This window comes from Microcebus murinus, chromosome 7 (genome assembly GCF_040939455.1).
Source record: "Microcebus murinus isolate Inina chromosome 7, M.murinus_Inina_mat1.0, whole genome shotgun sequence".
In the NCBI taxonomy this organism is placed as follows: domain Eukaryota; kingdom Metazoa; phylum Chordata; class Mammalia; order Primates; family Cheirogaleidae; genus Microcebus; species Microcebus murinus.
Genome location: NC_134110.1, coordinates 10207289 through 10350204, shown reverse-complemented (window position 1 = coordinate 10350204; position 142916 = coordinate 10207289). Strand labels below are relative to the sequence as shown.

Here is a 142916-nt window from a genome sequence, read left to right as displayed (position 1 = left end):
ATGGTGGCTAATCAGTTTAATGTGTTGCTAGATTTGATTTGCTGTTATTTTGTTTAGGATTTTTGCATCTATATTTTCATAAAGGCTATTGGTCTGTCATTTTCTTTTTCTTTTTTTTGATGTTTTGGTCTGGCTTTGGTACCAGGATAATAATGGCTTTATAAAGTGAGATAGGAAGTATTCTTTCCCCTTAAATTTTTCTGAAGATTATGAGAAAAAATGGTGGTGTTAATTCTTCTTTAAATCTTTGGTTGGATTCACCAGTGAAACTATCTGGTCCTGGGCTTTTATTGTTGTCGGGAGATTTTTGATTACTGATTTAATCTCTTTACTTTCATTGGTCTATTCATATTTTCTATTTCTTCTTGAGTCAGTTATGGTAGTTTGTGTGTTCCTAGGAATTTGTCCATTTTATCTAGGTCATCTAATTTGTTTGGCATAACATTTTTCATGGTATTATCTTATAATCTTTTATATTTTTATAAAGTATGTAGTAATGTTTCCACGTTCATTTCTAATTAATTTGAGTTTTCTCTCTTTCTCTCTCTTGCTGGTCAGTCTAGCTATATGTTTATCAAATTAGTTGATCTTTTTAAAGAACCAATTTTGGGTTGTCTTCTCTATTGTTTTCCTATTCTGTATTTTGTTTATCTTCACTCTAATTTTCTTATTTCCTCCTTCCACTAGTTTCAGGTTTAATTGCTTCTTTTCTCCCTCATTCCTGAAGGCATAAAGTCTCAAATCTATTGATTTGAGATCTTGTTTTTTAATGTAGGCTTTTAGAGTTACAAATTTCCCCCTGAGAACTGATTTCACTACATCCAATAAGTTTTGATATCTTCTATTTTCATTTTCATTTGTCTCAAAGTATTTTCTAATTTCACCTGTAATTTCTTCATTGACCCATTGATTGTTTAAGAGCTCTAACTTCTGCATTTTTGTGAATTTTCCAGCTTTCCTGTTGTTATTGATTTCTAGTTTCATTCAATTGTTTTCAGAAAAGATATTTTGTGTGATTTCAATTTTTTAAAATTTATTGAGACTTGATTTGTGGCTTAACATATGGTCTATTCTTGAGAATGTTCTGGGCACACTTGAGAAGAATATTTATAATGCTATCTGCATATGTCAGTTCAGTCTAGTTGATTTATGATGTTTTTCAAATCCTCTGTTTTCTTATTGATCTTCCATCTAGTTGTTCTGTTTATTATTTAAAATGGAGGCATTGCAGTACCCAACTATTGTAGAACTGAACATTTCTCTCTCCAATTCTATCAGTTTTTTCTTCATATATTTTGAGACACTGTTGTAGGTGCATATATGTTTATAATTATTATATATTTTTGATAGATTAACCCTTTCATCTTAATAAGAATGTCCTTCTTTGTCTCTACTGAAAATTTTTATCTTAAACTTTATTTGTCTTATATTAGTATAACCATTTTACTCTCATTTAGTTACTATTTGTATGGATTGTATTTTTCTATTCTTTTATTTTCAGTCTCTCTGTGTCTTTGAATCTAAAGAGAGTCTCTTGTAGAGAGCATATAGTTGGATCATTTTTAAAAAAATCAATTCTGCCAATCTCTGTCTTTTAATTTTAGAGTTTATTAGTCAGGGTCCTCCCGAGAAAAAGAATTAACAGGGTATGTGTGTGTGTGTGTGTATAAATAAATATAATTATTTTGAGGGATTTGCTCCTGTGACTGTGGAGGCTTGCAAAGTCCAAAACCTGATGGGGTAGACTGGCAGGCTGGAGACTCAGAAAAGAATCGCAGCTTGGTTTTAAAGGCAGTCTGCTGGCAGAAATCCTTCTTGCTTAGGGGAATTCAGTCTTTGTTCTATTAAGGCCTTCAGTTGACTAGATGAGGCCTCTACATATTATGGAGGGTAATCTGCTTTACTCAAAGTCCACCGATTTAAATGTTAATCTTATTCAAAACCACCGCCACAGAAACATCCAGAATAATCTTTGACCACATATCTGGGCACCATGGCCCGGTCAAGTTGACATATAAAATTAGCTATTATAAATCTACCCTTTGTCAACTTGGCACCTGTATGTATCTCCTTAAATTGTACTTAAATAAAGACAATAATAAGGTCATACTTCTGTGTAACATAATACAGCTATTCTGTGTACAACCAAAAACACACTAACCACTTCCCCCAGAAGAGAATGTCAAGTCCTTTGATGATGTTTACTCCTCTCCCTGATATTCTGAAACTTAAATGCTATGATATAAACTCAATGCTTTTTATATTATGTGGTAAGAGAATAAGAGAGGGAAGAAAACAAAGATTTTGCTTATTATGCACACACACATCATGATAACAAAATAAGAAATATTTATGACAATTACAATCCTCATTTCTGTAACTGTCACATGGTTGTATCTTGTATTTATAACTCCCTTTTCCTCTACCCATTCCGTATTCCCTTTGCCCTTAGCAAGCACCTCAGTTGCTCATGGTTCTTTACCTGATGGGGTGTCCAAACCTTTATGTTTGAAAAATCTGGGATATTAGAAGTCATGCCTGGATTGGTTGTTGTAGTTTTCTATTGACCTTAATCACAGGGCGTGATCTTCTGTATTACAGATATATCCTTCCTTCCTTCCATGTAAGCAGTCCAATTTCTCTTTGGTAGTCAGGATCAATCAACCCAGCCAGAATTGTAACCCCTTCTTTGCCTGTTCAGAGGCATGAGCACCACAAGGTGGCCGAGTTCTTAACTTCTGATTTAATGGAATCGTTGTCTCCTGGTAGAGGCACTCTTACCTAGGGAACAAAGACATCTAGGCCAGCAGCGCATAAGGTCACAGGAACAGGAAGAAAAGGCTTTACTAGTAGGTCACTAGGGGCAGTAGTGAGTGGTGCCATTCCCATTTCCACCCTTTGATCCCTGGACCTGTGAATCTTGGCTATGGAAGAAACAGCTCCGTATGTTAAATGTTGATTCAGAGCATATACAGCCACATGGAGAATCTTGACTCAGCCAAGTGGATGCATAAAATTAATTGCCACAGACAGTATAATCCATTTACATTTAAAGTAATTAATGGTAAGAAAAGTTACTTTTGCCATTTTGCTATTTGTTTTCTATAGGTCTTACATCTTTCTTTATTCCCCATGTTCTCCACTACTATCTTATTTTGTATTTGATTTTTTTTCTAGTGTGTCTTATTTTGATTCACTTCTAATTTCCTCTTCTGTATATTTTTAAATTTTTCTTATTGGTTGTAGATGACAATTAGCATCTTATAACTGTCTAGTTGTGATTAATACCAGCTTAACTTCTATAGTATACAAAATTGTGCTCCTATATTGCTTCTTCCTCCCCCCATTATAGCTGTTATCACAAATTTCATCTTTTTACATTGTGTACCCACTAACATATATCTGTAATTATTATTTTTGCAAACTTGTCTTTGAAATCACATTTTAAAAAGAGGCATTACAATCTTAAAATAGAATAATACTGGCTTTTATACTTACTTGTATACAAATAATTACCCCTCCTGATGTTCTTTATTTTTTGGTTTGGCTTTGAGTTTTTATATAGTGTTCTTTTATTTCAGTCTGAAAAATGGTCTTTAGAATTCATTGTGGGTCTACTAGTGATGAACTCTCTCAGATTTTGTTTGTGAATGTCTTAATTTCTCCTTAATTATCAAGGATAGTTTCCCTAGATATACAGTTCTTTGTTGACTTTTTTTCCATACCTTATGTCATCCTACTACTTTCTGTCCTAACGGGTTTCTGATGAGTAATAGGCTATTAATATTATTTGGGGATTCCTTGTACATGAAGAGTCTCTTCTTTCTTGCTGCTTTCAAAATTCCCTCAATCTTTGGACAGTTTGGTTATGTGTCTCAATGTAGAGCTCTGAGTTTATCATATTTGGAGTTTGTTGAGCTCCCTGGATATGCAGATTCATATCTTTCATCAAATTTGGGATTTTTTTGGGGGAGAGCATTATTTCTTCAAATAGCTTTTCTGCCCCCTTCTGTTTTTCCTCTGACTCTGGGATTCCCATTATGCATATGTAGGTATGTTTGATGGTATCCCACAGGTCTTATAGGCTCTATTCTTTTTGTTGTTGTTGCCCTTTCATCTGAGGCCAGATATATTCATTTTTTTCATTGATTTCCTTCCTCCTCCTTAGATGCCTTAATCTGAATTGGCTTATCTTCTAGTTGACTGATTTTTTCCCTCTTGACTGCTCAAATCTGCTGTTGAATCCATCTGGCAAATTTTTAAATTTAAGTTATTTTAATTTTAGACATAAACATTTCTATTTTGTTCCTTTTTATAATTTCCATCTCTTTATTAATATTCTATATTTGTTTAGATATTGTTCTCTTGGTTTTCTTAATTTCTTTGGACATTATTTCTTTTAGCTCCTTGAGCACATGTAAGGGATTATTTAAAGTCTTTGTCTAGTAAATCCAATGTTTGGCCTTACTTAGGGATAGTTTCTCTAAATTTCTTTTATTCTTGTGCATGGACCATACTCTCTTGTTTCTTTGTTTCTTTGTGTTCCTCTTTTTTTGTTGTTGTTGAAAACTGGACATTATGAATATTATAATGTGGTAACTTTGGACATCAGCTTCTGCTCTATTTCCAGGATTTGTTGTTCCCACTTATTGTGGGTTGTAATTGTTTACTTGTTTAGTGATTTTTCTAAATTATTTTTGTAAAGACAGTGTTCTTTGCTGTGTGTGATCACTTACATCTCTTCTCTGTGTGTCTCTGTGTCCTAACCTCTTCTCACACATAAGAGCACCAGTCATATTGGATTAAGGCCTAGCTAATGGCCTCATTTTGCCATAATTACCTCTTTAGAGAGCCTGTCTCCAAATATAATCATGTTCTGAGATACTGGAAGTTAGGGCTTCAACATATGAATTTTGGGGGTATAAAATTCAGTCCGTAACAACCAGTAGGGACTGGTTGTGCTCCCCACAGTTCTCCACTGAGATTGCAGGGAGATTAGGGGGCTTTTTAGTCTTCCTGGAGAATAAAAGTCCCAGATTCCCATTTATCCTTCTCTGATACCATCCTGGTTTGGGAGGGATGGTGGTTGGGGTACCTCATTATAGCCTTTCAAGCGTGGATGTCTGGACTTCTCATATGGCTTTTGCTGGTATGGCTGGGGTGGAACCACATTCTTTTTCTGTGGTATGTGGTTGGAGTGGATGTGTTATTGTCTAAGCTGCCCTTTTCCTGATCTTTTGGCTAAAGAGAGCAGGATTTTGATTGGGAGGATTTTTTTTTTTCCGGTACCTGTTTGCATAGATATGTATATGCATATATATTTGTATATATATGCATATGTGTGTGTGTATATATACACACCCACACACATGGCAGGGGCAGGAGGAGATCAGCCACAGGATAGCTTTCCTTCATCAAATGCCACAGCTCAGCTGGGTTAGCCTTTTCCTTCAGCTGCAATTCCAACTCTTTCTAGGTTCTGGTAATCTTCCCTTCCATGCCCCTTTAGGTATCCAGTTGTAATGGTTCCTCATCATTGCTAGCCTTGGTGTGCACTACCAATTTTTGTTTGTTTTCCTTAAATGAACTCATTCCTTTGAACATGGTCCCTTTACTAAACTCTCTTCGGTTACCCTGTTGAAGTGCTCCATCAGTATCTTGACCAATCATCATGTGACCACATTTTGGCCAAGAAGTTGACAAAGTGTCATATGGAAGCTTCTGTGACCTTAAGTTGTTTGCTCTCTTCTTTGCTGCCTCTTCCTTCCTCCTGCCTGGGACATGATACTGCCATCCATGTTGAACGATGAGGATGAGGCCACCCCTAGGATGGCAACATGGTAAGCTGCAAGGAGCCTGCATCTTTGAGGATTTTTGATGTCAGCTCTTACCAGCTGTGTGATACTGGGAACATTACTTAATCTTTTTGGATCTTAGTTTCCTTATCTGTGAAGTGGGTTTTAATACTAGTTACAGCTCAGGCTTACTGTAAAGATAAAAATGAGATGATTTAAATATAAGTGCTTAGCAAATGTATGCAAACAAAAGAGGTTTAATAAATATTGGTGAATTTGCCTTTAATGAAAACTCCAAACCTTTATACTCCTGCAGAGAAGATGTATAGCCTATATTTACTTTCACCAAGGGAATAATAACACCTTAGATTTGCAGTTTGCAAAGTACTTGGGCGTTCATTATCATATTTAATCCACGCAACACCTCTGTAAGGAAGCTTGGCATGACCATACTTTTTTTTTTTAATTGGAAAAGGAAGAGCCACAGAGAAGGAAATAACTTCTGGAAGGATACTTACTTCACTAGTTAACTAATGAGTAACAGAACAAGGCCTAGAATTCTGTTACCCTACCTCCATGGGAGAGATATAGAAGATTGAATATGCTTATTGGGAAATCTTGTTATGTTTTCTGGTTAAATTATCAAACAAATGTCCTATGGTAAAATATCAGGCCTCAGATAGCAGGTTATGTTGGGGGCAAGTTCTCAAATTGTTCCCTGAGGGAACTCATTGCACAATCAGTGTCAGGGCAGCTAGAGGACTTCTTGGGATGTGAAAATGATGGGCGAGGTCATCAAACAATTAGGAAGAAATTAGGAAAAATCTCTCAGAGTCTGTCATGCTTTGTATAAAGATGTCCAGTTGGCTGTAATCAGTTTTATTCCTAGTTGGGCAATTAGGAGAAAAGAAGTAGAGAAATTGTAACTTACAGCTACAAAGGAAAGACGAAGTCTCTCAGTTACAGAATGAGCCAGGCAATGCCTGGTTTTCAGACCACAGAGAGAAGCTGGCACGTGAGCTGTGCAGCCTAGGAGCTGTCCACGTGCCAGTCTAACAAGTAGACCAAAGGCCGATACTGAGGAGCTGTGCACTGTTGGAGAGATCTTACCAATTAATTTAGAATGGAAGAATGCAATTAAATGTGATGAATTAGCAGTTAAGAATTAGAGGGAGGGAGGGTTTCAGGTGGTACCTAGTTAACTATTGCTAGAGTAGCCTTCTCACGAGAATGAGCAGAGCTGTGGAAAGAGATGGAAACCGATGGCAGGGGAGGAGGCTGGGGCTGTGATCAGCCCAGTGGCTGAGTTGGGGAGTTTGTTGCTGATGGCAGGGCTGGCAGAACTGGCTGGGGAACCAGTCACTGACCTCCTGCAGCTGGGTCTGCCAGAGGCTGTCACGCCACCGGGCAGATGGACCCGCTAATTCAGGAGCACCCATGGCCCCTGGCTGTGTTCTTCTGTCCCAGCCCGCTCCTACCCTACTCAGTCAGTGACAGGTGCAAACCCTCTGTCTCCACACCCCTCAGAGTTCAGCTCAACTCCCCTTCCTACCCTCCTCCTTGCCCACCACACACTCTCCCTACTCCCACTCCAAACATGCACTCGCTTCCCATGTCACGGAGGAAAAAGAAATCATAAAGCCCTCAACTTCATGTATCAAACCCACAAACCCTCCCCCACTCAATTCCTGCCTGTTACGAGGGGGTGCTCTATCACCTGTCTAAGCCAAAAGGCTCTTAGCATTAATGCAGACAAATCAATCACCCTTTTGTGTTATAGAGTGTTTTATTTTTACCTTCTCTATCAACATTCTCCTAAATCGTCTTCTAAAAGTCCTAAAATTTACTTTTTGATATTTAAGTCCTTGATCCATCTTGAGTTGGATTTTATGTACATTCTGAGATGGGTTCCACTGTCATATTTGGCTGCATGAAGCGCAGTTGTCTATCCAGTTCTTTTTACTGGATGGTCTCTGTCATCACTGGTCTGTCATGCTACCTCTGTCCTAGACCAAAGTTGTTCATAAGAATGGCAGGATTCTGGGCCCTCTATTTATTCTGCTGGTAATTTCATGTATTCCTGAACCACTTCTATATGATAGTTATTACCATAACTTTTTAGTAAGTCCCTCCTCTCTGTTTTTTTTAAAGAAATATTTTGGCAATTATTTTTCTCCACTTGTCCTTCAGAATTAAATGATCCATAAGAAAATGTTTCCAGGAAAACAAAAATCTGTAGGGATTTTGATTGGAATGAAAATGAACTTACAGATCAATTTGGGGAACATTGATACCTTTATAAATATTAGGTCTTACTGTTCATGAATATAATACATTTCGCATTAATTAAAATCTTTTAAAATGTCTCAATAAATTTGTCTTACTTTCCTCACAGAGAAAGCTATCCAGAAGGATTGATTTTTCCCAGGTGAAGGCAAACAAATATTGGTTGTCTTTATCAATTGAGAACCTAAAGAAAGCTAGGCATAAATCTATTACAGTAAAGAATTTGGCTTCAGTTGGGCACGAGGCTAAAGTGGTATTTGGGTTGGGTACTGCTGGGCTGCGAGCCTATTTTATTTGCTCATAGATCTTGGACAAATCTATATCCTCAGTTGTTAGGCTTTTAAACAGGTGAAGCAGGTATTGCAGGACCTAGTACTAAGGAGAATTAATCCTTTTTCTACTAAGCTGTTGAAATTGGCTTAAGACCTTCCTTAGCTTCGCTTTTAGTGGAGTATTGAGGAAGTTTAGGTAAAGGTTTGAAAGAATCAATCTGAACTCTTACCGCTTTGCTCCAATTAGTTTGTTTATGTTCATAGAGTCTTTAAAGGCCTTCAGGGATTCTGAGAGCGTTGGTGATTCTTCAGTTGTTTCTCAAATCATACCTAGTGTAGGCATTTTTATATGCATACCAGCTATAACTTCTGGGACTTCAAAAAAGAATCCATCGGGAGTACATTTTGGTCGGCAGTTCCACTTGCAGACTTGATCCTTTCCTAGTACACATGCAGGATTTGTGTCACAGAGAACAAATGAATGTTCTCCCGCCAATGGTCCCAAGGCAGCGGTCACAGGGTGAGACACAGAAAAGGGCTTAGGATCGTTAGAAATGCCCACTATTTGAGTGCTTTTGGTACTCCAGGGGAATCTGTCATTCTATAGTAGTGGGATTAATGGTCTATGATAGAGTGACACCTATATCAACAAGAAAGCTAAATTTGTTGACCATCTACATTTATAAATCATTCCCCTTGGGAGTTTAGGGGATGGACCAGGAATTGTTTGGTTCTAATGTTTTCCTCAGCTGCAAGACCGTTGGGCAGACTTCGGGCAGCTGTCTTCTGTTTCTTAACCAATGTGTGACGCTGGTTTTCCCAGTGACTCTCCTGCCTGCAGTGTCTACACAGGTGTCCTTATTTAGAGGCTCTTGGTTCTCAGAGAACTTTCTGGTTTTGTTTTTATTTGGGGGACCAGTTTTTTAATTGGGATAGCCAGGAGTTGTTTTCATTGCTAGCTTGTTTACTTTCTAAGGCTTTTTGAAAATGTTAAGCCACATGTTGGAGATCTTCTAAATTGGCAGTTTCCCATTCCAATTTATTTTTCTAAGTTTCCTATTTCAGATGTGAGTCTATTTAAAAAACAAAGAACAAGGCTCCCTTTACTTCAGCTGGTGGATCTATCGCAGATATTGTTTAAAAGTTTCCTGATGTCTCGTTTTAAGGTCTATTGAGTCATCTTTATTTTATTTACAAGTTTGAATTTTTGTCCAATCTTCTCTTAAGGGAAAGACTTCATTAATGGCCATATATAGCTCATTTCTTATTTTTCTTGTACTCTCAAGGCCAATATCTGAATTGTGCACAGCTGAATTATTTAAATTCTTCCTGGCCTTTCTTGTCCTGTTGCTTTTAATCATTTCCCCCATCTGAGGGGCTTACAATGAAGGAAACCAGTTTGTATGGGCTGGAAGTCTAGAATAGTGAGTAGTTAACAACTATTTACTAGTAGTGGTTCATTTGCATAACATTTCTGTCTGAGGTTTTGGAATCTTAACTATAGCCCTTAACTCAGTCTAAGTTTGACTTCTAGAACAACCTTTTAGGCTAGCAATTTTAAAGGAATATTGTGAAATGTGAGTTTTCCTAAGAAAAATGCTGTGAAAAAGTAGCTCGTTTGGGAGGTTAAGAGAAGGCGCCAAAGGAATAGAAGAGGTATTATATAATTGGGTGTCTGTGTGAAGGTAATTTGGGACAGAAAGAAGAAGAGGTGCAAGGAGGGTAGGTTCCAGAAGGTTTAAGTGAAAGTGAATTCTTTGTGTTGGCTTTGCCAGAGCCGTTTAGAAAGGCTATTTTGAAGTCAATATTTTATTTTAAGGCCTTAGCTCACCGTTGAATATCTGTCTTCTTTTCTAGAGCCCCTCTTTACTGTATTATCATTTTTAATTTTTTGTAGCCTTTGTTTGTTTAGAGAAGTTTCAAGCTCACAGCAAAACTGAGAAGAAGGTTCAGGGACTTCCCATATACCTCCTGCCCTCACAAATGGATGCATAGCCTACCCCATTATCAATATCCCCCACTAGAGTGACATCATCGTCACCCCGAAACCATGGTTTACATTAGGGTTCACTTTTGGCGCTATAACATTCTATAGTTTTGTAAAATGTGCAGTGACATGTATCCGACATTATAGTATCATACAGAGCAGTTTCACTGCCCTAAAATTCCCTGTGTTCCACGTATTCGTCCCTCCTTCCCCCCAATCCTTGGCAACCACTGATCTTTTTAATATATTGTTTTAACATGTCAGACGTTCCCCAGAGTTGAGTTAGGTGGAGCATGTGGTCTTGACGATGCCTCCCCTACTCCTGATGGTAGCGGGAAGGGGGCATGAGCCTGGCTCTCAGGTGGGGGTAGTCATGGGCGGGTGCAGGGTGGAGGGAGGAAAATCGCAGGGAAGGGGTTCTAGCCACCCTGGAGAGGGTGTTCCCCAAGGTGCTGGTCCAGCGGGTCAAGTAGCTGAAGGAATATATTAAATAAAAAGCTTAATGAGTAAAGCACAAAAAGGCTAAGGAAATTGTAGCAAAAGACTCACATGCAAGAGTTTTGTTGTCCTGTTACCATCTGTAGATGTCCACGGTCAATTCTATGATCTTATGGAACTCTGTAGAATTGGTGGAAAATCACCAAATACTAACTATCGAAGCGATTGCTTTGGGCTGAGGAGAAAAGCACCACTGGGCTCTCTCTCTTTCTTTCTCTTTTTCTCTGTCCCTCCTGTTTCCTTCTGTTAGGTGGACCTGTGACAGATTTGCCAGCAGTTAGGAAATGAAGGGGCAAGTCACGAAGTTCACGTTTTGTCTATTAAAGGAATTGATACATTCACACTCACTAAAATGAGGACCGTAACAAGCTTGAGTCTGCCCATCAACCTGAGTCGTTCAGGAAAGGTGTGAACACCCTTCTCTCTTGAGGTCCTAGCCCACGGCTAGAAGGCATCATTGAGAAAAACAAGAGTGTGGTGATTGTCCTAGAATAAAAACTCCACTACCTGGAGTGGGGAGGGAGCTCTGTGGCCAGTGAGGGCACCGGAGCGGGTTCTGGGAATTGGAAGAAGAGGCGAGCAGCAGCACTGGGGGGGAGGGGGCACCCCAGCTGCATGAACATGGTATGAGCGCTTGCATATGGCTCAGAACAACAGTGGCACCATGTCACTCGAAAGCGTGATCACATGGGTTTTACATAGGCGATAACACCATGGGTACGTATGTGTGCTGACTCATGCCTTACTGGAAGGCCGGCTTGCCGGAAGGCCGGGCCAGGAAACACACTGGCAGTCATCTTGGTTTGGCCTAAGAAACCTATTGCTGATACACATGAATTTTCCCTTACACCCAGCCATTCAAGCTTACACACACACACACACACACACACACACACACACTGACTCACTCTCACCAAAGGAAAAAAACAAAACAAAAGCCAGCAGCTTCTTGCCAACGTGAATGTCTCTGTCACCTGAGCAGCACGGGCAGGTGAGGAGGTTCCCGGCTGTGGTCTCAGCTTGGCTACAACGTAGAGTCACTGGGGGAGGCCGACGTCTCCACGCCCAAGCCCTGATCCAGATCCATCACATTAGAGTCTCTGGGATGGGATCTGGACATCCATTTTTATTATTTTTTATTTTTAATAAAGAAACAGCACTCAGATTCTTGACACTGAAAATGTGGTCCTCAAACCAGCAGCACTCACAACACTGGGCGTTTGTTAGAAATGCAAATTCTCAGACTTCAGACCCCCTGAATCAGAAATCAGAAACTCTGGGGGTAGGGCCCAGCAAACTGTGGTTTTAAAAAAAGTTTATTTTTTTTTACTGCGGTGAAATACACATATTTATCATTTTAACCATTCACAAGTGTACCATTCAGTGGTATTAATGACATTCACAGTGTTGAGCAACCATCACCACTATCTACACCCAATACTTTTTCATCGCCCCCAATAAAATCTCCGAACCCATGAAACAGTAACTCCCCTTCCCAACTCTTCTCGGTTAGCCTTCAGTCTACATTCTGTCTCCACAAGTTCGCCTATTCTAGGTACCTCACGTAAGTGGAATGATATAATATTTTTCCTTCCTTGTCTGGCTTATTTCACTAAAGCATAATGTTCCCAAGGTCCACTTGTACCATAGCATGTATCAAAATTTCATTCTTCTGTTATGGCTGAGTAAAAAGCAACCTATGTTTTAACAAGCACCCCGGTGATTCTGGTGTTTGCTCAAGTCTGAGAACCACTGACCTAGGAGTGATGCTTCTCAAATTTCAGTACACAAGAACCTCTCGAGGATCTCGTTAAAACGCAGGCTCTGATTCATTAGCTGACTTACGAGCTGATTTATTCACAGAGCCCCAAATTCGGCTTTTCTGACAAGCGATGTGTGGACCGGGTTGAGAACCACCGGTTAAGGCGTCACAGCTGCACCTGACTCACCCTGGAATGACACGAGTGAAGATCAGTCTCATTCCAGGGCGGAAGGAGGTGGAGGCTGGGGTCTATTTCTGCCTCGGGGACCAGAGACAAGGACCTTGAGCCCTTGTGCCCTCTGACTAGGCCTCCTGGGCTGGGAGACAGCCGTGAGCCTCGCCAGGTCGGGAAAGGCTGGACTCTGGAAACTTTTTAGGGAGCTCAGTGTTAACCACCACGTAATAAGTGACAACCTCATGGATCTTTAGTCCCTGCCTTGAGACTCCCTGCCAGCTTCTGAGATTTGTGGCCGGGAAGGAGCCCAGCAGTGCTGCGAGGAAGAGGGGAATCCTGGGGGTGAGGTGTCAGAGTTGGGGGGGTGCCAGCAGGTCCTGGGGACAGGCGGGCAGGCCTGTGGCATCACAGCAGGGGCCCTGGGCTGGGTGGGAGGGCCGGCTCCCCTGTCTGCCTTCCTGGTGGATTCAATCCGATGTGGCATCAGGAAGCAGGGAGTGAGGGGGGAAGGGTGGGCTCCGGGACCGCCGCAGATCTGTATTTCCAAAGCAGCAGTAGTCGCCTCTCGGTGATCCAGCCACAGAATATCCTCCACCCGTGACCGTTCAACCCAAGGATGGTCCCGAGGAAGAGATCACCAGGGACCCCGAGCAGCCGTTCCAGTGCGTGTGACGCAGGCAGTCACGTGTGAGTGGTCCCGGAGTTGGAAACAAAACAGTTGGGAGCAATCCTGTAGAAGCACGTGTGTTTCGTGAGCTGAGCAGCTGCTGCCTAGGACGTGACATGAACGGCAAGGAAATTATGGTTCACTCTCGTGATGAAGTGCCTTGGAGCCATTGAAAATGTGGTTCAAGAGAGTTTGTAATGGCATCGCAAATATGTTCATGCTTATGAAGGGGAAAAAGTCTCAAATATCTGCCCTCAGTACCCTTGAGGGGTTGGTTCCAGAGCCTCTGCAGATACCCAAATCTACAGGTCTCAAGTCCCTGATATAAAATGGCCTAGTCTTGGCATATCATCTATGCACATCCTCCCTGTACTTTAAATCATTTCTTGATTACTCATAATACCTAATACAATGTAAATGCTGTATAAATAGTTGTACTGCGTTGTTTTTAAAATTTGTATTATTTTTTTATTGTTAAATTATTTTCTATTTGTTTGTTTTCCGAATATTTTTGATCCCAGGTTAGTTGAATCCACAGAAGTGGAACCCACAGATACGGAGGGCTGACTGTATATGTATATATACACATATAAGAAAGTGTGTGTACATGTGTACTCTTTTTTTAAACTACATATATATATATAAGGATAGGAAATACACTAAAAATAACAATGGTTATCGTTGAATGGTAGGAGGGCAATTTGTTTTAATTTTCCTATTTATCATGTTTATATTTTCTTTATCTTTTATAATTGATCACATTACATTTACTAACCAAGAAAAATTTTAAAAGTATATTATGGAGCAATGACCAAAAATAGAAAAATACATATTTTTTTAAAACCTACTTTTAAACCTACAAAGCACCAGACTGTGTTTTAGCATGCAATATTATTTTAAATATTCAACTGTCACCTAGACCTTCCAAAGGCTCCTTCTCTCAGGAGAGAAAGCCACAGTGGTTGACAGAGCATTGATGGCCCTTCACTTATCCTCCACCCTTCTGTCCCTTGCCCCAGCCAGACCTTGGTCAGGTGTACTGGGGCACTGTCCTGCCGCAGGGCCTTGGCACCGGCTGTGCCCGCAGCCAGCAGGGCCACCCCAGATGTCATCTGCTGAGCTGAGCTGACACCTCTTCTTCCTTCGGGTCTTTCCTTTAAATGACCTTTTCGGTGTGGCCCTTCCTCAAGATGCTACTTAAAATCCCCGAGTCCTATAACATTTTACATATATTTTCCTCCTGCTCTTGTTTTTCTCATTAGCATGTGTCACTATTTAACATATTTTATTACTCTATTTCTTTATTGCTGTTCCTGTCTGATATAATGTGAATCCCACTGGATCCGAGATTTTTGTCTCTGTTTCACTCCTATAGCTCCAGAACATTTTAGAATGACGCCTGGCACTGACTCTCGAAAATCAGCTATTGAATGAATGAATGACAAAACGGAAGATGCTATTTTTGGCTTACAAAAGTCATAAGGGGTAGAAAGCTTGTAAATATCTCCCGACTCTACTAACAAATCCAATCAAATCCATTCACAGCCATGGCACTTACTGCCACTTAAGGATAGGATCCCATAGTCGCTTCTGCTATTGCAGTGGTTTATAGATTTAATTTTCAGGAAATCTGAATATACATAGTGGTGCTGGGAATATCATATATTTGGTGGGTATGCTCAAAAGAAAAGGCAGATTGGTTTGGAATAGCATTATGGCTCGACAGTCCAGAGTGGATAACGACTTGCTGGAAACCAGACTGGACAGCGAAAGCTATAAATATCAGTAAAGCACTTTTTCACTTAACATGTATTTATTAAGCATCTATTATGTGACAAGACCCGGTGCACAGAGTGGACGAGACCTCACTCCTTCCCCATGCAGTGTACAAGCTAGCAGGGGATTCAGGTAAGTAAACAGTAATAATACAATGAGATGTTATGGACACACATGGGGGGGGGACAGCTAATCCAGACTTGGGGCGGGAGGGCTGGGGCAGGTTTCCTGGTGGAGGCCGTATTTGAGAAGGAGGAACAGGAGTGTGTCAGGTGGATGGGGCTTAGGCAGCCGTGGGGGTGGAGAAGAGGCTGAATCAGGCTGCTCTGGGAAGGGCCCGGTAGGGGAGGTGTCAAAGTCCTTCTAAGGAGCTGAAAAGCCCAAGATGGTTTGAGTAAAGAATATCACCACCCAAGTGTCCTAAATCCAATCACTTCTTATCACCCTAATGCAAGCCACCACCGCCTCTCCCTGCACTACTTACGCCCTCCCACCCCCAAACTGGATTCTGCTTCTAATCTTTATCATATTGATACCGAGAAGGAAAGCAGCAGCCCTCACAGCTGACAGCGGGCCCGGCTCCGCCAGTGGGCGCCGTGTGTCTAGGACCTGGCCTGGCACGTGTGGCTGGGCCTATGGTGACCTTCCATCCAGCATAAACATGCCATGAAACTCCAGCATCAAGCAAGGCCACTCTGTGGCCACGATGGATAAAAACAAGAGCACTCTGTCATCATGTCTGGACAGAGGCAAACACATAAACATTGTCCAAACCACAAGAATGACCAAGTGGCCTTCTGTCCCGACTAATGTGAGTGACTGTTTCGCCAAGCACAGCGTCAGCCTCCCTCTGCCCCTCTCCTCTTTAAGCTCGGATGTGTTGAGCAATCCACCGCCTTCTGACAGCATCGAAGCCAGAGCAAACCCCCCTTCCCCGAACCTTCTCCAGAATCACCTGCCGTAAGTCCTGGTCCTGTGATTTCTGGTCCCCTCTTGCTGAGATACCCCACACTTCTCCCTCATTGCACCAAGTCAATACACCCAACTTTTTTTTTTTTCTTTTGAGACAGAGTCTCACTCTGTTGTCCAGGCTAGAGTGAGTGCCGTGGCGTCAGCCTAGCTCACAGCAACCTCAATCTCCTGGGCTCAAGCAATCCTCCTGCCTCAGCCTCCCGAGTAGCTGGGACTACAGGCATGCACCACCATGCCCGGCTCGTTTTTTCTATATATATTAGTCGGCCAATTAATATCTTTCTATTTATATAGAGACGGGGGGGGGGGGTCTTGCTCTTGCTCAGGCTGGTTTCGAACTCCTGAACTCAAAGGATCCGCCCGCCTCGGCCTCCCAGAGAGCTAGGATTACAGGCGTGAGCCACCGCGCCCGGCCGCACCCAACTTATTTAACTGTGGGGTTTGTTCCGGTGGTCTTAGGTTGGAGGATGTTAACAATATACAAATCAGGTTAAGACACTTTTCTACTCAAAACCCTTCCCATGGCTTTCCGTGACTCGCAGAGTCAAGATCAAACTCCTCTCCAATAGCTGCCTACTTCCCAGACCTCATCCATTCACTGCACGAAATATTACCGAGGATCTGCTATGTGCCCACAACCGTCCCCGACACAGGTACACCGCGGACAGCTGTGTGAACAATGGGTTGGAGAGAGAAGCCGGGATAGGGAGACCAGGCACACGGTTCCTTTAGTCCAGTGAAACAACTGGATTGCAATCAGGGACTGAGAAGAGTAAAAATAATGCCCAGATCTCTGGTTTAGGCAACGAGGGCTGACATGGTGTCATTCGCCGGGGAGGGCATGCAGCAGTAGGCTGACAAAGATTCTAGAAAAGGCAGTCCCTCCACTTGGCTAGAGAGCATCTTACTTGCTCAAGAGGGCTCTTCCTAAAATATCCTCAGAAGGGGACCTCGCCAGAGCCTGGGGATACTATTTGCCACTGCCTTTGGCCTGTGGGCTCGTGCCTGTTGCCACAAGAAATTGTTTGAATAATGTACTCATTGCAGGTTCTGATTTGTATGTGTAAGGGAGACATATTTCAGTGCAGTCAGTGACTTATTTCTTATGGCCTTCTGGGCTTAAATAAAATGATGATTAGAGTAATTCAGGGTCCATGAAGTAGTGTAAAAACAGCTGCCATCTGCCATCGCTCTCATTGGTAACTCATTTCCTTTTTATAATAGACTCCCACATACATGAATTAAGTCAGAATGTGGTGCTCTTGTTCAGAGAAACCCGTAAATGGCTTGCTTTTGTGTTGTAACTCTCAGAAGTAAATTATTCAGTATTCATTGCTTATAAGGTTTAAAGAGAAACTAAATTTATTTTGCCTTCTCCACCTCGCATTCTAGGACATGCTTTGAGGATCCCATCACAGGGAACTTGCAGAATTGACTAATTGTGTGTTTTGCATATTTATAAACACTTTGTTATCAATGGGCCATTTCGGAGATAAAATTAGCACTTTATTCCCATCACCACCGTTTCTCAAAGGCACGCTGACTAGTGTCTGGGGATTTGAGATTGAAGCGCACGTCATGGAAGCACAGGTGATCGTCTTCCCAGTGAATCCCAGCCAGGGCGAGAGCCGCCCGGGCGCAATCTGTTAGGCTGGATCTCTAGGACTGTGCTGTCCGGTACAGTTTTGTAGAGTTTAAATTAATTAAAGTTAAATAAAAATTCAGTCCCTCAGTCATGCTTGTCACATCTCAAGTGCTCAGCAGCCAGATGTGGCCGGTGGCTGCCACTGAAGAGTACAGAGCATTCTTATCAGTGCAGAAAATTCCACTGGACGGTGCTACTCTGGACTGTGCCGATGCTGGGGTCATTTTGTAGATACCCGGGTGGATAGGATTTGGTCCTTTCCGACTGGCGGGCCAGAAAGGCTGAGGGGTCAAGGCATGCCTGCTCATACTGCAAACCCTGAGGATGTGCAGGGTTCGGTCCCTCCCATCTCCCACCCAGTCCCATTGCTGTCACTGTCGCCTGAATTTACTGCAAGGGCCTTCTGGCTGGCCTCCCAGCTCCCAGCCGTGGCTCCCACGATCTCTTCTCGACATAACGGCCAGAGCGAGCCTGCTCAGAACCTTCCAGAAGCTTTGTGACTCACTCAGAGCGAAAGCCAGAGTCCTTACTATGCTCTACAAGGCCCTTCCTCTGTGTCTGACTCCCCGCTCCCCTGATGTGTTTTGCTATACCCGCTGGTTTTCTCTGCTCCAGCCACATTGGCCCAGGCCCGTTTCCCTGCGCTGGCTGTCTCCTCTGCCCGAAATGCTCTTCTCCCAGATGCCTGCGTGTCTTCTTCCTTCACTGCCTTCAGGTCTTTGCTCAAAAGCCTTCCCTAGCTACCCTATCTAAAACCCCAAACCTCCCCCATAAACATTTCCTACCCCCGTGCCCGCTTCCCTGACACTGGGCACTGCCTGCATACCTTGTGTTTTGCTTATCAGTGCTGTTTGTTTTCTCATTCCTCCACTAGAATGTGAGCTCCACGGGGCAGGTTTTTGTCTGTTTCGCTCACTACTGTACCTAGTGCTTAGAACAGTGCCCGGCACATAGTAGGTGTTCAATAGATACTTATCAAACGGATGGATGAATGGGTTTTGCAATTCCAGTGCCCACAGGAAGGAGAGCGAGGGCATGAGGTGAGTGAGGAGGCCTAGCACGGGTTTGAGGACGTGGGAGGCTCTGCCTCATCCGAGATGGGAGTCTTGGAGCGAGTCATGTAATTTCTTTGAACTTGTTTCCTCATCTGTAAAATGAAACTTACAATTCCTGCCTCGGAGGATTGTCATTAGGATTAATAGGGGCATCCCTGGCACATAGTCTGAACGCTATAATGTTAATTCAGGAGCTGTAAAATTTGACCCAGGGCTCTTCTCTGTTTAAGAGTATCTGTGTGAAAACCATGCCCATATTTCTCTCCTGTGCATTTAAAAATGTCATGCTTTTATTTTAATAGTAAAAATGTTATATATACAAATTTTGGAAAATCTGGATGATGACCTTATAATTAAGTTTGGCTATGAGACTTCAGAGCTCATCTTTACAACGGATTGTAGATGTGAAAACCAGCAATCAATGCCGATAGTCTGTGGATGAAAGTTTTACAGAAATTCAGATAGAGAAAAGTAGGGGAGAATCAGGTCATGTTGTATAACGTTGGTGATACAAGTCAGCTGAACTCAGAAAGAACCTGTGCCACGGAAAAGAGACTCATATGCACATTTCAAGAGGGAATTTAGTTCCAGCAAAGTACTATAGTCTGTATAGTATGTTGTGCTGAGTTAATGTTATTTTGAATTTTATTGCACTCGTATAAGAGACCTATGCTTACAGAGTCTGAACCTGGTTTTATGTGTGTGCATATTTAAGAGTGTAACAGCATTCCACCAGGAAGGCAGAAACCGCTCTAAATATGTGAAACAAAGGCAACGCAACACAAGGAAGTGGTTACCCAGCTGGTAGGATTGCTGGTGGTGAGACACTCAGGAGACTGGTGACAGTAGGAGGCCATCCCACCCCTGGGCTAGAGGGACAAAAAATAAGGTGGTGGCTCCAGAGCCCAGGGACTGGGGCTACCAGGCAGAAGTGGAGAGAACTAGAGCCTTGCAGGAGACGTCGGTCTCCAAAGAAGCTACCTGACACCAGCAGAAAAGGGGAGATACACACACACACACACACACACACACACACACACACACACACACGCTCCAGATACAGAGCACACAGGTTAAAGCATGCATCTACTGGCAAACTCACCAAAGACCAGCACGTTGTGATTATGTGGACGTGTGGTTGGTTCCCCAACCTTGAGTTTCCTCCTGTCCAACTCTTGGCAGCAGCCAGTCGATCGGATGGGCTTGGCACGCGCCCAGCTGCAGGGGCGGGCTCTGGCCGGCTTAGATGTCTGAACCAAGCACGGCCACCCGCCCCTCCTTGCCATAGCGGTTGGTTCGGTAAGTGATGGCCTAAGACCATCAGCTCCAGACATTCCTCAGGCCTCAGTGACTGGTTTAGGGGTAGGCAGCTGGGTTCTGTCTCCCGGATATGAACAAAAAATAGCACACAGGCCCCAAACGCTCCCAGCAGCTGTGTTGTAGGAAGGTCAGGACCGGCTGGAAGGAAGAAGCCCAGTGCCAGGTCACAAAGAAGGGAGCCAGGGGCTCATGTGTGCAGCCCTGATAGCCGCTGTACCCCAGGGGTCCCCGTTCGTTTGGAGCTGGTTAGTCCCCTTTCTTGTGCAAGCCAGTTTGAACTGGGTTTTTGGTTGTAACTAACACAATAATAAAAACAGGTCAACACTGAGGGATCCAAAAGAAGAAAAAAGGGGCACATATGTTGTTCAAGCTTGAAGAGCTCTAGTAACTCCTCCACGGTGCCATGTCTTCAGTTTCTCCACTAAGGATGACCACAGACACTGCACAGAGCATGGGGCACGGGGCGCACGTCCTAGGGGCCTCTGGAGGCCAAGCGGAGGGGCCTGGGAGGCTTCGCAGCGGTGCTCGTCTGGTTCAAGCCAGGAGGAGCAGACGATACTCGGCGAAGTCAGGACCTTCCAGAGAGCTGCGGGTGCACGAGGCAAAATGCATGGAGAGTCAGGGCTCTCCTTTAGCAATGTGGGCAAAATTGGGGTCAAAACAAGTGGAAAATGGGCCGCTGCCACCAAGAGGTATTGAAACGGCTCCCTCCCCCCATGCAAGGCAGTAGGTCCTGTAATTCCTGGTGGAAACTGCGAAGCTCGAAGCTCGGCATGAGGTCAGGGAAGGCAAGTGGGTCTAAGCACTTCCGAAGCTGCTTTGTTCTGGGGTTTTTGGTGGCAAAGGATTCTGAACTCATCTGAGGATTCTAAACAGGGTCCTTTGGACTTCTGCAGAGTGATATTCAAATGGGAGAACTGATCAGCCTTCGTAGAGTGCATCGCTTCACGCTGGCCCGGCCGGACTACGGCAAAGAGTTGCCGTTTCTACACCTTCTACAGCGGTTTGCTGAGGGCCATTTGGACTCCACTTTGTCCCTTCAGAAGAGCAGGCACAAATGCTCCCACTCTTTCCTGATCGGGTGCTGGGGGTTTTCTCCGGAGCAGACAGAAGTTTGGTGGTGCTGACACTTCCTCGGTGTGGGCACAGCAGTGAGGGTTTTCATGGAGCATTTTTGACCTTAATCTTGGAGATTTGGGGTCTCCCAGGCTTCACAGTGGCAGTTTTGCCTTTGACCTACCCAGAGCACACTCCACTGGGAAGTTTTGCATTTGGTGCTATCTCTAAAGCTTCTATTACTCCCAACATTTGATTTTCATTGTTCAGGGGGCAATTTTAGGGCAACCTAAAATTGCTTTAGGGGTCAAACTGCTGCTGCTCCATTGAGTGTGGTGTCAGCCAAAGTTAGGTTTCTTCTTTCTTTCTTTCTGGTGGTGGTCAGGGACAGTGGTTAAAAACAGGGGGTGCGTCTTGGGCACAGTTGACAGGACTTTCAAGCAGTAAGCTCTTCTGTCTCTTCTTTGGCTCCATGTGTGAGTTCTCGACACATTGTCCTAGTGTGCTGGCTTGGCTTCTCAAACTCTTCTTAGCCTCCCTTTGAGCATGGAGTCATCTCACTCTTGAGGCTCAGGAACGATGTACTGATTATATGAAGTGTTATTCAGAAGATCTCAGACAGCAGGAGGTTGCCTCAGTCTGCCCTGTTCACAGATGGACCAAGACCTTTGACATCGTGCTGAGTGAGTCTTTGGACTGACCAAGAGGTCCAGCAACTCAGTCACCACGTTGGCAGAGCGAGCACTTGGTCCTCACTATTGGCACTGGAACAAAGAGCCTCTTAGCTGTTCTGCTACCACCTTGGGGGAGACAGCCTTTCCTTTCTGCTGCATGGTTATTTTAGTAAAATTGTGCAGTGCAATCATATTTATGTACTCCTGGCCTTTGTGTTTTTTACCTTCCTTATATCTCCTCTTTGCTCTCTCCTTCACAGAGCAGACCAGGCCTTTCTAGGTCCATCGCCCCAGGGACAGGGGCATGCACAGGGTTTAAAGCCAAACAAAGAGGAGTTTCCTGGACTTGAGGCTCCCAGAGCTGAAGCCCCTAGGGAAAGGGAGAGAATTGCATGGTGGACAAACGTTTGGGAGGAACACAAGAAAGAGCAGGGCTGCTACCTAGTCTGGAATTTCCCCTATGGAGGAAGCAAGGCCAGAGGGGGAATGGCTCCACAGAGCCCATGGAGATGCCTGTGCTCCACTGGGCCAAGGAGGACCACAGAGGTTCCAGGGCCCCAAACATGGCATGGAAGTACAGTAAGTCGCAGGGCCTGAAGGAGTTAGACACCAGCAAGAGGGGTGTCTCCATGAGCATTTGCAAGGACAGATGCCCGAGAGACAGAATGCAGCATGAATCAGGATGTCTGCAGGGACAAATGACTTAGGTCCAGATTGTGGACTTTTCTCCCCGTCCCATTGTCCACCCACCAGGCACCTTTCCCAGGAGCCCAGTAGAATGTTGACTTTATTCTGGCCAGTCCGGGAAATCTGGACTACCTCAGCTGCTAGCACATCCTCTGCGGTGTGAATTAAATAAAATGCCTCTTTGGGTGCTCAAATGCCACAATGGTGCACTTCTCTGGGCTGATTCATCCTATGCGGGGTGTGTGGAATTTTAGCTTCCATAGAAGCTCTCAGCTGAGTAGGGCTTGAACTGTGCATGCAAATGTGGAGGCCCTTTGTAGGCTGAGGGTCGGGCCCTCCTGGTGTGACTTTAGATTGCCTAAGCTGTGTAGAAATGTGCATTTCTTACTCAAATGAGAGTGGGTGATTCAATGATATCTCAGCAATATCCTGGATTCACTCCTGGAAATGCCATTTGTTCTCATTGCAACTCAGCATTGAACTTTGGAACCTCAGTTTCTTCATCTGCTAAATGGGGAGAAGAGCTCCTGCTCTTCCTTGCACAGGTGTAGTTGGGGTCAAATGCAGAACCACTGAAGTTCAAGAAGATGTGAGAGGAGGTGAGATCATGGTGCGAGAACTTTTGAGCAAGCTGTGAAGGTCAGGGACAAGGAATCTGTTTTTGTGGCAGACTGTGGGGCTGGAACTGGGGAGTGGGAGCAGAGGAGGGGCCTGTGGCTGCACAGTGACCAAGGGGCTGGCCTGGGCAGGGCCCGCAGGGCACCCTTCAGGGCACTGTGAGTGGGAGGTGAGTTTCAGCTGGAGCAGGTGAAGTCTGAGGCCACCATCGTTGGGGATTGGTATGATCGGCCCCAGTTTGTGCCAGGTGGTTTGCCGTAAGTAACCACAGCTTTAGAGAGCTGGCTCAGGAGCAGGGCTGTAGCAGTCTGGGTCCAATCAGGAGAGAGAAGCCACACCACAGATTAAAGAGACAAAGTCTAACATAAAGAATGAGCGTGACAAAAGAGTAACTATGAGGTATGAGCAAACTTGCTATGGCTCCGTGGGGCTGAGGGAGGCCACCTAAGAAAGGACAAAGTTGGTAGGGGTCAGGACCTTGTTGGAGAAGGGGTGGTTTGGCCAGGCTGGAGCTGGCCTGGAGTTGCTGGACAAGCAACAGGCCACTCTCGGGAGTGCAGAGAGGAGAGTGTCAGCCGATGGCCGGGTGTGCAGGGGGAGACGGAGCCTTCAGAGCGTGTGACCCAAACCTGGGCTCCGGGTGCCGTGTTGTGAGGGCTGCAGAGACGCTGTCAGCAGGCAAGGCTGCACAGTCGCAGGGTGACTTCAGAGGGGTGTGTGTGGGGCAGAGACTCCTAGATGCCCTCATACCACCCAACAGGAGCCAAAAGCAGCGGGACATCCGCTTCCTCCTGCAGTGTCCCTCTGGCGCCCCCTGCTGCAGAAGCCGACCTCACGCTCCCGGCAAAGGAGATCCCGCACCTGCAGCCCACCTGGGCCAGGTCCCACAGCCCCTTAATTTCCACTAGCTGCCTGCTTAGACGTTTTATAAAACCCTAAATGAAACAATCGTAAGAGAATGACAAGCTGACTCTTTCAGGTTAGAGTTTATTTTGTAAGATTCTGTAATTTTGGAAAAAAATCCCAAGATCATATATGCACACACACACACACACACACACACACACACACACACACACACACACACAAATTGACCAGAAAAAGCACTGTAATACAGGATAAAGGGGAAAACCAGGCCACAGACTATAATGATCCCAATTTGGTGAACAATAAGTCAATATCAGTATATATGCAAAGCAAAATAACTAGAAAGATACACAAAGAAATGTTAGCAGGATTTTTCTCTAGTTGTATTACGGATAATTTTTCTTTTAGCTCATCTGTGTTTTCCAATTTTCTACAATAAACCTGGATTACTTGTATGGGTAAAAATAGAAAGGAAGGAAGGAGAGACGGTGGGAAGAAAGGAGGGGAGGAGGGGAAGTGGGCAGGGGGTAAGGGGGAGGAGAAGGACCCTGAGCCAACCCTGACGGGGACGAAATGTGCAGGTGTTCGGAAGGGCCCAGCACAGGTGAACATCTGGCCAGTGTCAGTTGCTCTGCCCTTGCTTTGCTGGGCCAAGTGGGAGAGCTGCCACAGGTTCCTTGTTAGGTCCCATCACCTGTGTCCTCAGAGGCACGTTCTGGCCCTCAAGTTGCTTTTGAGGGATAGCTGTGGCCTTGGACATTCCAATCTCTCAGTTCAGCAGCTGGTGGGGAGGGGGTCAGAGCCCAGTTTGTTTGGCCTGGCTAAGCAGGTTATACTTTTATTAGACATAAACCTAGAAAAAAAGCCCCAACCTGGGGAAAGATTTCTATTTAGAGCTGGGAAACTAGGCCACTTCTAAGATCACTGACCTACATTTTCTGCTATAGAAATTTAAGATGAAACAGCAGTTGTTGCTGGGCGTGCGGGCGCTGAAACTCCATCAAAGGGCGGGGAAATGGAGAAAGCTTGGCAGGCGGGGAATTTTAAAGAGCTGCTGTATTTGAAATCTTTTTAAACCAAGCCAACAACATTTAATAATGGAAGAAGAATGAGTATCCCAGCTGTGTTTTTGTTTTCCTGGAAGAGCAATGTTTGCTATCGGTGGCTCCTTCAGCAGGTGAAAAATCCATTCCCATTTTAAAAAATGACATCCCCCTCCCCAGGCCCCAGCCAGCTGCCCACAAAGACAAACCTTGGTGCCTCACGCTGGCTGCTAGCTGTCTGCTCTTTGTCGTGGACTTCTGAGAAACCGTTTGCGTGGTCTCACTGATCTGGGCTCTTTAGGCTGGCCCCTGTGGAGCATCTGAGGTTAATAGGCTCTTGGGGCTGAATTCCCATGAATCTTTGTGGAACGGGGGAGTGGCTGTCCAGAAGAAGAAAAATAAAATGACAGTGATGTGTAGCTGCCACATTGTGGAGTCTACAGGCCAGGGCCAACATTTTAGGTGGTAATAGCTAGATTGACAACTCCCTGGCCTGTGATCAGTTCATTCATCTACAATTCCTACTAGGCTTATTTGTCATTTTAAAATGTGGAGGCAAAGAGATCACTGAGGCCGTGTCTGTGGAAGCTATTTCTAATATCCCCCACTATCTAGTGCAGGCGTCCTCAAACTACGGCCCGCGGGCCACCTGCGACCCGCAGAGGACATTTATCCGGCCCCCTGGGTGTTTTTGCCGCCGCTGCCTGTCCTGCTTAGCAGCCGACTTGTCCCGGGCCCACAGTGCACAAGTGTGGAATGTGCACTGCACTCTCCAACGGCCCTCCAACGGTCTGAGGGACGGTGAACTGGCCCCCTGTTTAAAAAGTTTGAGGACCCCTGCTCTAGCGCTTCTCTAATTTGGGTTCACCGAGCGTTGCAATTTCCCATGTCAGTGGTTCCAGTCATTGTGGAGGAGCAGAGGTGACCTGGCAGGAGCACGTCAACACCAGCGCTGGGTCCCTAGGCCCTGACTTCCCTGCAGACCCAACAGACTCCATGGTAAGAGGGGACATTCCCCCCCCCCCCCGGGGTCTCAGAGTGAGGATGGCACGGAGCAGACCCTCCCCACCCTGAGCTTTGGAGGTGGTTTGTGAGCTATCCTGATGCATGCAGTACCATATTAACTCGTTCTTGGAACCGGTTACTGTCTTTGCCAATAGACTAAAATATCAAAACAGAGAAAAAACAAAAGACATGAATGAATGCCTAACACTGAATGTGCTCGCTGCTGGAGACAGAGGAGGGGTGCCGCTTTCCCTGTCTCCATGGTCACGTGGCCTCCTTCTCTGTTCTGCTTGTGTCTCGAGTCTCCCTTTGCCTTTCTCTTAAAAGAACACCTGGTGTTGAATTTAGGGCCTACCTGGATAATCCAGTATGATCTCCGCTCAAAATCCTTACCTCAATTAACTTCTGCAAAGGTCCTTTTTCCAAGTAAGGTCATATTCACAGGCTCGAGTGGACATATCTTTTGGGGACCACCATCGAACCCACTACATGAGCACTCTCCCAGTGCCAGCTCCGAGGCCAGGCAGCGTATGTCCATGTTTTACCTGACTTGTTCTCTCATTCAGTCTCTGAAGGAGGTATTATTGTGCCCATTTTAAAGACAGTGAAACTGAGTTTCGGGGGAGAGGACGATCTTGTCCTAGGTCACAAAATGGTGGGAGCCAGGAGTTACACCTAGGTCTTATTCCGAAATCTGTGGGATTTCATATATTTGTATACATATTTTCGAAAGAGTGTTATTTTCTTCAAACCACTATTGCTTGAAAGATTTCTGGAACTCCTCTGTTTCTGGACCACTTCATAAGCCATGCAAGAAAATCCTGCCTGCTTGCATTATTATCCTCCCAATTTGAGTGTATGTGGTTTCAGGCAGCTTTATTTTCATATGATGTAGCTCCCAGATTAAATTCAGCTTACAATGAACAGGCAGCAGCATCTGATGAATCGTAGCCCGTGGCTTCCTCAAAGCACTCATTACTCCAGAGCAAATGAACCTGTTTAAACCCGGCCAAAGGCTTTGATATCCGTTGGAGAGGCCTAGGTAGAGACAAGACAATGTGAAATGCCCCAGTACAAGGTGGGTGGTCACACTGGTGTAACCCCTCTGCTGTGTCCCATGATGTCTGGAATGCATGTAGCTGTGGCCCATTAACCAAACATAACACAGGTGGAGTATGTGTGTGCGGGGGTTTGTGTGTGCAAATATGTCTTTCCTTTCTCCGTGAATTCAGTCTGAGTCATCATACACTATTGGTTGTGTCCCCAACAGCCATCTCCTGCTGTCCCTTTTGCTGGATGTGCCTCCTTCTCTGCTTTTTTTTTTCCCCGCTAGAGGCCATGTGACACCTGGAGCTGCAGGGCCAGCTCATACTGGGGAGAAACAACTGCTGACCGAAATGTGCCTAGAACGTCCTACCTCTGGACTCACTGGGAGATAATCGATGCCTTTACTGAATCTCGTGTTACCTACTTCAATAGCATCCTGTAGGATAATAGGAATTATGACAACAATAAAGTAACATTTGTTGAGTACATCGTACATACTAGAAACTCTTCTTAAATTACCTCATTTAATTTTCACAGCAATGCTATGACATAGGTATTGGTTTTTTTTTTTTTTTTTTTTTTTTTTGAGACAGAGTATCACTCTGTTGCCCAGGCTAGAGTGAGTGCCGTGGCGTCAGCCTAGCTCACAGCAACCTCAAACTCCTGGGCTCAAGCAATCCTGCTTCCTCAGCCTCCTGAGTAGCTGGGACTACAGGCATGCGCCACCATGCCCGGCTAATTGTTTCTATATATATGTTAGTTGGCCAATTAATTTCTTTCTATTTTATAGTAGAGATGGGGTCTCACTCTTGCTCAGGCTGCTTTCGAACTCCTGACCTGGAGCAATCCACCCGCCTCGGCCCCCCAGAGTGCTAGGATTACAGGCGTGAGCCACCGCACCCGGCCAGGTATTGTTATTATTTCCATTTTACAGACGAGGAAACCAAGGGGCAGAGAGGTTAAGCAATGCACCCAAGGGCACACAGTAAGTAGAATGGAGGCAGGATTTGAACTCAGAGCCGTGTGCTTACCCACTGCACCAGGGTGCCTCTCAGTTGACTGGACATCTGGGAATCTCTTCTCTTTCCCCTCTCCTCCTGCCACTTTCTGCTCCTCCCACCCCCATCTCAGGTCCCCGCTGTAGCCTGGGGACCTGCCACGTGGCCAAGGAGATCTTCATTCCTTTTCAGAGCGTTCAGCCTGTCAAGCCACTTTCCTTGGTAAAGGGTGAGAGAGCAGAAAGCCCCATTCCACTACCTGCCTTGTCAGTTCTGCCCAAAACCGACAGTGTAATGCCACTGAGTAAGTGACCCCAGCCCTTAGACCCTTGGGCACAGAGCAGATGTTTTCTCGTTGGAAGGAGTGCGTCTGAGTGGAAAGAGCACAGGATTGAGAAAGATCCTGACGCTCTGATCATCTAGTCATGTCTGCAGAGGGCTCGGGCAGGGCAAGAGGTAGCGTGTGTGCTGTTTGCCATTCCTGCCATGTGAATAATGAGACATTAAACCCAACAGAGAAGGGACCTTTGTCACTAGCTTGGGTGGCAGTGGAGGGTTCTACCTTAAGTCAACTTAGCCTTGGATGTCACCCCATGGGGTGACAAAGAGAATGTGTGATAAAAATGGCAAGGAGGAAGCACCTGTGTGCGGTGGTTTTGCACACCTCTTGGCGTCCTGACTCCATTCAGCTGGTGGAGAAGCCCTGTGGCCACAAGTGAAGGGCAAGCCTTAGCTCAAATTAAATGGCTGCAGTTTTGTGATTAGTTGATTTTGATTTAATGCAATTTTACTATCTATTGTCTATCTCTATAAATGTTATTTTTCTTTAGCCACTGCCCTCCTGCCATGTCCCCCAGGGCCACAGGGACTCTTCATTCCCACGTGCCTTCCATGGGGTGCATTTGTGTTTATCCATCCACCTCTTTTTGGCAGTGAGGGGGCAGGTGAAATCACTCGACCAGGCTACTGCCTTGGGCGCCTGGGTCGGGGCCGAGGACTCCGCATGGGAGGAGGGTGTGGAGCGGGAGCACACCCTAAAACCGAAAGACAAATGGGGGAAAAGCTGCATGCACGGCAGGGAGGGTGCTGGGGCCCTACCCCAAGGTGGATGGTTCAGAACCATCCTCTGCTGGGCCTGGGCCCTTCTCTCCACGCTTCCGTGTTTGAACCCCGGTCTGTTTAGCGACCAGGCCACAGGAAAACAAGCAAGATGCCAGCTTCCATGACAGTGGCGGTGATCCTCAAAAGGTGTGTGTGTGTGTATGTGTGTGTGTGTGTGTGTGTTTGTGAGGTTCCTGAGTTGGGGAAAGTAGCGGACTGATATCTTGCCCCAGACAGACCGAGTTTCTCAGACATACACTTCCCCCCACGCCCCCTGTGCAGTTTGGAAGCTGCAGCCCTGTAAATGTTGTTTCTTTCTTTCTTTCTTTCTTTCTTTTTTTTTTTTTTTTTGAGACAGGGTCTTGCTTTGTTGCTCAGGCTAGAGTGAGAGCCGTGGCGTCAGCCTAACTCATAGCAACCTCAGACTCCTGGGCTCAAGCGATCCTGCTGCCTCAGCCTCCTGAGTAGCTGGGACTACAGGCATGCGCCACCATGCTGGGCTAATTTTTTCTATATATATTAGTTGGCCAATTAATTTCTTTCTATTTATAGTAGAGATGGGGTCTTGCTCTTGCTCAGGCTGGTTTTGAACTCCTGACCTGGAGCAATCCGCCCGCCTCGGCCTCCCAGAGTGCTAGGATTACAGCATGAACCACCACGCCCGGCCTAAATGTTGTTTCTTAACGAAAGCATTCTGGAGTAGACGCTCAGGAGAAAATAGATATCGGTAGCTTGGCCCAGTTGTTGGAGTCTGTCTTCTCTCCGACTCCTGCCTGTGTGGTGACGGTTCTCAGTTCTCAGCGCCTTCCTTGAAACTGTCTTTGTTTTACTTGCCGTGGTCATTGGCAGTTACCGGTCCCTTTGTTCACCGGGAACCCGAGACTCTCGGCTGTGGTCACCCTGTGGGAACAGCTTCATGAGACGCTAGTCTGGAGGGACTCCAAGGACGTGGCGCACTTCGGTGTTCTGGAATGTACTTCTGGATGGGGTGGGGGGGCTGGGGTTGCCGTCGGCCACTGAGGGGTTGGTGGGTTTCCCTAGCCTCTAAAAATTATGCGCGTAATGAGTTAAAGTGGTTCCCATTTTGCTGCCGTCAGGGTTCAGGGGACTTGGCAAAGAAGCCCCAGCACTGCCCCCCGCCTTCCCCCTGGTGTGTCCAGCCCCAGCCTTCTGTCTGTCTTTCTGTTTCCTTCTTTGGCTCCCTTTCCCCTCCAAGGAGCTTGGCAAGATTATGCCACAACTGATACTTTTCTTCCCAGCCTTTCTCTGTGGTGTCCTACTTGTGCTCTGTGGAAACTCTCCAAGAATCTTCTATGGGGAGTTCTCCATTTCTGAGCATGTCCCGTGAGACCGGCCTGCTCAGACAATTCATATCCATGTTAACACTCATTTGATTTCTCTCCATAAATCTGTGCTATAATATTTTAAAGATGAGGGAAACTGAGGCTCAGGGAGGTTGAGTAACTTGGCTGGTTTCCTCCGTGGTGAGGACCTGGATTCAGCTCAGATCTGAAGTCTGTTCTGCAGCCTGTCCTCCCCCTGGCTGCCTCCCACCGGGCCCGGGACCCCTGTTTCCTCCTCCTGCGGCACCTGCTCTCCCGGGGCTCTGTCTTCCCCACCATTGTCTTGTGTTCTCCTTGACTTTCTATCCCATTATTTCCCCAGTGGCAGAGTGCTGCCTTTTAAAAATATAAATGCAATCACGGTCCCCCCTTGGCATAAAATTATTTATGGGTCCCTATTGCTTTCTTGACACAACCCAACACGGTCTCAGGCCTGGCCTCACTGCGGCCTCTGCCCTCCTCACCCCCACCTGTCACCTCTCCTTGTGCTCACAGCGTAGCTGGCAGCTCTTAGAATGTCCTCAATTCTATTTTACCTTCACTCCTTTGCCTAGAACTTTCTCCCCTGCTTCAAATGAGCACGTTTCTGCCCAATGGAATATTCAGCTACAGAGTTGCTGCTCCAGAAGCCATTGTCATTGCAGGTGCCCAGCTGCCCTGGGCCATGCCGCGTGGAACCCCCTGGCAGCGGGATGGCCAGGCAGCCCCGGCTACACTCTGTAGAGGCCCCTCGTCCAGCCGGGCCCCTGCCCACCTACTGCCTGCACGCCTCACCTAGACTACAACTCAGGTGTCAGACCCAAGAACTATCTGCCCAGATGGCCCCGGCCTGATGCCAGGGCCTGAGAGGTCAGGCTGTGCACTCTGAGGTGAGAGGGACAGCCAATGGCAGGTCACATTAAGGAGAGAGATGCTTTGTGTGAACAGAGCTTGGACTTACAGACTAGGTTGGACATTGACATGTGCATTAGGCCTCCTGTGATGTCCCATGAAACCAGGGTGGGAACAGAAAGGGTCAAGCTGGGACTGGGAGCACCGCAAATATTACACATGGCCTGTGTCTACCGCCATGCTGCTTTTTATTTTTCTCAGGAAGGAGATGCCAGCACTTGAGGCGGAGCACTTTATTACAAGCAACACAGGAAGAATGTTGGAGGTCAGACCAGAGATGAGCAGGTAAGGCCAGGAAGTTTGATTTTGGTGGAGAAGGAGTTGAGTCTGGATTGGAAGGCCAGTCCTGGGTGGGACTGGTCAGAATGCAGGGTCCAAAGACAGGGCCTTGAAAAGAGACTTTTAAGTGGGAGTTCAGAAGGTTGTAGCGAGGGTCAGATCCTTGCCAGGGCCCTTGCTGAGGGCTCTGCCATGGAAAATCACCTCCTCGACTGTCTCTGCTCACTTCCTGTGCCTGACCCCCACTGCTAAGCTTTGAGAGGAACATGCCAAGCTGGGATTTTCAAGAGTAAGGCCAACAGGAGCCTGGGCGTGCACCATAGAAAGAGTTAGAGATATTTGCTTGGAAGGGAAGACTGGGGGGGGGGATGTGCAAGGTAATTATCTTGAAGTCCATGTTATGTATAATTCATATATTGAAATGCTATGTAAATAACTGGCCAAGGAGCCCACAGTGCACTGTGAATAGAACCAAACAAGGTGAAGAACCAAACAAGGCTTATGTGTTCTCATATTTTGCTTAAAAATGTTAACATAGATAACATTTTGTACGTCTGTATACATTTATCTACCTACCTTCCTATCTATATAAATGCACTGAATATAATGTTTCGGAAGTAGAACAGTTTACAAAACTTAGTTTTCCAGTTTACGAAAATGGATTTTCTGTAATCTCTACATCCAAACTCCACTTAGAACAGGGTCCCCATTTTCTCTTTTCCTTTTTCTTTTGGCACATGGCACTTATTTTATTTCTGGCTGAAACTTTGATTTTTTGGAAGAAAAGGTTGGTTGATTGGTTCTCACCTTGACACTCTCTCTCCCCGAGGTGGCACCTGGCTGCAGTGAACTGTGTGCAGGAGGCTGTTTCTGATTAAGGAGTTTCTCTCCCGGCTTGGAACTGGGTCTCCTGGCGCTGGTCCGGGCAGGGGAGGCTCTCACTGTCTTCACCTGGACGGGCCTGAGACTGTGTGTACCTGCATGGTGGTCTCTGCTGGGTGGAACACACAGCTTTTCTTGGGCCACGTTGGCTTCACATTGGTTTCTTGTTGCAGATGCCTCTCAGAGGTGCGGCCTCAGCCCCTTTTTGCCTCTGACAGCACTGGATGTGGCACTCCTAGCTGCTCTCGTGACTTAGCTAATCATTGGCCCCCTGGGGTGATCTAGCGAAGAGGGGTCCTTTTCCGTGGCCCTGGAGCTCAGGGAACTCATGGTTATCGATGTGCTAGGGTAGTCAACCCTCTCGTACTTACTGGTGGGGGACACACTTCGGTGAGACTTCTGCCTTCCAAAATCTGAAATCAAGGTGAAGGCACAAGTTCCCTACGTTCAGAGTCACCTCTGCTCTCAAAGGGGGTCTTCTGACCCATCAGTCCAGTGCATGGTCTTACCTGTCTCTTCCCAAACAATAATTCCCTATCCTGGCCACCGCTACCATCACCGTGTATACAGTATCACCACGTATGAGTTGATCACAACATAACTCGAGCAGTGTAGGTCGTTTCACAAATAGTGCTCTCGTAGATGTCTCCTGAGGCCCAAATGTAAGAGCTTCTCCAGGGTTGTCATATGATAAAGAGTTTGTCTGGTCTTTGTTCCTGGTTCCTGGCACAGAGCTTCAAACACCTTTGGAAGTTCCTGAGTGATGAGTGTCTTTGTTATGCTAATGAGAGAATAGGTGGATTCTGACACAGCTCCAGGTGGGGGCTGGTCAACAAACAGGCTGATCGCTAGAGGGATGGCAGATGCCTGACCTCTCGGGAGAGGTGGGGGGACTGGAGATCAGGTTCAATCACCTTGCCAGTGATGCGGTCAATGCTGCCTATGCAATGAAACCCCAGTAAAAACTCAGCACACTGAAGGTCAGTTGAGCCTCCTGGCTGGAGAACACACTGATGTGCTGGGAGGGTGATGTGGCCTGCCGTGCAGGGAGAGGGGACAGGATCTCTGCGTCTGGGATAGGTTCTCAGCCCCTCCCTAGTATATCCTTTGTAAAAAAAACCCATAATTATAAGCATAGCACATTCTAGCAAATTATGAAACCTGAGGGGGCCCGTTGGGAACTCCCGAATGTATAGTTAGTTAATTAGAAGTGCATGTGGCATCTGAGAGGACAGCAGCCCTGGGGAGGACTTTGCCCTTGGCCCCTGGGTGGTGGTGTCAGACCCATATTGCGGCACTCCCAGGTGGGAGTGAAAAGGCCCAAGGGCATGCACCTAGGAGTGGAATTGCCGCAAAGTTGTTTTCCAAAGTGTCTGACCAATTCATACCCCCAGCAGTGTGGCCTAAGTGTTCAGCTGGTCGCTCCTGACTCTTGACAAAGGACGGGCTTTCTAATTTATGCCAATCTGGTGGCTGTCATTGCTGTCTCACTGTGGTTTTACCTTTAATTTCTCTTTTTGCCGAAGACATTAAACATCTTTTCATATGTTTATTGACCATTCAGGTTTCCTTTTCTACAAAGTGTATCTGTTTTGCTTATTTTTTTGTATTGGGTTGTCTTTTTCTTAACGATTACGTGTGTATGGTATCACTTTCTGTCTTGACTTTTCACTTGCATTTTTATGTCTTTTGAAGAGATAGTATTTATCAATTTTTTTCTTTGTGGTTTATGATTTCTAGGTTTTGAATAAGAAATAGATCCTTACCCTCAAAGTTTTAAAAATCTTTTTCTGTGTTTTGTTCTTAATTGAAAAATTTGCTTTTCATACTTAAGTGTTTAATCTACCTGGAATTTATTTTGCGTGTGATGTAAAGTAAGGGCCCAATTTCATTTGTCTGTACATAAATTACTAGTTACCCCGACACTACTTATTGATTGGTTCCCCTTTGCTACTGAAATGCTCGGTCTGTTATAAATCAGTTTTCTGTATTGGAGAAGGATCATTTCTGGCTCTCCATTCCTTTCGCTGGTCTGTGTGTACATTTTGTGCTAATACCATACTGCCCTCCTGGTTCTTTTTGGCACCTGTTAAGGCAAATTACTCCAACTTATTCTACTGTGTTGCTTTATTCTTGATTCTTTGTCCTTCCATATGTACATATTGGAATCAGTTTGGTAAATTCTATTAAAATAAAACCTTTTGGAATTTTGATTAGAATTTGATTAAATATGAAGGTAAATTTAGGGATAATTGGGATAATTGATGATTATATGATAGTCTCTCAATTCATTAATATGGTATACCTTTCAATCTACTTAGGTATTCTTTAATAATTTCCAATATAGGTCTTGAACAATTTTTATTACATTTATTCTTACTCTATATTGATATATGTTGTTGAAAATTATGTGCTGTTATAAACCGTATCATTCTATCAGTAATGGACATCCGGAAAGCCCCTTTGCCTCACAAATAAACTACAGTAAACATTTCTCTGTGTGGGTGTATGTACATATATATATATACACATATACATACATATATATACACACACACACATATACATATATATCACCCCTTCTAGATCTACATAAGAATATATTGGGGATCTACCCTGGGAGTGGAATTGTGGGCTCACGGGGAAGGCATATTCCTAATTTGCTGACGTAGTCGCCACTGTACTTCAGAACCGTTCTCACCAGCAGTACATGGGGTTTCTGGGTCTCTACTTTTCTTCTAACACTTGGCATTGGCCAACTTGCGAATTTTTGCCAATCTAATAGGCAAAGGGTATTAGAAAGGATATCCTATTGTTATGTTAACTTGCTTTCTTTGATTCCTAATGAGGTTCAGCATCTCTTCACATGCTTGTTAGTTTTTTGGTTTCCTCTTGTGTAAAAGGTTTTTTTTATATCTTTTGCTAATTTTCTATTAGCTTTCTGTTTTGTCTTTTTGATTTGCAGAAATTTCTTGTATATTCTAGATATTATTCCTTTGTTGATTTTATTCATTGCAAATATCTTCTCCTAGTTTTTTATTAAGTTTGTCTGAGATGTCCTACATCTAACAGAAATCCTTCATTTTGATGTAATCAATTTTATCCTGTTTTTGCTTTATAATTTATGTTTTTTAAAAAATTTGTTTAAAGATCCTTTCTTTCCTCTAATAAGATCCCCAAAATGCTCATTTGCATTTTGGGGCATTATTTTATATTTACATAACATTTCATATTTAGGTCTTTGATCCATCAGGAGTGCACTTTTGCATGTAGTAATAGGCTTAAATTCAGTTTCAACTACCCATTCTTTCCCAATCGACTCATGGTGTCACCTTTGTCACGTATTCACTTTCTATATACACACATATGTGCATGTGCACGTATACATAGGTTTGGCTCAAACCTACAGGTTTTACTGTGAGCCCTCCATTCTCTTCCATTAGTCTACTTATCTATTCTTTCTCCACTACAAAAATGTTGTTATTAATATGGTTGTATGGCTCTGTAGGGTGTCTTACTGTTAGGAAAAGATCCTTTCTTTACTTTTAAAGGGTCTTTGTATGGACGTGTGTTTTATTTCTTTTGAATAAAGATCTAGGAGTAGGAGAGTAGGATTTCTGGATCGTATGGCAAATGTATGTTTAACTTTATAAAACAGTGTCAGAACTTTTCCCAGACTCGCCATACCATTTTGCAACCCACCAGCAATGCGGGAGAGCTTCTGTTGCTCCATATCTTTGCCAGCACTTGATATTGTCAGTCTTTCTAAGTTTAGCTATTGTGGTGGGTGTGTAGTGTTTCTGACATGTATTTTCAATTTTACTTATTATATTATTTATTTCCTAGAGAAGTTCTATTGATGCTTTAAAAAAATCTGCTTAATTATTTTTTGATATACTTGCTTCTTACTTATCTCTTTAATTTTTCTCACTTTAGATTTTATTTAATAGGATTTATTTTTTTAGTGCAGTTTTAAGTTCACAGCAAAGTTTAAAGAGCCTATTGCCCCTGCCCTCCAATATGCATATTATCCTCACCACTATCAACATTCCTCCCCAGAGCAGTGCATTTGTTACAACCCATAAACTTACACTGGCAAATCATTATCACCCAAACCCATAGTTTACATTTGGGTTCACTCTTGATGCTATATCTATGGGTTTTGAAAATGTGTAATGACTTGCATCCACCATTATAGTATCACACGGACTGGTTTTACTATCCTAGAAATTCTCTGTTCTCAGCCTATTCATTCTCCTTCCCTCCAACCCCTGGCAATGACTCATCTTTTTACTGTCTCTATAGTTTTGCCTTTTCCAGAGTGTCAAATAGTTGGAATTTTAGCCTTTTCAGATTGGTTTCTTTCACTTAGTAATATACGTTTCAGCCTCCTCTACCTTTAAATAAACATGTTAAACCACTTTATATTCGGAGTCTGATAATCCAGTCGCTACCATGTTTGCAGGTCTCTTTCTGCTGTCTGATTTTTCAGGTGGCCCTGGTTCATGGCCTCTCATTGTTGATTGTGAGCTTCTGTTACTTGGAACTGTATCTGAGGAAATGTTTCGAGGGCTGGTTGAAGATGACTTCCTTCAGATAGGGAAAGCGTTGTTTGTTGCAGGTGTCTGGGGAATTACCAACCTGGGACTCTTTGAACTAAATTCCCATCTGGAGGCTTTTTAAATCAACCAGGTAGTTTGAATTCAGCCTGTGAACTTGCATGAAGATGACTTGAGATTACAAACTCTCAAGGGAGATGCTTTTTTCCTCTACTCACCACAAAGATTTTAGACAGACAATTTTCCTTGAAGCTCTTAGACAAGTGGGGTTATTTCTAGATCACGATTACATGGAGGGTGAAGCATTTAGCATCTCAGCTTTTTATTGGGGGGGAGGTCTCCTGTTACACTCCCCATTTGAAAGGGCCCTTAGCTTTGCTCTGCTGGCAGGAAACACTGGACAGAAATGGAAACGGGCAGGCGACCAACACTGTCTACTACAAACACTGTCTTCAATAAAAATGACATTAAAGTAATGAATATGAACACACCCCAAAGCGAGGAAAAGCAAGAGCAAAGGAACAGGGACAAAACCCTTACAGGCTTACCTGAAGTCATGGCATGAGTTGACTCTATGGCCTTATCATCTCTTCTTGCATTAAGATTCACACATCATTTCCCCATTCTGGGAATCTTCCTTGTGTTTTTGCAGCATGCCTACAAGGTCAACTAGCAAGGCGTTTACTTCATCTCATTAAATAGTATAAGGCAGAAATATGGCAGAAATTAACACACTCCAACTTAGAAGTGACAAACATCCGGGGGTGTCAGTTATTGCCAATATTGACAGAGATTGGGGACTCTTTCACCCCAACAATGCGCTGTAAGCATTCTTGTATTTCTTTCTTCTTGCTGTCTGATGAACTCATTAGGATAAATCACTAGAAGCAGAATCATTGGAGCAAATGTATGCTGATTTTAAGTTTGGAGAGGCATTATCTGATTTTCATCTAGTTACTCTCTTTAGAAAAGTATGAGAGTTCTTTTTCCCCTATATCTTTGCCAACACTGGATATAATTTTTTAAAAAATAAAACCTTTTTTACACAGTCTCTGGTAATCTTGTAAGAGTTCTCATAAGTTAGTTCTAACTCTCATCATTGAATTTGATGGTAAATATCTAGTCAAAGTCAATGTACAAACCTCAACTGAGCCAGTTTCTCTTCTTTCAAATGTTTTCTCCACTCTCTAATGTTCAAAGATGGCATTTGGGTACAGAGGAGAACATAAGTCATTTCATGGCAATGACAGCACTAGAACAGCACCTAGTTCGTGGAGGAGTCCTTTTGCCTCTGGATTCTTGCAGACACCCCTGCAGGGAATCTTTGTCCTGTCTGCTCGTGGAGTATCCTACTGGCATCTGCTACTTAACCTCTATCGAAGGTGGGGTCCGGTTCTCTCCTGCCCCCATTGGCTGGGCCCCACTTAGGTCCTCATTGCAGATCTTGAGCCTTGGCCACACTTGCCATCTGCCTCTGGCTTAGGCCATCCCCTCTGCAACCTGGGCCTTCCATGTGCACACCCTGTCTCCCTTCCAGCCTGCTGACTTCCAACATTCTACTACTTCGTGCATTCCCCCGTGGTAAGCCAGTGTGAAGAATCTGGTGGCTCATTGGAGAAACATCTCTAAGCGTCCCAACCTGTATACACTCAGGCAAGGTAGATAAACTGCCCATCACAGATATCCATTTCCAGAATTTCTTCTGTGAATATATATCTATATAGGGTTGGGGTAGGGGGAACCTGCTTTCTCCTATCTTCGTGTTTCCAAAAGGTGGGACCTCTATTAAGGTAACACTCTAGCCTACCTGAGATACATCACCTAATCCTTTGAAGAGGAGGGCTTGGAGAAGAAGGTAGACCTGAGAAGCTTAGCAGCTCCTCCCTCCTGGGATATGCAGAGGTGGCCTCCGGGCTCCCTGCTGTGAGTTTCATAGGAATGAGGTCTGGTACTGTTGAGGGAACCTGTGTTTGTCCAATGTCACCTGTGATTGGGTGGACAAGGCAGTCAGTTGCAGGGTTCTGTACTGGGAAGCCCATAGTATTCCTCCCTCTCTTTCTTTCTCTCTCTCTCATACATTGCTTAATCTCCTATGGGTGGTCATTAAGTTGTTTCCATGTTTTACTATTAAAACATACTGCTTTGTAAACATTCTTTTACATATTTTTTTTTCCCCGACTTGTCTGATAAACTCATTAAGATGAATTACTAGAAGCAGAACTGCAGGGTCAAATGTATGCTAGTTTTAAATTTGGAGAGGTATTATCTAATTTTTCTTCAGTTACCCTCTGATCAGCACAGTGTGGGAGTTCCTTTTTCTCCATACCCAGCCAACACTGGTTATAATTAATTTTTAAAATATCTTTGCTCATCTGCTAGCTGAAATATTGTTTTAATTTCCATTCGTTTTTATTACTAGTGAGGACGGACGTCTTTTTAAATTTGTTTTTCTTCTTTAATTTCCTTGCATGTGTTCGTTGCAAATTTTTCCATTAGGGTGGTTTTTCCCTCTTCCTTGATTTGTGTGAGCTATTTTTATGTTAGGGGACCTCAGTCCTTCCTTGATGGCAGATTAGTGTAGTGATAGAGAACTTGGCTTTTCCAGATGTGATTTTGGACTAAGTTACTTAAACTCCGCCCGTCACTCTTTCATCTCTAAATTAGTTCATATTTCACAAGTATGAGACGTGGCTGCCCTCCCCTCTCCCCCCCCCCCCCCCCCGCCTCAATTGCACACCTCCAGGGAGAGCTGGGAGAGGCAGTATTGGTCACAGTCTAGAGGACTGGATGGCTTTGCACAATGGCTACGTTTCAGGAGACAGCAGGAATCATTAGAGAAGAAGCAGACACCGTTTGGGGGACAGATGTAGAGCGAGAAGACTGGGGAGCAGCTGCTCCCCTCTGTGGGTAATGGGGAGATAGATGAGCTAAACATTGTTATTGGTTATTTTTAAGAATTTTTTTCTGGACATTGTAACCTTTCCTTTACAGACTGGCTCTTCCTCTTGCCCCTCTGGAGCGGTTTATATTTATTTTTCTGAGTTTTGATTCTGAACTGTATTTCTTCAGCATCTTCCTCTGTGTGGCCCTGGATTTAAAGAAGCTAGAAGGCTCCTGGGCTGGGCCATTCACTGAGATGGGGCACACCAGGAGCATGCTACAAGTATCTTCCTAATCTGTTGTTAGTCTTTTTACTAAATGCATGGAGTTGTGCCATATAGGAAAACATTGTTTTAGCTATAGATATTTAAAAATAGTATTTATTTTGCTTGTGTCAATTAGGATGCATTTGTGTGCAGATAGCAGAAGACACAAGGCAGAGGGGCTTAAACTGTAACCAAATGTATCAGCTCATTTGAAAGGAAATCTAGCAGTTGGTAGATCTCAGACCAAGCACTCAGATCTCATCTTTTTGCTCTACCTTTTTGGAGTATTAATGACATCTTAAGGCTGATTTCTCTTGTTGCTATAGCATGCCTGCCAGCAACTGTCAGGGCTCCATTCCTCCTTGTTCATGATCAGGGGAAAGAGAAGAGGGAGAGAACGTCTTGCCCTATGATCCTCTTTTAAGAGCAGGAAATTTTCTTCCAAAAACTTCCCATCAAACATCTCACCATGTCTCAGGTAGTATAGACGTCTCATCTCTGATGGCACCATTGGCAAAAACAGGAGGGCGTTTCTGCACTTGGCTTAGACCAGGGGCTCTGTGGTCCCCAGAGCAGCAGCATCAGCCCTTCTTTAAATCGAAAATTCTCGGGGCCACGCACCAAATCCATGAATCAGAAATACTCTGATTTCACACATCTTCCTGGTAGTTCTGACGCTGTCTCATGTTCGAGACCTGCTGGCTCAGGGCCCACCACTGGAGCATCAGATTATGTCCCTTGAATCACAGGGACTCTGAAGGGACAGGCAAACTCCTGAGCAAAGCTGGGGTGCGTTAGGGAGGAAGGAGACGTGGATACAGGGCAGGTGCCAGCAATGCCCACTATGTGGGACAAATGTCACACAATGTAAAGCCTAGATGATCTTTCAACCCTAATTTTTTAAATTGAAAAATTAATACATGCAGATATTAAGAAAGATGTGGGCATACAAGGCTCACAATTGGATACTTGCTCTTTTACTGTATTAGGGAGATAGTTTTATATCAACACCTCGTTCATTCTTTGTAGCAGCTATCCGTTATACTATTTCATAAGCATCCTATAATTTATTCATTTGGTCTCCTATTGATGGACTTTTAAGTTGCTTCTAATTAGCTTTTGCTAATACAAACAATGCTGCAACAAACATCTCTGTCCGTATATCTATATGTGTAAGCAGATGTGCAGAAGTAGAATTTCCAGCTCAAAGGAGGACCATTTAAAATTTTGATAGATATTTGCAAATTGTCTTTCAATGGAATGACACCAGTTTGCACTCCTACCAAGAGTGTATGAGAATGCCTGTGTCCCCACTCCCAGTATGTCACCAGCTCTGGGGATTACCACACTTCCAGATCTGTGCTTATCCGATAAACAAAAATATTATTATTTTAATGTGCATTTGTCATTATTTAAATTGGCATTTACTCATTTATAAGGAAGGTTGGGCACTTTGTCACATTTTATTATACTTAAAAATCATTTTCACATCTCTTTCTAGCAACTGGCCGCACAGAGATTTATATTTATGCAGTTTCCTCGAAGGTTTCTGGCTTCAGCGTCATGCAAAAAAAAGGCCTTCTCAACTCCAAGGTTTTTTAAAGTGATGTTCTAATAGAAAAGAGATTAAATAAAGCATCTCTGGAGTGACAAAGGAGGTCAGAGCAGTGCCGTGTGCAAACACTGGGCTTGTTCAGAACTTTTCAGGAATGCGTGTCTTGGGCACACAGTGGCTCAAGCGTGTTTCTTTCCCATCTGGGTGCCTGGTGGTTAACCCTTCCTTCTACTGAGCAACTGCACACTGCTCCAGGTCTGAGCTTTTGGTGGCAGCTGGAGCTGCCCATCTGGGGGATGGAGTTGGGGCTCTGGGCGATCCCCCTCCCCAGGCCTCCCCCTTCCTCCCAATGTTGTTTGCTTCCCGCTCCTGGTGCCAGGCTGAGCCTCTACAGGTACCTCTCAAATACCAGCTCCTCTGGGTCTTGTTAAAATCCTTTATCAATGCCCATCTTTCTCAGCAGGGGTGACCTTTAACTCAGCTTTGCTGTCACTACCTGACTTGGATAACCTCCAAAGGAAGGTTGCCATGGCGATCCTGCATGCAGCTCCACCAAATCTGGCTTCTGTATCTTATTAAATGTTCCCTAAAAAGGAAATCACACCGAGACATGAAGGGGGATCGTTCACACGGAGCAAGAATGTTCTGCCGCCCTCGCCCCCTCCCCAGTTACTAGCCCGTCCTCCAGTGAGTTGAGTCATTGCCCCCTTCTCCTTTTCCTAATCTCAGTCATCATCCTAAGTGCTTAAATTTTAGGGAGTGGGAGGGGTATGGTTATGGCAAATGTCAATCTGCCTTTCAAAAGACATTTTTACAGCTCACATCTCACACCACTGGCAAATGTCAGAAGTGGGTGCATAGTGAGGCCGTGCTAGAGACGCCGATTGGACAGATGCTCTTTTCTCCCCCTCCTCCTCCTCGTGGTGGTGTTTCCCCCCCTTTCCTGGGGACGCTATTTTCACTGTGACTCTCATTAAATCCAAGGAGATAATCTCCTTTGAACTACCAGCTCAGTGCTCCTTGCTCTGCCAGAGGAGCTGGAATGCACAATAGCTGCAGGTGACTTTCAAGAGGTGGTTTTGTATTCACCCTGTGATTAAAGGAACAGGGGACGAGGCAGGAAACGCGAGGCACTCACAGAGCCTGCAGGAGGGTGGATCAGGCTCTCGGGCCTTTGGTAACAGTCATTCTGGCAAAAGGGAAGACAAAGCCACTCTTGGAAAGGGCAGGTACTGCCGCTGTCCCTGGGCATGGCGGTGGCCTTGGCCTCGAGAGGCGGAGGCCCTGCGTCTTCTCAGCGTGGAGGGGAGGCCTGACCCCTGTCCAGTGCACAGAGAAGGGGGTGCAGGGCAGGCAGGGGAGAGGCTCTGCTGGGTGGGGTAGGCGGCCTCACCTCCTTCCGGGATGTCTCCTCTGCTGAATCAGTCGGCCGGGGCTGCCAGGATGAAGAACCACAGCCTGGGAGATGTAACGACAGAAATTTATTTCCTCACAGTTCTGGAGGCTAGAAGTCTGCAATCAAGGTGTCAGCAGGCTTGGGTCCTTCTGAGGTCTCTCTCCCTGGCTTGTAGATGGCCGTCTTCCCCCACGTCTTCCCTCTTTGTGGGCGTGCATCCTAATCTCCTTTTCTTTTTTTTTTTTTAAAGTTAATATTATTATTATTATTATTATTTTATTTTGGCATATTATGGGGTACAGATTTTAAGGTTTCAATAAATGCCCTCCCCCCCTCCCCCCACAAGTCTGAGTTTCCAGCATGACCATCCCTCAGATGGTGCGCATATCACTCGTTATGTATGTATATACCCGCCCCCCCTCCTCCCTCCCACCTGCCCAATACCCTATTACTGTAGCACCTATGTGTCTACTTAGGTGCTACTCAGTTAATACCAGTTTGCTGGAGAATATATCTGGTGCTTGTTTTTCCATTCTTGGGATACTTCACTTAGTAATATGGGTTCCAGCTCTAACCAGGAAAATATAAGATGTGCTATATCACCGTTGTTTCTTAGAGCTGAATAGTACTCCATGGTATACATATACCACATTTTATTAATCCATTCTTGGATTGATGGACACTTGGGCTGTTTCCACAGCCTTGTGATTATGAATTGTGCTGCTATAAACATTCGAGTGCAGGTGTCTTTTTTGTAGAGTGTCATTGGATCATTTGGGTAGATGCCCAGCAATGGGATTGCTGGATCAAATGGTAGATTCACTTGTATCGCTTTAAGGTATCTCCATATTGCTTTCCACAGAGGTTGAACTAGTTTGCAGTCCCACCAGCAGTGTAGGAGTGTTCCTCTCTCTCCACATCCATGCCAGCATTTGTTATTTGGAGACTTTTTGATAAAGGCCATTCTCACTGGAGTTAAGTGATATCTCATTGTAGTTTTGATTTGCATTTCCCTGATGATTAGAGATGATGAGCATTTTTTCATATGTTTGTTGGCCATTCTTAGAACTCACGAAAATCAGCAAGAAAAAAATCAAATAACCCTATTAAAAAGTGGACTAATCTCCTCTTCTTATAAGGGCACCGGCCAGTCAGCGTGGAGCAGGGCCCGCACTGATAGCCTCATTTACTTCAATCACCTCTTTAACATCTCACCTTCCAAATACAGTCCTGTTCTGAGGTACTGGGGGTTAGGGCGTCAACATACGAGTTTTGGGGAGACACAGTCAGCCTATAATGCCTGCCTGTTCCTGCAAGTCCTCTTTTCTGGGCCACTCTTTGCCGTGTGCTGTGTTTGCAGGGGGAACAGCCAGAATTTGTTCCAGAAGCCCATCTCAGCGCCATGCAAACCGGAGCCCTGTGTGGAACCTCGTTTTTACTAGATGTCATGATGGGATGCCAATAAAATTTGATTTTTAAATAATATAACAATCTTCTGTTAAAATATAAAACATAATGTTCTAATACAATAATAAAAATTGTTGGTTAGATCGTTTGTTATAGTATCTTCTGGCCTTCTCTTCTTCTCTTTCGTTGCGCTCAGCAGAGCCATAATTAATACGGTGCTTATAGAAGGCGTTGTGTATTGTTCATTCATTCTGCTTGATTGGAAGCTCCAAGATCCGGGTCTGTTTCCTCACCCTGTGTCCTGACCGTACATAGTGCACACTCAACAATGCGTGGTAAGTGAATTGCTGTGTCTTTCCTCTATCAGAGAATGAATGAACACTGTCTCAGATGCTGTTTTGGCAACTCAGTGTCTGGCTTCCATACGTATCTGGAAAATCTACCCACAATCCTTGCAGGGGGAGCTTCCTGTCGAGGGGAGTCCCTCTGTCACCCAGCCTGCCTTGACCTCAGAGTTACACTCTGGTCTTCACTTTATTTTTCAAGAGTCCAACGCAAACATGGATCTGTTTGCTTAAAAAACATCACCAAGGCTTGAAGGAATTACCATAAAGGACGTAAGACCTTAAAACTGGTCCTGGGGTTTCATTTCCTCCAAAGCTCATCAGCCCTCAGGCCCCACAGGGCTCCACCCCACCCCCACCCCTAAAATAATCTTTTTCTGCAGCCCCAGACCCGAGTACAAGTTGGGAGGCCTCGCTCTCCATAGTCTAGTTCCCACCTCCACTCCTGCTCCTGTTCTAGAACCTCCAACCCCCGTGCCCGGGCTAGCTGGGAGCTAGCAAACGTGAGCTAACCTCGAATTCATCTTTGGAGAGATGTCCCCTAGCTCCTGCTTCGATCTCCTGTGACAGGATTAAACCTGGATCTACATCTCAATTGGAGCATTTGCACTTGGGCTGTTCCTTGTGCTCTAATCTCCCTCTGTGTCTTGCAAAAGAGCCACCAGGGTGGCCTCCTCCTGCACAGGTGGGGAGCAAGCCTGGCCCAAGAAGGACCACAGCTTCCCCCCAGCCACTGGCAGTGCATGCTTTGGGCTTTGGCTCTAGGCCACTGGGGCCTCAGAAACGCTGCGTTCAGTGTCAGAGATGCCTGTGCCGTGGCTCTCTGTATCCATGGACTAGGGCCAGGGTGACACTCTGAGACATGAAGGGACAGTGGGTTGGCTCCAAAAGGCTCAGCTTATAGCAAAGGGTGGGGGTGGGTCAGATTTCCCAGTGAAGCGTGGCTGGCATGGAAACAGCACCCGTCTGTGACGCTTACCTTGGTGACCAGAACACGTCCCCCGTGCCCAGGAGGCCCCCGGCAGGATAAGTGGAAAGGGCAGGCAGAGAGGGGCCCAGAGTCGGCCCCAGGTGGTCATTGCTGTTCCCATCCCCTCATTCCACAAACCTGGGACACAGTCGGTGTCTGCGGGGTCGGGTCACAAAGACATGGGGCAGGGGGAACCTCTGCCCCCTGGGCCTGGCTGCACGGGGAGAGGCCGAGGAAGGGGCTGGGGTGACGCTGGGGGTCGTGGTGGTGGAACGGGCTGAATTCTCCGCCTTGTTAGCTCTCGCCAGGGCTGAAGACGTCACACAGCTGTTCCCGGGCCGTTCTTGTCGGCGTCTGTGAGTTTACAAATGGAGCAGTGGGAGCTTCTGAGAAGCCCAGAGCGCCGGTGAGTGGAGTCATGGCTAGAATCTGAACTCGGATCTCCTGACTCCAAAACTGGCCTCTCCATGACTCTGGCCCACGTTAGAGTCACCACTCTGTCCCCTAGAGGGCAGGGCCCTGGGCAGACAGCCCTCCTGTGCGGGTTTGAGAGGCTCACATCTGAGAGGTGGAGACAGAAAAAGTAAGAAAAGTCTTCCTAGCGTCAGCAGCCCCAGCCCCAGCTCCCTGCATGGCTGGGAGGACCCAGGCCCCGGGCTCCCGTCCCAGCACGCGGCGAAGGGAGATGGAGCTGTGAGGCCTGCGCCGGGAAGCCCTGTCTGCATGGGGAGATTCTTCTTTCCCCAAACACCCGCCTGCCCCTTCCAGCCACACCCTGCCTTCCAGGGAGGGGTCCCTGGGTTGCCCCCTCCTCTCCCTGTCTCCAGCACTGTCAGGCTTGGGTCACCTTCTGCAGAGGGTGGAAAACAGACCACATCCCACGCCAGAAGAGTGCTGTCATTTTTTAAAAAGACGTTAACTGCTTTTGTTCCCTTGACAAGGCCTGCCCTTGCCTCCCCTGCACACCGTGACCGTCCTGCATCTCACAGGGCACCAAACCCCTCCAACCGAACACAGCCCACGAGCAGTGAAGCCTGCCCGCGCCGTGCCCGGGGGGCCCCACTGGTGACCGTGCTTCAGGGAAGGGCAGGGGTCCCAGGTAGGCAGCGTGTTTGTGGAGACATCAAGAGTTGAAGCCTAGGCCAGGCTCGGTGGTTCACGCCTGTAATCCTAGCATTCTGGGAGGCCGAGGTGGGAGGATTGCTCCAGGTCAGGAGTTCAAGACCAGCCTGAGCAAGAGCAAGATGCCATCTCTACTAAACATAGAAAGAAATGATCTGGACAAATAAAAAAAAATGTATATATATATATATAAAATTAGCTGGGTATGGTGGCGCTTGCCTGTAGTCCCAGCTACTCGGGAGGCTGAGGCAGGAGGATCGCTTCATCCCAGGAGTTTGAGGTTGCTGTGAGCTAGGCTGATGCCATGGCACTCTAGCCCGGGCAACAGAGTAAGACTCTATCTCAAAAAAAAAAAAAAAAAAAAAAAAAAAAAGAGTGAAGCCTGGAAGCTGCGTGAGACCATAGCCAGCCCCACCCCAAGGGCCAGAAGAGCAGAATCAAGAACATTCCAACAAGTCATGGGGGTGCAGAGAGCCAGCCTGCAGGGCACAAGGAACAGAATGAAGGGGCGTTGGGAAGTGCCTGAGTTGACAGCTGACATCAAGGACCAGATGCACCCCTACCCCATACACTGGCACCACCTAAGTCCCAGGATTTAGGTTCCATCACTAAGAGGTGAGAGAATTGTGCCCTAAGGTGGACTTTCCCCCAGCCCGGTGGAGCCATGGCCCCGAACAGAAATAAACCTGACTTATAGAAAGACGAGGTGAATCTTATTACTGGCACACACGGACTTGGGGACTGTGATTCGTGTCGGCTGCACACGTTACAAGATTTATAGGTCTTTTCTTCAGGCGGCAGAACTCTGGGCCTGTTTGCAGATTGGATGTTAGAAAGGGGGAAGGGCAGGTCCTGAATCAGAGAGTTGTAGGGGGGAGGCAGGCTTGTGTGGGGCAGGAGCAGAGTGGGGACGGGAGGGGACCATGGCAGGAGGAGGTTGTTGGGCCCCTTGTCCCAGGAAAGGGGAAGAGGAGACGGCAGTCCATGTCTTAGCATAAAGTAAGTTTTCCAGGGTGTGGGTTTTGTTACAAATTTTCTTTTAGAAGCAAGAGATGGCTCCCAGCCCGGGCAAGCGGGGGCCTCTCCCTGGGACCGGGCTCAGCTCAGCACCGTCTCTCCGACTTTGCACAACTTCTTTACGTCTGGAACCACGTGCCCAGAGTGCAGCTACATGGGCATTTGCTGGGCCAGTCGCCAACAAGTAGCTTGTTAATGAAGAGCTCTGATGCTCTAGGATCAGGGAACCTGAAAGAAATACCGCTAAGCCTCACACTGGGTGTCCAATGAAGATAGAAAAGGAACAAAAGAATAACTTCCATGATTTTCCAGCAAAAAGAGAGTCCCTGATCCACCTTTTCAAGAAATCTACGTTGAATTCTTTTACTTAGAATGGATACTAGAGAACTAAATACTATCATCTTTTAATTTTCTTGCACTTTTCCCTCCCGTTTTGAGTGCAGCAGAAGGCGCATAACAAACAGGCTGCCACGGCCTCCTTCAAATCCAGCAGTCAACGAGGCGCAGTGGCCAGGCATACTCTGCGTGGCCTGCTAGAGAGCAAAGGCCACTGGTGACAGAAGGGTTCCAATAATGCTTTCTCTTGGAAATGATTCAGGCTTGCGTTCCCTTGAACGCCACCCTATATGATCACCTAGGATGATGGTTTGCTTAATGCGTGCAATTATAAAAATGGCTCTTATTGCCAACGAGCATGGTAGCTTCCCACAATTCTGCTTCTTAGGAAGAGCCGAGGAATGCACAACTGTGACTTTGAGACTGCCAGGACCCTTACAGATGGAAGGTGAAGAATGGGTTTAAAACAGTAGATTTCCAACAATGATGCTTGGATCTGTTAAATTCCTTAGACTCTTCAGGGTTTGTCCTTATGGGGAGAAGGAAGCCAGGAGTCCCCCATCCTCTCTTCAAAAGGAGGGATTAGGTTTGCCAGTTTCATCTGGGGAAGAACAAAGGCTGCTGAAGTGGGGTTGAAAACCATGTGACAGAGACAACCAAGATTGAACTATGAGAAGCAGAGAGACTTCACACCATAGGGAAAGACGGGCAGGGTGGGGTTTCTGGGGGACTCAGGCCCCCGTCACTGCTGTCTTGATCTGAGTCACATAACAAGGTCTTAGGAAAGCCAGTGTGAAGAGCATCATTTTCCCCTCGGTCCCAGGCCAGGTGGGGAGATGCCACTGGGGTTCCACGCAGGCTCTTGGCCTCTGCTTTGATTAAGTGTCATGATGGGGAAGTAGCTGCATTCCCCATTGGCCCTGGCTGGGGCTCACCAGTATCTAATACTTCAAACAACAGGCTGGGCTGTCTCATCCAGAGATGCAGCAGCTCAGGCGGGTGTTCACAGGAGCAGCCGTGAACCTTTTCCTCTTTAATCCCAGCATGGGTTTTGGGGCAGGAACACTGGTATTTGCATCCTGGTCTGCTACTTGCTGGCTCTGTGACCTTGGCAGCTTAGTCTTTGAACTTCAGCTTCCTTCTTCATCTGTAAAGCGTGGAGGACAATGCCCACCTCATGAAGGGATTGTAAAATGACATCGGACAATTCACGTGTAATGCGCAGCACGATGCCTGGCACAGAGCAGGGTCTCGCTGCATTGCGTTGTCACCACCATCATCATTATCGATAGCTGGAGGGTGGGTAGGGTATAGTTCAGTGACTAAGCCGTAGCTGGGGCTGCTCTTGAGTCCTTCGTGACATTCCAGTGCAATGGGTGGCGTGGGTGCCCCCTGCAATCATTCAAGGATGAAGTCCAGGTTCTCTCTCTCGCTGCCTTCAAGAAGGGCAAGGTCTCCTGCATGCTGGGTCTGTGGATGACAAGTGGTCCTTGGAGAGTTACTGGAAGGGCATGACCTGGTCTCCCACTCACAAGGTGACTACGTGCAGCAGTTTTAAAAAGAGCATCTCCTAGATTTCTCCCTCCCATCCTGGACTTGGGATGTTGAGGCAAGATTGGCTGTGCCCAGTGTTTCGAACCTCTTGAAGTCTGGCCTGTTACAGAAGCCAAAATGCTTAATGGATTTCCTGGGGAGAATGGCTCAAAATAACTCAACAGAGAGTGGCTTGAAAGAAGGAAAAATGGCATTTTGTTCTTCCGAGGAGACTGTCAAATACTCCATCCAAACACCCCCATAACTAATTCATTACTTTATACCAAGTGGACATCTTTTAAATTAGGCAGAATACAAATGAGTCTTGTTTTGTGCCATTAGTTTCAATGGTTTTACACAATATTTGAATCACTGGCTTTTTTTTTTTTTTTCCTTTGGAGACAGACCAAATCAGCCTGAATCTCCTTGCATTAAAAGCCATTCATGGGACCCAGCCAGCCCCATCTTGCAGATGGAATGCCATATGTTTTGGCTCGCCCCCCCAGATGGAGCAGTAGTATGCAGTCCAGGAATAGAAGGCACCGTTTCTTTACGTCTGTATTCCCGGTCACCTCCAACCCACAAGCACTTTCCATTCTGGACAGAGTTAGGCAAGTTTGTTGGAAAAAGATTCAGAAAGGCGCTGAGAATCTGAAGGGGTGGTTTTTGTTTTCTCTGGTCACTTCTAGACTCAAGAGCTTAAATGCAATCTGTTCCAAGAGTTTAGTGTGTCTATAATATGGTACTTGGAAGTATTCCATTTTCACTTTTCTAGGAATATGTTAGCCTTTTAACTTGAAGGCGTAACATTTGACTTTTTGCTAAGGTCAAAAGGCTCCAGTAATAGTGAGTTAAGTGGTCTGTACGAAAGCACTTGAACTTAATTTGATGTTTCTTGGGAAGATCCTGGGATGGAAGAGCCAGAAGTATCGTGGCTCAGGAGAGATTCTGGTAAGCATAGCATCTGGGTCGCATCTACAACTGGAATAAGGCTTCAGTTTTTGGAGACTTAATGTGGGGGAATAGATCAAAGGTAAGTAGGAGGTACAGGCTCCTTCCCCCATTAATCCAGAATAGGGTGGTTGAAAGGGCACTTAATTGGGAGTCCAGTCTTTTCTCTGTTGTTGACTAACTTAGTGACCTTGAGCAAGTGATAGGACGATGTTCCTCACGTATGAAATAAGGGAATTAGGTAGAACTGGGGGTGGCAAATAGCTTTTATCTCACATTGATGGGTACCGCTGGGGCTAGGCTCAGTGGCAGGGTGGAGAGATGAATTAGACGCTTGCCATGAAGATAGAGTGTGAGAGAATGTGCGCACCACGTATTTGGTTCAGACTAGAATGTCTCTAAGGTCGCTTCAACAACAAGGTTTTGTAACTGTGATGCCGTTTGTTCAACAGTTGACCTTAAGAAGTCTGGGCACTGTTTGGAAACCTCTTAACGACCGACGAAGGGCACTCCGGCTTCCAAACCATTCTGTAGCACTAGGAGAGCCTCTGTACAAACGCCTACATCCACCTTCCCATTGCTGTGAAGTTTACTTCCTGGCTAGGGTACAGTTCTAGCAACAGACCATTTGATGTCCCAGAAACACAGATGCTGCTGATCTGGAATTCTGATTTTAATGTGATTGCAAACCAGAGGCGAGGGGCAGATAATAGAATTTCATCTTGTTTCAGATTGCCAAGGTGTAGCCCACATATTCTTGTAGTTCTCTGAGTTTCAATAAGCCATAATCACGGTCCTTGAGGTATCAATTGTCTGTTTTCTAGGGCCTTAGAGATCAAGCTCCAAGAAGTCTAGGTCTCTGAGATCGCCCGACCCTTGTAAGATGGGCTTTCAAGCGAGCTGCCGGAACTCTTACCAGGAACGGCACATTAAAGTGGGACTTGATGCCTTTAACATGAGCAACCAAGCACCCTCACCTTCCCAAGCCAGATGCTAACATCTATTATGCAGGACTTGCGAAAAGAGGTGATCCAAACCCAGCATCCTGAGCCTTAGACCATCACTCGTCTCAAGGTATAAAATCATCACAATTCGAAATCAGAATGAGAGGATATTTGGAGGGCAGTTGTTGGTATGCGATGTGATCTGCCCCATACCCCTAATCTGTGCACTTCAGGGAAGTGAAGGCAAAAGAAGTGAGCCATCTGAAGGACCTCCTGGAATGCTAGAGAGTTAGGAATTAGGGGACATGGTGGCCTAGGACCTAACACATATCAGAGTTAGAGATAGGCTTCCAGGCTGAGGCACCAGGGCTGGGAGAATTGGGGCTGCTGGGAGGTCAGGTTGGGAGTTTCCCATGAGTCAAAGGGACCAGAGGAGATTTGGTCTGAAGGTGCCTCAAAAGGGACTTTGCCCAAGAAGTACAACTGGAAAGGTGATAAGGCCCTAACAGAGAGAGTCTCAGAAGGGTAACCTCTGAGTATCCTGGGGCCAACAGCTGGAACAGTGAGTGGGCAGTCAGAGGAAGAAGCATCGCTACAGCTGGGGAGGGAGGGGAGGAGAAGGTGGAGCTAGGAGAGAGGAAAATGGGTCTCCCCTTCCTTCTCCTCTCCCTCACACTGAGGCTTGAAAGCAGTAAAGAAAGTCTCGAAGGAAGTAACAAAAAATCTAAATTCATTCACCTGTTAATAGCTTGCTCCTTTTTATTGCTGAGTAATATTTTATTGTATTACTGTTTCCCACTTTGATTATTCATTCTCCTGTTGATCAACATGTGGATGGGTTCCAGTTTGGGGCGATCAGGAATAAAGCTGCTGTAAACGTTCGTACACAAGCCATTGTGGGAACATATGTTCTCGCTTCTCTTGATTAAATACCTAGGAGGAGAACCGATGGCTCATGGAGTAACTATGTTTAACTTATTAGTACAAGGAACATGCTGCTCTTTCTCTGTATTGTTTCATTTTGGTACGTATGCTGACAAAGTGAGCGCTGCTTGGTTATTTTTGACTGTGTGCTGCTCATTTTCTGGAAAACATATTTGTGGGAAATCTTTTTTGGACTAGGATGAAAGTGTCTTTTTCTGGAGAATATTTATTCTGGCTTCTGTGTGGCAGGGGAGGCTTTGGGGCACTACCAGCCCAGGATCACATTCAACTACCTTCATGGCTTGAGGTCTATTTTGAACTATCCATGTGATACGCACATGGGCTGAAAATTTACATAAATGGCAACTTTTGGTCGTGACTGCTCCAGGAGGACTTGTAGATTTTCATCTCTCCTGTAGACTCCTGGGTATGCAGGGAAGCTGGAACAGGCTTTCTTCTGCTTTCCCCTTGTGCAAGTGGTGTGAACTTTGCTGTTCCATAGAAACCAAAGCTTAATTTCACTCTGGCAATGCCTTTAGGGCAAAAGTGACCTCAGTGCTCAGTTTACCTCCCTAGATTTCTGCTTTTACTTAGGTTTTGGATGGGACATACATTGCTCATTTTTATGTTTTCAGATGTTTTCAATATTTTATCCAGAACTTTTTGTTGTTTTCAGAAAGCATGTTGGTCCAAATAATTTCTCCTGACATATTCCAAGATAAAAGATGTATCAGTCTATTTTCATTCATTTTGCAGGACCCTTGGTGAGCCCTTTTCAAAAAATTTAAAACTTATTTACTTTGGGGGAATTTTCTTGAGCTATATTTTCTCTCCCTTCAGTCATCTTGATTCTCTTTTGGAACTGCAATTATTTGGATGATGGACCCCCTTATATTGAGGCTCTAATTTTCTTATTTTGTGTCTTTTTGCCCTATTTTCTGGGAAATTTTACTTTCAAATGCCTCCATTGAATTTTTATTTTTTGCTATCATATTTTTAATTCTAAGAGGTTTTTTTTTTGTTTCTCTGGATGCAATTTTCTTCTTTATAGCATTTCTGCTCTTATTCCTTGACTGAAATATCTTCTCTTACTTCATTGAGATTTTTAGTGATAGTTTTTCTTCTCTTGCTTACTCTTTGTTCCTCCAAACTGCCATCTTCTATTTATGCTAGCCTCTGTTTTTCATAATAGATGCTTTTCTCAGATGTCTGGTGATTCTCAAATACTCATATTTGAGCACTATGCACCAAAATGGTGATTGAAAACGTGTGTGTGTGTGTGTGTGTGTGTGTGTGTGTGTGGCTTTGTGTTAGTCAGGAGAGACTAGACTTTTGTTTTGAACTAAACAGTCACCAGCTCTCAGTGGCCTAACACAATGAAGGTTAATTTCTCAAACAATGTATCCAGCGAGGGTTGCTGTAGAACTCTACACCACACTCAGGGATCCAGGTTCATGGTGGTCCCATCATTTTGCGGTTGTTTCATCTGGATCATGTAGTTTTTTTGGACACCTCAGTAGGAGAGTAGACAGCCAGACAGTTGTGTGCTGGTTCTTACACGTTCCACTCCATGTCACTCCGCCTATAGTCAATTGGTCTAACTGCCAGTGGATTGGCAGTGTGGATTAGCAGATGGAATGCTTGTTGACCACCGCTGCTTTTTCCAGAAGATTTTTTTTTTTTTTTTTTTTTTTTTGAGACAGAGTCTCACTTTGTTGCCCAGGCTAGAGTGAGTGCCGTGGCGTCAGCCTGGCTCACAGCAACCTCAATCTCCTGGGCTCAGCGATCCTACTGCCTCAGCCTCCCGAGTAGCTGGGACTACAGGCATGCGCCACCATGCCCGGCTAATGTTTTGTATATATATATATTTTAGTTGGTCAATTAATTTCTTTCTATTTTTGGTAGAGACGGGGTCTTGCTCAGGCTGGTTTCGAACTCCTGACCTTGAGCGATCCGCCCGCCTCAGCCTCCCAAAGTGCTAGGATTACAGGCGTGAGCCACCGCGCCCGGCTCCAGAAGATTTTTTTACTATGAGCTTCAGTATACAGTGATCTTGCTGGCCTCTGGTTTCGGTGTCTTTATGTTTTTTCCTCTTGAGCTGGTCAGATTTTCAAGTCTCTTCTAATTGCTTACCTAGGGGGGTGAGCCCTGGCAGCCAATGTTCTGGAAGCTGAGGTGGGGAAGAAGGCTGGAGTTGGGTGTGGTGGTGGGGCTGCCTCAGAGGTCAGTGTACATGTAGTCACTCAGTCCCTCTATTTTTACGTGGTAGCTTTGTCCTATACCTGTCCCTGGTGTCCACAGGTCTTTGAATTTATAGTCTCCAGGGTTGGGTATATGAGAAGTCATCATCCCGTTTCCCAGAGGGGAGAGGCAACCTGAGGGTCTAATTGCTCCTTTAAGTCTTTTACTCAGTTTCCCCCCTTTTAGCCTCATCTTTATCTTCACATTAACGAACATCTGGTTCCACCTTTCCTGTAGCCAGCTACAACATAGCCAAGTCAGTTCTCATTCATCCATCTGCCTTTTATCTTCCAAATGTCTCTTGTTGTTTTCTCTCTCATTCTTTATGTGCCAGTAGATTTGTATGCCTTTTTATCCTTTAATGATGTTTCTGGAAGAAGTAAAGGTAAATGGATCCTTTCCATCTCGGTCTTTATACAGAAGACCTGTTCCCACAATTTTTAGGAAACTCGCTTTTTTGTTGGATGACTACACCTGGAATCTTATGTATATCGTATCATTCCAAGTTGTTTTCATGGGAACTTGGAACAATTCTCTACCACTGCCTTTGGGAAGCAAAAAGAACATTTTTATTCACTCTGTAGTCCTCCTCTTTAGCAAGGGTGATAAGTAAATTTCTTCACTTTGCAGCATTTTTGAAGATGACAAACTATGATCAGTTTGAAGAAGCTTCATAGAGTAGGACTATTAAGTGTAGAGAGATAGTTTTCTTTCTCACCATCCAGGACAAAAATTTATTCACCAAATATGACCTCAGGACCAAACTGCGGTGCTGTGACTCTGGGACCATAAACCTTCAGAATGAGAAAGAGTAGCCTATGTGGCTTTAGCATGGACTTTTTCAACTCAGAAGAGGCATATGTCTCTTAATATTTAAAGAGTTTATTTTTTTAAAAAATTATTTTTTTAGACATGTAATATCTGTATTTTATTCCATGGTTTATAGTTACTACAATTTAGCCAATCCTTGAACCAAGGTTGAACCAGTTTTGTGTTTATATGTGTATATATATATATATATATATATATATATATATATATAGAGAGAGAGAGAGAGAGAGAGAGAGAGAGAGGGAGAGAGACATAATAATTGTATGTATTTATAAGGTACATGTGATATTTTGTTATATGCATGCAATGTGTAATGATCAAATCAGGGTAATTAGAATATTCATCACCTCAAACACTTATCATTTATTTGTGTTGGAACATTCCAAATATTCTCTTAGTTATTTTAAAATATACACTAGATTATTGTTAACTATAATCACTATACTGTGTTAATAAACACTAGAACTTATTCCTTCTATATAACTGTATTTTTGTACCTATTAACCAACCTTCTTTTATTTCTCCCTTTTCCCTACCCTTCCCAGCCTCTAGAAACCATAATTCTACTCTCTACCTCCATGAGATCAAGTTTTTTTTTTTAATCTCCTGTATAAATAAGAACATGCAATAGTTGTCTTTCTGTGCCGGGCTTATTTCACTTAACATAATGACATCCAGTTCTGTTCATGTTACTGCAAATAACAGGTTTTCATTCTCTTTTTTTTTATGGATGAATAATATTCCATTATGTATATATGCCACATTTTCATAATTCATTTTTCTAGTGATGGATATTTAAGTTGATTCCATATCTTGGCTATTGTGAATAGTGCTGCAATAAACATGAGAATGCAGATATCTCTTTGATATACTGATTTCTTTTCTTTTGGATATATACCCAGCAGTGAGATTGCTGGCTCATACATGGTAGATCTACTTTTAGTTTTTTGAGGAATCACCACACTGTTTTCCATAATGGCTGTAGTAATTTACATTCCCACCAACAGTGTACTAGTGTTCCCCTTTCTCTACATCCTTGCCAACAGCTGTTACTTCTTTGCTTTCTGATAACAGCCATTTTAACGGGATTGAGATGATGTCTCATTGTGGTTTTTATTTGCATTTCCCTTATGATTAGTGATATTGAACATTTTTTCATATGCCTATTGGCCATTTGTATGTCTTCTTTTACAAAATGTCTATTTAGATCATTTGCCCATCTTAAAAATAGGATTATATTTATTTTTGTTTTTGCTACTGAGTTGTTTGAGTTCCTTATATATTCTGGGTATTAATCCCTTGTCAGATGGATAATTTGTAAATATTTTCTACCAGTCTGTAGGTTGTCTCTTCACTCTGTTGACTGTTTTCTTTGGTGTGCAGAAGCTTTTTAGCTTGACATAATCCTATTTGTCTATTTTTGCTTTGGTTACCTGTGCTTTTGAGATCTTACACAAAAAATCTTCACCCAGACCAATGTCCTAAAGTGTTTCCCCAATGTTTTCTTTTAGTAGTTTCATAGTTTACACTTAATTTATTAATCCATTTTGATTTAATTTTTTTGTATGGTGCAAGATAGGTGTCTTGTTTCATTCTTCTGCATATGGATATCCAGTTTTCACAGGACCATTGAAGAAATTGTCCACTCCCCAAACATGTTCTTGGTGCCCTTGTCGAAAATGACTTGGTTGTAACTGTGTCAGTTTATTTCTGGATTTTCTATTTTGTTCCATTGGTCTGGGTGTCTGTTTTTATGTCAGTACCATGTTGTTTTGGTTACTATAGCTTTGTATAGAATATTTTGAAGTCGACTATTGTGATACCTCTAGTGTTATTCTTTTTTGCTCAGAATTTCTTTGGTTGTCTGGGGTCTTTTGTGGTTCCATATGAATTTTAGGATTGTTTTTTCCATTTCTCTGAAGAATTTCATTTTAACAATATTAATTTTTCCCGTCTATGATCATGGGATATCTTTCCAATTTTTTGTGTCCTATTCCACTCTTTTCATCATGTTTTATAGTTTATGTTGTAGATATTTTTCACTCCTTTAGTTAGATTAATTCCTAGGTATTTTATATTTTTTGTAGCTATTGTAAATGGGATTGTTTTCTTGATTTCTTTTTCAGATTGTTCACTGTTGGCATATATAAATGCTACTGACTTTTGTATATTGATTTTTTACCCTGAAACTTCACTGAATTCACTTGTTAGTTCTAACAGTTTTTTGGTGGAGTCTTTAGAATTTTCTAAACGTAAGATTATGTCATCTGCAAACAAGGCTAATTTGACTTCTTCCTTTCTACTTTGGATGCCCTGATTTATTTAAAGCTTGATAAAAGCCCAGTTTGTTCTCCTTACAGGGAGTCAGAAAAGGCCTGATTTCCAGAAATATATTGCAATTTAGCTAATATTTTGCTTGGAGAATATGACAATAAATGGAGCCTTTAAGGAGGGTGTATGTGGGACAAAGGGACAGTATGTCAAGGTTGTAGCCTGGTACCCCAGGCTTCATTTTGTCTCCAGTAGAAGTGGGCTATTGTTTATGCATTCCAAAGGGAGGAAAAACAAAATGTTTTGTGCTTTGGGTTTGGCTTCCAAACCCTGGTGTAGTATTTAGAAGATTATTGGGACTTAGTTAACCAACAATACTTTTAAGTCTACTCTGGGTATATATTAGGCATCTTGGACCTACACCCCGTATACACATTTATGTGCAAACATCTGACATTGTTCAATCCCTGGCTTACAGCTAAGGCCCTGTTGAGTTAAGCCCTGGTGACAGCTGCCTAGTGTCATGCACAGAAACATGGACTAGAATTACAGGTCAAGAATAGTCCCCTCCAGGCCCTCTAGATCAATTTTCTGCCTTTAGCACATCCAGTAGGAAATGTTTGGTTTGAGTCTAGCCTGTGATTTAGTGTCTCCCTGGGAAACCTCATAGCAATTCCGAAATGGAAGACACATCATTTCCAAAATTCTCTCTCAGGATTGGTAAGGAAAATGCCTGGGTCAAAAGCAGGCAGGACTCCTCTTTGTACTGCAGCTCCTGAAGTCTAAACCTTTACATTTTAAAATAGGCTGCCTGCAAGGTCAACATTTGGTATAGCCAGAAGTGTAGCTGGTGTCTCCCATGGGAAAGTGAACCCAAGGATGAGCCCTGTTGGCATCTATGTTGTTGGGTATGAGCTTATAAGCACTGACAAAAACACCACCACTTAACTATGTTGTTATGTCTTGATTTCACCTTGCTGTCTCTAACATCTTTTCATCAGTCTTAATGATTGTCATGCCAAATTATATTACCTTCAATATTTTTGAAAAGGCATCACTTTGTAGAATGGGCTTTTCTGTTTCCCTCTACCCCCACCTCCAGATACGATTCTGGACAGATCCTCCTGTTAGGATTCTGGGTAAATCCTCCTGTTAGCTTTTTCTCCTTTTCTTTTTAACTGAGGGAACAAATTGTGAGGCACCTCACTATTTGCAGTGTTGCATTTTTCCTGTCATTCTCTTTTTTCTCTTGGGGGAGGATGGTTTTGCCATAGGATCTCATCACAAACCCTTCATGCCCATGAACAAGGTAAGAATAACACCCTTGCTTCAGGATGGGAAACCCAGTCTCCTGAGATTATAGCAACTTCAGTGGGATCCTGACATCATGATGACATCATGAAGTTCTGAGACCCTGTTCCTCGTGTCAAAGAAAGTTCCTTTTCTATCCAGACCAAAGAAAAAATGCAGGGTCCTGCTAACCCAGCTCAGGGATCTGTAGAGCTACCGCTAGCTTCCTTCTCAGTTTCTCTTCTCTGTCCAGTTTGACTTTCATGGTATTGTAGCAAAAGACCTCCATTGTCCTTGAGAAAGACTAGGAGAAGTCTGATCTACATGGCAGTGGCCAATGCAGTTGACAGTGATCCTGGCGAATTCTGTAGTATTAGGTTCTTAAGTATGAAATCCCTGATTTCCTTAAGTATTAAATTTGACAGTATCTCTGACATTTCACTTTGACCCTTCTTGTTTTATGTTTATTGTGAAGGTACATCCTCAGTCTTTCAAATGGGTGGTTTGGCTTGCAATTATCTCTCAAATTTTTTTAGAGAAATTTTTGTGAAACCATGGATAAGTCAAACATTTGTGTTATTTTTTAGTATGAGTTCCATCATGGAAACAATGCAGTGCAGATAGCTCAAAATATCAAAGAAGTGTTTGAGAAGGATGTGGCTAATGACTGCACAGTATGCTGATGTTTTGAGAAGCTCCATTCTGGTGATTTTAATCTTGAAACTGAGCCACATGGGTGACCTGAGACCAAAGTGGATAATAATGAGCTGAAAGCTGTGGTGTAAGTGAATCCATCTCAACCTATGTGTGAATTAGCAGCAAGGTTTGTTACTATTTCTTTTTTTTTTTTTTTTTTTTTTTTTTTTATAGCAATTACCCTGGTAGGCGAGGTTTGTTACTATTTCAACAATATTGGATCCTTTGAGATGAATTGGCAAGGTAAAGAAGCTTGATAGATGGGGTCCACATGAATTACATGAATGTCAAAAGAGAAATCATCTCAAGCTTGCCGTTCTTTGCTGTCATGGCATAGAGGTGACCCATTTCCACACCATATTGTTATATGTGATGAGAAATAGATTCTTTTTGACAATTGCAAGTGTCTGGCACAATGGTTGGATAAAGATGAAGTGATGAAACACAGTCCAAAACTGAATATTCATTAAAAAAAGCTAATGGTGTCTGTCTGGTGGTCCAGTGCTGGTATTATCCACTATGGCTTCATGAAAACTGGTCAATCAATTACAGTGGATGTCTACTGCAACCAGCTGGATGAAATGATGAGGATGCTTGTGATTAAGCGGCTGAGATTGTTCACTAGAGACAGGCCAATCCTCTTGCGAGACAACTCTTGACCACATGTCACACAAACAATGCTGCTCAAACTACAGAGGCTGGACTTGGAAACTCTCTGTCATCCACTGCATTCACCAGAACTTGCACTAACTCACTACCAGTTCTTCCAGTCTTGGACTACTTCTTGCAAGGAAAAGTATTCAATTCTCATCAAGCTGTGGAAAATGCCTTTCACGATTTCATCACCACTCACTCTCCAGGTTTCCTCACTGGTGGCATAAACAAGCTACCATTAAGATGGCAAAACTGTGTCAATAGTTGAGGCATATACTTTGATTAATTGTACGCTTCCTGTTTGAGATATAACAAATTAAACTTTTGATTCAAAATTGGACACTTCATATCTAATGACCTATTATTTCTGGAAAGACTGGACTAGCAGACCTTCAGAGGCCATTCACAGGCCTTCTAAAGAGGCACCTAGGGAGTCAGAGTAGAGCTTGGCAGGACTCCTCTACTGTGTTATAGCTTGAAAATTAACAATGTCAAGTTGAGAGTGGGCAAAAAATTCATGCTCTTAGCACCAGACAACCAGGGATCGGCTGAAGCTGCTGCAGGAGACATGGACAGCCAGCGTCAAGGCCATCTGGGGAAGAAGACCCCAGAGAGGCGGGGGCACAGCAGCTGCATGGGAATGCTAAGAAAGCAGGGAACCCAAATTGCTGCCCCTAGATTGGGAGGAACTCATCCCTGGCAAATTTCTGGAGATGCACTGCAGGAAGGACATGATAGATTATAAAAATGTATGTCCTAAACTGAAGTATGAAGCAGGACAATGTTGTGGAAAGAGCCTGGGGTTGGAAATCAAACCAGTGGTCCCTGGTTGGTTGTATGTCCTTGTACAGATTACCTGGTAAATCTGAGCTCCATTTCTTCATGTGAAAAATGTGGATAATGTATATAAAGCTGCTAACGTAGTGCTTGGAGAATTGTGAACCCTCAATTGGATACTGGATTTAGGAAACTAACATTTGTCCCCACTCCCTTCGAAGCTCTTTGCTGCATTTGTGTAGTTGGAATTCTGGGAACCACATTTCCTAGTATCCCTTTCCAGCCAGATCCTAATTTAGATTCCACAGTGGGAGACACTCACGTGTGATCTGGAAAGTAGAAGAAAAACGGAAGTCATCATTGCTCCTGCCACATGGTAGACAATCACATGGGCTTCAGGAGACAGTAGACATGAGGTTTTGCAGTAGCTTATAGGCCCTCCTGCTTCAGTTTATCCTCTTTGAGGCAGTGGAAGACACAGGTCACTAGTGGCAATTTCCTGAAACCCCTGTACTTTCTAATTTCCTGAAAGTTAGTGGTGATTTTCCCTGACTTTTATCCTCTTACAGCATCCAACAGTGTTGTAAGCCTCTAATTCCCTGCATTAAATCCTTTCCTATTTGAAATACCTAGAGAAGTTTCTGTTTTCCTGGCTGAATCTTATTAATATATCTGAGTTTTAATAATACAACAAAAACAACAACAAAAAAGGGCACGAATGAACAGTCTTACATTTTCTTACTAAGAAAGAGGAACATCTGAAATGAAAGATAGACTCTGGGGGCTTCAGTTGGAACAACTGGGGTTGCTTTGAGGACTGGGGAGACTTGGGTCAGGTTTAGCCAGGGGAGCTGGAGGAAGAGAGGATGGGAAATCATAGGCATCTGATTAAGAAGTGAGATCTCAAAATTATTTATCTTTCCCTGCCACTGGACAAGGGATTCTTGGCAGCAGAATGATCTCAAGCAGAATAAACTGAACAAAGAAAAATGTAACCCAGATGGAAAAATAATCTTCCTAATCCTGATCCATATGAAGCTGTTGGTGGAGGAGAGATGATTGAAATAAAGAGATTTACTCTGTAATAGACAGAAGTGCAGCTACATAACCTGTGGGACAGGAAGAAACCTATAATCTCAATGAAATGATAGCTCTTTAATGCTTTTCTGGACAAATATCCTGACCCCTTTTAAATGAATGTTATCTACATCCCATTCAACTAGCCTATATGGAGTTTGCTAAATTATACAATTTGTCTTCCCTTATCTGCAGAGATGCATGAAGCTCCTCCTTCTGTGCACTTTTCAGAGAGGGGCTTAGGTCATACCCTGGTGTAATAGAAAGCCTGGATTTTGATCCATTCAGCAAAATGATTGTCGATCTGCTGCTGCTTACGAAGGTTCCTTTCACATCCTTCTTCCATGCAGGTTTTAGGTAAAAGACAAAGCCTTGCTTTAAACTCTGAGTCTTTATCTTATTTTCCCCCCAAAAAGTGAATCCAGATAAGGGAGTAAATATGGAGAGGGACTTCATCAAGTAACAGGGACGTGTCTCTTCCATTTTCTATCGGTGGCTATTCAGATTGGAGTTGAGAGTGCAATTTCAGTGTTGCGTACAGTTGAGATGGTTCCTTGTATCTGAGCTTTTGTCTTCTTGTGGGGCCTGAATGCAGTTCCCTCCTGCCCTAATCCCAGCCGGGGGTGGAGTGCGTAGGGGTGGGGCCCAGGAAATTCCTGCCTTCACCCACCTGGGCTGCACCAGGAGAGATTTCTTTGGAGACACACTGACAAGAGCCAGGCGTTGGTTGCTCTGGGGTCCACTCAGTGTGCTGGGCCAAATGGAAGAGAAGAGGCATGAGCTAGCAGAGGTGACAGCAGGGTGAGCCCAGGAAAAGGCAAATGGACATACTGCATCTGGAGACTGGGCATGGTGAGCCCGTGGCTGAGGAAAGGAGAAAGAGCAGACTCAGAGACCAGAAAGAAAGGAGGGCCGTCTTGGACGCAGTCAGAGATAGAGACATCTCTGTCTTGGACACAAACTTGTGGTTTCTGAGCTGGGCTCTGCTTGATTTTTTCTTTTAAGATACAGCGTCTCACTATGTTGCCCAGGCTGATCTTGAACTCCTGGCCTCAAGCAATCCTCCCTACTCAGCCTCCCAAGTACCTGGGACTATAGGCACAAGCCACCATGCCACAGCTTGGGCCCTGCCTTTTATGTGTCTTTTATTTGCAATCTTGAATTCCCATGCCAGACTGCAGGTGAGGTTTAGGGATCCCTCTCTCTCTAATACCAACTTTTTTTTTTTTTGCTGTTGGGTAGATTGGATGAGATAATCTATTATTTTAGAGGAAGCATGTATATTAACCACTTCGGGACCGTGCTCTGCGGCTGCAAAACCTTGCCCACAGCCGGCACTCACAGTCCGCCCAACAGTTTGTGCTGTGCATGGATGATGAATCCATTTTGCTCTTGTGTGATGAGGAAAGCTTGAAAGCACTGAAAGCTTGTTTTACTTTACAGGCAGCTTTACTTGTAATCAGAATAGGTAACATATCCATATATGTTTTCATTACGTTATTTTTAAATGTTCACAATTTTATTTTGATAAATGAAAAATTAGAAAAGTCATATCACGGCTATCGGCTAAAGTTGACACTCAACTGTGTACCTTCATATCACGGCTGTCGCTAAAGTCGCATTCATCTGTGGCTGTTGACTACAGTCAACACTGGTCCCGAAGTGGTTAAGATAAATAATGAACATGTATTTGTTTAGATAGTATTTAAGGGTTTTGTGATGGAATAATTTTGTCCTTATATATGTGTGGATATAATTCTGTTATGTTGATAGAATTAAAAGTGTTAAGCAAATCAAGAAAGTGGGTCCCATTCAGTAAGGACAAGGAGGAAAGTAGTGAGATTAAGGGGCAGGAGCCACAGAGCATGGCCACAGGTGAGAAGATGCAAGAGCACAGGTAGACTTGACCAGGTGGAGCAGAGGGCCTGGCCAAGAGTACATTGAGAGCCCCATCCCCCTCCTTGCTGTGGTCAGAGATCGTGCAGGGTCCTGCTTACCAGCTCAGTGATCTTTGGAAAAGACACTACTTTCTGCCTAGTTTGACTACCACTGGAGGTTGGCTAGAAACTTCCATCCTCCCAAAGGAAGACTCCGAGAAAGCTGGTGAGCACTTCAATGGCCTGTGCAGTTGTCAGCAATCCTGGGAAACTGGCATTTCCTCAACGGCTGGCCCGGCGAATGGTATTTCAATGAGAAGAGCCATAAACAAACCAAGAATACTGTGATTAGAAGTGGAGCACTGAGGTCTCACCAGCCATACCTTGGGGGAAGGTGCCAAGAGGGTGTGGACATGAGGGTGGACTTGAGTGGAAGAAACAAGCGGAGACTGCAGGTCTCAGTGCATACCGGGCAGGCATCTGCTATCCTTCTTCCCTGGCATGGATGGGACCTTGATCCACAAATCAAGGCTCCTGAGAATCTGGGTGGCCTCATCTGGGGGAGCATTATGACGTCGAGGGGAGGCTGGACAGGTGGTGGGGGACCACCATTCCCTTGGTGGCCTTTGTAAGTTGGCAGGGGTTGGCAGCAGTGTGGTGGCCAGCTGCTTGAGCACTTCCCCTGTCCCTTGCTGCCATCAAGGAGGGCGGAACCTTCCCAGAGGGGTGTCCAGAGACTTGACATCCAACTCTCAAGACCCACTCATTCTTCAAGACCCAGCTCATCTATTATCTCCTCTGTGAATCCTTCTCTAGCTCCCCCAGTTGCATGGATTGGCATTTTCGCCTTTATTTCATTCCACCATTGGTTGCATAACCGTCCTTCCCTTAGACTTGAGCTTTACAGGGCAGGGGCCGTGTGCCCCACAGTGCCCAGAGCAGGGGCTGTTTCCCTGCTGCCTATCCGTGGTGTCTGCGCAGTTGGGTGAATGCATGGAAGCCGACATTCTTTGGCATACGTGTGAAGTCCTCCTCTTGCCCCGTTCTTGTTGGTGAGATCTACTGGGTGGCTCACAGGTGCAGGGTGTGTGCTGTGCATGTGTACTACACCCCACAGCCCCAAAGCCAGAAGGGTGCCAAGCTTTAGCGGTGGGCGTATGAGGGCCAGAGCGTCCGAGTCTTCACTCTCCCTTTGTGGTCCGTGTCTCTGTCGAGGAAGGGAGAGCCATCCTCCCAGGCACGTGAATTCAGTTCCTAGGGCTTTACTTCAAAGCTCCCTTCTCCTCCATAGCAAACGTCATCATGGAGAGGATAGGCAAGTTGAGGAACTCAAATGCTTCTTCCTCCTCTACAGCAGCCTCACAGAGCCGGGTCGTACGTCTGTCCTGCACTCCCACCGCTGGGCTGTGAGCCGCAGGAGCAAGGATAGGGTGTTCACGTGCCAGGACATCTACTGGGTGCTCCCTGATCCTTCCCTTCCCTTCCCTTCCCTTCCCTTCCCTTCCCTTCCCTTCCCTTCCCTTCCCTTCCCTTCCCTTCCCTTCCCTTCCCTTCCCTTCCCTTCCCTTCCCTTCCCTTCCCTTCCCTTCCCTTCCCTTCCCTTCCCTTCCCTTCCCTTCCCTTCCCTTCCCTTTTTCCTTTCCCTTCTCTGAGATGGAGTCTTGCTCTGCCACCCAGGCTGGCATGCAGTGGCATCACCATAGCTCACTGCAGCCTCCGACTCTTGGGCTCAAGTGATCCTCCCCCCTTAGCTTCCCAAGTAGCTGGGACCACAGGAGTAAGCCACTGAGTCTGGTTCCTCCCTGATGCTTCTTAAATGAACAGGTAAAGAGATTTCCATGGATTGATGTTCCTGTCCCCTCCAATTCCTATGTTGAAATCCAAGCCCCCAGTGTGATAGTATTAGGAAGTGGGGACTTTGGGAGGTGGTTAGGTCATGTGGGTGGAGCCTTGGTGAGTGGGATTGGTACACTCAAGAAAAGAGACTGAGAGTTTGCCTGTCTCTCTGCTCCCTGCCGTGTGAGGCTATGGCAAGGAGATGGCCATCCGCAAACCGGGAAGTGGGCCCCTTGATCTTGGACTTCCCAGACTCCAGAACTGTGAGAAATAAATGTTTGTGATTTAAGCCACCCTGTCGGCCAGCTGTGGTAGCTCACACCTGTAATGCTAGCACTCTGGGAGGCCGAGGCGGGAGGATCACTCAAAGTCAGGAGTTCAAAACCAGCCTGAGCAAGAGTGAGACCCCATCTCTACTAAAAATAGAAAGAAACTAATTGGACAATTAAAAATATATAGAAAAAATTAGCTGGACATGGTGGCGCATGCCTGTAGTCTCAGCTACTCTGGAGGCCAAGGCAGAAGGATCGCTTGAGCCTAGGAGTTGGAGGTTGCTGTGAGTTAGGCTGACACCACGGCACTCTAGCCCGGGCAACAGAGTGAGACTCTGTCTCAAAAAAAAAAAAAAAAAAAAAAAAGAAAAAGAGAGAGAAAAAAAAACCACCCAGTCTATGGTATATTTATTGTAGCAGTCTGAGCTAAGACAGAGATGAATGAAAGAATAAATGAATGGACTTCGATTGCTGTGTAGATCAGGGAGGCAGAGATTCATAAGAGGAATGTTTGACCTGAGTTTGATTCCAGCTCTGCCACTTACTAGCTGTGTGACAAGCCATGGCCTTGTCTCTTACCCATAAAAAGCGGATAAATAACACCGACCTCAGAGAGCTGGTGGGGAAATGAGACCGCCTAGTCGAAGTGCTCAGGGCGGTGGCTGGCGCGGGGAAGACCCTCAGCAACTGGAAGGTGAGTGCGATCGCTGTGTGACCCGGGGTGTTGCAGGAACACAAAGCTATTTGCAAAGAAGTACCTCATCTGGTATGCAATGGGGTGAGAACTCAGGGGTGCTGACATCAAATTTGGGGTGTTGTCTGTCACATCACTAAGATCCTAACTGTAGTGTCGGGGGCTGATTCTGTGTTATGCCTTATACTAATCACTCACTACAGCCTGTGATGTCCGTGTGCTGCCTGACACAGCAGTAGTCAGCATTTTCTTCAGACACGGTTGCTGCCTTGTGACTTGATAAGAGGCCCGAGTTGTTGCACATAAGCAAATGCCCCCAACTCCCACACGGAGGGCCCCCGTGGTGGGAGTCTGGAGGCCATGAGAACCAGAACAAGAAGAACTCTCCCAAGAACTGGCCCCTGATTGATGGTTGGTAGTCAATGACGGGTAAGACTCCCCGTGTGGGGGGTGACCTAAGACAGGCAAAACCGTGGGGGCCAGGGAGGAGCCGCCGCCTGGGATTGAGACCAAAAAGAACTTCACATGGCTGCATTGTTTTATGTTGCCTCTCTCGGCCTTGGCTTTTGAGCACCTTAACTTGAGTAACCGTTAGAGGTCTGAGAACATGAGACCATTGTTCCCTTGTGATCCAACTCCGGAATTGACTGATATCGCTGCTCTGCTCAGTTGCTCACGTACAAAGAACTAACCTTGGGTCTGGGGGGTATAAAAGTGAAGCGACCGGTGCATTGGTCACTCGAGTCATTGTCACGTCCTTGTGCATCTGTGTCGTCGTTTTATGTTCTGTGTTCATCCCCCGTCCTGTAATCAGGCCACGTCACTGTAGCTCTCAGGTAGAGGGAGGCAGAGAAACGTACCTATCTTGTTCAGGCATGAAAACCGAACCCACCTGTCGAGTAGCCAGAGGGGAATGATTTCAGGAAACTGGGAAGCATTCATTCACTCATTCAACAGGCATTCATTCATTATTGGACACCTACTGCATGCCAGGCCTTACCCACTTGCTTCAACACCAGTGAAGAAGGCAGGCTGAGCCAGGAGGGGACGGGCAGAACTCACCACAAACGAGTTTTTGCCCCCTTGGCCTGAGGCAGCGGCCCAGAGGGGAAGGAAGTGAGTTGTCACGATCTAATGTTACAGCCAGTGAAGAGCTCGAGGCTCCTTGTCTGGTTTAATCACAAGAGCTACTGAGCCAGGCAGATTTTCCTACTCCCAGTTTCCCGATGAGGAAACAGAGGCAGGAGGTGCATGGCTGGACAGACGCTGCTTGGACAGGAAGTGAGGAGGCAGGGGCAGGGCCTGGGCCACTGGGGGTCCCCTGGTTTCCCTTATGCAGCAAAAAAGGGCTGGGGGCCCCTTCTCTGCTGTAACCCAGCCTGGTGCAAACCCCTAATTTCAAGGCAGGCTGCTGGAGTGGAGCTCCTGACCAGGACAGCCGGTAGCGTCTTGCAGTGTTCAAGGACGATCGCCTGCCCTTTCACAGCCCGCTGGGTTCATTTGCTCCGTCCTCTGCTTTGCTGGTTTCACTTCTCACTCCCAGGCTGCTCTCTCTTCCCAGTGGCCTGTGGTTTGGCCACCCCCATCTTGTCCCCAGACTTGGGGCCACGTGGGTGGGGCGTGCAGAGGAGCAGGGTCAGCTTCCCTGCCCAGCTGCAAAGGCGGCGGCGGCAGCCACGGGCCAGGGCTGTGCAGACGGAGCCTGTCCCTGGCGCTGCACTGATGAGCATGGGGGTGACAGCAGGGGTGAGGAGGGCCGAGCCTGCTGTGGGACCTGGCTGGCTCGCTCACTGGCTTGCTCATGCAGCCCCCAGAGCCTTGGGGGTACACTTTCTGTGCCACTCTGGGGCCCAGGGGCTTGGGTTTAGAACCCAGCTCAACCACTTCCTAGCTTGGGCAAGTTAATCAACCTCTTTTCCTCAGTTTTCCTCTTCTCTGGAGTGGGCATAATAACAGCATCTCCCTCCAGTGGGTGGCTGCGAGCGCTGAGTTAGTCCACGTGAAGCATCGATTCAATGTGCTTTGAACAGAGACTATTCAAGGCGATCACTTGCCTGTCACCAGTCCTGGTAAGATGCCTCTCTTTGTGCCACTCGATGGCTCCACTGGTGGATTTGCAATCTGCACTCGCTTGAGCTACGCAGAATGTCTGCTTTGGGTTAAGGATACGTCCATGGAAAACAGGAAAGAGGAAAGCCGGTCCCTTCTCCAGGAGGGGTTGCCACGAGAACACCAGGGCGGGGAGGCTCTGGTGTCCTGCCCAGTGGTCCAAACGCCCAGAGGTCTCTTGCCTGGAGGGTCTGGGAGCGGGGGCGATATGCAAAGTGTTTCCTTACCCAGAGAGGGGCCCTGACCAGTTAGAATGGCCCTTGGCCACCGAGCTGCAGCACAGGGCATGTGGGGAGCTCAGAGCTGTGACTCTTGAACACCTGGCAAGGGCGCATTTGACAATCGACTTTGCTGTGCAGGTGTGTCCGGGTCTGCATCAGCTCCGCCAATGGCAGCCAGGGGAGAGCAGTGGCCTGAGTGGGGGTGGGGGGATTCTGTCCGTACTTCCTGCTCTCCCTCCCATGGGCAGGATCACACTATGACAACATGGCTGAGGGTTGACAGAATTCAGTGGCCTTCGGGGGCTTTCTGCATGGGCTGGTGTGAACACTGTTGGCTTTGGCATGAAACCAACCACCCATTCACACTTTGGCGTCTTAAATGAGTCTTTAGCCTCTGAGGTCCTTGGTTGTCTAATCTGTGAGATGGAAGCAGCAGCACACACGGGGTGGTTATTGTATGGATAAGCCTTATGGAAATCGTCGCATGCAGGGCCCGGGAGGCATGGCCTAGCTGAGCAAGTGGGGGCGACCCCTGCTCCATGCCATTAAGTGGGACTCCCTCTCATTCTGGGATTGGTGAGGAGCACTCACATGTCTGCATAGTCCACACTCATTCTTTTGTGCATGTGCTAGGAGTTTATTAAGTGCCTACTCTGTGCCGGGCACAGTTCTAGCAGGTGAGGACCCCTCCGTGAACATGCCAGACAAGGCCCTGTCCCCACGGAGCTTGCGTGGGGAGGCAGGTGACGTGGTGGACAGGCTTTTCCTCCTGCTGCAGACTCGCAGCAGTGCAGAGTCCTGGATGTGACTGACGCGGCAGCAGTAGCAATGTAACCCATCAGACAAAACAGACCTAGGCTTGAAATCAAGGAAGGGGAACCTCAGAAGCCAGAGATAAGAGAAAGACTTCATTTAAACCAGGGGCCCGAGAGGAGCTGCCACATAAGAGGTTGTGGGGCTTCGGACACTAGGCCTGGGTTCCCTGCAGGGCTGTACCTGGTGCCACCTGGGGAGCTTCTAGAGATACCTGGGCCACACCCCAGACCAATGGCATCAAAACCCCCAGGTTTCAGGGGCTTTTAAAGCCCCCCCCCCAAGTGGTTCCAATGTGCAGCTGAACCGGTAAAGGTCTTCGGGGTGGGGGTGGGGTTCTCATGTCCCCCCGGGCCAGGAAGGAGCTTCCCGTGTAAGGTGAGAGTCGTGAAGTTTTCCGAGTGGGTCCAGTTGGAAAGACTGCCCCCACCAGCTCAGCTAAAGGGGTACAAACACCGGACATCTACCTGCAGCCACAAGGGAAAAAGTGCCACCTGTGGGACATTCAAAGCCAGCCTGTGCCTATCGAGAGTGCTGGGGTTGCGGTCACATTGCCAGCCTGCTGCCAGCACCCCAGACAGAGTCATTAACAATTACCTTGGAGAACGGCCACTTCCACCACCCAGGGCACAGGTGACCCTTGTGGAAAACAAGTCCCCCTGGGATATCCTAGAAGGGCAAGCGGATGCTAAACAAGCGAGCACTCCTGGTTGTGTGCTAGGAGGAGGCCCGTGATAAGCTTCCGGAGATGTTGATCACACGTGTCTGGAGTGCGGACTGAGCATTTGGGATCTTTTATAAAGCTGCGTGGGGCTGAGAACTGCAAAATAAATGCGATAATGTAGATAGTTTATGAAGACCACCTAGCAGGATAATGTGGTGTGTAACAGAAAGTAATTAGCTGACGGAGACCAGAAACGGACTCCCCAGGAGGTGACATTCAATTTGAAGCTTGAAAGATGAGGAGGAGGCCCATGCAAGGAGCTGGGGAGCAGCTTTCCAGGCAGAGGGAACAGCAAGTGCAAAGGCCCTGAGGCCAGAACAACAGTGACCCAGAGGGAGGAACGTTCAAGACCTCATAAGCCATGGTAAGAGGCTCACAGTCTCCCCGCAAGGGTGAAGGAAAGCCACGGATGGGTTTAAGCAGGCAACGACTCGATCTGATGTTGGCCAGGCAGAATCCTGAACAGTCACAGCTGCGCACGTTTCATTTGCTCCAGAGCACTGAGCCTCCCCGCTGCCCCCAGCCCAATTTCTCTACCTGCACCTATTTTTGCATCTTCGCAATAACTCTGTAAAGGAGGTAGGTGGATGTCTTCTCCACCTTACAGATGGGAAAACACCAGAGCTGTGCAGCCTCATCTGTGTCGCCGAGGTTCCTGAGTGGCAGGCGTGCAGATCATCTGGTGTTCATCCCAGAGCTCTTGCCCAGAGCGCAAGACCCAGCCAAGCAACCCGTCCCACCCTGGTCGTTACAGCGAGTTACATTCTCGCCACCTTTGTTAGCAAAGCAGCTCGCCCCAGAGTGGTGTCCCTGCAGTGTCCCACTTCCCTTAAGCACTCCTGGTTCTAATGCGGGGGGGGGGGGTCACCCTCCCCTGGCTTTCTGTAGAAGCTACAGTGTAGCAGTCTCGTTTTAGAAAATTAAGGCTCTGGGAACTAAATTAAAGGGGCGTTTCCTGCGCCAACCCCACTTAGCTCACCTTAGTATGATGCCTGCAAGTCTGCGCTCCTCCTGCAGCCGGATGGACTTGTCCTGCCGGGGTCCACATGGCTACGTGGCAGTTTCCCCACTTCTTGGCAGTCTGGCCTCATTTTCTTATTAGTTCTTGGGGATTGGCTGCTCCCAGCTGGTGCCAGGTCAGTTTTGGAGAGGCCACTTTGACATTTCAAAATATTGTCGTGGCTGGAGCATTTGAGGTCTTTCTTGACCTAGTTCTTAGAACCCCTTGGGAGCCCCATTTCCCACCCTAGGTTCAGGGGGAAGGTGGGATGGCCGAGGAGGGGGTGAGGAAGACTGAGAAAGACACAAGGGATCTTTGGCGTTCTCATTGGGTGGCTCCGTTGGGCTTTGGCTGCCGACAACAGGGATGATTCTAGACAAACTATGATCTGGGGCTGGATCCAGGTTCTATGCACTGTGCGTGGAATTGCCCCACCCCTGGGACTGCTAAGGATGGAAATTAAACTACCCCCACCATAAAGCCCCCAAACAACTAAAATATTGCTTCTAGACAGTAACCATGGAAACCTCCCATTGTTGTACCACCAGAGCAGAAGCCTGTTTGTGTTTGGCTTCCACTAGGGGTGTCATAGAGCTCCCGATTCTGTCCCTTCCTGCCATCTGACAGCACCGCTCAGGGTCAGGGTTCAGGGACTCGAGCAGAAAGCTGCCATTCAGCTCTCTGGGCTGGCCCTGCCCTTGGCGGGTGCCAAGAGGAGAGCCCTGGGGAGAAGAAGCCAGGAATGGGACGATCATGGGAGGAGATGGCACCCGGCGGCGTTGGTGAGAGACGGCGGGCTGGGGCAGGCTGTCGGTGTCGTTGGGGACGCCATTAAGGGCGTTCACGAGGCAGTACGCACGTCTGGAGTCCCGTATGACTGGCATCAATAAACACCCCTGTTCCGTTCATTCTGGAAGGGGAGCCTTAATTAGGCATGAAGAGATGTATCAAACAGCAGCCCCTTGGAGCTGCTGGTCTCTCTGCCATCTGGACCGATGGTTCCTTACGCTGCGACAACAGCAGCGGGAATGACTGATGAGGCCCTATCGCTCCTCTCCCCAGGCCTGATAAAACCCAGATGGCTTTTGTCCCCCCTACACCACCCCCCGGAAGGAGTGAGATTTTGACGGCACATGCATATGCTGGGATTCACGCCGAGGTTTGCCCAGTCTCTGTGCCCAGCCCTGAGGCACCAGGCTTAGGGTCACCTTCCCGTTTACAGCCACCAACCACAACAACGAACAGAAAAAGCCCTGGAGTGAGGATGAGCAGACCTGGGTGAAAATTCTACCAGTGACTTCGAGGTTTTCTACAGGTTTGTGACTCGGTTTTATGACCCATACAATGGGGGCGATGTTTCCTGCTTTGGCCCGACCCACATGATGTTTTGTAGGTTCTTGTGACATTATGAATGCAAAACGACTTCATTAACTATAAAGCCCTCTACAGGCATTAGGATTTAATCCAACAAACATTTATTGAGCAACTGCTGTGTGCTATGCACCACGCCTAGTGCAGTGATGGACACAGATGAACAAAACACAGTCCCTGCCCTCGGCGAGCTTACAGTCTAAGAACGGTCCTAGGACAAGTGCACGAATAACTATAATACAAGGCAGAATATGGTAAGTGCCATGAGAAAGGTACAAATAAAGTGCTACGGTGGTTCAGCAGAGGGAGAGATCCCAGCGGTTGGTAGGTCGGGGAGAGCTTCATGAAGGACGTGGTCTCTGCGTGGGCCTTGAAGGGAACAAAAGCAGGCATTCCAGGGGACAGACGGGAACAGCAAGACCAAAGGCACAGACAGGGAAGTGCAGGCGCCCCTTCAAAGAACAGCTATTCCCGACGGACCGCGTAGGGTGTAAAGGAAGAATGAGGCCTTCTCAGGTGGTCTGTAATGTCAGGGTGAAGAATCGTACGCTTGTTCACGGGTCAGGGGAACTTTGGAAGGTTTGTGAGTGGCTGCAGATGCAAATCGCCGTGCACGCTCAGGATGGCTGGAGGATGCGTGCGCGTGCACGGGGGAAGCCGGGAGAGGGGACTGCTGTCTACTGGCCAAGAGGCCAGCAAGTAAGGAGCAGCGAGGTTGGTGCTAGTGGGGAGGAGCAGCAAGGGAGTCCGAGGGAGAGGAGTTGAGATGACGTCAGGGTCTCAGCCTGGGTGGTCGAGGGACAAAGGAGGGATTGTGGGGGAGGGGCAGGCAGAGAGGATCCCCTTGGCTTCAGAGGTGCTGAGCTCACGGTGTTGCCGCCAGGAAAGACAGGGCGAGTGTCCAAGCAGGTGCCATCCCAGCTTGGGGCTCGGGGGAGGGCTGGGCTGCGAAGCGGGGAGGCAGGCGCGAGGTTGCTGATGGGCAGTGTCGCAGGACCGAGGGGAGGATGCTGACGCCAGTGAGGCATGTCCACGTTGTGGGGCAAGGAGAGGAGAGGGAAGGAATGCTCAGATCTGCCTCGACTCCTTTTTAGATCAAGGTAGGGGGTGTCAATAAATAAATCATAAATACACAAATAAATATATAAATAAATACACGGCCAAGAGGGGTGGGGAAGGGAGGAGAGCAACCGTGGGAACGTGGTATCCTGGGTGCCGGGGGGCCGGGGACCCTCCAGGAGGGTGGCTGTGGAGCCAGGCCAGGCGCAGAGCTCAGGGAGGGACCCCAGGCCTTGGCTCCCTGCAGGGCCGAGAGCTGAGGGGTGGCAGCAAGTAAGGGCAGTCACGGCGGGAGGTGCTGGGGACCCTTCCGAGGTCTGGAGGTGAGGGCAGAGGGCAAGGGAGCCAGGATGGGTAGAAGGAGCGCACGCAGGCGGCTGGAGGCTGGTGGGGGAGGAGGCAGGGTAGTGGCAGAGAGGCTGAGCCTGTGAGAGGAAATATAACTGGGGGGGGGGAATGATGCTTCCTCTGAAACGTGGGGAAGCAGATGAAGGGGGAGCAGAGCAAGCGAGAGATTCTGAGGGGAGACCTCATTTTGGACGGCGCCCTCTGGGCTGAGGCTGAGGGAACATGACTGCTGTAGCTACAAGGCATTGGACCAGGGTGACTCCCCGGGGCCACCCAAGGCCAGCTGGCCCACAGCAGAGACTGTAAGAGGCAGGAAAGGCCAGGCGGCCTCCCAACTGTGCTGCCCAGATGGAGCAGGATGCAAGCCAGGGACAGCCAAGGCCCCAGGAGCTCTGGCCATCGCGGCCAAGGCATGTTGCAGCACGGGACTCAAGCTGAGCTGGGCAAAACTGCACGTGAGGATGGTCCTGGGGCCTCCAGAGAGAGCCCGAGGCAGGTCCCAAGGGCTCCTTCCACTCCAGCTCCCGTCGGTTTCAGTTTAAGGACCAGAGGCTAAGACAGGACGGAGAGAAAGGCATGTTCTGGTTCTCCGAAGAGTTCTGGCCCTTGACTCCCCCAGTGGGGTGCTGTCCAGCTGGGGGCCGGCTCCAGAACCTGACACCTGGGCTCCCCTCAGGACTCCCCGTGGGACCTTCTGGAACCCAAGGCCTTGGCTAATCCAACAAGACCCTGCCAGAAATCCGACCTGCTCCCCGGGGCACTGCAAGCGTTAGCAATTAAACGTCTTCTAGGACCTTTGAGATCGTCAAGATGAAACACTCTGGAGATGGGTAAAATATGACGCCCGTTATTTCCGCTGCTCCTGAGGAGTCTGCAACCGCTCCGTTCCCAGGGAGGCTGTTAGGGCTGTTTGCTCTTTTAAATATTCATTTTATAATGCAAATCCCAAATCTCAGACTTCAAGTAACAGCAAGGGGGAAAAGGCAGAGATGTGTGGTCGCCATGGTTTTGGGCAGGAGTGTCGCGTGTGGTTAATGGTTCCGGGTCTCCTTCCGCCTCCTCCACGGGTTTCCCGTCAGCCCTTAATTTAGCGCCGATGTCGTGTTCTGAATTGCCGTTGATTAATTATGTCCAGCCTGGTATGCTTAGGAGCAGATCTTGATTACTTCCCTTAACTCTCTTCACCTTCAAGATAGTGTTTTTTAACTTATCTTTCAAACACGTTCTAAACACTGTCATTTATCAGGCGAGGGACGCACCTAACACATGGAGCTGGCTACCGCTTCTCTGGCGTGACCCATGAGTCCAGCCTCTAAGTTACAGGCTTTGAGCCCAGATTTCCCCAGCAGATTAGGTCCAGTATTTGGAACTGCATTTGGCTTTGGGGTTTTATTATTATTATTTTTTTAAGTCTTAAACATTAACCTTAATAGGGGAAGAAAAAGGATTTTGCAAAATTCTAAAATCAGCGCCCATGTGGGAAGATGGGGGTGGGGTGGACATTGGAACCTCTCCCTGCAAAGTCGGTGCTCGGTGTGGGCTAGTGGATAGCAAGGTGACAAGAAAGTGACATGGACACAGCAGTCCGGCTGCTGAGGCCCCACAGAGCACAGAATGCGGAAAGCAAACAAAGAGAGCGGTTGCAGAGACATGGAGCTAGATGCTTGACATTCTTTCAGGTCTGGTGCTCGGGAGCTCTGGGAAGCGCCCAGAAAGGCAATCATGTATATTTCAAGAAGGGTGACATTTATCTCGAGAGTACCCTTTCAGGCTCTTGCTGTGGCCTCCCTGGTGGCAGAGGAGGACAGTAGTGTCTCCCACATGACAACATTCTAATCGGGTGAGAGGGAGACTGACGTGGAGGGTGAAATCCCAGGGCCTCTTCCTCCTCGACAGACCGAAGTCACTTTAAAGAACACCAACAACACAACCACTGTATTTTGGACACACCTCTGCCTCATTCTGGGGTGGAGCGAACCCTTAGCTCCCTTAGGGAGGTCTCGGTTTTTTTCAAAGACATGATTTGGAACACCCCACCTCGTAGTGCCATCTTCCCGTTTCACCCAAAGTTCTTGGTGGCTCTTGCTAAGCCAGAACACGGACTGTCCATCATGTCTCCTCTAGCCTTCTCTCTATGGCTGTGGAGGCCTGTCTGAGACATGACACCATGGTCTGTCCCTCGGGCAGTCAGACTCTAAGTTCGCAGAACAAGGCCCTCAACTCTCCTGCGGCCTCTGCCGCTTGGTTTCATTGTGCTCCTTTGCCAGGTTGAACTCTCTAAACTCCCTCTCCTCTGTGAACAGCACCCGCCTTAGGCTGGGTCAAGCGTCCCCTCTGGGTCTTGGCTCACCCAGAATCCGTATATCCCAGAGGCTCGGGGCAGCTGACAACAGGTGGCTCTCCACTCATCCGTGAGCCCAAAGATCCCTCCAACCCAGGAGGCAGTTTTTCATCCAAAGTCTTGGGACTAGCTTCTTTTCACGTCAAGTCCTTCGGCCCCCAAAGATGGACTGAGTCTCAGTCTGGTTCAGGTGGGTTCTCCACACCTTCTTCTTGTGGCTTATCTGCCTAATGCTAGATGAACACCACACAGTTATAAATACTCAGGTCAATATATATATGCAGGTATAGATATATATATTCTGGTCACTGTTTTACACTTTAACAAAGAAAACCACTAGCCTGCTTTTTCTATTGCTTGTGCCACCCCGACTCCCATCTGCCTGTGGTGTAGCTGGCAGGAAATGTGAGCCACTGAGTCCCGCGGGGTGACCACCTTACGTGGCCCCGTCGCACTGGCCGACAGTCAGTTTCAGAGCCCCCTGCTCGTGCAGGCTCTTGAGGGCCTTGAACTCCAAGGGCATGGTGTGCGGGCTGGCCTGGGAGGTGTAGCCGTACTTGAGGCTGTCATAGTAGTGGTATTTGACGGGGTTCTGGTTCTGATCCAGCGGAAAGGGCCAGAAGCCGTAGAGGTAGATCTGGTTGCAGAACCGCGTGGCCAGGGTGTACATCAGCAGGCCGGTGGTGGGTCTTTTGATGTGGACCTTGTTGGTCAGCCAGTATCTGGGGGGAAAAAAAAAGGGAAAAAAGAAACATCAGTTTGTGAATCACCCTTTCCGGGAAGAGGGAGATTTTATCCTGCCTGGCAGCTGGCCTCCTGACACGCCAGCAGCCTTAGGGACCAACCAGGCCGCCATCCCTGGCTCCCTTCGCGGGACTGACAACCACCGTTGGCTAAGCAGCTCAGCCCCTCCTCAGATTGGGCGCTCCCACATATATGAGGTTAAAGAGTTCTCAGAACAAGCCCAAGTGTGGGCACGGATGCAGGCGTGGGGGCCAGGGATAAAAAGTGGCTTGCCCAAGGTCACTCAGGCAGAAAGCGGCGACACCTTGACTCGGGTCAGCAAACTTTTTCTGTAAAGGGCCAGATAATAAATGCTTATGGTTTTGTGGCCACATAGTCCCAGTTGCAACTACTGGCCCTCTGTGTAGTTGTAGAATGAAAGAGCCACAGACCACACAGGGGTGTGGCAGGGCTGGCCCTCCAGTGGTACTTTGCTGGCCTTGGATAAAGTGCCTGCTGTCACATGGTGCTCACTGCCTTTCAGGGGTACCGCCGGGCTCCCCTTTGCAGACCGCCATTCCTGACTCCGCCTTTGCCGCTTGAGCACCTTCCTGTCCCTGCCCAAGCAGGAGCCCCACCCTCTGGTGCAGTAGCCCGTCTCTGACCACAGGTGACTCTCCTGGAATCAGGAGTCAAGGAGAAGGAGGGGGAGGGGAAGAAGAGGAGGAGGGGGGAGGAGGAGGAGGAGGGGGAGGCTGAAGGGCACTAAACAGTGGTTTGCCCTGGGAGGCTGGGCTCCGCCCGTTCTTTTCCTTCTAAACACCCGTCACCACATCTTGGTGCCCCCACCTCTGCAACAGAGCCCCTGCTTCCCGCCTCCGTGCACTCGCCAAAGGGCAACGTGGGGAGGCGTGGGGAACTGGAGCCAGCAGGGTGTCAGGTGCGTCCGAACCAAGGGTGCAGTGAGGGGGACACCATCTCCATTTCACAGGCGAGGAAACAGGCACGGAGGAGGTAAATAATTCAGAAGACTTGAGTTTTAGTGACAGTTCTGTCACCAACAATCTGTGCGCTTTGGAGCAAGTCACTTCTCCCTGCTGAATCTAATTTTTCACATTTATGCAATGACGGGGCATAGTCCAGGTGGTCTCCGAGCTATCTTCCAGGCTGCAACATTCCAAGACACCAATTAAATTCCTGCCGGAAGTAAACGTATGCCAGACAAAACATTTGCACGTTGCCGAAAGGTGAAACTGTTTTGTATTATTCAGTGCTTTTGGCCAAAGGTTGCAGAGGGCAGGTGCAGATACTACTTTCCTTTTGCAAAATGGTTCCTTCTTTAGAAAGGAAACCCCCCAAACGTTCCAGAGAGTCCACCTTAAATCCTTTTCATTTGCTTGTTTGGAGGAAGTGTTAGCCTGTGAATCAGACGAGGTTAAAGATCCCCAATAAGCCATATAATTTCAGGAAAGCATTGTAATATTCGATAAAGTAAAATGCATCTCCACCGCCCCCAACCGGATTGTCAGTCCAGGGAGAGTAGTGCCTCTGCTTCGACAGAGGAGGCCGTGGTCCCAGGTGGCCAGCGGCGGGGTGGATGTGGGGATCCCGGGCACGGTAGGAGCCTCCTGGGCGGCCCCTCGCTTGTCCTATAAGCCTGTCATCGGAAGACCCCTTTCCTCGAACTTGCTACGCTTTCATCCTGTCTGGGCCAAGAAACTTGCTGGTAGCTAAATTTTCCAACTGGGATTCAGAGGGAGGGACAAAGGCAGGGAAGAGGGCGGGGGCTCTGTCACTGCAAACACAATACCACTGAGAAATAACAGGAGGAGGAGTTTGTGCACTCGCTGCAGCTCTTCATCGTTGCTTCCCTGCGGGGTGTGGTCTCTATGTGACAGCTCGCTAGGCCATTGCCTTCCACCTAGTAGCCCTCCAGGCAGTTCTCTGAAACCTCTCCCTGCTCTCCTCTCCCAGGTACGATCCAAGCTCCACAGTGCAGAACGAGACGTGGCCCCTGCCACCCATGGGTGCAGCTCTCACCGCGGCTCCTGCTCAGAGCAAATGGCCGCAGCGCCCACCGCGCCCTGCTGTGTCATAGGCCCCCTTCATCATGGCCCGGATGGAGACTCCTTTGTGCATTTGCCCTGTCTCTGGGCTGTGCAGAGTGTGTCCCTCTGGGCAGCTGTGGTCACCTGCACACCAGTCTCTTCTCACCGGGCTGCAGTGTGCACGCATGCCTTTCTGGCCGAGCTGCTGCCTGTCCTGCCGTCCCTGCCCTGGGGGCCTGGAGAAGCATGGCTGCTGCCGAAGCGAGGGGTCCTGCGTGTATGCTTGGTTTTTCTTTTTCTCCTCTTCTATTTGTGATTCCACGGGGCCATGGCGCATTTTCTATGGGGTAGGTAGGGGGCTGGGGCAGGGGGACTCTGGTCTCTAAGAAAAAGATCTGGGAATGCAAGGGGCAGCCTATGGGTAGCGCGTCCCACTGAGGCCCTGGCTGGGTCTGGGCCAGACTTCCTGCTGCTCTCCCCGTGTGTCCCTCGAAGCTCCTGAGGTCCCTTCTCCTTGGCCACAGGGAGGCCGGGGCCAGAAGAAACCAGAAGCCGTGCATCTGCCTCTGCGGGAGGAGGCGTGGGCCAGGCTGGAGCGGTCCCCGGGCACACCTGCTGCTGGGGTCAGGGGCAGCCGGCATTAGCTGTCCCGGCTTCAGACCAGGAAACACCACCGGCACGCTGACACTGGGGAGCCCCTGGCCAGGTGGAGAACTGGCGCCACTCCCCAAAGAATCCCTGAGATGCTAAAAGTACTGCCTGCAGCTATTGGGTGTTTGCAAGTGGTAATACTGTGATCGAGGGTATTAGATACCTGCCTACATCTCAGCTCTGCTTTGAGCTCTAGGTGAGGTCTGTCTGGTTTGAACAGCCCCTTGCATGCCCCTTTCTCTCTTTCCAAACCTTCCTACCCACGCTACACGGCTCCTCCCCTCACCACCCCTGTCACCCAACTGAGACCTGGCCCAACCCCAGTAGTCCCCTCTCAGCATCTTACCCTCACCCAGCACTTTACAGGGTGTCCTCGACCCTAACAGGCACCATAGACCCAGGCCCTGCACGGGGCACGAGGACGAAGCAAGGTCCTCAGGTGGCGAGGAGAGGAACCAGGGCTTCCCTCCAGGCCTTCTGACTCCAGGTCCACGTTCTTTCCCCTTCGTGTTGCAGCCCCAGCAGACTCGTGGCAGCCAGGAATGGGGCCGGTCTAATGTGATTGTCCTGGGACTGCCGTGTGTGCCCATCTGCTAATACGGGAGGCACAGTGCTGGCTTGCGGGATGCTTGATGCTGAGGTTGGGACTTCTTGGATAAAGAGCCCTTCCTGAGACACCTCGGCACTGTCTGTGCTCAGCCGAGCTAAGCTGAGCTTGGAGAGCTCTGGGGGACGAAGGCAAGGGGAACATAAACAGGAGAAAAATCCCAGAAGAGCAGCAGCTGATGTTGGGATCCTCCCACACACCCCTGCAAAGCCCTTGTCCACGTCCCATCACAGGGAGCTCGCCTGCTCCTAAACCGGCGCATTGCGTTTCCAGCTCTGACACAGAGGTCCTCAACTTAGGCTGCACACCTGAGTCACCTGGTGCTTTAAGAGACGCGAGGATCTCACTCCCGGGTGCAGCCTGGACACTGGGATTTTTACAGCCTCCCCCAGAAATTCAAATGTGCAGCTAAGACTAAGTCCTGTTCTGCCTGGTAGGTGGTTCTGCCAAAAGAACCCAAAGATGAGATATATTTAGAGAAAAAGAGTAAGCGTTAGGAATTGTCATAGAGTTTCAAAGATGACTGGGCCTGGAGAACTCACGTAGCTCAGCAGCCTGGCAGGGGATATAACCGAGTGAGCTGGCATTTGGGGCACGTGTAAGGGAAACTGACACCTGGCCTCAGCGTTGCCATGGCAGTGGGGAGCGGTGGGGACTGGGGCATCTTATTGGGTGCCCAGTTTTATTATTGTCCAGTATGATGCTCTAAGATCTTCTCATCTTTTTGAACATCAGAAATCTAGATTTTTATGCATATTCTCCAAATTTTTAAATATTGGCAAAATAATTAAAATAAATTAAAAAAAACCACACCACCACGTGAGGCCGTATTGGGTGAATCCAATAGGCTGTGTCCGTGTAGTAAATCCATGGGCCTTCTGGATTGAACTCATCCCATTCTTCCATTTCCCAGGGGAAAATGTGGGAGTCCCGGGGACTTGCTTGAGAAGAGAGAAGCTTCCCGTGCAGCTGGGTGGACAGATCTGGACAGAACGCAGCTTCCAAGACTCCTGGGTCTTGGGCATTTTTCACCCCAGGGCTGGAGCTGGGAGTATGTTGGCTGCAGCTGCAGGCCGATGCTACCCAGGGACACTCGAGCCACCGGCAGTGTCCCCATAGAAGACCATCTCACCCATGCTCACTCCCTGAGCAAATACAAGGCCTAACCCTGGCCAAAATAAACAATGGTTTGTTTATTTTCGGACAGTAAGGCCTCAGCAGGGGAAGGCCTTCAGAAATGAATTTCTTTTCAGGCCATCAACACTATGCCTGGAAAGGGGGAGAGAAGAATTTAACCAGTGATGAGACATCCGAGTAGTTCATGGGTGGTTCTGCGGCTGCACAGACATGTGCTACACCCCCTTGCCTCTCCCGACATGTCCCTTTGGTGAACTCTTATTTCCCCCCTTCCAAAACGAAAGCGCATGCATCACATCTTCCTGAAATATTGCTTCTGTTCTAACCCTCTTCTCCCCAGCTCAGACTGTGCTAATGACCTCCATGCGATCATTATGCTTCCTGTCTGCTTCTCTGACTGTGCCCAGCAACCCGGGCCGGTCATTCATTACTGTGTGAGTGGGGCTGCCCCACAAAACTCCTCTGTGATCTCCCCAAGAGCGGGGACCCCACCTTACACCCTTTTGTAGGAGGTTTCAAAGGCACCAGGCTCAGCGTGTGCCGTATTCAAAGCGCCGCGGCGGAGACACTTGCGCCCGACAAACACCGCTGGCGCTGTCCTGCGTCTCCCAGCATCCCCCGTAACTGGGCTGGGGCCACGCGGCCAGTCCTGGCCCACGGGCTGCGAGAAGACACGTGCCCTTTCTTGGCTGATGTTCTTCCAGGGCAGGTTCTCCCACTTTCTCTTCTCTTGCCTCGGAGAACTTCAAAGCCTCCTGGTAGGACGGTGTCAGCCTGAGACGGAAGAAGCCTCGGTTCCTGGATCGCTGGTTGGAAGAGGGCGCCCCCACCCCCGCCAGCTTGCATCACACTTGGCGAGAGTGAGAAATAAGCTGCTGTTGTGCTTAAGCACCGGCGTCTCGGGGTGCGTTGTTGTAGCACAGCCTAGAATTGATCGTCCTGACTTCTATTGCACTCAGCAAATGCTGGGCTCCGGTGGAATTGGAAAATGGAAAGAGGCAGGCAAGAACAAAGCTGGGACAGGAATAGAAACGCCCAAGCCCTCAGCTCCGGGGCCAGGCTTCTCACCCAGCGCCGCTAACCGGGAAAGGTGTTGACCGCAGCGAGGCTCCAGAATGGATCGGGGGCTCGGTGGCGTGGCAGGACCCACTTAACTTCCTGTTCTGCCTCCACAGGTAAACAAGAGCCCCTGCGCGATGTCTGGCGGGGACACGGGAGTGCCACTTAATGAGCAGCTCGGGATAGAAGCTGACTGAGTTATACAGGAACAAATCACTCTCGATTTCCTTTACATCCCCTCAGTTGCCCTGGCCAATTTAGAGACTGTGTCCGTGGCCGACTTGTAGACTGTTTCTTTCCTTAGGATAACAGCTGGGTGCTAAAACACAAACTAATTAATTTCGCCTTCCCCAACGAGGTTAGCCGGATGCAGCCGGGACACTGTATTGACAATGCACCTTTAATATCCCAGTCTTGAGATTTTAATTAGAAGGCAAAGTAATCTCAAAGAAGGCAGTAATTATTTTTCAGATTGCCTGCCCCAATTGCCATGACGATTAAGCGCCGTATTTTATGAGCCTGGACAGCAATCAGTGAGGATTGCCAAAATCATCGTTGAAGTACATTTGTCCTTCTCCCTGCATTCCTGGGCTGGGTACGTGGCAAGAATAGTGGCTGCTGCTGTGGGCAAAAGGGACCAAGAGGACCTTCTCCAAGAAACTAAAAACAGAGGGATAGAGTTCATAATGTCCTCAAAAACCAGGACTGCCTCAAAGGTGGCTGTCCAGGGACACTTGGTGATACGTTGTGCGCAAAAGCAGCAGCAGAGCTGGGGACACAGATCTCAGGCCGCTGGTGTCCTGTCTCTGTAGCAGCAGCCTCAGCCCTGACCTGGGCCCCCACAGCCCACTGCTGTCCTTTCTTGGGGACCACTGCTCAGGGCTCTGGTGTGCTGCAGTGTTGAGACTGCCCGGCTGTGGCTGGGGCTGTTGTTAAGAGCTGGCCAAGCCATGGGGAGGCTGGAGACTGATTTCTGGCCTCCAGGCCTGCCCAAGCCGACACTCTTGCTCGAGTAAGCTGGGCTAGCCTCAAATAAGACCATGGCACTGAAAACTCCCCAATCCCTCCTGGAGTCCACAGGATACAATCTGATGGCCTCTGCCGAGCTGTGACACTCTTGAGATCTGGGCCTGCAACTCTCTCCCAGACCCTGGCGTGCGCAGCCACACTGCTATACGCAACTTCTTGGTTTCTTCCGGGACACCTCCCATGTGCTCCTGGCTGGCGGTCTCTTCCTAGGTCCCAGCTTTGATGCGACTTCCTGCAGGAAGCCTCCTGGACCTCCCTGGTTGGTTTTGTGCCTGTATGTTGTTCTTCCCTATCATAGAACCCATCATGTGATGGTGTAATTAATTGTTTGTCTTTTCCTTCCCTACAATTTAAAATTCTGTAAACAAGTGGATTGACTTCCTGTTTCTGTATAACTCTAGAAGTGGGTACTTCACAAATCTTAATTTCGTTCAGTGAAGCAATGAATGAAAATAAGCAAGCAGAAGGCAGTGGATCACTTTGGGGTCATTGTCAGGAGAGGTGAAGGAGCCCAGCGTCATTCTAAACCTTTCTAGATGGCCACCAGGCCTGGTAGGCAACCACCATCCTAGACAGCAAGTTGCTAAAAGTGAGGAGGAAAACCAGGCTGCCGGTTGTTCAGGGGTTCGCCTGCTACAGGATGGGCCCCTCAGAGAGGAGAGAGATTGCTGCTCATGCCCAAGTATCACCCCTGACCCCACAGGCCCAGCAAGACCTTGGAGCTTGGAGCTTAAACCTTCTGGTTGGATTCTGGAGTTTACACTGACGCCACCCCAAACAAACAAAATTATATCCACTCTCATTCACAATCAAAGGAATCCAATTTCAAACAATGATCAGACACCGTTTTTCACTGGATTGGCAAATATCACAAATGTTGATAACACACCTGTTGGCAAGGTTACGAGGAAACAGTCATTTTCAGTGACTGTAGGTGAGTGTGCACGTTGGCACCTTCCTCTAGGAAGGGCAACTGGCACTGTCTGTGAAAATTAACCATGCAGATTGGAAAGACACCTCTAAGGAGAGAGCCTATGGATGCGCCTATGCTTGTAGATTCCAGCACGAGGGCGATCGATGGAGCATTGATTATTCTGGCAAGAGACTGGGAACACGCTCGACGCCCGCCAGCGCTTCTGCTTACGTGAACCATGGTCCAGACTCACGGTGACCTGCGAGGCAGCTGTGAGGGAGAGCGAGGCAGTGTGCGTCGATATGGAATAATTTCCAGAATTTAGCAAGGTGCAGTGCTCCAAACATGCCCCCTTATGTGTGAGACGGGTTATTTCTGGAAGGATCCACACACACGAAACCAGTTGGACAGGCTGCCTCCGTTGGGGGAGGGTGGGCAAGGGGTGCGGGGCCAAGCTTGTTTGTCACTTTAAATCCTTTTTTCCCATTTGGATTTTTCTTTCTACTATGTGCACTGCTATTTTAGAAAAATGAGAAGGAGAAACTATTAAAGATAAACAAGCGCCAGCAGCCATCTGTGCCGTAATTCCGCAGACCTCTCTCCTCCCCTTCTCTGCGGAACACACTTCCAGGGAGGCGAGTGTGGTCTGCCTCACTCCCTGTCCCCTGGAGGAGGCTGGGACCAGGGGGGCAAGGGACTGACCCCAGGGCCACACTCCCTGGATGAGATGGCCTGTCTGGAGGAGGGACACCTCAACCTGTGCTGGTCTCGCCCTTTGTCCTTTGCCCCTTGCCTACCTGCTCGCCCTGCCCTCCCGTCTCTGCTCCCTGCTGGCCGGTGGCAGGGCCTGCTTTGCTCATCTGTCCCCGCGGGCCCTGGCGGGAGGTGGGCTGCAGCTCTGCCATCCCAAGGCTCAGGCCCAGCACTGCTGGTGCCTCATTAAGCACAAACTCACAGCCTTGTCAGCACCCGGCCGGTGGGCTGGGCGTCTGCACGAGCCAAGGAGCTGCTTTCTGCCCGAGGGGCCGCCCTCTCTGTGGCCGCAGCCGCCCCTGCTGTTGTAATTAAATTAGAGCCGCTCACCGCCAGCTGCTGACCACAGCGTCCCACTTCCTGTGGCCACACTCACGTGCCTTGGAGTCCCTTCCCTCTGTCGCTCACCCCCCTCGCCAACAGCCGGCCAGGGCACGGTGCCACCCGAGGGCTGGCAGAGCCAGAGGCCGCTGGGAGAGCTGCTCAGGCAGGGGCGGCGGCCGCAGCCCGCCTTGCTGGCACCAGAGCCTGGGCCCCGCCAGCTGCCAGCAAGAGCGGCAGGGCCAGGCCTCCGCGCTGGCTTCGGCACCGCGCTCCCTGCCCCACAGTGCCCAGGTGGGCGGCTGCCTCAGCGGGCAGCGTCTCGCAAGTGCCCTGTGGGACAGAGACGCTCCTGGCACAGAGGTGCCGAATCAAAGAGTCCTGGCATGGGGAGGAAGACCCTCCACCATGGTGTCCCTCCACCACGTTCCTGTGCTCAAGCTCTAACCCCAGTACGCTGGAATGTGACCTTACTTGGAGACAGAGTAACCAAGTTAAAATTCAGTCATCAGTCATTAATCCCACATGACTGGCGTCCTTATAAACAGGGAAGACGCAGAGACAGACAGGCAGCACGCCGCGTGGACAGGAAAACGGCCACCTGCGAGCCACGAGAGGCCTGGAACAGCTCCTTCCCTCCCAGCCCCAGGAAAGAACCAACTGTGCTGAGCCCTGGAAGTGTGCACTCCCAGCCCCTAGAAGGCTGAGACGATGCATTTCGTTGTTTAGGATGCCCCGCCTAGGGGACTGTGCACGGCAGCTCTCATCAGCAGGCCTAACACGCCAACTGCGTCTGTGTGACATGGCTGTCCCTCTCCACGGCCCCAGGAAGGGTGCTTGGCTGCTGCCTGGACGTATCCGGTGACACTGAATTTCCAAGTGCCAGGCAAGCTCATTTCAGGCGATCCTATTTCTTACAATGTTCTTCCCAGTGTCCAGATGGACTCTGGCCCCTCCCCCGACCCTGGCATTACATTTGGAACCTCACAGACCAAATCTATGAACCCCTGAAGGGCAGGGACCTTGTTTTATTGATTTTTTACAAATTCCCCCAGCACAGGCCTGGAGGATTTAATTGCCTAAGGAGGCACTTAAAGGTGTTGAATTCAGGAAGATGCCTTCATGCTCCTTGGAGCCTTCTTCTCTCTCAAAATCTTCCAACTTCCAAATTTCTCTGCCACTGTGGTCCTTCTCCAGCCTGGTACCCCAAAACTAAATGTGATTCTCCAAGTGGAATATGATGAGGCAGAGTAAAACAAAGTCACCAGTGACCTTTCCGACTCACAGAGATGTTATACATCCCCCGATGCAGCTTAAGATCACGTTACTTTTTTGAGCAACCACTGAGGGTTGGTACCAGTCATCCCTCTGCACTTGTACAAATGCTTTGAACCTGAGTACAGAATTTTGCATTTGTCCATATTAAATTTCTTCTTATTTGATTGATTTGGATTTAACCCTGAGATCTAAATACTGAGACTCCCCCAAAAGTCATGTCACTGGTGAATTTGCTAGACAGATCACTGATGCTCCTATTCAAGTCATTGGTAAAAATGGGACAGGCATTGAGCCTGGGGGCAGGTTCAACATTAATCTACTTGAGTAGCATCCTTTGGGTGTCAATGGCCAACAGATAGTGGTGAATCTATCTGTCAAGGACACATGAGGGAGGAGGTCGTAGAGAGAGTAGAGACCTTTGATGTCTATACATGTGGATGCTAATTCTAGTTCCCACCTCCTCCTCATCCACGTGACCTTGGGTAAAATACTGGCCATTTCTAAACCTTAGTTTCCTTATGAATAAAAAGGGCATGAAAGTAGCATCTATCTTATAAGGTTGTTCTGAGAAGTTAACCTTTGTTAGCTCCAAGTGGCCCATACAACGCTTTGTCAAAGTAGCTGATGTATGTCTAGATACGAAATAACCGAGCCCAGGTCTACCTGTCTGGGCAAAGATTGCCCATCCCCGATGCCCTTTTCCAACTCTGCACGATTTGGAGAAGATCGTGGCCAGGTGCTCGGTGGTCTTACTGCAAGTTTTCCCCTGGGATGTTCATCGGTCTTGATTCTGTGGACAGCAGCGGGCCTTAAGCTTCCGCTGTGCACTGAATGGCCGGGAGCGCTGTTAGGACACAGAGTGCTGGGCCCCACCCTCAGCCTTTCGGATTTAGTAGGTCTGGGTTTGGCCTGAGAACTTGTATTTCTAACAAGTTCCGAGGGATGCTGATGCTGTGGGCCATGGGACCGCATTGAGAACCGCCGGTCTAGCACAGCAAAGTGCGCCGTCAGTAAAGACGACAGAGGCTGGGTTCCCATATCCAGGCAAAGGACCCATCTCCTTGCTGAAAACCCAGACATAAAACAGGAGTCGAGGCGTCCATTCAACCTCTGTCCTTTGTTGCCTCTACACCATCTGCCCTACTCCTTTTGGCTCTTCATGTTTGAAACATAAAAAGCCCTTTTCCTTTTTCTTAATATTTCCATCTGCTCAAGCCCATCCTGGCTTTGGCCTTCCTGACATGATTCTTCCAGGGCCCCTCGCTATTTCTAGTTCCATGCAATTGAGGAGAGTGCTTGGGGACTGGGAGCAAGGGAGACATCCTGGGTCAGGCCTTCACCAGCCACTGGGACAAGGAGCTCCTTGAGGCTCAGTTTTCTTATCTTTAAAATGGGGATGATGGCAGCAGTTCTCTCACTGCACAAGATGATGCTTAGCCTGGCGTCTGGCACGTAAGTGTTCACTACGGTAACAGGCGTGCCTCATCTATGTTTCTACGTGTCCTGGTGCAAGCCATCCAGAGCGGCATTCAGGATGTGTGACTGCACAGTCGCCATCTGAGGACATCTGTTCTTCTTCCGAAAGATGTCTCGGATGTGAAGGAACAGCCAAGTAGATCTGGGGGGTGACGCCAAAGGCACGGTGACAGGTGAACCACCGTGTTGTGTCTCATGTGCTCTGAACCACTGCCGTGTGCACGTGGGGTCCAGAGGCGCTGCTACCCGCTGCGGCCTACCGCTGGCAACACCAGCCCACTGCGCTCACCGCCACCCTCCACCCCGATCCGGGCCGAGGAGGGTACCAGTCTCTGCTGCATCTGGTGCTCTGATTAGAGCCAGATGATGTGGCTCAGTTCCTGGCTGTGCCACTTACTGGCTGGGTGACCTCACACAAATCACCTAACTTGCTCCACATTTTCCTCATTTGCAAAATGGAGACACCAGAGTGCCTCAAAAGTTGATTCTCACTTGCAACTCCCACCAGCAAAGCATGGAGGTTCCAATTTCTCCACATCTGCACCAACTTAAAAAAAAATTTTTTTTTTTATGATAGCCATGCTAGTGGGTATGAAGTGTATCTCATGGCAGTTTTGACTTGTATTTCCCTAATGGCCAGTGGAGTATACTGTCATGTACTTCCTGGCCATTTGCATATCTTCTTTGGAGAAGTGTCTATTCAAGTCCTTTGCCCGTTTTTAAATTGGTTTTTTTTTTTTTTTTTTTTTTTTTGCTGTTATTTGTAGGAGTTCTTTACATATCTTGGATGTTAATCCTTTGTCAGGTATATTACCTGTAAATATTTTCTCCCTTCTATGACTTATCTTTTCACTCTCTTGATAGATTGTCCTTTGATGCACAAATGTCTTTTAATTTTGGTACAGTCCAGTTTATCTATCTTTTCTTTTGTTGCCTGTGCTTTTGGTGTCAGACTAACGCCAAACCCAAGGTGATAAAGATCTTCCCCTATGTTTTCTTCTGAGTGAATTTCTTCCAAGTAAAAGGTACATTTAAAAATGATTAAAATGGTAAATTTTGTTATGTATATTTTATCACAATAAAAATTTTATTCCCACACCCCATACCTTATAAACAGGGGTTTACTGGGCAGAACATCTTTAAACAAGGAAACAAGATTACTCTGCAAAGTTCAGTCCATTACTGAGACTTCAAGGAGAAGAACTCACGACTGACGGATCTGACTCAGTCCACTGCTCTGACTGCCACAGTCCTGTATTAAACTGAGCTAAATGCACTTTCCTTCTCGTGGTTTTGCCCTCCAGACCTCCTGAGTCCACAGGACAGGTCTAATAATCCCTTTCCCACGAAGTAGCTCTCTGCCTGGCTGGTGGCAGCTGCCATGACCGCATTAGTCACGACTGATTGGTTGCATGCCACCCCTGGGGGCTCAGGGGGAAGGCAGGTGATAGAACCAAGCAAGTCATGGCGCTGGCATTTGAACCCTTTGGAGGTGTCCCTACCTCCAATGCCCATGTTTCCAATGCGAGGCCACATTGCCTGGTGGCCAGATTCCTCCTCAACCTTCTTCTCTGCTATCTGGTGGTCTTTCCTCATGTGACTTTGTTCCGTGTCTCTCCCCAGCCATTCCTCCATTTGCAGTGAATGCCAGGTAAGGTCCACCAAGGCAGAGGGTTACTGCACCCTCTGCCCACCTTTCCACCGATGCCCTAGTATACCCTGTGCCCTACAAGGCCCAGTGGCCCCATGGAGGGAGAGGGCCATTGGCAGAAATCCACTCCAAGGCCCCCGAAGCCCCCTTCTCCCCACCTTTCCCCCTTGCTCAGGCAGAGGCCAGCCCCACCCGTCTCTCCTGCAGTTTCCTCCCGGGAGCTCCTGCATCTGAAAATGTGGCAATCTCAGGATTAACAGCCTGTTTGTTTAGAGGGCTTATTACTGGTGCTTAATGCTATTTTGACAGATGAAAGTGAGTCAATTATAGCTGGAAATAGCTCTGGCTGCATAGGTTTCTTCCAGGTGGTTGCCCATGCCTCATCCCAGGGACCGTGTCTTTTTCCTCTTGTCCCCTTGGGCCTCCAGAGTATCTTAAGAGGTTCTTCCTTCCAGGAAGAAGCGACATTTAAGGCATGGAGCCTCAGTCCATGAGATGAGGGTTGCTGCTGCAGACCCCCTCTGTGACAGAGACGCAGCGAAAAGATGCTGAAGGGACAACCTCCAGGCCAAGGGGGGAGCCTGTGTCCATGCAGGCATCACTCTGCCCTTTACTGAATGTTTCTCCATGGCTATCTTGGGGGCAAAGGGTTTCCTGTGTTGATACCCATCATGATGAGACCAGTGCTGGTCACAGGCTTGAGTACCCTGGGAATCACTTTTATGAAGACAAGAGTCCTTTGTGGGTGGCTCACAGGGCTTCCCAGGGTCACACTGAGTTATGCTAAGGCCGCCATGAAGGGTATTCTGATGCACCTCCGTCAGTGGGGAGTCTGTGCTCTGGGCTCCCTGGTGTCCCTGGAGCAGGGCTGTGACCTGCCGTGCAGTTGGCTGGTCAACTGGGCACAGGGCCAATTGGGTGGGAGGCCAGGAGTGTGGTGGGGTATGTACTTGTAACAGGCATCTCAAACCTAACAGGCTCAAGACAGAACTCTCTTTCTCTGACAAGAGGCCACATTGCCTGGTGGCCAGGTTCCTCCTCAGCCTTCTTCTCTGCAACCCCTTGGTCTTTCCTCATGTGACTTCTTTCTGTGTCTCTCCCCAGCCCATTCCTCCATTTGCAGTGAATGCCAGGTAAGGTCCACCAAGGCAGAGGCTTACTGCACCCTCTGCCCACCTTTCCACCGATGTCCTACTGTGCCCTGTGCCCTACAAGGCCAAGACACACCTGGGCTTCTCCAGGCTCTCCTATCACAGAGCATGGCTCCACCATCCACACATCTGCTCAAGCTCCTATCCTCAGAGCCATCCTGGATTTTTATCTTTCTCTCACCCCTTATGGTCCTTAAATAGAATCCACCAGAAAATCCTTCTGCCTCTCTATTTCCAAATTTGATAGCACACCTGACCAATCTGTTACATATCCTATGCCACCATCCTAGCGTAAGCCACCATCCTAGCGTAAGAAGTCTTGCCTGAAACAGCGTCGCGACAAATACTCCAGCTTTCATTCTTGCCAGAGGCATCTTTTAAAGACAGAAATCAGATCTTCCCCCTCAACCTCCACGACTGCCCCTCAAACTTAGACTCCAATCTAAACTCCTCCCAGTGGCCCACAGGCTGTGCGCACTCTGGCCCGGCCAGTGTCACCTCCCTTGCCTTTGCTCCTCGCTTACTCTGCGCCGACCACGCTTGTCTCTTTGCTGATCTTTGAACACACACTCCCACCTCGGGGCCTTTGCACGCAAGGTTCCCTCTGCCTGGAAGTTTCCTCCCCCACATCTGCACATGGCTGGTGGCTTCTCATCCCTCAAGCCTTAGCTCAAACCAACTTCTTTCCAGAGAAGACTTTTCTGATAGCACTGTTTGAAAGTTATCTTATTTGTTTATCAGTAATTTATCTTCTCCTATAAGAAAACTTTAAAAAAAATTTAGTTAATTAATTTTAGAGACAGGGTCTCCCTCTGTTGCCCAGGCTGGAGTGCAGTGGCGTCACCATAGCTCACTGTAATCTCAAACTCCTGGGCTCAGGTGATCTTCCTGCCTCAGCCTCCTGAGGAGCTAGGACTATAGGTGTGTACCACCATGCCTGGCTAGTTTTTCTATATTTTTGTAGCAATGGGGTCTTGCTATATTGCCCAGGCTGGTCTCAAACTCCTGGCCTCAAGTGATCCTCCAGCCTTGGCCTTCTAGAGCCACTGTGCTCAGCTTATCAGAAAACTTAAGTGCTAATGAGATCTGCGACTTTGTCTTGTTCACTACTGTAACACAGTGTCTAGAACAGGGCCTGGCACACAGTAAGCACTCAATAAATATTTGTTGAATGAATATATGTAGGTTGTAAAACATGCTCCCAAATGGGCACTCTTCCATTAAAAGGTGGGGTCTATGTCTACTCCCCTTGATTCTGGGCCACCTTAGTGACTAGCTGGCCAGTAGATTATGATAGAAGTGACACTATGTGGTCTTAAAAGGTGATGCAGCCTTGGTCTCTGGACCACTTGTTCTGGAGACTGAGCCACCACATATGCAGTCTGACCACTCTCGGTGAGGAAGCCCAATCCAGCCCATGCAGAGAGAACACATGGAGAAGGCCTAAGATAACATGAGGAGGGAGAGAGACATGGTCAACCCTGGTTGCTCTGGCCTGCACTGTTTCACTTCCATCCAATCTGACTGCAATTGTATGAGAGACCCAGACCTAGAACCATCCTGCTGAGCCCTTCCTGAATTCCTGACCAACAGAAATTGTAAAATATATAAAACAATTGATTTTGTTTAAGCCATTAAGTTTTGAGGTGATTTATTTCACTGCAATAGATAAATGGGACAGAGGGAATGAATGTTTCATATCAAACTATTTTCCGTGGCTGCTATGATGGGCACCTATGATGGCACATAGCCAATTTACTGACCCAAGTGCCTAGGAGGTCTGTGTTAGCCCATGAGAATGGGAGGAAACAAACAGGAGATTGGGAATTACTATAATACTAGTTTGGCTACAGCTGTCAAAGAGCCTTATCTGGGTTGACATGGACTTCTTAATAGGAATAGTTCAGAACCTCCTCAAAATTCCCTGCTTGTATTCTTTAATATTTGGAATTTCTTTTCCCAAATTAGAGATTCAGGCTTAACCAGGAGAACCCTTCTTGATTGGTTGTGTCAAAACTCTTCTCAAAGAGAGTAGATTCCATTGCTTTGACTCTTTCTGTCTCTTTCATATCACCTACATGAAGTTCCTTCTCCATCTCAGAGACAGGACCTTGTGGACAAAAACATATCCCACCTTTGGAGATCTTAGCCCCATCAATAGGATGTGTTCTGCAGAGTGAGAGAATATTATACTGGGAGGTACAGATGATGATGGTGATGGTGATGATGATGATGATGATAACACTGAATGTCTCTACTGACATTACTCATTCTACTAGGCATTTCACATATCTTATCTCATCTAGTCTCCACATCTTCCACTGTTACCATCCCCACCCCTATTTTACTGATGAGGCAACTAGAGTTTAGAGAGATGAAGGCGACATATTTGAAGGCGAGTGCCTCGGATCCCGATTTTCTTGGAAATCACCCAGCTGGGATGGGATGATAGCTACGTGACATGCCAGCCACCGTCCTCCTCCCACAGTCCTGGCATCTGTTCCCACCGAGCCTGGATGCAGCCCCGGGGTCACTCTCAGCACAGCTCTCCAGGCAGGCACTGCCCATCGGTCAAAATCGGCATGCCAGATGAAAGCCACTGGCCGAACCCCCTCATTTCTAAGGAAGGGAGGCAGGAGGCCAGGTCACTTGCTGAGGTCATCCCGAGCAGGTGGTGGAGCTGGGACGGACACGCATCTGGGAAGGGGATACCACCTCCCGAGCACCCCCCACACCTAGCGATGGTCCCCTGCCCCGTGGGGAGGCCGCTCACCCGCGGACGGCGTGCAGCAGGCGCAGGGAGGGGTATGCAGTCCGCACGTTGACCCGGTGCTTCAGGATGAGCTCGTTGACCCACTCGACGCGCTCCTTGCCGCCCCGGGCCATGAAGGCAGGGATCCACAGGATGCTGCCGTTGAGGCTGTGCAGCCGCTGCAGCAGCTTCTCCCGCCACGTGGCATTGACCAAGTCCTCGAAGGCGCGCTGGATGACCGAGGGGTTCATGGTCACCAGGTCCGTCTTGAGCCCCACATCCCGGGCATACTCTTGCACCGGGGCCAGGTTGCACCTGCCGGGGGGAAAAGGCAACATGGTTCTTTCGGGAAAGCTGAGACTGCTTCTTGTCTTGAACTTGGTCCTGTCCATTGCCTCTCCTTGCTTCCCACCCAGGGCATCTCTCCCCTCCTCACGGGCCCCTCTTGTCATCCCTCCTCCTCCTCCTCTTCCTGCTGCAAATGTTTACTGAGCTCCTACCACATACCTAGAACTTTTCCAGGCCCCGGGGATGTAAACTGCCTGCCTCCTGGAGTTCGGGAGCTAGGAGAGGAGGGAAGAAGCAAGTAAGCCAGTCCGCAGCCCGCAAGAGGACAATGCTGTTGGCCGGAGTGACCTGGACCATTAGGTGACAGAGTGAGGGCGCCGAAGGCAGACTCCCTGGTTCAAAACTCTGCTCGGACACTTTCTACTCGTGTGATTATGGGCAACTTGCTCAACCTCTCTGGGCTTCCTGAGAGCTTCCGCTACTTTAGCTACGATAGAGATCACGGTGGCACTTCTCCCAGGGACTCAAGGAGTGGCCACACATCCCGCACTTAGAACACGGCTGGGCCACGCTAAGAGCCCGGTAAGTGTTAACTATTGTCATCGTTGTTCTGAGAAGCAGGAGTAGCAGGTGGTGTTCCCAAGTGGTGACCACTGGGGGAAGTCCAGGAGGAGGGACGAGAAGTCTGCTAGGGACGAGGTGCATGAAGGGAGGCCTTCTGCAGTTTGCCACGTCAGAAGGACCCCCCGGCACTTGCTAAAAACACAGATTCCCCAGGTCGCTCACCTGGAGATTCCGATTCAGCAGGTGAGCCTGAGAATTGATATTTATTTCTTACAGGATTGTCCTCTTCGGGTAAGGGTTATAGCCAAGCAGTTTAGGAAACACCATGCTATGGCACTTTAGACACAAGAAATGTATCCAAGGGCAGGCCGATGTGGAACTCCATGGGGGCTCAGGGGAAAGCAAGTGATTTGGTCTGACTAGGGCATATTGTGGAATTGGAGCTGGAGAGGCAAGCAGAGTGAGACATCAAAGTGCATGTGTCAGGGACTTCATTCTGAAGGCAAAAGGGAGCCACTGAAGGTTCTTGAGCAGGAGAGTGGCTTGGGCAGATTTGCCTTTTAGGTAACAGGTAGACAATAGTAAGATGAAGTTGTAGTATGTACTGGAGGGGATGGAGTTGGGCGTTGGAAGGCAAATAAGAGGACACTGCAATCTCTTGCTGAACAAGTCGGGCTGCCTGGGCGGGCAGCTTCTGCTATTTAACTTGAGGACTTGCTTGTGGGGCACCTGGCCCGGGTGTGCACACCTGGGCTTCCTGACTGTGCTGGGACTAGGATGGCAGCAGGGGCGCTGCTGGGGGGCCTGGCTGCTGTCTGGCGTGCAGGATCTGATGGTGGGAAGGCCCTTTGACCAATGGAAATAAGTCTGAGAAATCAGAACAAGTGCCTACAAAACAGACACTGGCGACATGGAGACCAGGGGCCACACGCCATCGCCAAATGATGAAATTCAGAAAATCACCATTTACCCCTTTCTTTAAGGACTTTCCTTCTTCGACAATTGGGCAGAAAAAGTAGATTCATCCAAAAGAAAACTAACATTTATTGCGCCCCAGGTGTGTGCCAGACACTCTGCTGGCCCTTTAACAGGGTTAGTTTGTTTTATGATGACCCTGTTTTAACCACTTTTATTTCAGTGATGGGGAAACTGAGGCCCACAGTGCGAGAATTAATTTGCTCAGACTCTTGGGGAGGGAAAAGCAGGACTCAGGCTCAGGTGTATCTGACTCAAAAAGTCTGTTTGCTCTTTTCAGACTGGACCCTGCAAAGTGTCCACTTTCCCATCTGCACCCCAGGCCTTGCCGTCCCTGACTGTGGCTGAACGTTGCAAGGGGACAGAACTGTCTTGGGACAGTTCCCCTTTGGGAGCCCCTGCCACAGGCCTCAGAGACTGGGTGTCACTGCCAGCACATCAGCCAGTCTGGGCCACCCAGTTACCCCTATTGTCCTAAAACCCAGTCGAGCCCGGCTGCCACGCCTTCCCGAGGGCTGGGGCCCCTCCAGGCCAACCTCCAGGGCCAGGCGGACTCAGTGAGGTTAAGACACACTGGAACCAGCCACGGGCCAGGAGGGCCCGAGGGAGGGACACAGAATGGGGCCGCAGTGGAGCCTAACCCGGCGGGCTGGCAGGGGGCTGGGGAAGGCGGGCAGGACACACGGACACAGTGTCGCCGGCCAGTTCGGATGCCGTGCACTGGAGGATGTGGGGGTGGGCGCTGGGGACCGGGGACTGTGCAGCCCTGGAGCAGGCCCGGCTGTCATCCGACACAGGACCCGCTCAGGCAGGGGCTCCGCCCCGTACCTGCAGGGGCGGAAGTGGGGGGCGCTGACCTGTCCAGGCCCTTCCAGTGACCCTGTCTCAGTGAGGACGCCGGGCTGGGGCGGCTCTGCCCTGATGGACTCCCTAGACGCCCCCTTCCCCACTGGATGTGAACTGCTTCCCTTAGCGGGGAAGGGAGCGGTCAGGCGGGGTTGAGCCTGGCCCGGGCTCTCCCTTGTCCCACAGCGGGCCAGGCCTCCCGACACACCACAGACCTGGCGAAGGGTAACAGAACTGGGACAGCTCCGGCTGCCAGGCCACGGCGGCGCTTCCCTCCCAGCGTGCAGGCGCAGAGACACGCCTCTTCCTGTGTCCTGGGGTCCAGGGAACTCTGTGATAAGGCAGCTTCCCAAAGCCCCAGGACAAGGCTCTCTTTGCATCCGGACTGTCCCCATAGAAACCCGAGACCCGGAATGCAGCTCTGCCAGGGCTGGGGAGCTGTCCGGAAAGAAACTCGAGGCGCTGTGTGCCCTACTTTTGACCAGGGGACAGCAATGCCTTGTTTCCAAGTCTGTATGGGGTGGGGGTCAGGTGTCAGGGCCACGGGTAACTGTGTCCAGATGGCCCAGGCGACTGAAAACTGATATTTAGATAAAAAGATGGTCAAGTACAAAATGCAGGTTTCCCTGCTGCTCCCTCAATTCCCAGACTGTGACAACAGGATAATCTAGTTACTAGGAGAGCACCAGCTTCCGGGACACTTAAAAGAGTTTTGCAAACTCGGTCCAACAACTGGCCAGCCCAGGAGTCTTTCTTGCCCACATTGTGTGCCAGGCCCTACCTAGGGGGTCAGCCAACTTCTTCTGTAAAGGGTCACATAAATAAACATTTTCAGCTTGGCAGGCTTTGTGCTGTCGGCGCTGCAACTCTTCACTTCTGCCCAGCTACTCCACGCTGCCCAGCTACTCCACGCTGCCCAGCTACTCCATGCTGCCCAGCTACTCCACGGGCTTTGCAGTTGCCACGGACGGTAGAGACTGAGTGACGCGGCCGTGTTCCAATCAAGCTCCATTTGCAACAGCAGGCCCTGGGCTGCCGCCTGCCCACCTCTGCTCCGGATCAGTGATTCTCAGCCTTAGCCATGGAGCAGAATCACGTGGGCTTCCTGGGTCGTCCGGGCCCTGGGTGCCCCCCCATCGAAACCTTGCCGCTGACCCCACTGTTGATTTAACCGGCCTGCGGTACAGTCTGGACATTGGGGACGGAGCTCCCCAAGTGACTCTGGTGAGCACTCACAGCTGAGAACGGGGGTAACTCAACCAATGCACCTTGCTTCGATCTCCTGGGACACCTAGCCGTGCTTGACGTGCACACAGTGGACCCGTGGGCCCAGAGCACCTGCCCCAGTTGGTTACCTGATGACAAAGCTGTGTGTGTCGATCTCCGGCCCACAGCCGCTGTTCAGCAAGACCCCTGAGTTGCCCACGATGGCACAAGTCCGGAAATGCTTGTTCTTCAGCGGCGAGGTTCTGGGGAGGAGCTCGTAGAGGTTCTGCGACACGTTCATTGTGCTGTCTCGATCGAAGATGTAGTGGATAATGTCTCCGGGCTTCAGGGTCCCCTTGAGGACAGAAATGTCCTTTTCAGCATCCAAGAACTTTAAAATTTGCTTCCTATGAAAAGCAAACACACGTGAGGACAATCTCCACGTTGCCAGCTGCCCTTTGCCCGCCTAGCTTGTCCTGTGTCCCCTGCAGTGGGGCGGCTGCACCTGCAAACGGTGGGGCGTGCTGAGGGGCCAGACGCCTTGGAGAAAGGGCGCCAGGCAGGGATGGCCAGAAAAGCCCACAGGCAGCTGCGGTGGTGGCCAATCTCGTGGTTGCCGTGGTCACACTCTCTTCCTATGAGAGGTGAAATAGCCCCCGTAGGACTGGAGGTGAGCTTCTCATGAGGGTCCCAGAAGGAAGGAAGGGGGCCCCACCATCCTGGTTTGCCCAGGACCGTCTGGTTTAAGCACTAGAAGTCTCATAGCTCATAAAACCCCTCAGTCTTAGGCAAACCCAGACACTCGGTCACCCTATGTCACAAGCCCCCCTCTTAGGGGTATTCAGGGCCATCATCTGGCAGGAAGTCCTGAACCAGGAACAGGACGCCACATGGAACATGTCCCTCATTCCTCACTGGCCCGTTTCCTTCCATGGACCGTTCCTCTGGGCAAAGCAGGAGGTGAGCAGGAGTGTGGGGACTTCGAGGTGTACCCACACTTCCACCTCTCAGACACCGGGAGGGTGGCTGCCATCCAGGAGCTGCTCTGTATTGTGCACATGTCCCCTGGCCCCCAGCTGCTGTCTAGTGGCGCCCAGTGTGTGTGGGGGATGAGTGTTATAAATATTGACACCTCCCTGGCCCCAGAGCAGGGCTCCTTTGTGTAGGGCCTGGGCCTAGAAGACAGGATGGATGGATGGAAAGAACGAGAGCAAGGTGAATGAAGGGTCAGGTGAAAATGCCTGCCTGAAGTTGCTTGTTTGCTGTGTGCAAAGGTCAGCTGAAAACAGCTGATCTGCATGGATGTTGTTAAAAGAATTAGCAAACGGCCCTGACCCTTTGCACGTGTCCTTGGGAATAAATAGGGGGTGGGGAACTTGGCTGAGGAGGTCATTTTCTTCTTTAGATTTTGGTCTCTCCTCTTCTCTCTAAATGCTGTGTTTCGAGAAACCATTCTATTCCTTCTCTACCGGGCTCAGGAGCGAAAAAGTAGCTGCAACTACCTTTGTGTTGTTTCAGAACAAGGGTGATCAAAAGACAGTTTCTCTAGGCCGCCAGGTAGCTTTGAATCTGGGGAAAGTTCTCAAATAATCTAGCAAAGCATCTAGCAAAGCACACTGAAGGGATGGGGTAGGGTCGGAAAGGGGGGTAGGGTTGGAAAGGGAGGTAGGGGTAGGGGTAGGGGGGTGGGTGTGCTTGGACTGCACCAAGAAAGTTTTAGCCAAAACACGCATCCTGCCCCCAGGAGTCTGGGGACCCGAGCTGGGGGTTTTACTTGAAGAATTGTCCCAATCACCCAAAAGATTTTTAGGAGTGATTCAAGTCATAAAGAGAAAGAAATGGGATACTGGGACTATCAGATAAGATTAAATCAGTTCCCTGCAGAGAGCCCCCAGCTAGAACAGGTAGGAAGGTGCTAGTCTTGGTTTCCCGAGTCCCGCTAGCTCAGCATCTTTGTGCACTGTGAACACACGAGACTCTGCGTGGCTGCCCCGTCGTACGGGGGGGCGGTGGGGGGGCACTGACAGCCTGTGGATTTGAGATGTTCGCTGCCGGTGTGGGCTGCACGTTCCATCGCTGGGGGAAACTTTAAAGAATTCGAAAGCTCTGGGCTGACACCTGGGAGATCCCGAGTGGCCCGGGTCTCGGCGTGCTTCCGACAGCTCCCCAGGAACTCCAACACGTGTTCCGTTCGGGGCCTCTGGTGCGGCCAGGGGGCAGCTGGAGCACGCGCTCTTCTCCCCCCCTCCGTCCCTTATTAACGACCTGGGTCTCGTGCTCTCACGCAGGGGAAACCACCCTTGTTGAATAATTCGTGTCTCTTGCTGGAAAACGGGGGCATTGTTTTTATTTACTGTGCTTCACCAGGGATTATATAACTGGACAGACTAATAGCCTGGAAACTGCTAAAACCCTTGCAATTTACTTACCCCAAAGTATTTAAAAGCAAAGAGAGCCCCTAGAAAGCCCATAAATAAACACCTCTGTGAGTGAATTAATTTCTAACTAGTTATGTGAAATTACTATCAGTTATTAAACATGATTCCACATCACTCACAGAATCTTTTATTAGGAATCATGTTGGTGATTAATTGAAGTGGAAGGAAAGAAGTTCTTTTTCCTCCTGGGTGAGAGCACATTGTCCCAGCCGGGGTGACTGTGCTGCAGGCTCCTTACCAGGGCACAGTGTGGCCTTCAAAAGGGGGGCGAGTGGGGACTGCGAGCCGGCTTGTGTTGGCCAGAGGATTTCATTCCCAGCTGGCGTAGTGAGGCGAACGGCGGCCCCCCCAATTGTATATCTACCTCCTAACCCCTGGAACCTGTGAATGTGACCTTATTTGGAAAGAGCCTCTCTGCAGATGTAATTAAATTTAATCTTGAGATGAGATCATGCTGGACTACTTGGGTGGGCCCTAAATTCAACGATTGTCCTTATAAGAGACAGGGGAGGAGAGCACACAGACACAGGCCACGTGAGCACAGAGATCAGGCGGCATGGCCACAGCAACGCTTGCAGCCACTGAAAAAGGCAGAGGAAGGGTCTCCCCTGGAAACCTTCAAGGGAGCACCCAGAATTCTGGGCTCAAGAACCGATTTCTGTCGTTTTAGGCTGCCCAGGTGGCGGGAATTTGTTAGGCAGCCCTAGGGAACACATGCAAGCGGGCTCGCCAATTGCACAGTGCCCCTGATAGAAGGGGGCAGCTGTTAGGGCCACATGATGGGGGCAGAGGGCCCACCAGGGGGGGCTCTGAAGAGGTGCTGAGTCAGGGGTAGAAGGCGGAGGCAGGCGGAGCCAGAGTGAGCGCCTTAGGTTGGTTTCTCAGCTGCCACCAGGTCTCCAGGGCTCATGCCTTCCTATTGCCCACACCTGTGCATGTCCCAGGACTGAGCCTCTAGAACAAGGGGGTGGCGCATTTCCATTTTGACAGGCTACTGGAGGGGCAACTCCCTGCTTTGTGCGGTGACACTTCTGGTGGCTGTTCTCCTCTCCCTCCCCTGGTGATGGCCATCAAGCCTTTCCCCATCTGGTCCTGGGGACCACCCCAACCCCTCCCCCATTCCCTACCTCCAGCTTTGTGCTCCTGTAGCACTGTGCACAAACACCAGATCTCAACTCTGCGCGTGCAGGAGGCACACTGGCATGCCTGGCAAACTCCTAATTATCCTTCAAAACCCATGGCTCTTGGTCCTCTTACCAAATGAATGGCTCTCTCAGTGTGACCTCTTTTATTTCCGTCTATTTGTAAGACACAGTGCTGCCTGTGTGTATCATATTGCGCTGTCGTGTCTTTGCTTATATTTGTGTCTCTCCACCGAGCATGCCTGTTCAGCACCTGGCCCCCCAGCACACTGTCTGGAAATGAATAGCTGAGTTGTGCTGACCAATATTTGCTGAGTCAATCACGGCTACATCAAAGCTAAGTGTCCAAAATGCTGAAGGGGTAATTCCTTCCCTACATCCGCATTCCCACCACCTAACCGAATAAAAACGCCACTCTGCACAGATCAGGACAAAAGCCACTCTCTGGCCAAACAGACATCTACTGTCACAGTCAGGTATCAGGTCAGTTCCTGGGTCTCTCTAGTTTTTCATTTTCATGCTGTGGGACAGGGGCCGCTGCCTATGCATGCCCCAAGGACTGTGGCTGGGGTCACCTCTCTAAGGACAAATTGGAGGACTGTCACAGAAAGGGGATGTGGGTGCCAGACAGGCCCAAAGCAGAAAGGACTCCCTGTTCCAGGAAGGAAGAGGCCACCTGTGGCCTCCACTGCCCAGGTCCCTTCTCCTGCTGACCTGTGCCTCCCTCCTCCCGAGCCCAGGACCCCAGCCAGGTGTTCCTGCCACCTCCCAGGCTCCAGTCGCTGCCCGAGTGTGCTGGGCCCGCCAGGCTCGCCCCGGGTTTTTATTTCCAATTGATCGCTTGCAGAGGAAGCCTGCCCCAGTGGGAGGTAAACATTTTATTTCTGCTCTGACTTCTTTAGATGATGGAGAGCAGCAATTTGCCGGCTTGTGCCGAAGAAGGCCAAGTCTCCCTCTTGTCCTAGAGGTAACTGCCAGTACCTGATCCGCAGAGAGAGCGTCTGGTTGTGTCTCCACGTGGACGAGGCTGGCTGGATGGTGTGCTTCATGCTTTCATTGCTTCTGTCAACAACAGCTGGCGACAAGGAGCCGTTTATTACAACTTCAGCTCTGGAAGGGGGGGGAAGGGGCAAGGAAGAGGATAGACATGATCCGTTAGCACGCGGATGACAAGTCTAATAGTTTTGTTTTTGCACAGGCTTGAATGTAAACTTCTTTAGAAGAGCAAAATTGCAGTTATTACCTGAGAGGAGAAGGAAGTCTATTTATCTTCTAGAATGCACAAACTCTCTCCCTCAGGTATAAACTGCACGCACTCTTGGAGACAGGAAGGGGGGTGAAAAATTGACTTTCTCTTACCACCCCCAATGTTTCCTTCCCAGCAAGGAGGAAACACTCCAGCAGTCACTGTCAGGCTAGGAATATTTCTTATTCAAGCTACTGATAAGAAACCCCACCAGGAGTAGGCATATTAGCAGCAAAGCATCAAATGATAGGCTTATAAACTTAAAGAGAAAACAGAAACTCATTCCGGGACAATGGGATTGTAGCTGGTGGCTTCTCTGTCCTCCCCAGTGTCCCTTCATTCTCTTTCGGGTAACCCTGAGATGCCCTTTGACACATCGACCTTGTCAGGGAGTTACCTGTGCGGTCTCACTCTCTCCTACTAGACTGTGAGCATTTCCATATTCTCGAATGGTCTAACATGGCAGGTGCTCGATAAATAAGTGTGTATTGAATTTTTGAGCTTGAACTTGATCCCGGGGTGGGGGTGGTTTGGGGCTGGGGCGGATGAACTTGCTGGCTGGCTTTGTACGCCCCCGGGGCGGATCACAGTTCTGGGTACCCGTCATCTTTCCACTGGCTCAGGAACGCCAGGCATTATGGGACCCCCTTGAATTCAGAGCCTTGAAATCTATGCTACTAGGTGTCTGAGAAACTAGGTTACAAGTCTATCTTTAAAGGGAGCGTAAGAGCCAGCCTGCTTTCTGCCGGATGCACACAGATGCATGTGGGTCACATCCAAAGTTCTTTTTGTCTGCGCTGACAGCAGATTCTCCCAGTTAGAATGAAGTGGATTTGTGATGCCAAATTCTGAAGCTTTAAAGAGTTCAAACCAAACATCTCTGTCCTCCGCATTTACTTTGCAAAAGCTAAGTTAAAAAAAAGATGAAATCCTGTTAGCGAGGGCCAAATCCTCTATTTTGACTTTTGCAGGTAGAGAGGAATTCATTTAGGAGTGCACATCATCTCGCCCATTCCCCTCATCCGCCCTCCTCTGTTGCTAATATTTCTGGCTCCTGTGGCTGATACCACTTGTCTTGGATTCAAATGTATGTAACTTTGCAGAGGACAGAAAATTTAAAAGAGTTTTGAGCAAGGCACATGGACTCCTACTGCCATGCTGGCCTAAGGGAGCCCATGAGAGGTCACAGAAGTCCCGACCATTTGCAATTTTTACTATTTTCATGAAAGAAGCAGAGGGTGTAGCGGAAAGACTTCATAAGTGGTGTAGTCAATTGCTTTACCTCCCTGAGCCACAGTTTCCCCATTTATAGAAAGATGGTGTGGAAGAGGCAGATGTTATATCTAGCTCTGAGGTTCTAGAATTCCGAAAGGACCACCAATGGTCCTGCCTGTGCCGCTGGCTGCCATCTAGTGGGGCTGTAACAGGAGCTGGCGTGGCAGCATCCTCTTTCTGTGGGTCATGGGCAGGAGCAGTGGCCTTAGGACCACGGATTTAGCTGCCACATCTGGGACCCCCTATATGCAGCGCAGTAGGCATATATGATAAAAATGCCCTAATGTTTGTGATGAGGCGTTGTCATCCTGAGAGGCTAGCTGATGTTCTCATCAGGAATGGGTGACGGGGCCCTGGCATCTTGTGGCTTAAGGTGGATTCAGTCTAGGGTGATGGTCCTCAGATTGGATGACGCCAGGCTCTCGGGGAAGAACGACCGGCAGAGGTGTTCTCTCATGGGTGCCTGTAGAGGGGACCTGCTTAGGACACCTCCAGAAGGGGTTTCCAGACTTCTCTTGAACACAAAGTGGTAGAGGTAGAAAAGGGAGACAGAGAAATGCTGGCAGGGACAGTGGCAAAATTCCATTTCCACCCCCACCTCCTGGCGTGACCCTGGACAGGACCCTGCGTGGCCAGCTGTGGTGTCGTGGGGCTTTAACCCTGGCACTGTCACTATCTAGCTGGGAGCCTTGGGAAAGTCACTGCGGGTCTCTGGCCTTCGCCTTCTCATCTGTAAAGTGAAGGGGGTGGATTAGGAAACCCCAGGTTTTACACGCTCCGTGCTGCACAAACGCAGCTGGGTGGGTGGGCTGAGATTCTCCCCTTCAGTGAGTGTGTCCCCCTGTCCCCAGTTCCCTCCCCAGCTCTCAAATGACAGTAGAGGTGCAGTTCAGGCTGAAGTTGCTTTGCCCCCACCAGCTCCTAAACTTCACCCTCAGTGACCATCTTCTGATGCTGCAGATACACCCGCAGTGACAGTAACAAGCATCAGCTGAGTGCCTTGAACACATTGAACACTAGGCTGGACAGACCCTTGCATTCAGTAGTTCTAATCCTGAAATACCCCTCCAAGAAGACGTTGCAGTAGTATTCTAATTGAATGAAGAAGTCAGGGTTCCAGGGGTGAAATCGCTTGCCTGACCTGGGTTAGCAGGCACCAAGGCTGAACCCAGGGCTGCCTGGCTCCTAAGACTGTTCTTTCTTCTTCTTTTTTTTTTTTTTTTTTTTTTTTTTGAGACAGAGTCTTGCTCTGTCACCCTGGATAGAGAGTGCAGTGGCATCATTGTAGCTCACAGCAACCTCAAACTCCTGGGCTCAAGTGATCCTCCTGCTTCAGCCTCCCAAGTAGCTGGGACTACAGGTGCGTGCCATGATGCCCGGCTAATTTTTTTTTCTATTTTCAGTAGAGATGGGCGTCTCATTCCCTGTTCAGGCTGGTCTCAAACTCCTGAGCTCAAGCAATCCTCCCACCTCGGCCTCCCAGAGTGCTAGGATTACAGGCGTGAGCCACCGCGCCCGGCCTGTTCTTTCCACCTCTTATATACTAGATTCCTATGAGACTGTGCCTCCCTATGTCACCACAGGGCCTGGTCTTGAGGGGCAGGATCTTACTTTCTTGAAAAGGAGCGATCTTCCTATAGTAGAACAGAGACTTAGGGACACATGGCCTTCTCCTTTCTGTCTGCAATACTTGCATTTCACCAGGCATAACATAAGCTTCATTAACAGCTTCAAGGTGGCTAAAAGGTCACTTAGAGATCCAGAAGCAATGATGTCAGGGACAGGGGTCCAGTTTCTCGAGTCAGTCATGCAGTCAGGAATGGACATACTTGACTGGTCTCATATGGCCAAGAGATTTTTCAAAACATATGGAAGGGCAAACAATACACTGTTCTACAAATAATATGAACTTCTCATTCCCAGATGGACCCAAACAGGATATTTACAAAGCAAAATGAGGTTTTCATTTTGAACAGTGGCTTTTGTTTAAGTCAAATAACTTGGCACTTCTTGCAGTGCTCCTTAAGTTCAGGTTTATAAGACTACAGGCCATAGCTCTGGGGCACTTGTCATTGATGGAGAATGGGGACTGGGAAGCCTGGTGCAGCCACAGCCAGTGGCAAGCCTGGGCCTGTTGTCTTGCAAAGCATCCGCAGGCTCCCCTGCATCAAGCTGTCCCCAGCCAAGGACTGCCGCTGCACTGTCACATGAAGTAATAACACTCTTTCAGAATTCGAAATGCACATTCAATAATCAGGGTTAACATTACTGTGTTGACTCCCTAAATATTTTAAGAGGTCTCAGCAAAGTTCTCGAATGTTTTATTTTCCATCTTAACCTCCTGGACAAGCCATCTAGCACAATGAAATTGGGTGAAAGTTCTAGTTCCCTTCAGGGTCTCCACTGCTCAGCAAAAACGTAAGTTATGAGAAAGCTCGCCAGTGGCCCAAGCATTACAGAGTGGGTGGGCTGTCTTCCAGAAAGTGACTCTTTCCCCATGTGCATTTTCCATCTCTGCTGCTTCTAGACCTTAGGTCATTTCATGTGATCTTCCATTGACAGCTCCCCCCAAAAGTGATTAGGGAAATGCAAAGCCAAAGTGAAACGAAACAGATCTATTTGCGAAGTAAGAAGGGCACCATCCAGCAAAGAGAAGAAGCAGATTAATAGCTGCCTTACAGCAAAAACAAATGAACACAAAATCTAATTTACAAACCTATTAGATTTGCTATGTAAGCTGTTCACAGCTGATCTGATTGTACCTCTGCCTCCAGAATTCCTGCAAGACAAAGGAAATGCATTATTTATAAACCCAGCTCTTCTTTTACAAAGCCCTCTTCAATTGCCAGGAGATCCCACAGCCCACCTGGAGAACTAACGAGGAAGGATAAGATCTCACTCTGAACTCTCCAGAATGGGCAAAGTCCTGGCCCCAGCCACAACCCAAGAATTTTACGGGCAAGGGAACCTCTGAGATCCTCCTCTTGCCCCTCAACGTGAAGACTATCTCACTTAGCACCCATTTGAGATTGGAAGTAAACCCCTTTGGGATTGGTTTTTCCAGGTGAATCCCACAGGATAGCATGATTCAACATGACTCAGCATCTGTGCTGGCATGAGTCAGCGTCTGCTGGCTGTCTTCTCTTGCTTTCTCTCAACTCGGTAAGTTGTCCATCACCTTCTCTCCAACCTTGAGAGACACCAGAAGTTCAACAGAGGCAACGAGATTACTCCACAGTGCCTCTAACCAAGTGTGATAATGATTTGATTTTTGGTGGCAGGAGAAATGATATTAAGTGGTGTCACTTTGCAGGGAAGTGGGGCGGGAGTGGGTGGGTAAAGGGGTCCTTCTTCCTTCCTCTGGAGGACAGCTTTCGGAATGAAAGAATTCTAAGACCCTGGCCAGCCAACCGTCTATTCAGTTCTGTCCAGTGCCATTCTGTCTGGCCACACACTGTCATCCTGCGTCACTACCACACTAGGCTGCAGGAGGGAGGAATCCATGTACCCCACTTGTGCCCTGTGTGTTTTAGAAAAGTTGTGAGGCCAATTATCTTTATTGATAAAAAATGTATAGGGTGTGTGGTTTGGGGAGGTACTTAGGATTTTTCTCATTTAAAAAATGGTGTTTAGCCTTTCATTAGAGTGTTAGTGCATTCCTAAGAAACAGTTAAAATCACTGGAGAAGCTGTGTGTTGGAAAGAACCTTGTCATTAAAGGAGAACTCTTCAGGGGAAGTGAATGGCTGTCCCCACCCTGGTTTTAAGTCTGGATTTTTCTATCTGCTTCCCTTAGGATTCGCAGACTTGGATATATGACAGATATGCAACAGTGCATGTGTGTTGTCTTTTCCTGATAGACTGAGATGTCTTTTCAACATTATTTGGCAACAGGCAATATTCTCCCATTGTACAGCCCAATGTCTGGACAACAAGAATGGTGTTAGAATTTAGCGCCTCAACTCAGTCTCCCTTTAGGTCTTGAATTTCACTACTACAAGCCTAGTTATTAATTACACGGAGCATCACTGGTTCTTCTCATTTTAATGTCTATTTTTTTTCCTCTCTCTCCATTTCCCCTGGGGATAGCAGAGTTCTAGTACTTCTAAGTTGGGATCTGAGAAAGTCCACCAGCGCTGGCCCCACAACCATTGTCCACCTGGGTCAGGCCTCGAGGGCATTGCTGGGTGTGCTACAGCCCACTGTCCCCATCCTTGGGGACACCCTGACCCCAGCCCTCAAAATCAGCCCCACTTGTGGTGGAGGGAAGACATGCTTGGCCGGACATGAAGTCAAGCACAGTACTTAAAGTCGCAGTAATAGCTTCCAATGAATGAAAGGTTAATGGCACCAAGGAGATTGTCCAGAAATGTTTTATATATGATAATTAATATATGACTTCAAAAAATCATTATCAAAGAGAAATTCAGTAAATGGTTTGGAGTAGTTGGTTAACAACCTGGGAGTGAGTTGGGAGAGAAACAGTTGAGCATTACTCTACTTTAGACAGCAAAATAAATTCCAAATGGATTTCACCAGTGTTTCCCAAACTTCAGTAGTCCTTGTACTTCTATCACCAGTTTGCCGTATTTATCACCCCCACGTGGTAGTATCCACTTACATTTTAAAATGGACTCATCTTTTAAAAACTTATCGTAAGCAATACCATCTGTGAAATACAGGCTTGATATCATGATTACATACTCATTAAAAAAAAAAAAACCCACACAACCCTTAATGCAAAAATATTCATCAATGGAGTTGCTAAAATCATCTTCCATTACCACGAGGAGTGACAGGAGCGCTTGCACCCCCCCCCCCTCTGGGAAGGACTGAATTAAGCAGTTAAATATGTAAAGAAGGCGCACTGTAAGAAACTGGGAAGAAGAGGGAAGAGAATGCTTATCCAATCTTTGATGGAGGCTGGGGAGTGTATGGGAAGGACTTTTTAGATTCAAAAGGATAAGAAATCACAAGAGAGAACGTAGACAGATTTGACTTCATAAACATCCCACACTCTGCTTACACAAAGAGCAAAGCTCGACGGACCCAGGTGCTTTCATGAAATCTGAGAAGGCTCTGGATGAGGACAGCTCTGCATCTTGTTTAATTTCTCTCATTCACTCAACAAAAATTTACTGAGAAATGTTATCTTTGGGGCTTTGGCAAAGCTAAACCTATATCGTCCCCACCCTCATGGAACACATACAGCTTAGGAGGCAGCAGAAGCATCAATCCTTTCATTTTTTCTGAGTCTCCAATGCCCCACCAGTCTTATTAAGGTTTAATTGACAAATGGAAATTGTATATATTTATGATGTACAACGTGATGTTTTCAGATCTATATTTATATATATATACTCATACCTTGTGAAATGATTAAATCAAGCTATTTAACATACTCGTCACCTCACTGTTTTTTGTGGTGAGAAACATATAAGATATATACTTAGCAATTTTCAAGCATACAAGACAGTATTATTACATATAGTCCACCACGCTGTACAACAGATCTCCACAACTTATTCAATATTCCGTCTGGATCTTTGTACTCCTCGCCTAACCTCTTCCCTCTCCAACCCCAGTCCCCGACAGCCAGACTCGGAGGAGAGACCCAAAGCCATGCAACAGCTGGCTTCCAGGGTTTCTCCTCCCCTGCATCTCGAGATACTGCAAATCCATGCGCTTTTCGTACCAACCTTTCTCTAACTCGGGGTTTCCCGGCCTTGGCAGTGTTGCTTTGGTCGGCATGTTTCTCTGCGGGCGGGGTCAGGAGTGGGGCAGCGTCTACCTGTGTGCTGTAGCATGATGGGCAGCGTCTCTGACTTCTACTCACCGGGTCCCAGTAGCAGCCCTCCTCCTGCGCCCCCAGGCTGTGACAACCCAAAATGTCTCGAGACATCACCAAATGTTCCCTGGGGCAAGGGGGCAAAGTTGCCTGCAGTTGAGACCCTCCACACAAACTCTCAAACTCTGGCTTTCTGCCTTGTGCCTCTCGGAAGACGGATCCCTGCCCCCACCGGCCAGCCGTCCCAGTGCCTTTCCATGCGTCCCCCCGGCCCGACATCTGGGCCTCCCCCCCAAACCATCCCGATTTTCAATTCTTAGCCACCTTCCCTTTCTTTTCCCAGAGCACTCAATTCTGTTGCAGCATTTGTCACCTTTTTCTCATATGTAATTACTTCACAGTATCACAGCTGGGAGGCTTTAGGAAATCTTGTCATTTACACAAACTGAACTCCTCCTCTTAGAGTTGAGGAGCCCGGGGCCTGGGGTTTGCGAGTCCCAGGTTCAGCATCCCTGGCTGCTCCCCATGCTGGGGTGCAAGCCGTTGAGGGTGTGCATTAACCGTGCCTGTCATTTTCTGCGTCCTGATGCTTTGACATCTGGGGCTTTGCTGACCCTGGAGAAACTGCCCCTCCCGGGGTTAGCCAGTTCCCAGAGATGGCAAACAACTGTCCTGGGAGTGTGTCTGTCACATACAAACCACCCAATCCAGAGCCCACGCCCACCACCTCCTCTACTGGGCTGCCCCACTCAGGGCCACTATCTGCTGGCACTGCACCTCGCCAGGAACCAGGCAACTGGGGACAGCTCCTGCACCCCAGAGCCTGCCGGAATTATTCCAACCAGCCGATTCTAAGGCTGCTCACCCTGCCTTGCCCGCTCCTTCCTGTGCAAACCACAAGAAAGGCTCTGCCGCAGTTTCCCCCTCCTTCCTGGCTCCTGACCGACCCCAGCACTTTCTCGTGTGGTGCCCAGCACGCAAGTACAACAAACTTTGTCTTTTCAGTGGCAGTCATCTCCTGATCTGTCGGCCTTCACGGACCAACCTGTCTTAAAACACCACCGAGCCTTGTCTCGTTCACTTTCTCAGCCTTGCATAGTGCCTCGCCCACCTGGGGCTCAGTGAATCAAATCAAACTTTGCCCATAAATAGGACTTTTCTTCTAAAGTCTTCCCTGCAGTCTATGTGCTGTGCTGCTGCCTACATTTATGCCTGCACCCCACACCGTCCCGCCTGTCCGTCGTCCACGGGAGGAGCAAGGGCATCATTCAGACAGGCTCGGGCTGCACGTGTTTGGCTCTAGAATAAATCACATGAATTAACAACGGATTTTTTTTTTACAATGAGGTTTTGCATCAAATGTTATTAAAATAAGCTTGGATTCCTTGTGATGGGGGACTGTGGATACCTGCTAGGTCGAGTGATTGAGGAAGATGATCAGGTGAGAAACATTTGCTAAAGAATTCACCAAGTGCTGAAATTACAGAAATGTAGATGCTTAGAACACCCAAATGAGAAAATGTATGAGAATGCACTTTGCACACTATGGAGAGCTCTACAAAACAAAGTATAATATTGGTAATAACAACTGTCCATTTGACCCTGCTGAGATCTTCTCAGCCGGCATGGAAATACAGGTCGATAACTTTCAAAGTCTACATTTTAGAATGTCAGTTTTTTTCCACCACAGACATGCCATTCTCTCCTAGTTGAGTGTATACGGTAAACTGAGACAATAAATAAAGACAGCATGTTAATGAAACAAAACCAGGCCAGACATGGTGGCTCACACCTGTAGTCCCAGCACTTTGGGAGACTGAGGGAAGAGGATCACTTGAGGCCAGGAGTTTGAAACCAGCTTAGGCAACATAGACTCTTCCTCTAAAAAAAATAATAATAAAAATTAGCCAGGTGTGGTGGTAGGCACCTGAAGTGCCAGCTACTCAGGAGGCTGAGGTGGGAAGAATCCTATGAGCCTAGGAGTTGGAGGTTACAGTGAGCTGTGATTTTGCCACTGCACTCCAGTGTGGGTGACAGCCCTGTCTCTGAAAAAAATAAAAACATTAAAAGAAAAAACCCCAAACCATGCACAGTTGGATCTATTTTAGTGAAAAGAAAGTAACAAACTTAAACTGCATTTCTGTTTAGCCTCTTCATCTAAGCCCAATTGTTGTATTTTATTTTTTTAAATTATTTTTAACTGAAAATGTGTAATTGTACATATGATGGGGTACAGTGTGATGTTTTAATACACATGCTGAGCCCAGTTGTTTATAGATAAGGCAACGTCCAGGATGTTGTGATCTGGCTGTGTTAGGACTTCCCACGTTTGCAGTTTCTCACGGAGAGGCAGGCTCAGACTGAACTTCCAGGAGCTGTCAACTTTAATTAAGGGTCTGGACCCAACTTAAACAGTTGATTAGTCTTGAGAATAGAAGATTAAACTTTAAAGCACAATGAATGAATTTGCAGATGGTTCTTCCTTTACATTTTTGGGAGGATACTGGATGCTTCTTTTCAATGTGCACCTTAAAACCACTGGGGTTTCCGCTGCGGACACCCCAGGGACACACCATAAGGATGTCTCCACAGACACATGGTTGGGAGAAAAGTGAGGGAAAAGGATGATTTTGGTCACTCACATGGATATAGAGTTAAGGCTTCCAACAGCGTGGTCAGGGTTTTTTGTTCTAAGAGGTTATTTTCCCCTCAACTTTCTTTATTCTGGTAAAATACACATAACACGAAATTTGCCATCTGCTATGCTTGGGTGTGTCCCCCTCCCTCAAAATTCATACATGTATTAGAAACAATTCTCTATGCAAAAGTGTTGGTAGGTGGGGTCTAATGAGAGCGGTTTAGGTTTAAGGGCTGTCCTCAAGAATGGCTTAATGGATTAACTATTAAAAGGGCTTTCTGGATTGGGTTCGTTCCCATTGAGGACACAGTAGTCCTCTCCTCTGAAGGACACAGTGTTGAAGGGACTATCTTGGGAACAAAGAGACTGGGCCCTACCCTGCCGGCACCTTGATCTTGGACTTCCCAGCCTCCAGAACTGTGAGACGTGAATTTGTTCTTTACAAATTACCAAGCCTGTGATATTCTGTTATAGCAGCATAAAATGAACTAAGACACCATCCAATCATTTTTAAAGTGCATAGTTCCATGGTATTAAATACATTCACAATGTTGCACAACCATCACCACCATCCATCTCTAGAACTTTTTCATCACCTAAACAGAAACTCTGTACCCATTACATAAAAACTGCTGCCCTCCTTCACATCCTCCTCCTGCAACTGCAATTCCACTTTCTATTGCTATGAATTTGCCTACTCCAGATATTTTATGTAAGTAGACTCGCACAATATTTGTCCTTTGCCATCTGGCTTCTTTCACTTAATATAATGTTTTCAAGGCTCATGCATGTGGCAGCAGGTATCGGAAGCCTGGCACCCAATGCAGCAGTTCTAAGGAGGCAGAACATTGCAGAGAAAGGGCAAGAAAAGGCCCCTCCACAGTGTCACTGTCTAGAGCCTTGAGCACCTGTGCTGAGAACAGCAGCAGAGGTCCCACCAGCTGACCTGCTTGAGTGGCTCAGGTGCTCACCTGCCCAGAGCTCACTTGGCTAGGAGCTTTCTGAAGCTGTTACCACCAAGGTAAGCTTTGCTGCCCATGTTCTCCTCCTTCTGAGAAGGGGCCCCAGCCTTGGTCGATCCAGTGCAGAGCCTCACCACAAAGTTGGCAGTGAAAGTATTCTCAGAAGCTATATTGCCCCAGCATAGTGGGAAGCATGGCGCCCTACCCTTTGGCCTAGGCCACGTTGCACTTCTGATAAGGCTCCATCATGGGGTCTCATGGAGGCAGTTGCATGAGTCCTTGTCTATATAGTCTTGGGTAATTCATTTCAGGTTAGGCACAAGAGATGATCCCCTGCCTCTTGGATGTGACCTACTTGAGCAGAGAGTTTCTTCAGAGCTTCCCAGTCATCCTGGTCTAAGGCATCTTCAGTAGACTCCACTGGGTAGTCCCTGATGAAGGACTCGTACCTGCCCACCAGCTGGTCAGGAGTGATGTAGCTGTTGAGGTCATCAGGAGGCCTGAGTTCAAGGTCATCCTTCCCACACTGTTAAGAACTGGAGGCTATAGTGTGCATGCTGTCCACTACTTTGTAAGTGTAGCCGGCCTTTCTAATCAGATTTCACAGAACTCCAAGGCTCTGTATTCTCTAGGAGTCAGCAAATTTTCTTTAAAAGGGCCAGACAGCAAATATTTCAGGCTTTATGGGCCAAGAGAAAAAACTGAAGATAGTATGCAGGTACTTAGGTAGTAAGAGAAAAAAAATTTCCATGGACAAAATAAAAAATGTAATAATTGAGAACAATTTTTTTGTACTCAAAAAATTTCATTAGGTCTACTATGAGAAGAATGTAGTACAACTTTGCTTAATTGGAGTTCAAAGTTAGTGTTCCCATCATCATGTTGGAAAGGCAGCCTCTTTCTTCTACAAAGCCTTCCTTGCTTCTGAGACACTGTTACCTCCCCATCGTGAATGCACCAGAATGTGTTATCTGAATCTCCCTTTGGGAACTTATGCTTTGCCCTCATAGTGCCGGAGAACTTTCGTATGGGGAAGCAGGTTGAGAGAGCGCTGAGCCAAGACTCCCTGGGTCTGAATTCTAGCTGAACTAATCGTTAGGCTAAGTAATAGTCAAAGATCACACGGCTATCTAGAAGCTTCCATTTGTTTCCTCATCTACAGAACGAGTAACAGTATCTACTTCACAGGGTTGTTCTAAAGCAGGCGTCCTCAAACTACGGCCCTCGGGCCACATGTGGGCTGCCTAGCACATTTATCCAGCCCTCCGGATGTTTTTGCCGCCACTGCCTGTCCTGCTTAGCAGCCAACTCATCCCGGGTCCCCAGTGCGCACTCTCCAACAGTCTGAGGGAGAGTGAACTTGGCCCCCTGTTTAAAAAGTTTGAGGACCCCTGTTCTAAAGGTTACCTGAGCTTGTGAATGCAAAGATTTTGAAAGAAAGGCACACTGTAAATCACTCGATATGAAGGCTATTCTTCCTTTGATTTTTTTTTTTTTTTTTTTCCATTCTTGGCGTGAGGGCCACACGTAACAGAAGCTGGCTGAATTTGCCCTGCTTGCCCTACTTTGCTGATCCCTGCTCTGAGATGAGGAGCAAAACGCCCCTCATCCTCCACCTAGGAGGCCTCTGGGCTGTATTTCTCCCCGATGACATCTTTCTGGTTGAGCAGGGCTTTCCTGAAGTCACAGCTCCAACGGGGAGGACCGCAAATGCCCACGCTGCCCGCTCGGGATCAGTGTCAGAACTGCCATGGGTCACGCTGGCAGCTGGACGTGGCCAGTGACTGTTGGGTTGCCAGATGGGACCCAGCGTGACAGTACAGGGGTCACCCTTGCAGCAGCTTCAGCTTTGCAGGCAGCAAGTGGAACTTCTGGCATGGTGTTTGCACAAAATTTAGACTTATTCTCGGTTAGATTTCAATGCATACCTACTGCCAGCTTGGTGCTCTCCTCTGGTTTTGCACTTGCAGCGTCTGGCTCATCAGGCTTTACTGAATAGCTTTACTCGTGTGCTCACAGCCTTGGAGCCACTTTGCCCATATTGCAAGCCTCAGTCTTGTACAGAAGCTCTCGAAACTCACGGATACTGAGACGCTGCTGGGCACAGCAGCTCCAAAGACCCATGTAGGTTTCAACCTTGACAGCTGGGCTCCCTGGCACTGGGCCTCCAGGCTGCTGCCGGGGCCAGCGGGGCATTAACTCAGCGAGAGCATGGGCGTCTCTCTTTTCATGCCCCTGAGTGCTCCTCATCCGCTGCTCAGCTCTTTTCCTGCCATCCCTTCTGCTTTCACTTTAAATATTAGCTTGATTTGATTTATCCATTTGCTTTGATTTCAGCAAACTTTTGCCTTGTTAATCAGCTTTCATCAGTGTACAAAAAGGTACCAGCTCACTCTTGGCTCTCTCTTTTGCTCAACTTCAGAAAACATCCCTGAGGACTCAGGGCTTTGATTGTGTTCCAGCCAATTTCCCCAGTCTTTACATGAAAGTTCTTAGAGGCATCTGCACATCAAAATGCAAGTAAACAAGTCACTCGGATGCCAAGCGTTTCCCGCCATGCCAATTCCGGATCCTTCCTCTTTCTCATCACAGAACAGCGGGTCACCTCTAACCGGGGTGATATAATTTATCATCCAAACCAGAACACTTTCGGAGTGCACAGAGGCTCCGACCAGAGAGGATTCATGAACTGGGGCTCCTGTGGGATTTGTCCTCTGACCTACACCCATCTTGCAAAGGAGACAGACTTTAGAATGCGCACTTCTAAGACAGTGCTGCCTTCCTAAATCACCACCACTCAAAACCCCAGAAACGGGAGCAGTTAAAACCTGGGGGTGATATGTATTTATGCTTCTGGTTGAGCTGGACCTGGTGAAAAGCTCTGGACAAAGGACGTCTTCCGTACAGTGTTCCTGGGCACAGAGCTTTTCTGGGTCACTCGCCCCATTCTGAAGCCCCTGCAGTACGATGAGCCTGGGCCTCTTGGAGCAGGGGCTCCCCTGACTCTGCAGCCTTGGCCTCCACGCATTTGGCTTCAGCCCTGCCCCCCAGACCACATCGGGCCCCGGTCCAGGATCCCGCTCATCTCCATATTGCCACGGGAGGCGTCTTTCCTGCACAGCCCGCGAGCTCCGGAGAGAACCGCTGAGCTAGTGGGTCAGAAGGGCTGAAGGTGTCGGTCCTCTGCAGAGAAGAGGATTCGGCCTCCCAGATGCATGGCTTGTGGAGGAAGGGGACACCCAGCCCCACTGCCACTCCCAGTGCCCACCTACCCACACCAGCCAGGCAGGCTCTGGGGCCTCCATGCTGGCTCTTCCCTTTCGGTGGAACATGTGTCTCACTTCCCCTCCTTTGAATCTTTGCACAAATGTCACCTTCATAGTGAGGCCTTCCCTGACCATCTCTCTCCTTCCCATAGTGTCCCCCTACCCCCTACCTCTGGACTCTCATCTCCTGCCATCTTTTTATCACCATACTCACCTATTAAGTGCCTGTGGGACTCTGCCGCTAGCATGTAAGCTCCATGGTGGAGGCGTGTGTCTGTCTTGCAGGCTGCCGCACCCCCCGGGCTGGGCACAGTGCCTGGACAGCACGGTGGGGGGTCAATAAATACTTGCAATTAGGAAGACTCGGGCTTTCCTCTTGTGACAACAGAGGAGCCAGCTGTCCTCTTTTCCGAGCCCCGTGCCTCCACCTGTGCTCCGAATTGCATCCCTCCTGGCCTTTGAGACTCGCCTATGCACTATGTCTTCTCTCTTCTACAAATGCAACAGCCTCCTTTGGCTGTGTGATTAATTCTGGTATTTTTCTCAGACCCGGTGCATGCCGGGTCTGTTCCAAAAATCATATATTAGTTTCGTTAAGCCTCACAGCAGCCCTGTGAAGCAGGAATGATTACTCATTTCTGAGTAAGAAGAAACTGAGGTTCAGAGAAGGTGAGAAATCTGCCTGGGCCACACAACCTCTGAGGGACAGAAGGATTTGAAGCCAGCAGGCTGGCTACAGAGCCCAGCTCCCAACTGCTAGGCCACGCTGCTGGCTGCCCCCCAGGAGCACCGAAATATAGGTTTGCTGTTCTCACCCTAAATACACAACCCTACCTTTTATTCCACATTCCCCGCAGCTGTTTCTCTGTCTCTCGCCAGCACTCTGCAAACTTTCCCCCATTTGTCCACACTGGCGGTCTCCCCTTCTTCACTCCACGCCCTGCTCCTTCCACTCCAATCTGGTTTGTGTCCCCATTGCTCTATCAAAAGCACTCTTGTGTCACGCTGCAATGGCATTTCTCAGTCCCCCTTTTACTCGGACCCCATCAGTGTTTGACAACTACTTCCTCCTTCCTGGGTGGGTGAATCCGGGGCTGTCTGGGTCTGGTCCCCAGCTTCTGCCTGGCTCCCGGGTGGTCCTGGACTGACCCCCTCCCTGGGAGCGGGAGGCAAGTGTCCCCATGGGCGCCCTCTGGAGGAACCCTGCTGCTGGGAGGGGACATGACAAATGGTCCCTAGTGATGGGGTGGGTTAGGGTCCTCGGGGCAACTTTAAGTTTCCTTCTGGCTCAGAAAATCCATTATTTTAAATCATCTCGACGCAACACTTCCATTTACAATGACATAAAATCCTTCCTTGATCTTACTGTTCCCCTGGCAGAGGTGCCCCAATTAAAACTCCCGATATTTCTCTACATTCACACCCAACAGGACTTTGTTTAGCATAACTGTCTACAGTTTTTCTTATAAAATGATACTGTTATAAAATTTCCAAACAAAAGCATTGTTGCACATATATATATATATATGCATTTTCAAACTAAACAGCCTCTCTTCTCCCACCAAAGTTCACTCTACCCAAGAGTGATGCCTCCACCATCCCACATGACAATTCTTTTTTTTTTTTTTTTTTGGAGACATAGTCTCGCTTTGTTGTCCAGGCTAGAGTGAGTGCCGTGGCGGCAGCCTAGCTCACAGCAACCTCAAACTCCTGGGCTCAAGCCATCCTTCTGCCTCAGCCTCCCGAGTAGCTGGGACTACAGGCATGCGCCACCATGCCCAGCTAATTTTTTATATATATATCAGTTGGCCAATTAATTTCTTTCTATTTATAGTAGAGACGGGGTCTTGCTCTTGCTCAGGCTGGTTTTAAACTCCTGACCTTGAGCAATCTGCCCGCCTCGGCCTCCCAGAGAGCTAGGATTACAGGCGTGAGCCACCGCGCCCGGCCCCCACGTGACAATTCTTGTCCCAGCCAGGCAGGTTAACAACATGCTTCCCCAGCAGGGGACACAGATTCCCAGACACCAATTAAAAATATTAACATCTTTATTCTCTTGAGCCCCGCCCTGCACCCACGCACTGTACCAGAGGCACAAAAAACGTTCTTACTTGACTTTAGAAATAGGACACCGGGCTCAGAAAGGTTAAGCAATTTCCCCGGGGTCACCCAGCACATAAGCCAGCAGAGCCGGGACTCGCGGGTGGTCTGCATGCAGCCAAACCTCGTACGCCTTGCAGAAAGCCGCCGCCTGCACCCGCCCCTCACCGCCTGCTCAAAAGTGCACAGTCGAGGAGGCGCCAGAGCATTAAGAGGAAGCAAAGGTCACCCAACAAATAGTTGGAAGACAGTCGGTTAGCTAATTGGGAAAACATTCAAGTTAGGCTCTCCGCTCACTCCACACCAATAAAGATAAAGTGTGACCCAGCCGTTAACAGCTACGCTCAGGAACGGTTTTATATGAAAAGTCATTCACTCCTGCATTGTCCGGTTATTTAGTGTCCATTACTGGCCGTCACTGGGTCTTGCGCTGCAGACACGTTGTTAACCTCGGCTGTCATTTTTCCTTTTTTATTGTAGCAGAAATATACTACCAGCAAACCCTAACCAAGAGGTTGGCAGCCCCGGAAACTTCTCATTTCACTCATGTCACATGGTCTAGATAAATCCACGCTCTTTAAAGAGAAGCAGCACGCCAGTCCCGCATGCCACGCTCTGCTCTTGAACCTGCCTCGAGGGGACTTGAAAGACCTCCGCCTGCAACTTGGCTTTCTTCCCTCGCTTTTGTCCCTGTCTTGACTGGCCGGCATTCAGAGGCAGCCTTTTCATGAGACTATTCCTGGAGGGCACTCAGGTTGGGAAGGACTTTGAAATCACTTTTCTTCTGGGTGTTTGATATGTCCCCTTCCCCGCCCTGCCCGGTCCCAGGGAAATGGCCACTCCGTCTGCCCCAGCGGCTGTGGCAGCCGCCACTCGGGAAGCCTCGGTGGCAGGTGGCAGGAGCATGGATGGGGCCACCAGGGAGGGCGCTGCAGCCCGGTTCCTGATGGGTTTTGCAGCCCTGGTCCTCTCCGGGTCCTGCTGTGGGATTAAAAGGAGGGGCACTGGACAGCCCTGAATGCGGCTGCAGTATTGCCGAAGGTGGTGGCTGCTGCCCTCCGGAACAGAACAACCAGTTGCCGCGCCCGACAAGTCCCCTTGGCACGGCTGTCCTCAGGGAAGTTGCTTTTCAACAGTGCAGTCCACGAGGGAGAAACAAGCAGTGGAGGCAGGAAAACGGAGTTCGCGAGCAGGTGCTGCTGCTGTTTTCGTGGGTGGTGTCTGGGTGCCCCCGGACGATCTGCGGGAGATTAGACTTGTGCATTTTCTTTTCTTCAGCATGAGAGGCACGTCTGAAAGTCACGTGGGCAAGAACTGGGTGAGGTGTGCCCAAGGCCCCTGGGGCATGCAGGTCGAACCCCGATGGAAGCCTTGGGTGGAGACGCTCACAGCGTGGCCTGGGCCCTGCCTGCGCGTGTCCGACCACAGGCTCTCTCTGCTCTGCAGTGCGCTGAGCACCACCCTGGAGGATCCCTCGGGGCACAGACTCCCTCCTCCTCCTCCTTCCTGTGGCAGCTCTTCCTGCAGGATTCCTTCCTCCCCTGGACGCTGAGGTTGCTGAGAGTGCACCCTTAGCACGGGACGCTTGGCACCTCGACTTCTGTCCATCTATATGCTGATGACGTCCTGATATGCCTCTGGCACCTCACTCCTGGCCCCAGATCCCAGCACAGCCTGGGAGTCTGCACACGCCCCTCCCTCCCCGCTCCCTCCCAGCATCCTCGCAAGGAGCGGCAGCCCCCGCTGGTGCATCCAGGATCAGGGCGGTGTCTGTGCTCCACACTACACCCCCCTACCACGTGCCCCCTGCAAGGGTCCCCAGCCCTTGGATTTGAGCTCGCTCACCTGAGCAAGGCAGGTGCGGGCGCCCTCGTCCCTGTGCCTGGGATCACTGCGGTGGCCTCTGTCTTATCTCCCTGTGTGCAGAGGCCACTTCTCTGCAAACCCCTCCCACGCAGGACCCCGCTTTCTGAAATGCAGAGCGCAACAGGTCTCCTGACTTGAAATTCTCCCCAGAGCCTTCAACATCAAGTTCAGACCCCTTAGCGCAGGACAGAGGACCCTTTCTGAGCTGTCCCTCTGACGACAACTTCTACCTTTCCACACACGCACCTTCTGGAATGTGTGAGTAGTCAGTCCACAAAGTTGTACCTGTGAATATCGTGGTCTCTCTCAGGAGTCCCTCATTCTGTTTCTCATTTGCTAAATTCAGAGTCTATAAACTGCCAGCCCCAGGTCATATTGGGCCTTACTTAATATGTAGTTGGGGGCTTGCCTAATGTTAAACCTTTTTAAAATCAGAGGCCAACATTTAAAACTCAAGACACTAGTCATTATAAAATATCCTGATTTCTGGCCCTTTTTGGACAGTCAGAAGACCTGGCACTATGGAATCGCAGTCATTGCTGGAGTTGAGGAGCAGCAGTGTCTTCTGGTTGCGAGTGTGGCGGGGAGTATGTGCTATATTTTTCCACAGTCCACACCTCTCCCTGCTGTCTTACGCTGAGCTGCTTCACTTCCGCAGGTGACCTGCCTGGATCCTTAAGGCATTTGAGCTTGAGACTCCTAGACTCACCCTCCTACCAAGCAGCAAAATTCAGCTCATGTCCCCTTCTGCATAACTTCCCCGACTCAAAGCCCCTCTTATGCCTGAGGACATGAGGGCATGGCATGGGGCGCTAGTTTCTTGCTCCTTCTCAGTGACCACTGACAGATGCTTATTGATAAAATCAAGCCGAAGCAGAAGGAGGAATACCCAGGGCAGAGACCTTTTCCCCCAAGTAACGTTCAGAGAATAAAAGTGCTGGGAAAGGAAATTCGAGAGCCCTGAGCTTCCTAAGACACTGGAAGGCTGCTTTCTTGATTGAAAGCTTGTCGATCGACCAGCTGATAGAACAGCACGAGGGAGCCAGCCTGGCCTCTGGAAGGCTACTCAGCCTCAGGTGTCTTCAGGTGTCAGTGTGGACTCCATCCCCACCCCTCCCACCTGTGCTCTGTAGGCGCCCAAGGCTCTGGGAGGAGAGGGGCGTGGGGGAGGGCTTCTGTGCCCGGGTCCTCTCTGCCCTGGGAAAGCTCGAGATGGAGCTCAGAGTGGAACCAACGAACTCCAGCCGTGTTGATTTGGGGCTTGAAACATGACTGCATCCAACCAGTGTCACTGTAGCTGGTGGCAGGTGGCGGGGGAGGGGCACAGAGAGAATGGCGGCCCCCAGGGCTATGCCAGGTCGATGCTAGAATCGGGTATCTGAATGGGGACTTGGGAAGAACCTTGCTTGGAGGCACAGTGTCAAGGAGAGTAGTAACCACCACAGTTAATCCTGCCTGGGCCCTGGCCACGTGGCAGTCCTTGCTGTGGACTTCCTCTTTGCCTCCCTGACCCATCCTGGGAGCCAGGTATTCCTCCCATCTCACTCAGAGATGTTATGCATCATATCCGAAGATTGACAGGGAGGAGATAGCTAGAGGCAGGATTCGAACCTGGCTCTGTCTGCAGATTGTCTCTACACTGGGAAGGAGATGCGAAAGTGAGGGTGGGGCAAGGGCGGTCAGAACCTGAGCTGATTCAAAACTGGGACTGGGTATAACAGGAGCAAACTGACGAGAGACACCAGAGGGCAGGGCAGGGCGGCCAGTGCACAGGGCCACCACACCTGACTCCAGAGCCCCACCCCGCCTGAGCGAGAGGGGGAGGTACGAAGAGAAAGCAGGGACCTGGGGTAGTGCCCTCTGGCCTTACCCTACTCCCTCCGCCTTGGTGGGGCTGGCCCTATGCTTTGACTGTGTCCCCAGACCCTGACAGGAAGTCGGGCTGTGCACAAGGCTGGGAGGCTGGTTTCTGTTCTGAACACCCCAGGGAAGAGGTGCAAAGATGGAACTAGCAGGTTCCCGCTCCTTTGCCTTTCCTGCTGCCCGGAGTGTCAGCACAGACTCCCAGAGCGGGCTGGGCCTACTGGCCCCCGGGGTCCTGGCTGGTGGCCCAGGGACAATGGCTCAAAGTGGCATTGAGGGCTTCACCTCCAGGGCCGCCTCGAGCCTCACCCTCTCCCCACAGCTCCTGCCACCAATTTCTACACATTTCAGGAAAGAAGGCTGGGGCAAAGGGGGACGGTCTGCTGCTCTCTGGGGTTTAGAATAATCCAAAGGCAAAGAGAATTCTTTCCATGTGACCGCAGAGGACTGAGAGTGGACAGGAGATTTAGCCATTTTCCTGGACCGATCTTAAGCTCTTGTAAAACACCCGGCACGGGAAGCACTTTGGGCACACGTGGGAGGGGGCAATGCTTCGGGCAAGTGTGGGACAAGGGTGCACAGACATCACCCAGCGCCTGGCGGGGGGGGGGCAGGGAGAAATGGGATCCAGCCTCTCTGTTCTCTTGACAAAAACGTCTGTTTGATACGATACCGTAAAAAGAAAAAAAAAAGGGTAGCAAAAAGAGCACGGGCTTTGGTGTGATCCCTGCTCCATCTTAACTAGAGGAGTATTCAAAACAGAATTTCCTCACTCCTTAAAACAGGTAAACTGTGAAGAGCAAAAGAAATAGTGAATAAAGAGCTCGGCAGATGCTGTTTTTACTTTATGTTTGTTGCTCTGATTAAAACTTTTCTGAGAAGGCAGTAGGTGTTATGGCCCAGTTCCCCTGCCCTCCTTCCTTTTTTGTTCCAATGCACATGTGTTTAATTGAGCACCTACTATGTGTCAGGCACTGAGCTGGGCTCTGAGGTCACAGTGTAGATGGAGACAGATTATCTCTGGTTTGGAGGAGCTTCAAAGCCAAATCTGGGGACGTGAAACACACGCACAAACATCCCAGCAAAGGAACAGAGTTAGAAACACCTCCCTGTGCACTGGGTGGCACTGAGAAGAAATCGGATGAGAAGCAGTGACAGAAAATAGCAGATTCCGTGAATACTCGGGAGAGGGCAGGGAGGGGCTGTTCTTGGAGACGGCGTTGTCAGACCCCTACAGGATGCAGGGCGGCCAGCCTGGCAAAGGGCTGTGGGAGGAATGTCAGGGAGCGGGGTCTGCACGGGCCACGCACCTGAAGGTAAGAAAGAGCCCTATGGGTTAGTGCAGGAGGCCTCAAACTAACGCCCGCAGGCCACATGCCGCCCGCCTAGGACGTTTATCCGGCCCGCTGGGTGTGTTCGCTGCCGCTGCCTGTCCTGCTTAGCAGCCGACTCAACCCGGGCCCACAGTGCGCACTCTCCAACGGTCTGAGGGACAGTGAACTGGCCCCCTGTTTAAAAAGTTTGAGGATCCCTGGGTTAGTGGATCCCAATCTTCCCACCTTCAAAATCCACCATGATGGTTCTAGGCCCTCCTCACCCCAGCAGACGGTCCCACCTTTGTCCTCTTCCCCTCCCCCCTTGTTGCTTAGCCCCATTTTCTCCTCTTCCCCCTTTCCTTACCCCCCTCGTTTCTTCACCTTGCTGTTGCAAATGCTCGCTTTCATTTGTACCATATTCTCCTCCTGCCTCGATCCACCTGGTCTGCTGCTCCTCCCTTTTCAAACCCCCGGCAAGGCCAGTCTCTTCTCACTGCCCCTGGTGCCGGGGACCTCTCCTTGGGATCGTGCTTCACCCCACCTGGTCTCCAGGGACCAGCTGAGGACCCGGCCCCATGTGGGCCCTCCTGCCAGGAGCGCTGGCCCCTCTGGCCCCTGCTGTGGTCTCCTGGTTCCCTCTTACCTCTCGGACCGCCCTTCTCCAAGGCCTTTGCTGCCGTGGTGTCAGTTTCCAACTTCTAAATCCAGGCAAAAACCAGGGCTTAATTCTAGAGTCTCTGCTGCTTTAGGGATTTCACCTGCACCAATAGCTTCAACTGCATCTCCCCCAGGATGGCTTCGGATCTCTGTCTCCTGACTACGCTCCTAAATGTATTCTCTTATGGATGCGTCCCTGGTTGCCCACCCTCTAGGTGACTGTGCACAAGTCGTTTCCCATCTCAGCGCCTCAGCTGTTGTACCTATAAATTAAAAGTGGGTGGGCAGGCTGGCCTCTTCATGTCTCTACTTGCTCCAATAATTGGTAGTCAGTGATTTTTTTCGATGTGTGCTTTTCCACACATAGATGGACTCATCCTCTTTAAAATCACGTTTAAAACCAAACTCACCATAGGATCCTAGAACACAGCTTCCTCTCTGGATTCCTGCACCCACGGTGGGCTCAGTTGCCCTCCCAGGAGGGACGGAGTGCTGTCATTTCTTCTCTGTAACCACCACTCCCTAAGTCCCTCTCCCTTTCCATTTAAAACACCCCAGCCTAAAACTCAATGCCACTCCGTGGGATGGTCTGGGTGGTCTTCCCAGCCCCTGCCCCCTCCGAACAGCTTACACATTTTCTGCACAGACCTCCTCCAGAGTACTTCCAGGGTCCCGACTGCCCATAGCAGTCCCTCGTAAGCTTTGAGAATCCTTTGAAATACATGGATCCTCTGCCCAGAAAAATGCCTATAACTTTAACAGGTTCTTGGATCTCCTGAATCTTATCACAGACTCTTAAGAGATCTCTGCACCCCAAGTGAAAGCAAAGACACCCCAAAAGAATCAAGTCTGAGTCCTGCAGCCCTCATAGCCTGGCCTCCAGCCCTGTGTCCTGCCGTCCTTCCCCGCACCTCGCTGGGTGGCCGAGCCGCTGCTCCAGCCAAGCCATGGACGCGGGAATCTCTATTACACGCTGGGGACTTCTGCAGTCCTGGCCGTTCTCCCCGTCTGAATCACCAACCTCGTTCTTTTTCCAGCTCAGTCCTTCCTTCAGGTCCCCAGCCTGGTCTTGCTTTCTTCAGAAGAGTCCCTGCAGTCCCCGGTCCCTGGTGGGGACTCCCTCTTTGGAGGTCCTAGGGCACGGATCATCAGTACCATGAGGCCAATGTTGTCTTTGTCTTGTTACACGGCAACGCCAGGATGGCAACTAGGCTGATGCGCTACATGCAGAGGTGTGTGTTGGTGATAACGGATTTCCCTGGCAGCAACATGAAGAAGCCTTCCCAAAGCGCCAACTTCATACCTGAAAATAGCTTTCTCCATCCCGTTGCATACACTCCCGTGCTTTTCTAAAACATGGTACGTAGAACATTGCTTATCCAGAACACTGCTCCTGCTGTGATGTGATGATTCTCCAGGTGAGACTGAGACGTGGGCAGGATGATGCCAGGGACCCTGCCCTGCAAGTGTACCAAGAGTGTCATCAAGACGTGAAAGTGTCAGAGGCGGTGCCTGGCGTGGAGTAGCTGCTCAGTGCGTTAGTTTGCCTTCCTCTTCCCTTGCAGCAACCCTTTATTTTTACTATAGAGCAGGTGGTAGGTGAAAATAGACCAGCACCTATTCATTGCCCTGCTCTAAGATTTCAGGGCAAGGAATTTAGAGGCACAGCGCAGGGATTAGCTATTTCCGGCGAGGCTAAACTCCACTCAAAAGGGAAACTCCCTGAGGCAGCTACACAGTCCTGCTTGCGCTAGAGAAGACCTGTGGCTTCATCTAACCCACATTCTATGAATGGGAAAACTGAGACCCAGAAAGGTTAGGACGTCCCTTAGGGCAGTGGCAAATCCACGACCGAAGAAAGCCCAGAGCCCCAAACTCTCCAGTCCAGACATGTTCCTCGCCAGCACGCAAGAACTCTCCCCTGCTGGACCACAAACTCTGTGCTGTGTTCGTCTGTGCATGTCACCAGCATCCTGTGTAGAGTGGATCAGATGCATTTTGGTCACACATAGCTTTGTGATGACTGCACACAGCTCATGGTGCCTGACCCGGAAGCCAGGGACCAGGGAGCGGTCCTGGCCCTTTTCTCCAGGGGCTCAGCGAGTGCCTTGCCGGGCTGCTGTGTCTGCACCTGCTTGGGGGCAGACTGGCTTGTGTCACATAGGCTCGTGTCACATGCTGGTGACGCTGCAACACTGCATTCGAGAGAACAGTCACTGAGCATTTACCAAGTGACATGCGCTGGGTATACAGAGGGGAACTGGACAGAAATGAGCCCTTCCCTTATGAAGAATCATCTTGTGGAAAAATGAAAGAGGAAAAATAAAAAAGAACAAAAGTAAATATACCGCCATCTAGTCCAGACAGAACAACACTCTCCGGTGGCTAATCTCTGCCTATTTCCAAGACAGAAAATAAAAACACTACACAATGGGACTCTGATGAAGACAAAACAATCCAAAGTCAACACATATTACTTTATTTTATCTCAATTGATCTCAACTCCCAAATGTTTGAGCTTCAAAAGGTAAGATTAGGTACTGTTAAGCCAGCCAGACCATCATTGATTTGAAAACCCTGCTCCATGCTACAGGGTTGAGGAGGTTGCAGCCTCCTATTAATCTCCTTGTTATCAGCTTGATCTCAGCCTGCCAGGAACCAGCCCGCCTGATTCCCAATTCTGGCCACATCCCTCCAGTCCTCTGGCTTCTGTGTTCGAGGCCGGGCAGAGCAGCCTGTTAGGAAGTGTGAATTAGCCTGCCAGGAGTGTTTACTGAAACCGTGGGCTGGTCTTCCTTCGTGGAATCTGGAGCCAAAAGGAAAGTGGGCTTCATCTATACATGAGATGCGGTGCAATGGATATCAAATCAATCAGCCAATACAGCCCTAGCACATCTTCTCTCCTTTTGCCATGGAGAGAAATATGTAAACGAACCCAGAAAATCGGGGAGGGGGGGAGCCCTCTCTGAGCCTCCCTCAAGGAACTAACTCCCTTCCCTCCCTCCTTTCCCCCATCCTCCGGGTCCTCTTGGGCAAAAGCGTCCTATCCCTTTGGCGGGACCACCTTCTCTCTGAGGAGTGTTGGCACACATGGTTTAAACCATTTGTAAGGTGTTTTCATTCAAGGATTCTTTTGTTGTGTTGGACCATTTCCCAAACACAGTGACAAATTGCTTCTGTAACTAGGTACCTCTTTGCAGGATCAACTCACTCTGCATAGAAGTTCTGCAAGGAATCTTCGCTCTGCTACCACGGGGCAGAAGCAAGCCTGGCATGTCATTGCATAAACTCCAATCCTTTTCAGGGTCTGCCTTCATGTGTTTTGCTAACTAGATTTTATTGACTTAATACTTGACTCACTTAAATGAAAACTTAAATGAATTTATCACACAAGGAATCTTTATATCACTACCATAAATAGAATACCAATATCCCTTGCCCTAAATAGAAAGTGATGGCAAAAATAAATACAATTAAATCCTTGGCTTGCAGCCTGCCCACAGGCTTTCTTTATCTGGAGGAGCAGATTGGCTTTGCAAGGCTCCCTTATACTTACCTCCACCAGCCCTAGAGGCCTCCCCCCTGCACTCCTCTGCTTTTTATAACTGAGAGTGGATTCTGGAATTAGATTGCGGTCTGGGCAGGCCACCAAATCCGCTCAGGAACCCCCAGAACTCTAGGGAACTGTTCCTGCTCGTGCCAACTGTGAAGTGGGGCTGTTTGCCGTGTGAATGATCACATCCCAGCCAAGCTCATTAGAGGGCTTAATGACACAGCCGCTGAGTGCCTCGCTGTCCAGCTTCTCTAGAAATTTCCTTCAAGTGCTCCAGTGCTGGGTCAAGGCTGTTTCTGGACACACTGCAGCCTCCTTGGGCTCATTTAATAGATCAATTACACCCGTGCTTAAGATTTCTCCTAGCAGCACCTCCTGCCTCGGGCCTTGTTTGGGAGGACAGAGGGAGAGAAGCAGGCTAAGCCACACGACCAAACTCCCCGGCACCCAGGCACACAGCCAGCTGTATACCGTGATGAAATTCAAGTTCCTTTTCCATTTACTAAGTGGTTACTCCACCTGAGTCTCAGTTTACTTGTCCACAAAATGGGTTTTGCCAGGGGTTTTATAATAAATGTGGGGAACAATGTATGAAAAGCTCCTGGCATCCAACAAGTGGCTGCAGTAAGAACCATTGTTCATTTTGCTGACATCCACTTGAAGGTGACTATGGGCCAACTCTGTGATGGGCAGTGGAGCTACACCGCCAGGGTTTCCCCTGGTAAGATGGGCCAGGGTCACAGCCTGGAGCGGGCTCTACAGACGGCAGGGAAACCAATCACTGCCACCAGCAGAGTGTGTATACACATGACCTGGGGTCTTGTGACAATGCAGATTCAGATCCAGCAGGTGTGGGTTTGGGGTCAGGCCTGAGATGCTACATTCCTACCAAACCTCCCTCCGCTGCTGGTCTGAGGACCACACTTTAAGTGATGAGGCTCTAGCCCCGTAGTTCTCAAAGTATGGTCCTCAAAAGGGCCAGCAGCAGCCACAGAACCTGCTAGAGATGCAAGTTCCCAGGCCCCAACCCAGACCTGCTGAATCGGAAACTCCAGAGTGGGGCCCAGCACTGAGTTTTTAAGGAGCCCTCCAGCAGGCTCTGATCAAGTTTGAGAATCAGTTTGGCATTTCTCGCCCCCCGGAATCCTGCTGGCTTGCTCATTCCTGCTGTCTTTTGGGAATCAGCCTGAAAGGGAAGAGGCAGCTGCATCCCACCTCTTTCCAGCCCAGCAGGAGCCAAATCTCAGGAGCTGAAATTTGGGACTGTTTTCAGGTGCACCCTTGAGCCAAAAACACTGCAGAGACCACCCCTACGCAGGTGGTAAATGAAGAAAGGGGGGGGGCTGGGAAGTTGCATCTGAGAGGGAGGGGTCTGGGCTGTCCTGGCCCCACCTGAGTGTCCCCATCACTCCGTGCCCTCCATGCCGTTTGCGCTCTTACCAAAGCTCATGGGCACTGGCACTGAATTCAGACAGGCCGGCAGGCCAACAAGTATTCGCAGTGGACAGGAAATAAAAACACGTATCTGCACTTTCCACAACCCTGAGTCCCAGGTATCTGGGCCACTTCCAGCCAGTGTATCCAAACATTCACAACAAAGTCACGGTGTATATTTTTCTAATTCTGTGTTTATACCCTTTCTCTTTTTTTTTCTCCCTCCATTCCCTCCTACCATGCTTTTTGGCACTATATTATTTTTTAAATTAAATAATACTCACACTGATGTCGCTTTGTTAAAAACCACATCTGTGCTCTTAAAATAAATCAACGTGTCCTGAGCACCTGGCAGGCACTCTTCTGGCTGCTGTCATGTGCGTGTGTGCGTGCGTGTGTGTGTGTGTGTGTGTGTGTGTGTATTTAAACTAGGAAAATGCACACAACCTAAAAGTTACCATCTTAACAATAAGTATAAATTCCAGTGGCATTACAAACATTCATATTGTTGTGTAGCTATCCCCAACATTGGTTTCCAGGACTCTTCATCTTGCAAAACTGAAACTTTATGTCCATTAAACAATTCCCCATTCCCCCTCCCCCAGCACCTGGCAACCACCATTCTACTTTCTGTCTCTCTGAATTTGGCTAGTCTAGGTAACTTATGTAAGTGGAGTCAGGCATGTATGTAAGTATTATAAACTTCCATATGTATACGTCCTTTGTGACTGGCTTACTTAGCACAGTATCTTCAATTGTACCATGTTGTAACGTGTGTCACAATTTCCTGCCTTTTTAAGGCAGAATAGTATTCTGTTGAGGGGTAGAGCCATGGCGGGTGGCTCTGGCAGGCTGGGGAAGGGGTTATGGAGGCGTGGCTGGCTCCACCGCCAGGGCTGGGCCATCAATGGCCTTTCTTTGGGAGGCCACCTGTCAGCACGCCGCTGCCCTTGTGTCCAGCTGGCCTAAGAGGCTCCCTGCCCGGGCCAGGACAGAACACCACCGAGAATTTCTCTCTCATCTTCCTCTTTGCTTCTGCTGGGAACTGAACATTCTGATGACGGTACAGTTTGGGCACCATCCGGAGTCCACTCTAAAGCCAAGTCCCAAATTTTGGGAACCTCAAGAGGTGCAGATGGAGGGCCTACACCGCTTACAGGAAAACAGCAAACGCAAGTCACCTGTCCTATCAATTTACCAACTGATTTCCCCCCAGACATCTTATGTGTCCTGCCTTCATTATTTAAGCGACGCTGGCATTTGCCAAGAAAGAAGGTGTGAATTAGCTCTGGGTATCACTCCTCCGAGTGCAGCCACTATTCTCGTCCTTGAAATTAGAGCTGGCGAAACCTAATAACAAGCTCCCACACCTGGCTGGGCAGAGCCCAGGTGTGTCTGCCCTTCTCTCGGCTTCCGCTGAAGTGTCGCCCCCAATGGCGACGGCCGCCGTTCTGTTTGGGAGGCTATCTCACGTTGATGAGTCTCTTCCATAGTCTTAAAAAGCTTCCAGCGTCCTTTGCAAACTCCGTGTGGTACAGAAAACGGGACAGAACGTAGGGGGTCTAGGGCAGGAGGCACGGAAGCAGGCGGCCGGGTAACTTCAGTGCAAAAGAGTGGCTGAGAACAGGTGGGCTGGAGTCGGGCGGACCAGGTTGGAATCCCACCTTCTCGTTTTCCAGCTGTGTCACCTCAGTGAGTCCCGGAACCTCTCTGAGCCTTTATTTCCTCGCCTGCAAATGGGTGAACAGGGTGGCTGGGAGGGCTGAGGGAGGTGACCGGGGTGAGCTCTCAGCAGGACAGTGTTGCCTGCAGGGAATGGGCTCCCAAGGCTGCCTCTCCCCCTCCCTTCCTCGCCAGGCTGCACCAACCCTTCTGACTTTCCCCAGAAGAAAACTCCTCCAGGCCTTAATCATTTGTTTTCCTTCTCTCAGTCTCTCTCTCTCTCTCTGGTAATGAGAAGGTCAAACGAACCCTGCGCTCTGGAGCCAGGCTGATGGGGCCGGGAGGGGCAGGGAGGTGGCTGGAGGAGAGGGCAAGGGGGGGCAGAGGCAGAGCGCTGCGCCCGGTCTCCATCCCTCATTAAGGGGTTTCGGAGCTGGCAACCCTAAATCGCATTGATCTTTTTGGCTGTCACATCCCATTATGGCCTGGGCTCCAACACGCCGCCCGTAAAGTTCCTTCAGCAGGGCTGCCATCCTGGTTTCTCCCTCCCACAGGCCTTTGGGTTTTCAAGGTTCACCCCTTGGAAATACGAGCATGAATATTTTCCCCACAGGACATCATTTTTGGATAATCATCCCTGTTCCCTGGAGCCTGGGTTCAAATCCCAGCTCTGCACCTTACTAGCTGTGTGACTTTGGCCGGGTTATCGAACTGCTCCGTGCCTCAGTTTCCTCATCTGTAAAATGGAGACAATAATAACAGAGACCTCATTGGATTGTTTGGAGAGTTACGGGTGTGAATACAGCTAAAGTGCTTAGAATGCCATCTGGCACACAGCAGACACACGCAAAAACGACTTGTTATTCTCTGCTGGCATCAGTCTCTATGGGGAAAAATGTGAGGAGTGAGCTATGTTTCCCAAAGCAAGCCCCTCAGCGTGCCCGGAGTACCCTGAGTCCAGACCATCAGATTGCAAATAACAGTTCCAGGAAATCGGCATCGGGGTGTTAGGATGGGGTTCCCAACCTTCCCGCCAAGGGGGACATCATAGCTACCATCACCCTCTTTCATAAAAGAAAGGACATCTCAGTACCCAAGACACACAGAACACCCTCTCAGAATACAGAAGGGCTCTTCCCCGGCAATGACAGCCGGCGACTCGAAACTGTTAATAACCACGGCTACGCTGTGCTTTTTCTTGTTTCTTTTCTTTCTCTTTCTGGGTCGGCGCCCATCTGCAGGTCAGCATTCGGGCACCACTGACCCAGGGGTTCGCTCAACCTCCCCCCATGGACTAGGAGGGATAGGAAGAAGAGGGGGAACTGTTGCCTGGAAACGGCAAAGGGACCGGGAAGCAGAGCTGAGTCCCTCCGTGTTCCTCCAATACTAACAAGAAAGCACCGGGAAACCCTTTGGCAGAGCCAGAGCTTCCTGCCCACGGAGCAGTTGGGGACGCACGCACACCCACACGAGGGTTCCCGAGGGGACGAACCGGCATCCCGAGTGCTGGAAAGTGCCGAGCGGAGCCACGGCTGCCAACATGTAACATGTAACATGACATGACACGGCTCCCAGACACGTGTCCTGTGGGGGCCACTGCTCTCTCCCCAGCTGGAACCAGTCCCTCCGAGCCCACCACAAAGTCAGCAACAGCCGAAGCTGAGAAAACCCGGGGACCAACAGGTCCCGTCAGGACACCGGCAGCTTCCTAGCAGGGTGACGAATTGTAGGCGACTGGGGAGAATATAAAACCAGCCCAGCTGCCACGGAGGAGAGTGACTAATCTCGACACTTAGGGACAAGCCTCAGCACCCGGAGGGATGGCAGTCAGGCAGCCAAAGGGGATGGGGCCTCGCCCCGGGGTGCCTCCTGGGGAGATGAGCCTGTCCTTGTCCCCTGGCACCTGACTCATCCGGGTGGGGCGTTCAGGATCCTCTCCCTCCCCTCCCGAACTTATTTTTGCTTGCAACAGCTGAGAGGATGAGGCTGCTGAGCTCAGCCAGGGTCCAGCAGCTGCCCCAAGTCTGGACTCATCGTCACGATCCCCTGGTTTGACTAGTGTTTTAAAATAAAAATACTACTTTAAAGTGCTTAATAAGCAAAATCTTTGAGATGACACACACTGACCTGACCTCACATTTCTTAGTCTCTGAATGTCTCAAACACTCAGCTTCCAGCATCCTTCCTGGGGACTGGCCCCTGGAAGGCTGGCCCCAAGTTCCTGGTCTTCTCTCAGTGCCTGTATGGAGGCCCTGCAGGTGACCAAGGCAGACAGAGCTGGCTCGTCCGTCCTCTGCAGGCAGGAGGGGGGCAGCCACGGGGGCACCGTGGGCAGCCGAGGGCTGGCAAGGGCTCTCTGGAGAATCAAGAGCCCGGCAGAGGCTTGGAGTCGGGGCTCTAGATCTTTGCTTTCTATCTGAACAGGCAGTGCGCAAGCACACCGCCGATCCTCCTCCTTTACAAACCAGAAAGGAACTTTCATTTCCATTGGCTGTGCCCTTCGCTGGGTTGTGCCTTCCGTGCTAGACGCTTCGGAAAAAGCGGATCTTGGATCAAGTGGAGGATGTGTAATTATTCATTAGAATCCTATGAACCTCTTGGGGCAGATGGGCTGAGTGCTTATTTTGGCCATATCCTAGGCCCAAGTTTATTGATTCAAAAATATCTTACGGCTTCCTTTACTAAACTATATACTCATCACCTGGGGCTGCAGAAAAAGGACAGATGAGGCATAATTGTGGACTCTATCGCCATAGGATGCTGGCACGATGGATGCTAAGCGTGCACACAGGAGGGGCGACTAACCCAGACTGCCCAAGGAAGGTATGGGGTCTGGGAAGGCTTTGCAAAGGAGGTGCTATGAGGCCTTGGCGTTGAAGGAGGAGACAGAGCAGTCTCCTGGGAGGAGTAGGGGAGGGAGGAGAAGGCAGGAAGGACAGGGTGTGCAAGGTGGGTTTTCCAGAAAGGACTGGCATGTGCAAAGGCACAGAGGTTTAAAATCATGGTACACTCTCTGGCACTGTGAGCAACACGGAATGGTTGGAGCCCAGGGAGGCTGGGGGGAGAGGCAAGGGCTAGATTATGCATTGCTTTGTATGCCCTTCTGAAAGCAAATGGGAGTCTTTCTAGAATCCACTCTCTCTAAGAAGTATTTATAATTTGCAATTTATAACATTCCCAATTTGCAAAACCTAAAACAATTTTAAAACCTAGCAACCCTGCTTTACAAGGGGAAAGAGGCCCTGAGTGGTGAATTGGTTTCTAAGATGGATATCTATTTACAATTTAAATTTGATGCTAGGAACAGTTGGCAACAAGGACTTGGAGGCAAGTGAGTTAAAACCAGCTCCTATTTTATCCTCCAATCATGTCTACACTTGAGTGAAGTACACCAGGACTGGGGAGAAGAATGGACTTTAAAAAAAAACAAAACTGCATCATGCATCGCCTTGAGCAATCACGTATGCTCCTTACAGAGTGCCTGGACTGCACCTGCTCAAGGTCATTTTCCCTCCCATCCACCTGCACTCATCCACTGAACAGCGCACTCACCTCACTCTTGGCTGGTGGCAGCCGTTGCCGCCTGCTCAGGGATCTAGTCACAGCTGACGATCAGAGCTAGTCCCACCCCTTCTAGTACTTTCCCAGAATAGGGCCTGATGTTTGGCTGCGGGGAACTAGGAACCCTGGCCACGATGTACTGGGCAGCATCAGTACTGATCGTTCAGATGTCCATCCTAATAGGATGGTGCCAGAGAGGGACCATTTGTTAAATATCTTCATAATCGCCCCTGCTCCAGACGCCCAGGTACCATGGTACGGCATGCAGAATCCGGAAAGGCCCATTCCATTGACTTCAGAGTCAGGCTGGCCCCGGAACAGGAGCTTTCCCTCCTGCAGAAGCTTTCGTCCGGGGCTCTGCCTGTTAATGCCATCCTGTCTTCTAGCATTGGCACTGAACCTGGTCGGACCAGAGGCACGTTCTGAAGAGATGAGCCCTGAGTTCCCCTCCAGTCCTTCTCTCTTGCTAAGTTACTGAAGGGGAATCTCGGAAGGCCAGACCAGGCTCTTTGTTTAAAAAAAAAACTCAGGGCCTTCGGAAGAACTTCAGGGAATGAGTTAGGAAGATTAGTCCTGAGAACCATTCCCAATATTAGCACAGGGGGAAAAATAATTCAGAAGGCAGGGCAGTCTAGCATGTCGGTCAAGACCATGCAGTTTGGCCTCCCATAGACCCAGGGTCGAGCACTTGCCTTATCACCAGCAAGTTATACAACCTCACCGAGCCTCAGTTTCCTCATTGGTAAACTGGGATGGCAACAGTAGCTCCCTTAGAGGGGTTTGAGGGAACCCAGAGGATTGAGTGAATGAGTGCCTCAAAGCAGTTAGCACAGCGTGTGGCACACAGAGCTCAACACATAGGAGCTCTTAGTGCCACCGGTATGTGACCTCCGGGTTGCCAGGAGGATGCAACGTTATTAATGTCTAGAAAGCACTTAGGACGCTCTTGGCTCACAGCAAGTGCTCAATAAATGCTAACCATCACCATCATCTTCATCATTGTCATGATTGCTATTGTTATCATTCCCAGTCACTCACCTCCTCTTTAACCAGAGTTCTCCAACTCCCTTATGAGCAGAGAAGCTCATTTGGGGACTACAGCACTGGGTTATTGAAGAGGAGACCTGCACAAGCCTGCCCCGCCCTTAACCAGTCAGGTGTGATCTTGGACAAGTGATGCAGAGACAAATTTACCTTAATTGATTAAAAAAAAAAAAAAAAGAGGGGAGGTTTCTATAGGGGGAGCTCTATGCTGCTTTCCTGTCCTAAGGCTCTGTGAGTCTCAACCTTGCCCAAGGATGCTACCTGTGCCCGTCACTGCGGCAGACTTGGAAGGATATCCATCCAACAGATGTTTATTAAATATGTCTTCTGAATGCCTGGTGCTGGGGACACCAGTGATGGGCAAGACAGCCATGTCTCACACTCCCCTCGTGGAGGTTATGTTCAGGGTGAACGCTCAGGGGACAACCAGAAGAAGACTACCTTACAACTTGGCCCAGTGACTCTAAACCCTGGGAGGCTGCCTGGGTTGGTCGGGAGCTGTTTTACCAAAGCCAACTTCTGGCTTCGAGTTTGAATTCACTCCTTGGCCACCAGGCGGGACTCTCTGGGTGCTTTGCAGGGAACTTATCTTTCTACATTCTTTTTTCTGGTTCAGCCCCATCTGAATGAGAGTCAGAAATGGAACTTTAAAAGTAATCACTTAGCACAGGGGACGTGTCTCCCAGAAAAAAGCCCCTAGAAGAGAGCCCTGCTCCTCACCACATGGCATGTAATTCCTCCAGCAGGCTGGGGTCTCCAAGACTACCACAGTAAAAAGCCTCATGTTACAAGAAAGGGAATCAGAAAGGTGAACCTCGGTTTTATTCTTCCAGACAATACACATATAATCCACTTTCTTCTTTTCCTTTTCCTTCCTTAATCCTTGGACATTTTAGCCCCAGAAGAGGTTCCTTCCCTCGTTCCTTCCTAACAGATCGCAAGGTCCCACTGTTCACTGCCTGTCGTAGAACCGTTGTTTCCTCCCAGGGGCCGACGCTGGCAGGTGATTTGCAATCCTCCCTAGCACGGGTGGAGAATGAGGCGGGGAAGGGGTGGAGCAGGGCTGGCGCGGCAGCAGCGTGGTCTTGAGTTTGATTCAAGGTCTCCGGAAGGCATATGGCGAGGAACACAGAGCCCTCTCCGCACCCACCCTGGCCACCGTGCCAGGGCACTGATGGGCACGCAGCCCGGCTGCCCAGAGTTGGGGCGCTTCCAAGGACTAAATAAGTGACTGTGTGTCAAAGCCTCACTTGCAAGCAGACGGAACTTGCTCTTAGGATTCCCGTCCTCTAGGATTCCACGTCTTTCCCCCCCTAGCCATGGCAAATCCCAGAGGTGCCCCCATTCCTCCGGGTTAAACATGTGTGGGCCGGCCATGGGCGGGACCGGAGTGCTGGCCCCAATCACACATCATGGAGAGTGTCAATCCACGGCAGCCACATCAGCACAGGGAGAAAAATAAGGCAGGGCAGTCTAGCATGTCGGTCAAGACCATGCAGTTTGGCCTCCCACAGGGCCAGGGTCGAGCACTTGCCTATCACCAGCAAGTTATACAACCTCGCTGAGCCTCAGTTTCCTCATCAGTAAACTGGGATGGCAACAGTAGCTCCCTTAGAGGGGTTTGAGGGAACCCAGAGGATTGAGGGAATGAGTGCCCCCCTGGGAGAGGGGGGTGACTGCTCAAGCCAGAGGATGAGAGGCAACAGAGGGAAGAAACATGCCATAGAAGATGACACATTTGACCTGTTTGACAATTTTTTTCTAGAATCAGCCCAGGCAGGGGCAGGATAAAAAGACTGGACCTCCAAGTGAAACAGGTCCCAGGGGACACACCCATAGCAGAAGAGCAGTGTGTGTGTGTGTGTGTGTGTGTGTGTGTGTTTGTAAATGCCTTCCTCCTTAGCTCAGGCCTTGGAGCTTATTCCTCAGTTCCCTGCGGGAACAACCTGAGGCGGGAGTGCATGCTTCACAATGCATTTGGCAGGAGAGCACAATATATGTGCAAAGCGATCTCCGGACAGCATTTTAAAAATTAAAAGTCCCCAGCATGTGGAAGGTACTTGGTAAAAGTTCAGTGAACGAATGAGCTAAGGACGCCGGCAGGAACAGAGCACTTACGTTTTTTACAGCAGAACAATGCGCAGCTGCTGGTCCTTCCCCAGCCCAGCGTCAAAGGTGGGCAAGAGTTCTGGGCCAGGCAGAGCCCACCCGTGAGAGAAGAAAGCGGGGAGCCCCGGGGAAGGCCCCCTCATTGCATCTTCCCTCACCTCAAAACGTGGCTTGTCTGATTTCCAGCCACAGTTTTGAGGCGAACAGCTACGGAAAGTAGCATGTTTATCTGCGCGTGGGAGCTGGTGGCACATCGTGTATTCACAGAACAGCATTTGTGGAAGTTTTCGGAACTCTTGGGGAAAGAGGCAGAGAGAGCTGTGGAGTTCACGGAGGGAATTCTGGGGAGGCGCGCAGAGGCGGGAGGAAAGGAGAGAGCAGGAAGTGTCACTTGCCCAGATTTTGGTCCTTAGGGTCTTGGCATCCTGGGCCCAAGACTGGCATCTCCCTTTGGAGGGACCTGACAGCATGGCGGGCCCTCAACTCTTACTGATAACAAATGAAATAACCAATGGGACAAAGGAGGGGCGCACGCGGCGCAGGACTCGTGAAGAGCGCCTGGCTGGGCACAAATCCCACGGAGGAAGGGACTTTCTGCCCTCTCTGAGACCGCACCTTCTCCCTGCCCAGGGCCAGAAAGCTCTCCTCTGGCCTCCTCAGACCCCGGCTGCCTTCCTACCTGTCCTTCGCCCTTTGGAGGTTCGGGAGAGGGGCCAGGCCCGGCGTGCAGGAGGCAGCGGGGCGGGGCACAAGTCTCAGCCTCCGGGACACAGCACCCGGGCGTCCCGCCCCGCAAGTGCGCGCTCCAGGAAGTCTTGAGCCCGGAGGAGCTGGGGGTTGCGGCCCCGCCCCACCTCCGGAGTGATCAGGAGAAAAGCGAGGGCGAGATCTCGCGCCTGGGGCCCCAGAGCCCACCGGGCGGCGGTACAGACTGCCCCGTAAGGTCTCGGTCTCTGCGCTGTGAGCGCACGGGGACCCGGGGTCGCCGGGATCGCTGCAGGTTGGCTGAGCGTCTAAAGCCAGGCAAGGGCGGGGGTCTCAGCCCAGCCGCGCGCACCCTGTTCTAGTGGTGCCATCCCTAACGCCTGGCTTCTGGGCCGGCTGGAGTCGCGTGTCCCTGTGTGTACCGGGGACGTTCCTTCCCTGGAGCCCGTGCCGAGCCCCCGCCCTCCTCTCCGGCCTGGGGTACCCCTCCCCCAGCTCAGAAATCCCCGCGCGCCCCCTGCCCACTTTGCCAAGGCGAGAAAGCGGCCGAGCTGGAGACAAAGAAACTCCTGCCTCCCTCCACTCTCGGCCCCTCCGCCCGCCCGAGACACTCCCCGGCGCCCTCCCTCGACCCCGGCGACACTGCGCTTGGACACGCCAGGAAAGGGGGGAAGGGTGGGTGAGTCCGCTTCCCGACGCGGGCCAGCGGGGGGCTGCCAATGAACCCCGCCTGGGGACACCCCACAGCAGCCGCGCCCCCACCCTCCGCTTCCCAAACCGTCCCGGGCCCCCGGCACCGCTACCCCAGCCAAAACCGTCCCCACCTCTTCAGTGAAGCGACAGGGGGGCGCGGCGCACACAAAGCCGGTGGAGCTGGAGAGTACGGGGGAGGGAGAGATCCCGCCAGGGCTCGTGGCACGGCCCGGGCGAAGCTATTTACCCGATTTCTTCTTCGATCTCCGAGATGTCTGCGAAGATGAGGAAGACCACGAGCAGCGTGAGCGCGGCCAGCATCCAGCTCCGGAACTGCAGCTGCATGGTGGGTTCGCGCCCGCCGGGACCCACGCGGGCCGGCGCGAGGAGCAGGGGCTGGAGGGCGCAGCGGCGGGCGCAGGAGCCGCCGCGCGCAGCGGGTCAGACACCCTGCGCTCCGGGCGAGTCCGGGCCGGCGGCAGCGGCGGCAGCAGCAGCAACAGACAGGGGTTGCTTGGGCGCTGCGAGCCCGCTCCCTCCTTCTCGGCTCCCGCCTGCCCCTCCCCTCCCGTCCCCTCCCCTCTCTTCCCCCGCCCCGCGCCGGGCTCCGCGCGCAGTTTGACAGCTTTGCTCCGCGCCTCTGCTCCCCTCCTCCCACCAACTCCAGCGTCCAGCCTCTCGCCTCTCCCGCCTGGATTCGTTCAGTTCCCGAGGTGTGGGGAGGCGGCGGGAGCCTGCCACTCCCGGCCTGGGGAGGCTGGGCTCCGGGCGGGCGCCGCGTGCCACCAGGTACCGAGCTAAGCCCAGGGAAGAGCGCGCACCGCCTGGCGCACCCGGCCAGCTGGCAGACGCCCTCCCTCGCCCGCTCTTTGTCCAGCGCCCTCGCTTCCTCCCAAAGTTTTCCCGACACAAAGACCAACACCTGGGGACAGCCCCCAGCGCGCGTGCCAAGAAGGCGGTTTCAGCCAGACAGATGTTTCAGCAGTTGACGAATTAGGAGTGGAAGTGGGGGAAGGGGAGGGGAGAAGAAATACCCAAGTCAGGCCAACTTCGGCAGAGATGCTCCTTGGAATTTGTGGGCGAGGTGCTCAGCCAGAGAGAAATCACTCCCTCCACGTGGTCATCTTGGTCTCCATTTTTAGACCCGAGACTGGTCCGGAGGGGTCTCCAAGTTGCCCTAGGTCAAGGCGGTCCTGGCTAGAACCCTGGGCTGTCGCTCCGGTGGCTTCTCTGCCTGCAGTGGCAGACTCAGACTCAGCGCCCGCCCTGCCTCGGGCCTCTGGGTGCTGACTCCGTGTGGCCTTCATTTCCCCAGCTCTTACCCTCACTTAGCAAAATCGATGACCCCCGGAGTCCTATCTTGATCAAAAAGCCTTATGGAAAAATATGGCTCCCACAAGAGGTAATACCCACACCCCCCGCTGAATATTTTGCGCTTTCCCAGCCTTAGACGGTTTAACTCAAATTACATTTCGAACCAACCATTCTGCCTGGGGTGGGAAGGGCCCCATTAAGTTTTACTGGAATTAGAGAATTGCCTTTTTTTTTTCTTGCACTAATTGTAACAATCCCTGAAATCAGGAAACATAACTTTTGAGACATGATCATCTGGTTTGTGAAAAGGTTCTTGGGGTGTGAGTGTGGGGGAGAGTCCCCTTGGAGAAGCTGTCCAGAAGGTCTCCACTGCCGGAAAGCACAGGAGAATGAGGGGAGGGCAGGCTGGCTGTGTCCCCAGGCCCTCTCAGAGGGGTTTGGGGACAGGCTGGCAGCAGCCAAGTCCCTTTAGGGCGATGGTGGGGACATAAGAGGGCCTTCTAATTTCCCCAAGGAAGCACCACCTGTGGCCTGTCCTTTTGCCTCTAAGGAGGGGCAGGAAGGAGGCTTCCAGGCTGGGGGGCTGCTGGGCTTTGTTGCCCTTAGGAGCCAGGAGTTCCCATCACCCTGCCTAGACAGCAGGATAGGGACGCAGCACGGTGGGGGAAAGCTCCGCCTCACCTCCTCTGAGTGCTGAGAGCAGATGTCTTCTCCCCAAAGTAGGGGTGCACCGATTCCCATCCCAGCCCTTCATTTCTCTCCCAGCCCCTTGCCAAGTCTGTGCACCTCTAGAGACTCCTTTCACAGAGAGCTCCTCTGGAACACCTTGTATTTTTCTTGTGGCGAGCCATTCTGGTATTGAGAACTGTGCTGGGCGTCATTCTCCCTGTAAGAGGAGGGGACAGGACAGCAAAAGAGGGTTTCCCATCAGTGTAGCCGGCCACGGGGTCCAACCATCCTGTCTCGGAGTTTGTTGAGCGCTTAGAATCTTTCCCTCTGTCTTGCTTGATGGGGTTTAGGAGTTGTGGAGTTGTTTTCATTATCACTTTGTCTTGTTTTTCTGAGATAAATGGTTGGGACAACTGGATAGGGAGGGTAAGAACAGGGTGCACCAGGCATGCCACTGAACATTTCAGTCACTCCTCCACTCCCACACTCAGCCATGTTTACTGAGCACCTACCTTGCACCAGGCCCTGTGCTAGGGGCTTGAGATACCTAGAAGAGACACTTCCAGTTTCCTGCCCTCTAGTGCTCAGGAGGAAGACAGACCTGCAAGTGCCTAATCATGATAGGGGATGTGAGCTACCGTAGAGCTAAGGTCTCCTGACTAGTTTATATTAGTAATTAATTAATAATATCACCCAAAAGAGCAAGAAGAAGCTGTCCATCCTCCTCCTCCTCTGGTCCCTGCTCCTCTACCAACTACACCCTTACTAGGTAGGACATCGT

General features: G+C 48.9%; 1 protein-coding gene, 1 long non-coding RNA gene and 1 other non-coding gene across 4 annotated transcripts; 1 reads left to right on the top strand and 2 right to left on the bottom strand.

Annotated features, from left to right (window-relative positions):
• Window positions 1–72929: 72929 nt before the first annotated feature.
• LOC105867231 (uncharacterized) lies at window positions 72930–82599 on the top strand. Of its 2 annotated transcripts, XR_012920082.1 has the most exons (4): window positions 72930–73070; window positions 73511–73913; window positions 80105–80525; window positions 82350–82599. It is a non-coding gene; the product is annotated as an uncharacterized LOC105867231 (long non-coding RNA). The 2 variants fall into 2 exon arrangements; XR_001152240.2 differs by having other exon boundaries at window positions 72930–73913.
• Window positions 77658–140691, bottom strand: ST8SIA2 (ST8 alpha-N-acetyl-neuraminide alpha-2,8-sialyltransferase 2). Its single transcript, XM_012757052.2, has 6 exons — window positions 140400–140691; window positions 107653–107715; window positions 103397–103525; window positions 98985–99242; window positions 94978–95271; window positions 77658–78129 (listed from the first exon to the last, which is right to left on the bottom strand). The coding sequence occupies exons 1-6, from the start codon at window positions 140495–140497 to the stop codon at window positions 77844–77846; spliced, it is 1128 nt and encodes a 375-aa protein (XP_012612506.1). The 5' UTR covers window positions 140498–140691; the 3' UTR covers window positions 77658–77843.
• On the bottom strand, window positions 120162–120300 carry LOC142872258 (small nucleolar RNA U109). The gene has a single exon (XR_012920467.1). It is a non-coding gene; the product is annotated as a small nucleolar RNA U109 (small nucleolar RNA).
• Window positions 140692–142916: the final 2225 nt, after the last annotated feature.

Bases quoted from the DNA above. Each gene is read 5' to 3' on its own strand.
- ST8SIA2 (XM_012757052.2), bottom strand. From the start codon at position 140,497: ATGCAGCTGCAGTTCCGGAGCTGGATGCTGGCCGCGCTCACGCTGCTC. The intron at 99,243-103,396 runs GTACTGGCAGTT...TGCTTTTCATAG, and splicing joins ACGCTCTCTCTGCGGATCAG to GAAGCAAATTTTAAAGTTCT. The intron at 95,272-98,984 runs GTAACCAACTGG...TCCCCCCGGCAG, and splicing joins ACACACAGCTTTGTCATCAG to GTGCAACCTGGCCCCGGTGC.